General features: G+C 40.5%; 1 protein-coding gene across 1 annotated transcript; it reads left to right on the top strand.

Annotated features, from left to right (window-relative positions):
- The first annotated feature begins 51062 nt into the window (after positions 1–51062).
- Positions 51063–140813, top strand: TRPC6 (transient receptor potential cation channel subfamily C member 6). The gene is made up of 12 exons (XM_032219224.1): positions 51063–51404; positions 101435–102209; positions 105557–105736; positions 108807–108971; positions 113291–113507; positions 123806–124039; positions 125115–125379; positions 127522–127717; positions 129370–129573; positions 132895–132978; positions 134749–134824; positions 140387–140813. Exons 1-12 carry the CDS (start codon positions 51262–51264, stop codon positions 140536–140538), a joined length of 2691 nt encoding a protein of 896 aa, XP_032075115.1. The 5' UTR covers positions 51063–51261; the 3' UTR covers positions 140539–140813.
- The last annotated feature ends 3366 nt before the right edge of the window (positions 140814–144179 follow it).

The following is a 144179-nucleotide window of genomic DNA, read 5'->3' as shown; positions in this document are numbered from 1 at the left end:
GAAATTTAATTTCCAGTTTCTGTCCTCAGCTGTTCTTTCACTGAGCTTCACTACATCTATTGGAGAAATACAGATTCCTGGGATGGATGTGATCTCATTTTTATAGCTGACAATGTTTGTCATAGACAGACTGGTTAGGAAGCCAGAGATGAATGCGTCCTCCAAGACTAACATATTAACTTCAAACTTCTAAAATTGATTGGGAGATATGTCAAGAGCCAAGATATCATTGTCAAAGCTCTCTGCTTACAATGGATTTCCATGTCACAGTTTATGAACTATAGCGAGACAGAAGGCCTAGATTCTACTTACCCATAAAACAGAGATGCTGTATAAGATGTACCATATCACTCTCTCTATGCCATCTGGATGCATTCAAAATTGCATAATGAAATAATTCAAAAGCATTAACAAATACAAGGACTTTAATATATATCTTTCTCTTCATTTTGGGGGACCAGGTCCCTCAGTGGCTAAGACGCTGAGCTTGTCGATCAGAAAGGTTGGCAGTTCAACGGTTCGAATCCCTAGCACCACGTAATGGAGTGAGCTCCCATTACTTGTCCCAGCTTCTGCCAACCTGGCAGTTCGAAAGCATGTAAAAATGCAAGTAAAAAAATAAGGACCATTTTGGTGGGAAGGTAACAGCGTTCCGTGCACCTTTGGTGTTTAGTCATGCCGGCCACATGACCACGGCAATATCTTATGACAGTGCTGGCTCTTCTGCTTTGAAGCAGAGATGAGCGGTGCCCCCCCTAGAGTCAGGGATAACTAGGACATATGTGCTAGGGGAATCTTTACCTTTACCTTACTAATAGAGTTAAAACAATATACTTGGCCAACATCTGTAATAAAATCCATTCAGTCATCATTCATTCATTCATTTGTGTAAAATATACCAAACACAAACCCAAGAAAATTACTAGAGATTAGTCTGTGCATTAAGAGTTAGAGAATATAATGGCAAAAAGTACAATTGTGGGGTTTACTGTATCTAGGATCTACTGTATAGAGAAAAGATGACACTTGGGATGTCTGCAGAAGAGACAGTAAATAATCAAGATTATAGTTTTGCTTGCAAGGTTATGGCTACTGTCTGGACTATTTTCATCCAGTCTTTATCTGCCCCTGATGTTATGTGACATCCATGCCTTGTGATATCAGGTGAAAAAACAATTTAGGAACAATTAATAGACTTCTAGGTAAACCTACCTTCACATAAACATAAAAAACACATAAGGTAAATTGGGAAACCCAGGAGAAAGAAATAAAAAGTGGCAAGTCAGACTTGCCAGTACCCTGTTTCCCAAAAAATAAGTCCTCCCTGGATAATAAGCCCAATCGGGCTTTTTAGCGCATGTGCTAAAATAAGCCCTCCCTCCAAAATAAGCCCTCTCCGAAAATATTGCAACACAGCAGCAGCCATGAGGTGACAATGCTCACTACCTCCCGCACCTCAAAAATAATAAGACCACCTTGAAAATAAGGCCAAGTGCTTATTTTTTTTGGGGGGGGGTGTTCAAAAGAAAATAAGACCCTGTCTTATTTTTGGAGAAACATAGTAGAATTTAAAATCTTCAGTCCATCACAATTTGTCCAGTCATAATACTGGACTTTCCTGAGCACAAAGAAAAAGAGAATTAAAAATCCAGTTGGTCTATTCAGTTCAAAAAGGTTTCTTCAAGCAGGTATCCAGCATGATTGGAAGATAAACATTCTCTATGGGCCTCCATAAACCAATTTTCCACACCGAGGCCTTCTGTAGAAGAAATACCTTAACTGTCTGGGCTGATTAATAAAATTCAATCTCCAGTGTATCTTCTCTTGCTTTCTTCATTGTTGGGATAAAAATGTTATCTGATTGGACTGTTGCTTTTATTGCCTGAGCTCCTGTATTTTTGGCCACAGCAGAACCCCAATCATCCAAAGTGAAGTGATGCCAAATGTGTGAATACATCCCCATTTTCCTCTTAATAATAGCCACACAGAATACATTTTTTTCAGAAAATGCATGCGCCTGTATGCATTGCCTCCTGTATAAATAGCTGCAATTCTAGAACAGGGGTATCAAACCCGTGGCGTCACATTGTCGTCATGTGATGTACCGTGACTTTTTCTTCCTTCGCTAAAATGGGCATGGGGGGGGTGGCCAGCATGTGACACATCCGGCCTGTGGGTCAAGAGTTTGACGCCCCTGTTCTAGAACACATTTGGAAGAGCAAATCATTATGAGGACAGAAGAACTATATAAGGATTTTTAAAAAAACAATTGTTGCGAATTCATGCATATGAATTTTAATGCTTTAACTTTCATTAATGTAATTAAATATAAATGTATATATGAGAGCCAGTGTGGTATATTAATGAAGGCATTAGGTTCAAAGAAGGGACACTGTGGATTTTGGACTTGCCTTAGGCACAAAGCTAGCTGGGTAATCTTGTTACTGAAGGGGAAGAAGAGACAGATATTGGGGGCAGAGTCAAGAGAGGATTCAGCCTGGAATCGTAACATGTCCACAAAATGCTCTAAGTCAGGTCCAAGTTGCAAGAACTGGGCCTGACTGGTCTAGTGAAAAGAAGGACCAGGGGAGACCTGATAGCAGTGTTCCAATATTTGAGGGGCTGCCACAGAGAGGAAGGGGTCAAGTTAAGCTATTTTCCAAAGCATCCGAAGGCCAGACAAGGAATAATGGATGGAAACGGAACAAGGAGAGATTCAACCTGGAAATGAAAATTTTCTGACCGTGAGAACAATCAACTAATGGAACAGCCTGCCTTCAGAAGTTGTGGGAGCTTCATCACTGGAAGCTTTCAAGCTTTCAAGGAGAGACTGGATTGCCATCTTTCAAAAATGGCGTAGGGTCTGTTGGGCGCGGGTGTGTGGACTAGATGACCTACAAGGTCCCTTCCAACTCTGTTAATCTATATCTGTATCTGTCCCCTCTTGGATTCTGTCGGCTCTAATCTAGTGCCAGTTTAGTACTGATCGTTAGTTGACTAGCTTCTTATGTGTAGGTTTGAGCAATACATCATCTTAACTTAATGGACGATCCTGATTTTTGGTGCCTGAAAGTCACTTTCTCTCAGTCCTAAGAAGGGGTGTAATGGAACGTAGGATAACCTTGAAGAAAGGGAGGAGGAGAGGCTGCCTAGGAAATTATCAGACAAGGGAAGCAGGGATCTGCAATCAGTGGCAGATTAAGACTCACTGGTGTCCTAAGCACTGACAAATCTTGGTGCCCCCCCTCCTTTGTACATACTGTACAAATCTTCATTGGTTTTTATTTCTCTTTCTCAACTTTGTGGTGCCCCTTTTGGGCCTGGTACCCTAAGCACATGCTTAGTCTGCTTAATGGTTAACACACCACTGTCTGCAATGATGAGAGGAAAAAAACTGGAAGGACCTGCCCGGATGGATCCTAGTAGTTAAAAGTGATGGGCAGAAGACTATACTTCCAAGACTTGCAAGAAGGGATGGAGCTTCTTAGCTGCAGGAGATGCAGAACAACAAAAAAACAGCACAACGATGGTGCATTTTTTGTTCCTTATTCTCAGCATTTCGAGTTGGCAGAACTGAAGCCTGAGGGTCGCATTTCAATCTGCACCTTAGGTTTTGGTGAATGAAAATGGATCTTGTTGATTCAACCACTGTGAATTTCGAATCAAAAAGTCATTTTACATATAAGTAGGGCTGGCGCGTAGCCCTTTCTTATACATAGTTCTAGCCCTAGAGAACTTTTAACATCCCACAAGAATGGAAGAAATGGGTTGAACCAGCATTTGAATCCCAAGGCAGGAGGGCACATTTTTTCCCCCTGAAACTCCTTGGCAACACATCCCACACAGCCTATTTTGAAATGAGCGGGGCATATGTAACAGCTATCCAGGAGTTTTATGAAGAAAAAGTGCTCCAGCTCCCATTTTTCTGAGGTAAATAAACTTCTACTTAAGCCGGCTGAGAAAATAATAGGCTTTTCCGTTCTGATGGGCAACACGGTTTTAAGGCATTAAAGCAGCCCGGGGATCCTTCCTCTCAAAGTGTTGCCTTTTGTGGTAAATTGGTAATTGCTCTATTACTTAAGGGAGTTTGTATATTGGATTTCGATGGTGATAAAAAGGAAAGTTGATAAAGCATAGCCCCCAAAATGCAGAGGGCAGAGGAATCATTTGGGGAGAACAAAGAGGAAAATGTGATTGAATCTTGCCATATAATCAACTCTGTTTTATTTATTTATAATTGTATGTACTTTATGACAAAGGAAGGAGGCTTTTGTCCCTGAGCTTACTTTTTCTGCTGGAAAATGTAAAGTAGCAATAAAGGACCCCAAATATAGCACCTGATTATAGAAGCTATTGTGATAGAAATCCTGAGTGATTATTTTTTTCCCAGGGCCAAGTAAATATGTAGCCCATGATTATCACGTAACCTTTCAGCGTGGTTTTTTTTTTAAAATAAAGGCATCACAATTTCATTTGGGGAGGATTAAAAAGAAAAGAAATCTTATTCTTTCCATCCAACAAAGGGGATTGGAAATATGAAAGATTTAAGGAAAGTGCTAAGTCCTAGACGATTTGTTTTCTTAAAACAACTAGGAACATAACTTGGATTTCTCATTGTTCTTTGTACAAATGGATTAAAGTCAATTTCGTGGGAGACACATTTGCACAAGTCTTCACAACCTTCATGCAGCAAACAGAAAACCTCCACAGCACCAAATTTCAGTGTTCCCAGATATCTTCATTTGTAGATTATGGAATATACTATATGCCATAACCTGGAATACAGTACCCAACTCTGCCATCTAAAATAAGACGTGATTGCTGAGAATTATGAGGAATAGACAAGAATACTGCGTTTACAGGAGACAATGAATATTTGTTATTCCCAAATAATCCGAATTGAGGATGAGGAGATTGTTACATTTAGTGAGAAGAAGAGAAGTCAAATGTTGAAGCCAAATAAGGTAGAGATGTTCATAGATATCATTGCTGAAAAGCATGGATGCCTCTAAAACTTTGGGTGCTTGGTAATACACCCACCCATACAACCGATTGGAGGGACATTGGAACTTCCCCCACCTGTCTATCTTTCCCCAATTCTTTTTTTTAAGGTTTTTATTGTTTTTATTAAAGAAAAAACACACACACACACAAACACACACAAAAGAATCATCTTTCATTGCATCTTGTAGAAAGCCTGTCAATTGGTTACAGGTACATTTCGTATGTTTCTTCCAAAATCATTACATATATTTCATTCAGGTTAAGTTGTACATTTTAGAATTTATGTATTTTACTATCATTGTACCACAATTTTCATTTAATTAGGGTTTTAAGGACACAACCACCTATTGGCATTTTTTTTTTCAATCTCAATGAATCTGCCATAACTTTACATCTTTATAACATATTCTAAAAGAAAGTCGGTTAAAAGGATATCTAACATTCCCTCTCCTCCCCCCCCCCCAACTCACAGATTAACGCTTCTGTCCATTTTACTTTTACTAGTACAACACACCTGTATGTATCATTAAATATTATCCATTAACATTTCTTCGTTATTATTGTAGTTAGCTAAAAATTATTTACTATTTATCTTACCTCTCCTTTCCACAGGCCCAAAAGAGATTTACCTTTATAACCATCTCTAAACAGAAATTTATTAATAAGATTTATAGGTCTTTTCCCTAAGTCCCAGATTAGTTAATTACGTGTTAATGAAATAACCATTTAAAATCTAAGACAATCTAAAAGATGTTAACATTTCTACTTAATAATCACCAAAAGTATGCATTAACATTTACTTATTATTATTATTATAGTTAAAAGAATCCCCAATTCTGACCTGCCGGGTCCCAAAGGACTCAAGATTTCTCCCACACCTTGCTCCACCTTTCTTTTCTGAAGTCTGTCTTTCCAAAAGACAATGCATTTCCAAAATGCATGTCGCATTGGCTGCTCACACATTGGCATGCTCACGCAATTTTCCATAGTGTATCCTCTGTTGCAGTTGTCTTGAAGAAAGAAACTAATTTGAAGAGACAATGCAGTACCCAACTCTGCCATCTAAAATAAGATGTGATTGCTGGGGATTATTAGGTTTAGACAAGATGCTTTCATTATTGTTTCATCTCCCTGCATCTGTCTAAGACAGTTTCTTTAGTTGACTGATGGTGGGTCTGACCTTGCATTGGTCTACCAGATCTGGGCTGCAAAACATCACTTGATGGCAGTCTTATGTATCTTATATTGTGTGTGTGTGTGTTGCTAACTAGTGGTTGTCCAGATTTTAGTAGTCTGTTAATTCATGCAACAGGAAAATCAACAATCTCTGGGCTTGGTGATGTTTCCTTGAATAGCATAATATATATATGATAAAGTAACCCTTGCACAAATATAGTCTGGAGATCCTTAATGGAAGTACTTAATATAAGAGGGAATCTTTTTTCAGAATGAAAATCAGTTGAAAGATAAAAGGTAAAAGGTTCCTCTTGCACATATGTGCTAGTCGTTCCCGACTCCAGGGGGTGGTGCTCATCTCCATTTCAAAGCAAAAGAGCCAGCACTGTCTGAAGACGTCTCCGTGGTCATGTGGCCAGCATGACTGAACAGCAAAGGCACACGGAACGCTGTTACCTTCCCACCAAAGGTGATCCCTATTTTTCTACTTGCATTTTTACATGCTTTCGAACTGCTAGGTTGGCAGAAGCTGGGACAAGTAACGGGAGCTCACTCCGTTACGCGGCGCTAGGGATTTGAACTGCTGACCTTTCTGATCGACAAGTTCAGCGACCTAGCCACTGAACCACTGCTCTGAAAATCAGTACTACTCTTCAATAAAAATAGTGAGGGCTTAGAGAAAGAGACCTCAGCTAAGCAGGACCTTGACAAATACAGTATTTTTTTTGGAGGTAGACATATGGAGAAGAATACTGCGTTTACCTGAGACAATGGATATTTGTTATTCCCAAATAATCTGAATTGAGGATGAGGCGATTGTTACATTTAGTGAGAAGAGGTGAAATGTTGAAGCCAAATATATAAATGAGTATAAATCTTCCATTCTCTAACATATAGTCAGAACTGAAGAAGCTTCTTGGATGAGAAGTCAAATGTCTTCAGAGAAAAACAAATATAGACCACCTGTGGGATAAAGACACCCTCTAGCAAGTGGCATGGGATGAATGAAATCAAGTATTCAAGATGTTAAATATTCTTAAGAATATGAAAGTCTTTACATTAGCTAAGCTGGGCTCTATTTTCTGCTACAAAGAACTTTCAAGATATGATGTTCATAAAAAAAAATATTTGTTCCTGAGCTGAGGGTCATTTTATCCCATACATGTTAGGCACTGAATTTATGCAGGGAGAGGAAATTAGAGTCAGCTTTAAGGAGATCTTAGAATGAATAACCTGGAGTTTTTATTTCAGGAAATAACAGAAATAAGACGGTGACGTTTGCAAACCACCTATTTGTTTCTGAACCAAATTGCAGTGTGGGAGGTAATTTGGGGAACAAATTTGCTAGTTGGGGTGGAATCCATTTTGCCCCTGAGTGGAAAATGCTGCTACTTAAATCATATAAGTCACCCAATAGTAATGCATTAGAAAAAGCTGGAGGCTATTTTCCCACTAAGATTTAAAGGTTGAACAGAGATTGTTGCCCTGTGCTTTTCATAAAGTCTTGAGATGAGAGCAACTCCATTTTCTTCCGTATGAATTAAAAAAAAACCTTGCAAACACCACAATTCTACAACCCGAACACCTGCAAGCTCCATTTTAGCAACTTTATTTATCATTTCCGTTTCCAAAGCATCTGCTTGGCGATGACTCTGGGTGGTTTACAGAGGATTAAAAACAATGAAAAAGACCGGAATAAGAATAATGAATATAAAGTGGCCCCAGCAGTATGGATAACAAACACAGTAAATCACTTCTATTTTAAATGGCATTCCTATGTTGTTCTGTAGGAAGTTAGCACCCATCCCTTTCCTAGAAAAATTAAATATCCTGGGAAATATTCAAAAGGCAGAATATTATATATCTCTGGATCAGAAATGGAGAAACATGTTTTAGGCAGGAAACAGGCTCACTCTTAATAGACCCCACCTTTGTCAATGAGCCATCAAAATGTCTGCGCTACTCTACTCTACATAACAAAGGTAGGATTAGCCCTCTACAGAAACTAACCACTTGGCATCTGAGAACTCAACCAAGCTTGGTACGCAAAAGGCGCACAACCTACAAAGTTAGCTAAGACCCCCTGCCCCTGGGAGTCTGACAACCAATCAGAATACATTTCTTACACAGGAACAGGAAACAGAGAGGTGGGGCCGAACAGAGAGTATAAAAAACCCAGGAACTCTCAGCAAGCCCCTTTTTTATCTCCTTTCTTCTTCACCCAACATCTGGAAGCATGTGATCCCCATTTTCTGTTCAGGAGCTCAAGCCATGTGATCCTGCCCACCATTAAACCATCTTTCCAAGCAGCCTCCATGTTTCCAGTGTCTTCCCCCCCCCCCCTTGGAGCTGAACCCAGATGGACATTTCTTCCAACAGTTGCTACCTGTGGAAATAGCCAATTCTTTAAAGCTCTGTTAAAGCAGGATCAGAGCCATGAAGACCTGCTGGGAAGATGCAACTTCCCTGAACATTTTTATTTATTCACTAGGGGTTTTTTATAAGTGCTAAAATCATGTAATAAACTCAGTGTACTTTTGTGTGGGGATTTCCCTAATGTAGCAACAGCAATAGCATATAAACTTGTATACCACTTCATACCTAGTTTATTGCAATGATATAAGATGTCATTAGAGGGAGAAGGTGCTGATTTTTATTTTCTCTATTTATATTTCTTTTGCTAATGGCAAGGTTTAAAACACTGAGGTTATTATATAATCAGATTTGTATAGCTGCCCATCTCATATAATGACTCTGGATGGCATACATAATAAAACAGTCAAAATACACTAAAAACTATTAAAAAACACAATTAAAATTATTTCTTCTTCTTCTTCTTCTTCTTCTTCTTCTTCTTCTTCTTCTTCTTCTTCTTCTTCTTCTTCTTCTTCTTCTTCTTCTTCCTCCTTCTTCCTTCTTCCTTCTTCCTTCTTTTTTCTTTCTTATCTTCTTTCTTATCTTCTTTCTTATTCTTCTTATCTTTCTTATCTATCTTATTGTTTCTTATATTATCATTATATTATATTATCATTATATTATATTATTATATGTTTTATGCTGTATGTATCTCATTCCAGCATAACTCTGGAGTGCCTCGAGCAATTTACTGGTGGGGGGGGGAGAGACACCACTGGTGTGTGTTTGTGTGTTCCAGCATAACTCTAGAACACCTGGCCCATTAAGGAGAACGAGTGTGGTGTCCTAGAGTGACAATTGTCTGTAATATCAGTTCCTTCTCAGCTTCCTCTGGAAAGCCATCCATGACATTCACCCTCCAATGGACCAATGGGGAAGCACCTGATGGATTTGGGGCAAAGTGCCAGGATCGCACACAGGGCGGGGAAGAGGAGTGCATGGAAGGGAGAAAGCAGAGGGCAGGGATGATGGGGTCCCAATGGCTCCCTGTCAGACAAATGCTTCAATGTCTATAGATACCCGGGCAATGCTGAGTTATCAGCTAGTTAAAAATAAAAAAAACAAGATATAAGCAAGTAAAAACAGAATGACGGCAAAACAGTGTATACCACTAACTGTCCTACTGTCAGGCGTGAACAACCACACCCACACTTGTAGAGTTCAAACAAGCTACTTTATTGTTCTATGCCTATTTCACAAGAATCTCCCCAGACTGGTAGCTTTCACCTGGAAAAACTAGATAAGACTCAAAGGCATTTAGGAAGGGAACCTGTCAGATTTAACCCTCTTGTGTTTACATAATGATTCCAGACTAAGTTCCCATTTGTATCCTCCTCCTCCTGCTGGGATGGTTGCTTTCCAACATATCTAACAGGCTCCACCCTGTAATTACCTTACTGGCAGAACCATGTTTTATGTGCCTTCTGGAAGACCAACAGGGCTGTGATGTCAGGCTCAAGGAATTAAGAATGACATGAAGAGTTACTCAGAGTATTTTCTTTATAAGCAAGGAATCTTGCCAGACGAATGCATAAATCTGGATAACTGTAGATCTATCCTGTGAAGGGTTGGGGAGGGGTTCACCCTGGCTCTCTTTCTGCATGCCAAGGATTCCAAATCTCATTTGGGAAAGAAACTTTCCTTCTGTGTCTCTGTACCACATTCCACCACATGAGGCCATCTTCATCTCGTGATAATTGATATTCCACAGGATGGGGGCCATGGCAGAAGAGGCATTCTTTGAATGTTCTCCTTGGCTAATGGAACCTATAACAGTGATGGCTAACCTTTTCATCGCCAAGTGCCAAAAGCACATGCATGCATGTCCATAATGCAATGTGTGCACCACCCATGCACCTCGCGCACCCTCCACATTCTGCCTCATGCACCTCCACCCCATTTATGTGCACCCTCCAAATGCCCCCCACACACATGTGATGCCCTGCATGTGCGCACATGACCCCTCCCATGTGCACTGCACCCCCTGCGCATGCACAGTAGAGACCTCAAAACCAGCTGGCTGGCCGAAGGCACGTGTGCTTGTGCGATGGAGCTGAGCTGGGATGACAGCTCGTATGTCAGCAGAGAGGGACCGTGACCCGACAAAAGGGCGAACGACAAAACCGCGCCCGACTAAACCGTGTCGCTAAAACCGCAACGTCATCAACGCACCGACAACAGCGCAGCAACAACAGCGCGGAGACAGAAGGGCGCTTTACAACAGCTTGGAGACAGAAAGCCGATTTAACTTAAGGTAAGGGTTAGGTTTAGGGTTAGGTTTAGGGTTAGGTTTAGGGTTAGGGTTAGGGTTAGGTTTAGGGTTAGGTTTAGGGTTAGGTTTAGGGTTAGGGTTAGCGTTACGTTTAGGGTTAGGTTTAGGTTTAGGTTTAGGTTTAGGTTTAGGTTTAGGTTTAGGTTTAGGATTAGGGTTAGGGTTAGGGTTAGGTTTAGTTTTACCGCACGCTTCTGTCGCCACGCTGTTGTCGGCGCAATTCAGCGCTCATTCATCAGAGCACTTTAGAACAAGTGGTTTTGTCACCGCGGTTTAGTCAGGCGCGGTTTTGTCGTTCGCCCTTTTGTCAGTGAACCAGAGGGACCTATCTTCTGGCATACAACATATAGCATGAATCTTCTGCTGCAGCTGATGGAACAAATAGATATAACAAGAGCGGCAATCCCTAAAATATCCCAATCTCATGACATGTGGGGCATTTAATTCTTTTTAAAATGTGTAAAATAATCACACAACTATAACTTGGTAGTTTGAACTATAGCTTCAAGGAGATTCAGGGCACTTCCAAAAAAAAACCCCGCAAACCACCCCCACACGTAGGAGTTGCCTTCCTACAAATGTTTCTCCCAGGTTTCTCAGCCATCAAGTCTTTTACTCAGCTATGATTGCAAAGAAATGAACCAGAGTAGTTCACATGATTGGCAGCCCAATTAAGGTGAATGAGATTTGCATGCCTATGATTCACGTTTTAATTTTGTAAACTGAGTCATAAATTCTTGAAACAAATGCCCTTTTTAAAAAAGAAAGAATTAATCAGATTCTCATTACTAAAACCCAAACCAACCTTCCAAAAATCTAATCAAGCAAACTCAACCTGTTGAATTGTATAAAGTATTATTTGGTTTCTTCTAGATAACCTATACAGAATGAACATTTCCTTGTTCTTCACATGAAGACATACTGTATCTATTTATTAATTAAATTTTTATCCTGTTCATCTCACTATCCAAAGTGACATACAAAGATGATATGACTTAATTTTCAGAAATGCTTTTCTTAAGGAATTATGTCCTGGTTTCCGATAAGCCTTAACCTAGTGGTCTTAAATCAGATTTAGGATGATATCCAAACCATCACACAGAGGTTCAACAAATCAGTTTTGGTTTGTAAACCTAATTTCTGTTTAATTTTCCTGGTTTTCAAGTTTGTGCTTTCCAAAAATTCAACTTATCTGTAGTTCTAAAGTATACTTTATTACTAAACTCAAGAAAAATTATTTGCCCTATGGTCCAATGAGCTTGTAATGATAATATGGATAATTTAGAAATAATAATAATAAAAATTATTATTATTTATAAAATTTATATGCTGCCCAATCCCGAAGGACTCTGGGCGGCTTACAAAAAAGAGGGGAAAAAAGACACATAACGAACACATAACGAGAAAAAAAAACGGTTTAAAATCGCAACTCCACATACATTCATTCTAATTGGGGCTGGACCTCAACAGTGAGGTCAACAGCCCCAGGCCTGCCGGAACAGCCAGGTTTTTACAGCTTAAATATAGTATTAGAATTATTTCCTCTTTCTTTCCCAGGCTTTTACAATTGATTCTCTAAAAGGTGGCCTACTAAGTCTGTGGACATATTGCCAAATATTCCAATCTGGCCCTAATTTGTTGTTAAACCTAAATCTAGTCAGCCTCCTACATTGACTACTAAAAGAAATGACGGAACACACATACATAGAACAAATACGCAAAGCATGGTATTTAAAAAGGCACTACATAAAATTCTTGCTGGAGGAAAGGAAATAATTGATTTTCTTCTTAAACTGTAATAAATGAATTTTTTTTATTTCCTCAAACCAGCACCATATGCTGTGCTAAATTTTTATCTACCGCATGGGATAACTCACTACTGTAGCATCTGCGCTGCTTTATTATTAGTTATACAAAGTCAATTGAAGGGATTATTTTCCAGATTAGATACAAAAATTCCATCTTCTTGTAAGAATCAATTTTCTTTGCAGCAACCAACTTTGGGCTAATAAATAGAACACGTTGATTGGAAATGTTCATTGGTCAGAGTACATGAATCTTCGCGTGTTCACTCAAGCTCATTTTCAAACAGGAAATCATATAGATTAAGTTGATGGATAGATAGAATTAATTAGAATTAGAGAAGGAGAGAAGAAAGGAGGGAAGGAAGGAGGGAAGGAAGGAGAGAAGGAGAGAAGAAAGGAGGGAAGGAAGGAGGGAATGTAGGAGAGAAGGAAGGGGGGAGGGAAGGAGGAAAGGAAGGGGGAAAGGAAGGAGAGAAGGAGAGAAGAAAGGAGGGAAGGAAGGAGGGAAGGAAGGAGGGAAGGAAGGAGGGAAGGAGGGAAGGAGAGAAGAAAGGAGGGAGGGAAGGGGGAAGGGAAGGAAAGAGAGAAAAAAGGAGGGAAGGAAGGAGGGAAGGAAGGAAGAAGAAATAGGATTGTTGTAAGATAAGATGGATTTATGGGATGGTAAGAAAGCAATTTCAAGTATATTGTCAACTGTAGGGGAGAAAAATTGTTACAAATACATATTATTAATAACAGTTATGAGGTCATATAATTGTGAATGTATATATGAAAAATTTATAATAATAATAAAAAAGATAGAATTAATCCTCAATTTATAAACACAAATGGGGCTGGAATTTCTGTTTTACGTTAGTGTGGTCATAACATGAATAATCAGGTAACTGAAACTGAATTTACAACAATTTTCACTACGGGCGTTAATTGAATCGTCCTTTTCTTAAGCAAATCCACCTTCATCTGGGAAAGTCACAAATTATGATTCTGTAAGACACTACAACTGTCATAAATGCAAGCTGTTTTGCCAAGCACCTGAATTGCAATCACATGACTGCAGGGGTGGCGTGACAGTTATAACTTCAAAGACAGGTCGCAAGTGATTTTTTCCTGAGGCCATTGTGACTTCAAACCAGTGGTGGGTTTCAAATTTTTTTAGAACCTCTTCTGTAGGTGTGGCCTGCTTTGTGGGAGTGGCTTGCCAGCCATGTGACTGGGTGCGCGTGGCTAACTTGTAAAATGTGGTGAAACTCACTTAACAATGCTCTTGCCTAGCAACCAAAATGTTGGCTCAGAAACTCTGGCATTTGAAGCACGCAAGTCTTAAAGCTGTCAAGTTACAAGGCCCGTGCACCCCTAACCCCTTTAGAAAAAAAAACCCAGGGGAGTTCAAACTTGACAGCTTTAAGACTTGTGGACTTCAGCTCCCAGAATTCCTTCTCCAGTCATGTTGACTCAGGAACTCTCGCATTGAAGTGTGCAAGTCTTAAAGCTGTCAAGTTACAAGGCCCGTGCACCCCTAACCCTTTAGAAAAAAACCCCAAGGGACGTTCAAATTTGACAGCTTTAAGACTTGTGGACTTCAACTCCCAGAATTCCTCCTCTCGCTCTTCATCTTGATGATGTGCGGACGGGTGGGGGGAGGGAGCTGGAACCGGTTCTAAACGGCACTGTAGATTTGTGGAGCCTTTTCTATAGAAGAGGTTAGAACTGGCAGGAACCCACCCCCGCTTCAAACCATCATTCGATGGATGTTCCTAAGTTGAGGAGTATTAGTAGTTCAATAGTTAGAGTTGAGCTGGTTAAGTAAGTAAACCTCCATTGCTAAGCAAGAGAATTGTGAAGTGAGTTTTGCTCCATATTTCGACCTTTCTTGCCACGGTTATTAAGTGAATTGTTGCATTAGCAGTATAGTTGTTAAGTGGATCTCACCTCCCCATTGACTTTGCTTGTTAGGTCTCAAAAGGTGAATGTATGACCTTGAGATAATGTAACCCTCATTCATTTAGTCACTGTCCGAAGTTACCACACCACTGAAAAATGTGAAATGCTAGTTACCAAGTGTCCAAATTTTGATCATATAACCATGGAGATGTTGAAACAATTGTAAGGTCATTGAAAAAGTCTTTTTTTTTTCAATGACCTTATAATCATTACAACATCTCCATGGTCATGTGATCAAAATTTGGATGCATGGTAACTGGCATATCACATTTTTCAGTGGTGTTGTAACTTTGAACAGTGACTAAATGAATGATTATAAGTCGAGGACTACCTGTAGTCTATCCAGGTGATAATAAAGGCATACTGTATTTTTTGAAGTATAAGACGCACCTTTGCCCCCCCCATAAGAGGGTGAAAAATTGGGTGCATCTTATACACCAAATGTAGCCCTCCTCCCCCACTGGCCCCCACCTTTTGGCTTCTGCCTCCCAGCAATTTACTTCCTTGTACCAAACGGAGAAAATGGGGCTTGCGGAGGCAGCAATAGGCTATGGCAATCCCTGTAGCCTGAAACAACTGATCATCAGGAGCTGTGCTTAAACTGAAATTGAAAGTGAAACTTGCTGTTTGCTGCGACGAGGCAAGTTGCTGGGAGGCAGAGACAGATTTTTCTTCTAATCAGGCTAAACTGAAACAGGCTGTTTGCTGCAAGGAGATAAGTCAATAACTATAAATGCCTACAGAATGTTCAAATTATTAGACTTATTTTTTAAAGACTGCTTTATTATTGTTCTAGACAACTTAGCAAAATGAAGAAGCCTTTTTGAAATAAACGCTTGATCTGAAGAAGCCCAGTGCTATTGTATCTTCTTTTAAATAGCAGAGAATAATGTATACTTCCAGAAAGCCACATCAATTTTAACAGCATCTGTACAAGTATAGCCTGAAATGTAACACCGTAAACAGTGTATATCTTCTGGGTTCCACCACAAAACCGCGGTAGACTAAAGCGCGCTCGACGAAAGCGCGTACGTGACGTCATGGCAGCGCGACGAAAACAGCACGCTGTGAGCGGTAAAGTTAAAATTAACGCGTAAATCTAAACCTAACCTCCCCAAACCTAACCCTAAACCTAACCCTAACCCTAACCCTAACCCTAATCCTAACCCTTAACCTAACGCTAAACCTAATGCTAACCCTTAACCTAACCCTAAACCTAACCCTAACGCTTAACGTAACCCTAAACCTAACCCTAACCCTTAACCTAACCCTAACCCTAACCCTAACCCTAACCCTTACCTTTACGTGAATTGGCTTGCTTTAAAAGCGCTTTTTAAAGCACCCTTTTTTCTCCGCGGTCGTATTTGTTGCGCTGCTGCTGATGTCACGTACGCGCTTTAATCGGGCGCGCTTTAGTGGACCGCGGTTTTGTTGTGCCACGTATCTTCTGTACCGTTTGCTGTTTGCTTCAAGGAGGCAAACTGCTGGGAGGCAGAGGCATTTTTTTTCCTCGTTTTCCTCCCCAAAAGCTAGGTGCGTCTTATACTTTGGAGCGTCTCATACTCCGAAAAATACGGTGAGTAATTCTAGCCAGGACCTCTTGCAGAAGATAAGACCATATTTGATGTGCTTACCAAAGATGGCAAGGCATAGTTTTCACTTGTTGTTTGAACAGGGGCCATGAATCCAGACGGACTCCCAAATCATGAACCTGCTTTTTCACAGGTGATGTTTGCCCATTCTGTCTTTCCTTGGAGGATTAAGTGAAATATGCCGTGTTTTTTTGGGTGTCGCATCATACGTACAAAACATCCTTGCACTTTTGGTTTTGGTTTTGATGATTTCCCTTGGTTTTGCCAGGCAGCTTATCAGTTCCTCATTTCTGATTTTGTCAGCCCAGGTAGGGATGCACAGGTAGGGATGATTAAATAGAAAATACTGCTGTTAAATAATTCCACCAGGCGCTAAGGAATTACTTAATTCACTGAAATTCATATTAATTCATTGCTCCATTATGTATGCTGAAAATATGGTCTCTGATATTTGCAGTCCTTGTCTTCTTTTTGTTTCTTGATGAATTACGTACATCTGTAAAATGACAGCATAGTCATTAAAAAAAGATAAGTTCCAAATAGCTCACAGGCTGATCTTAAGATTTAATGTTCCACCGTTAATTGAATCCTCATAAAAATTCCCTTTTCTGTGCTTTAACACCAAAAACACCCTTTCATTGAACAGATTTTCAAATGAGTTGCTTTGTTGCTCCTGTTACTCCTTTTGCTTTGAGAATCAAAATGAGCCTTTCCAACACTTCAATCAACAAATAGAAGGGGGAAATATTATCTTATTTAACACCATTAATCCAGTACAAACACTGATTTATAAAATGGTGTGGCACAGAAAAGAGAAAAGTAAATTGAATTTTAGGTAGTACCTAAAGTTTGTTCCTAAAGGATGTGGTAGCTCAGTGACTAAGATGCTAAGGTTGTTGATCAGAAAGGTCGGCAGTTCGGCCCTTCGAATCTCTAATGCCGCGTAATGGAGTGAGGTCCTGTTACTTGTCCCAGCTTCTGCTAACCTAGCAGTTCGAAAGCATGTAAAAATGCAAGTAGAAAAATAGGGACCATTTTGGTAGGAAGATGACAGCGTTCCATGCGCCTTTGGCATGTAGCCATGCCATCCACATGACCACCGAGACGTCTTTGGACAGAGCTGGCTCTTCCGCTTTTAAACGGAGATGAGCACCGCCCCCTAGAGTCAGGAACGACTAGCACATATATGTGAGGGGAACCTTTACCTTTAAAGTTTGTTCAAGGGAAAAGTATCCCAATTCAGGTAAACTCATTTTTTGAGAGAAGGATGGGGTGAAGATATTTTGCTAACTCAAGATAGGAGAAGAAGATGTGCCAAAAACAAAATACAGTTATCAGTAAAATCTTCGCATTGCCCAAACCGAGAAACAAACTGTCTCACACATCACAGCACAGGAACATTTTGGCTCTCTTAGAATTCCAGGCTGTCCGTCTGCCAATGCATCTATGGGAGCTCAGAAAGACTGGAAAACAGTTTAGTGAATATGGCTTAATAAAATGTGGGGATTTAGCAAAGTTGTGTAAAAATAAAAACAAAGAAAAATCAACAGGGTAAATTGGAGCCAATTTCTCATTCTCCCAGCTCTGGGTAGGAAACAAGGACATCAGAGGTGGTATTCTAAAGTTTCGGCCCAGTTCACCTGAAATGGTAGTGGAAATAACTGGTGGCCCCACCCACCCACACCCGGCTCTATGGCATCCCACGTAGTCCCTTTTTTCACCAAAAGCACATGCGCGGAAGGCTTTGGGCATGCACTCACATTTGCGAACTGGTAGGGAAGATAAGTGCATACCACGCTGAAGGACATGCCACTTATATAAACAGCCCCCCCCCAAATCTACAGGGACTTTTCCAAGGAGTCGCCAAGAGTCAAGATGGACTCAAAGGCACAAATATGCTACATACTAAATAAACAATAAATCAGGATGAGGTCATTCAACAGCAAAACCTGACTTGGGTCCAGGGTGGGTTGCTGCCAGCATTACTGCCAGTTTGGTGCCTCAAACATTTTGTGCGCGCTTCACTCGCATGCCAGATGTGCGCTCTGTGCACGGGCACATTTGCAAATAAAAAGGTCTGCCCATGCGCAAAACCTTAAAGAATGAAAAAAATAAATAAATATTTGCACTGAAATTTGTTCTGCACATGTGCAAAACCGAAAAACAAGATGGCGGCCCTGTGGGAGAACTGGTTCGGGGCATAGCAGGCCTGGGTCACTGCTGGTTCCAATGACCCAGGCTGCAAAATTACTACCGTTTCGGCCGAACCTGTACGAACCAGTAGGAACCCACCTCTGCTTGGGTCTTTAACAGAGACCTGACTGGAAGAGGCTAGGGATTGAATTGAGACTTCTGTAAGTTTGCTCCTTGCCCACTGTCTGGTGGACTTCCTGACTGAGATCTGGTCTCAGATTGGTGTGCGATAGAGATCCACTGGGAGATTTCACTATCCATTTTGGATGTGGTTTATCTAGAAGGACTCATGAGTTTGTAACAGACATAACAGAACCTCTTCTGTAGGTATGCCCTGCTTTGTGGGAGTGGCTTGGTAGTCATGTGATTGGGTGGGCATGGCCAACTTGTAAAATGTGGTGGAACTCACTTAACAACCCTCTTGCTTAGCAACCAAAATGTTGGCTCACAAACTCTGGCATTTGAAGCACGCAAGTCTTAAAGCTGTCAAGTTACAAAACCCTTGCACCCATAACCCTTTAGAAAAAAAAAACCCAGGGGTGTCCAAACTTGACAGCTTTAAGACTTGTGGACTTCAACTCCCAGAATTCCTCCTCCAGTCATGTTGGCTCAGGAACTCTGACATTGACGTGTGAAAGTCTTAAAGCTGTCAAGTTACAAGACCTTGCACCCCTAACCCTTTAGAAAAAAAACACCCATGGGTGTTCAAACTTAACAGCTTTAAGACTTGTGGACTTCAACTCCCAGAATTCCTCCTTTCGCTCTTCATCTTGATGATGTGCGGAAGAGCAGAGGGAAGGAGCTGGAACCGGTTCTAAACGGCAGTGTAGATTTGTGGAACCTCTTCTATAGAAGAGGTTAGAACTGGCAGGAACCCACCCCTGCCGTGTAAGAACATGTATCCTATTGGCTGCTGTAGGGGTCATATAGCTGGCTCTGTATTTTGATCACAGAGTCAATGCACAATGCAGGTCGCATCTTGATTTGGCATTTATTCAGAGCAAGGATATGTTCCATGATTGAGGTCACCTTAGGTTTATCTCCTGGCATTAGCAGTGTGGAAGTTAGGTTTGGATTACAGGTGTCTGAAGGGATAGTGCATTTAGGACGGTGTCCATTCTAAAAGGTTGAACAATTAATTAAAGTTGTTATTGTTGTCAGTTAAAGTTGTTGTTGAGGTGAGGTCCACGATAGGCAGTCTAAAGTTAAAATTATGGGGGTTTGGGGATGCAACAACAGAGTCAGGTAGAGCATACCAGGCATTGACCACTTTGTTGCTGAAGTCGTATTTACTGCAATTGAGTTTGGAGCAGTTTACCTGGAGTTAGTATCTATTGTTGGCTCGTGTATTATTGTGGTTGAAGCTGAAGTAGTCATTGACAGGTAGGACATTGTAGCAGGTAATTTTGCGATTTGCGTTTAGGTAGCTCTAGGTTTTCCAAGCCCAAAATTTCAAGCCTGGTGGCATAAGGTATTCTGTTGCGAGCAGAGGAGTGGAGGACTCTTCTCATGAAATACCTCTGGACTGTCTCAACGGTATTAATATCCGTTATACAGTACGGATTCCAGGCAGACGAGCTGTATTCTAACAAAGAATACAGTCTAGCAAAGGTTCCGAATACCCCAGTTTGCAGTACAATATTACTCGAGAAGAAGCTTCGCAAGATTAGGTTGACAATAAACTTCAACAAAGAAAGAATTTGCGGTTGTTGTTCGTTTAGGAGGGGTTTTTTGTGGGTTTTTCTTTTCTGCAGATATGGCATTTGTGAATTCATAGTTGGCTGAGTTGTGAAGGGGCAGCTTTCTCCTCTCTCTTTTTTTTTTGCTCTGGAGCCCTCAGAGGTTTGTTATCACACCTTGAATTAGTTTTTTTTTTTGCAAGTGAAATCTTTCGTATACAAATTGATCAGGGTGTCAACTTTGAAGAAGAGTCAACTAGGGGTTGTATTTAGTCACTCCCCTTATATAACTAGACTGGAAGAATTGAATAAAGCCGAGGTGGCGCAGTGGTTAAACGCAGCACTGCAGGCTACTTCAGCTGACTGCAGTTCTGCAGTTCGGTGGTTCAAATCTCACCGGCTCAGGGTTGATTCAGCCTTCCATCCTTCCGAGGTGGGTAAAACGAGGACCCGGATTGTTGTTGGGGGCAATATGCTGACTCTGTAAACTGCTTAGAGGGGGCTGAAAGCCCTATGAAGCGGTATATAAATCTAATTGCTATTGCTATTGCTAATTTGTGATACCCAAGAATGTGAACAAAGTGTTCGGAGCAGTGTATTCTATCAATTGTCTCCTAGGTCAGCTTCAGTGGTGGGATTCAAATAACTTAACAACCGGTTCTCTGTCCTAATGACCAGGTGGGTAGGCGGGGCTTAGTGGTCATGTGACCATGTGGGCGTGGCTAACTCAACATTACTCAGGTTGATGGGCACTTCGCCTTAGCTGATACAATGTAATAAGGGTTAACTGGAGAGGCAGTTTCTGTAAGGAAGGCAATAAAGGTAAGGCTAGAAACAACACCAGAATGTTTCCTTCCTGCCTTCCTTACAGGATTAGCCCTGTAAAGCAGAAAAAACCAAAAGGAAATTTCTTCCAACAACCAGTTCTCTGAACCTCTTAGAAAGTTAAGAATCAGTTCTCCCAAATAGGTGCAAACTGGCTGAATCCCACCACTGGTCAGCTTGGTCTATAACTTCTTGATGGGAAGTTATTAAAGATGTCTTAGTTAACATCTGTCGTTATATTTTTCCAAATCTGTGAATAATTTTTAATAGACCTTACTGCTTTTTGTCAAGTAAATTCCCAATGGTGAAAAAAATATGAATAATATGTGGAGGGAAAAGTTACAATGTTTTTCCCTTTGACATGAAATGATCCCATCTTACAGCCCTAATTCTGCCCTGCCTGGAATGTTTTAATGACTGAAAATCCATTATAGGTCTGTTTAAATGCAGACCTATACATGGTTTACATGGTCTCATATTCTCATATTCATGTTTACATGGTCTCATATTCTGAATCTGCTATCATAGTGGCCAGTGTTGCATCTGCTAAATAACTCTGGTCTCTGTACTCGTGTCATTGACTTCTCAGTGGTAGAAAAGCAATGTTGGGATTCAAAATTGTTTACTACTGGTTCTGTAGGTGAGGCTTTGTGAGCATGGCAGGGGAAGGATACTAAAAAAATCCCCATTCCTTCCCCACTCTCAAAATTTCCGCTACCGGTTCTCCAGAGCCAGTCAGAACTGGCTGAATACCACCTCTGTAGACATCAATGCAAAGAAGTAGTTACAGTTTTGGTGTAAAATATTTAGATTGAAGTCTACTGCAGACTAGAAGCTTACTGATTGATTAAGCACAACCTCACACACCCCCATAGGTTTTTTGTAATGGGTGAAAAATTGAAGTAACCACTGTGTACAGCATTCCTGTTGAGTTTCTAGAGAAGGGACAGAACCAGGGGTGGGATTCAGCCGGTCCGGTCCGGTTCAGGTGAACTGGATGCTAATTTTACATCTGGTTTGCTGAACTGGTAGTTGGAAAGACTGGCTGGCCCTGCCCACCCCACCCCTCCCCTCCCAGGAATCTCCACGCGGCCTGTTAATCATACCAGGTAAGTCCAGGGCCCATGCGAAGGCTTTGGGAGAGCAAAAAACAGGCCTCCCAGAAGTTCCAAAAGTCCGGAAATGGGCCTGTTTCCGGCCTCTGGAGGGCCTCCAAAGCCTGGGGGAGGCCATTTTCGCCCTCCCAGAGGCTTAATTAAAGCCTCTGGAACCTGGGCAGGGCAACAAATAAGTCTCCCGGAAGTTCCAGAAGTCCAGAAATCGTCCCATTTCTGGTCTCTGGAGAGATTTGTACCGTAAAATCTGTCTATGTCTGTGGTCAGCACATCTAACCTATGTTTCACCCTCTTCCCTCACACACGCGTACAATTTTTTTTAATGCAAATCTTTTCAGCGATAAGCTCAGTGACCAATGTATCACCCATAGGCAATAAGTTATATGTTACAGTATTTGTTACAGATGAGAACCCGCTATTCCTCCCTTCCTGCATTATCCACTTCTTTTCCTGACATAATAAAGGAAGGTCAAGAAATTAAATTGCGCATTTGAGCAGTCAGGACAAAAAAACAAAGCAAGAAGATAAGACACCAGATTGCCAGAGATAGACAAATGCAATAAATACATGTTATACAAGCCCGAAGTGCAGTTGAGGTTCATGAGAAATTATATTATGATTACATAACTTGATTGCTTGCATAATAATGTCATCGTGCAACTATGATGTTAATGCCATTGTACTTTTTAAAGGATAACATGGATAATAATATGGAATGGGTTTATGGCACATGCTTCAAAACTTTATTAAAAAGAATTAATCTTACCCCGCCTTCATAAAATTTATTATTTTTTTACAGACCAATTTTCAATTTATTAATTTCTAAACAAGTTTATTGCCAATCAATAGGCTTTATCCCTTAATCAGGGGGCTTAGAGCTACAAAAGGAACAATTTATCAGAAAAAGGCACTATTGGGAAAAAAGGATTTTTTTGGGGGAAAAAAATGTTTGATTTTCTGCCTACTGTCAATTAAATAACACACAATACAAAGGATTGAAAGGAAGAGTAACTTGTATCCTATTTCCAGCTTTGATTACATTAGATTTTCACTTAAAAGAAGCTCAACTACATTATGAGGAAGTCTATTTTTGTGTCTATTATGAAGTTTTAATGGTGTAATCATAAGTAGAGCAAGCAGTGGCAAAATCAGAGTTTTTCTTTCCTCTTGAATGGAATGGAACAATCTCATTACATTGTTTATAAGAACAGTGTCTGATGTTTCGATATTAAAGAGTGAATAATTCAGACTACTTTAGGAATATATGTATATATAAAAAAGAGGTGAAGGTTTGCCAATAATAGTCAATAGGGACTATTTTTCTGTGTTGATAACCTTCTGCATAATGACTAATATTTCCTAGCAGATAGAGGTGGAGGACAAAGGAAGATTAGGTGGCTTAACTGGTTCTAATAGCAACTTGTTGTAGTTGCGAAGTCGTGTCCGACCCATCATGACCCCGTGGACAACATTCCTCCAGGCCTTCCTGCCCTCTACCATCCTCTGGAGTCCATTTAAGCTCACACCTATTGCTTCGGTGACTCCATCCAGCCACCACATTCTCTATCATCCAATTCTTTTGCCCTCAATCTTTCCCAGCATTAGGCTCTTCTCCAGTGAGTCCTTCTTTCTCATTAGGTGGCCAAAGTATTTGAGTTTCATCTTCAGGATCTGGTCTTCTAAGGAGCAGTCAGGGTTGATCTCCTTTAGGATTGACCGGTTTGATCACCTTGCAGTCCAAGGGACTCGCAGGAGTCTTCTCCAGCACCATAGTTCAAAGGCCTCAATTCTTTGGTGCTCAGCTTTTCTTATGGTTCAGCCTTCACAGCCATACATTGCAACTGGGAAAAACATAGCCTTGACTATACACACTTTTGTTGGCAGGGTGATGTCTGCTTTTTCGTATTCTGTCTAGATTTGCTACAGCTTTCCTCCCCAGGAGCAAGCACTTTTTAATTTCTTGGCTGCAGTCCCAATCTGCTGTGATATTGGAGCCCAGGAAAATAAAATCTCTCACTACCTCCATTTCTTCCCCATCTATTTGCCATGATCTTAGTTTTCTTAATGTTGAGTTTCAAGCCAACTTTTGCACTCTTCTTCTTCACCCGCATCAAGAGGCTCTTTAGTTCTTCTTCACTTTCTGCCATTAGCGTGGTATCATCTACCTACCTGAGGTTGTTGATATTTCTCCCGGCACTCTTAATTCCAACTTTTGATTCATCTAGCCTCACCTTCCTCATGATATGCTCTGCATATAAGTTAAATATGCAGGGTAAGAGTATACAGCCTTGCCGGACTCCTTTCCCAATTTTGAACCAATCAGTAGTTCCGTGTCCAGTTCTCACAGCTGCTTCTTGACCCACATATAGGTTTCTCAAGAGACAAATAAGATCTGGTCTGTACTCCCATATCTTTAAGAAATTGCCACAATTTGTTGTGATCCACACAATCAAAGTCTTTAGCATAGGCAATGAAGCAGAAGTAGATGTTTTTCTGGATAGCAACTAATTAGGTTTAATTAGGAACAGGACCTAATTAACCAAAGAAAGAAGTAAATTTTAGGCCTCTCTCCAGCTTTCTGTATCCATTGTTCATCAATTACAGAAATCATGAACTTTCACAACAGGATTTCATTACAGAAATATGAATTTTCATTTCTTCTTCCCTACAAATCTCCATGTAAAGTTTTAGAAAGTGACTTGGACAAGGTTGGCTTCTACTGTCATATGCCCAGGTTTTTCCCTAATGTCTTATCCTATAATCCAATATATATACACAAACATTTTCTTCTCTTTCCCTTCTTATGAGCAATGGAAAGAATGTGACCATTATATTAATACTATTTGAATTAATACATCTTATTCTTCCCACATGACAATCTACACAAGGACTTTCATTCATGCAACCCCAATCCTCTAGAATAGAATAGATTAGAATAGAACAGAACAGAATAACTTTAACGTCACTATGAATGTACACTAATCAGCAAATATTAAAATGAAATTTTGTTGCATACAGCTCTCAAAGGGTCTCCACCTCCAATATATACTATATAAACATGACTAAATACATACATAAAAAGGTAAAGGTTCCCCTCGCACATATGTGCTTGTCGTTCCCGACTTTAGGAGGGCAGTGCTCATCTCCATTTCAAAGCCGAAGAGCCAATGCTGCCCGAAGACATCTCCATGGTCATGTAGCCTGCAGGGCTAAACGTTGAAGGAGCATAGAGCACTGTTACCTCCCTACCAAAAGTAGTTACTATTTTTCTATTTGCATTTTTACATGCTTTCGAACTGCTAGATTGGCAGAAGCTGGGACAAGTAATGGGAGCTCACTCCATTACCCGGCAATAGGGATTTGAACCACTGACTTTTCTGATCGACAAGCTCAGTGTCTTAGCCACTGAACTACCGTGTCCCTACACATACATGCATACATACAAAATTATGCATGTACCCACATATATTATATGACACAGAGAAACAACACAGACTAGTTCAGATATATACATGTATATGGTAAGAGAAATAAATCTTGTGAGTTTACCAGATGGATGGCAAAAGGAACAAAGCTGTTATAGAAACTGGTAGTCCTGATAGAAATACTTCAAAACCTCCTCCCTGAGGGGAGCAACAGATACACAGGTACCACTTGGGACCACGGAAATGGACATGAGCACCAACCCCTAGAGTTGGGCACAACTGGACAGGTGAAACCTTTACCTTTACCTTTAAACTAGAGTGGGCTCAGACATCACAACAGTGTCCAAATTATTAATTGAGCTTCATGGCAGTTTTTTTTTTTTACTTGAGTCTTCTTCTGCTCCAGCCCAACATATTAACCATTACACCAAATTGAATTGTGTCGCTGAGTAGAAGTAGATTTAATTCACCCTAACAGGATGCTTTGGGCAATTTGGATCAAAATGTGGATTTATCATCTGAGGAATAGCCAAGGGACAGTGTGCCCTTTTTGAAACCAACATGGGGATAGCAATAGCAATAGCAGTTAGACTTATATACCGCTTCATAGGGCTTTCAGCCCTCTCTAAGCGGTTTACAGAGTCAGCATATCGCCCCCACAGTCTGGGTCCTCATTTCACCCACCTCAGAAGGATGGAAGGCTGAGTCATCCTTGAGCTGGTGAGATTAGAACCGCTGAACTGCAGATAACAGTCAGCTGAAGTGGCCTGCAGTACTGCACCCTAACCACTGCGCCACCTCGGCTCTTTATGATTCCAAGAGATGTTGGCCAAACATACCTGGAAGATACTAGATTGGGGAAAGCTGCTATATATTGTGACATTCATTATGCACCAGAATCACTGTAAGTTTGCAATTGCATACTTTGAATATTCCAGTATCTTGGTATTTCTTTCTCGTAAGCCAATTCTGATCTGTTTTTCATCCTGTGCTGTAGATAGGTCCACCCCACTCTACGTCTAACCTGAAAAAAATATGACAAGTACTTAACTCACTAGGTTTAGTGTGCTTATTCAGAAATTCTGCTAATAAATGACAATGTAAAATCCCAGGCAGAATATGAATTATTTTATGGGTGACTGTAGAAGGTGATTATTCAAACGAAGTTGGAGAAAACCACCACACATTAACTGGCTGGTGTGTCATTCCTCCATCCACTTCCCATGTCATACAAACATTTTGCGCAGGTAAGTAGAGAATGCTGGCATGATTATGATCATTATGAGCAAAGAGCGTCACCAGAGGTAGGGCTTTTCCTTCCAAATACAGTCATGTATTGGGAGCTGTGTAATTAGAAGCAAATATTACTCAGTGTTCATGTTGGCTAGAAGTTTTTTTTAAGGGGGGGTTTAGTATCTACGTCAATTGTTTGAGTAGTTTATCATGCAATATATTGTTTGTTAATACAATACATTAAGCATAATGAATTAATCCAGCCTAGAAAAGAATATTTGCTGAGTGCTAATACCTTATATAAAATATAATTCTGAGACTTTTGTCGGTCCCAGAACATATAAGTATAGCTTCATTGTCCTACAACCTTACTCAGAGGCACTATGGTTTTATAAGACTCTGGCATACTCATCTGAAATGTCACAACATTTGATATGAGAACATCAACCCATGACAAATTTCAGCAACCTTGTGACTGTCTATGGAGATTCTCAGTCATCCAGGTCATGGTTGTCCTAAAGATGGTTTTTTCAAGAGGCAACTGGACTTTCTGGTTTTTTTTTTGAAGCTGTTTTGCTTCTCTGAAGAAGCTTCTTGGATGAGAAGTGAAACCAGAAAGTCCTTTTTCCTCTTTTGGGACAGCAGCCTCATGAGATTTCAGTCATTTTAACCAGCAAAACTGATTTTGGGGTTCCACAGATGTCATTTGACAAAGTAGAAGTACCCTATTGCCAACACGTACATAAATGAATGAATAGGTGGACTTTCCAAATTTCAAATATGAATATATACTGTATAAGGAGCAGTCACAGTATTTTAGCTGGATTAGATAGTCATGTGTACTGCTCTGAATAAGAGCACTGATATTAAGAAGTGTGAAAACAGTAAAACTATAAATTAAGTTCAACTGTCTGATTGTTGCAAAAGCACTGGCAACAGTCTGACCATATGGCTTATTTGCTTATTTTACAGAAGACAGTCCTCTACCTGAAGGTATCTTTTATTTAAGCACTGTATAATTTCATGATATGGAAAATATTCTATGAATGTAGGAAAGTTTGAACAGGGTATGCAAACTATCGTACAATATTCTTCACATGCTAGCAAAATGATCATCCAACGTAGATGAGAGCCATACATGGAAAAAGAAATGCCAGATATTTAAGCTAGCTTTAGAAAAGGCTGGAAAACTTAAGACATTATCGCTGATTCATGCTGGAAAAATCCAAAGAATACAAAAAAAGAAGAAGTCAGTATTGAAAGATTTTCAATTGTGCCAAATTGTAGAACATGATTAGAGAAAGGGGAGTCCCACAATACCTCATTGTCTTATGCAAAACCTGTTGACAAATTAGAAAGCCACAAAATGAACAGAACATGGAGAAATTGACTGTTTGCAACAATACTGGTCTCTCTCTCTCTCTCTCTCTCTCTCTCTCTCTCTCTCTCTCTCTCTCTCTCTCTCTCTCTCTCTCTCTCTCTCTCTCTCTCTCTCTCTCTTTCCCAATAAGAAAGCTACTTGATTTTGCATTTCTTCTTTATTTTTATATATGTCTTTTCAATAAAGGCTTAGGGTTAGGTTAAAGCAGGGGTGTCAAACTCCCGTTCTCACAGCATCATCATGTTATATATTGTGACTTTTCCCCCTTTGCTAAACCGGGCGTGGCGTGGCCAGTATGTGATGTATCTGGTCTGCGGGCTGGGAGTTTGACATCCCTAGGTTAAAGGATTAGAATTAGCCCTAATAATTTGCATACTTTGCCTAAATAGTTCTTGTTCATTCTGCATAATGTCTAGGCATTAAATACAATGCCTAGGGAAAGTATAGCACAAATTAAAATAACACAGACATTTAATACTTTGTCTAAAAACATGATGATGATGATGATGATGATGATGATGATGATGATGATGATGATGATGAAAATCTGCCTATGCTGTTGTTAAAAATCAACAGCAACTTGGGCACAAAGTCAGCTCTTTATCCTTTGGTGGCATAACAGAAAACATATATGAATGACTTTTCTATCCTAAAGTTTTGTCATGGTACATACTATAGTTCTAAATGTATAAATGAAAAAAAAAACCCAGACTATTTTTATTATGTAATTTTTCCTAGGACATTTATTAGCTTATGGTACTTGTGTGTCTCTCTGACCATTTAATCAAAAGATAAGTTCTACTCTTTTTTCAAAATACAGCAAAAGGATTTTAGCAGCATTATCACATTTTGCAAAAAGCTTGCTGGAATTGATTTTTCTTCCTTTTTTTTTTTTAGGGCAAGTTGTGTAAAGGTGGCTCAAGGCAAACCAAAACAAATCTCAAGTTTTTGGGTCAATGTGGAAAGCAATATATTAAGATACACATTATATAGCACAGGTAACAAAACAGCTGAATTCTAAGTGAAATCTGTGAAGATTCTCCTGCTCAGAGCCTATAGCAACTGCATAAAAGTTGGTCTTTGTTTAACAGTTTATGTGATAAGATGTGCACTTCAGAGGGAAAGTAAGAAAAAAAATGCAAGTGGTACAATGAAAAAGTGGTAATAAAAAGGTGGGTGGAGGAGATAAACATTTAGGAAGTGAGATGCCAAGAACTCCTATGATTCCAGATTATGGTATATATTGATGACTCAATAGAAATCAGATGCTAGGTATTTTGTTTGTTATATAATGCCTTAGAGCAGTGGTGTCAAACTCAATTTCAATGAGGTCATATCAGGATTGTGTTTGACTTTGGAGGGTCTGGGGTATGTGGCCAGCTGAACATCACTCATATCGGGGGTGCCTGTGGTGGCCCGAGTGCTCCTGAGCTCCATTTTCAGCTGCCACAGCCTCTTGCAACCCTCTGCCATGGAAAATTGGCTGCCAAGCTCCATTTTTGCTGGCAGAAGCACCACAGGCCGGTCACTGTTTCCAGGGTGGCCCCACCGACCAGATCTAAGTACCCTGTGGGCCGGATCTGGCCTGCGGGCCTTGAGTTTAACACCCCTGCCTTAGAGAAATATCTTAAGGACAAAATTTTCCAATTTACAGAAATTGGCGTATCATCTGCACTAAGTAAAGCACACTTATATGTAATTCCAACTTTTGCCCATTTCAATAATATCCTAGAGTGGTTTTCGAAAGGGAAATGCAAGCATATCTTTTTAGAGCAATTGAGAGTAACATTTTGGAAGCACTCATGCAAAATGGCTGGGAAGAAGGTGACGTGTGTGAATGGGGTGAGAAGAATATTTCTTTACAGAGCGACTTGAAAAAAATTCTTTCAAAATAATTCTCAGGCTGTTGCTTGTTTAAGAGTGGCATCAAAATCAACGGCACCATTATCACAATTACCTGAGATTGGCACCATGATATTACTTAATGTCTTGTCATGCAGAGAACTTCTGTAAAACTCCTCTAAGTCTAGACTGGCAAATCTTTCATGGAAAGCTGAGTGAGTTTTAGTGTTTTTTGTCAGGACAATCTGGTCTACCCAATTATGGGACGGAGCATACTGCTTCTGTTTTTGCCTTTCAGCCCCAATCCAGGAGCCTTCACAGGCAGTCGCTTTCATGGCAAACTATTTTTATGTTGAATTTATCTTCTACCGACAAAGAAATAAAGGGAGACTAATAAAAACACTTAATCTTTCCCCTGGTATAGTCAACAAAGGGAGGCTTTGAGGGTAATAAAGTAAAGGTAAAGGTTCCCCTCGCACATATGTGCTAGTCGTTCCTGGTTCTAGGGGGTGGTGCTCATCTCTGTTTCTAAGCCAAAGAGCCAGCGGTGTCCGAAAACGTCTCCGTGGTCATCTGGCCAGCATGACTAAATGCCGAAGGTGCACAGAACGCTGTTATCTTCCCACCAAAGGTGATCCCTATTTTTCTACTTGCAATTTTTACATGCTTTCGAGTGCTAGGTTGGCAGAAGCTGGAACAAGTAACGGGAGCTCACTCCATTACATGGTGCTGGGGATTCGAACCACTGAACTGCCAACCTTTCTGATCGACAAGCTCAGTGTCTTAATCACTGAGCCGCCATGTAATACATCTACCTAATATGCAAGTAGCCCAGGTTCGAATCCCACAAAAGTATTGTTAGCTGATGAGAACTAAATAGCTTGAAATAAATCTATATTAGTCTTCCTTTATTCCTTTATCGGTAAAAACATAAATTCAACACTGAATGACTTTTCTTCTTCTTATGGTTCCATTTTCTAGGGCAGTGTTTTTCAATGTTAGCAACTTAAAGATGGATGGATTTCAACTCCAGAATTCCCTAGCCAACATGGCTGGCTGAGGAATTCTGGGAGTTGAAGTCCACCCATCCTAGAGTGGCTAAAATTAAGAAACTCTGCTCTGTTAAACTTTCCCAATCTGGTGCCTTCCAAATGGCTTATGCTCCTGGAATTATTAGCAATGGCCCTGCTGAAGGGGAACTTCTGAGAATTAAACTCAAAGTGTGATGATCTGTGAGAATAACTTTGGGAAAGCAGAGGAAGGAATACAGCCCAGACAATTGCTGAATCAATTGTCACACCTCATGTAACTGGTGAGCTCAAAGAAGGCCTTTTTAAAGCTAGTCAACATAAAAACATCATCTTAAAATGCGGAAGAGTAAATTTCCAGGCAGTTTTAGAGCAAGTCAATGAAGGCTTAGCAGTGTCCCCTTCCTACAGTCCACTCAACTCTCAGACCCACTGATTCCCCCTCTGCCTAGTTTCCACAGTCCCTCACATCAATAATGACCAATCGAGGTAAAAAAAGCATACAAAAGGAGGCAAGAAAAGTAAGCTGATCCAAGCTTCCTGCTTGTCTATCACAAGGATGGACAACAGAACATTTGGGGAGGGGAGAAATGAATGACTTCATTCTCAGCCCTTCCCTAAATTCTGAGTAGAGACCTGAGTTTTCTCTCTCTGCATCCAAAACAGTGTTTTTCACCTTTTACTGGTGTAAGTAGGGCAGTCTGGATTGCCAGCTACACTTTGTGTTCTACTAACATTTTCATTGCAATGTACTGTTATGAGATCTGACAGATCTACCACCCAATCAATCCCTCTCCCTGCAATTGATGGCTACTTCAAATTGACCTGCCTGCCATGAGATATTGAATATATTCTTTTTTTTAAAGGTACAGTACAGAGGTGGTATTCAGCAGGCTCTGATCATTTATGGAGAACCGGTAGCAGAAATTTTGAGTAGTTCGGAGAACCAGTAAATACTACCTCTGATTGGCCCCACCCCCATCTATTCTCTGCCTCCCGAGTCCCAGCTGATCGGGTGGGAATGGGGATTTTGCAGTAACCTTCCCCTGGAATGGGAAGGGAATGGAGATTTTATAGTATCCTTCCCCTGCCACGCCCACCAAGCCATGCCACACCCACCAAGTCACGCCCACAGAACCAGTAGTAAAAAGAAATGAATCCCACCATTGGTACAGTAGCGATATAGTAGTGGAGTTCTAAAATGCTATCCATGCATTTTTATTATTAGTTCATTATTTTTAAAAAACTGGATAAAAATCTACTAGAGTTCTGCCCAATATCCCCTTTTAGTCCAAGTGGTAGGAAGAATTGGAAAATTTAGTTGCCACAATGCGTTTATCGACAAAGATCAGAATTGTGCAAGGATTTGGTATTCCCTATGGCAGGGACGTCAAACTTACATCGTCACGGGGTTATCACAGGATCCATGGTGACATTTTCCTGCTTCGCTAAACCGGGCGTGGGTATGGCCAGCGTGTGACGCACCTGCCCATGGGCCGCAAGTTTGACAGCCCTGCCCTATGGCATTCTGTGGAAGTAAAAATTGGACTTTAAATAAGCAGGATAGTAGGAATATTGATGCAATCTCCAAAGCCCTGTCACCACACTTGTCCCCCCCCCAAAAAAAAATCAATATTACAATTCCCAGCCAATTTGAGCCAAGTTCCAAGCAGGTAATAAAGAAAATTGTTAGCACATAACATGCTAACAAAACATTCTTAATATAGTTAAAAGGCCTAAAAGGAAAAATAGTCCAAATTAATTAATTCATTCATTCTTGAAAATCTTGATCATTGTGTGACCCAACCCCACACATTTCTATCTTTGCTGATACTTCATTTAAACTAAATTTGTACACAAAGTACTGGGACTTGCAAATTGAAATTGAGTGACTGTGGAAAAAGAAATCGTGTGTTGTCCCGATTGTAATTGGAGCTCTTGGAGCAATACCTAAAGGGCTACCTTGGTATTTGGAAATTTTAAATTTATCAGACTTGAACATTTTGATTCTACAAAAAAACCACCCTGCTTGGAACAGCTTATATCCTCCGACGTTACCTTAACAGTTCCTAGGTCCTTGGTTAGGACTCAAGCTGTTGAGCTATCAACCAGCCCCAAAGACTGTGAATCTCACCAAAGATTAACCAAATTAACATAATAATAATAACAACAACAACAACAACAACAACAACTCCGTCGTTGCCGGTCCCAAGCCTGGATGAGAAAGGAGGAGGGTTGGGGTCAGGTTGGCAACTGGCCCCATAAAAAACCCTGCCAACCCATACAATATGGTGAAAGAAACGAATAAAAATTTTATACCGCATTGGTTGTCGCACGGGTTAACAAGGGCCGCGGCGGATGTTGGGGTCCCTGGACATCCGTCGACAAGTAGGCTACAAGTGGACCAGCCAACAAAACGACAAAAATATAGTGCAGGTGAAAACCGTGCCATAATGGCCTGTTACTACAACTCAGAGCCAGAAAAAAGAGGTTATTTAAAGCGAATGTATGAATTATGGAAAGAACAATATCCAGATTTAAATGTTAGTGAACAACGACTAGCAGATCAAAGGCGATTTATTATACGGAATAAAGTGTTTAGTGAAGTTGAACTTGAGGAAATTCAGGCAAATTGCAAAACCAAAAAAACAATATCACAAGCAGAAATAACTGATATTCAAGACACAACTAAAGACATTATAATAGAACTCCCAGAAGAAGCTGTCGGGGAGGAAATAACACCACCACCACTAGAACCAGTTATCACTGAACCAACTGATGAACTAACTCAAAAACAAAAAGAATTGAAGGATAAGATCATGGAGCATTTTCTGCTTAATGAAGAAAGGCAACGTTTACCATCACTAAAAACTGTGCCTAAGAAAATTTTGGCCCCTATCATGAAAATGGTTAATGCAGTGTTTTCAACAATTGAATCGGGATCCATCTTGGAAACGAACCAGTTAATGTACAGTACAGCTGTAATAGTCACTAATGAACTAGGCATTAAAATCAAAGTACCTAGTCACACAACAGAAAAAGCATCAAAGCCAAAGTGGAAAATCCGATTAGAACAAAAAGTCAAAAAATTAAGGGCAGATGCTAGTAACTTAAAGAACATGCATGAGCAACAGCTTAAAAACAACAAAACCATAGATCGGCTAATCAGAAGATATAGATTGGATACAAGAAACATCAATGAAGCTGTAGAGATTGTAAAACAGTGGATAACAGCAACAGCTAGAAAAATTGAAAGATATGAGGCACGAATCATCCAATATAAACAAAATCAGCAATTTCGATCAGACCAACGGCGTTTTTATCAAAGTCTTAATGTGAATGGTGACACCAAAAGTGAAAAACCAGAAAAGCAGGCCACAATTGAATTCTGGAAAGAATTATGGGAAAATGCAAAGGACTACAATAAGGAAGCAAAGTGGATACATGATTTTGAGAAAAGCATTGGCAACAAACAAATGCAAGTATTGGAAATAACAACTAAGATGGTCAAAAATTGAGTAAAAAAGGTAAAGAATTGGACATCACCTGGAAAGGACCAATTACATGGTTTCTGGCTCAAATATCTGACCAGTTTACATGCAATATTGGCCAGGCAACTGAATGAAATTTTTACAAAAGGGCCAAATTGATGAATGGTTGACAACTGGAAAAACATACTTGATTCAGAAAGATGCAACTAAAGGAACAACACCTGAAAACTACAGACCAATAACATGCTTGCCAACAACCTTCAAATTACTCACAAGCATTATTGCAGATAACGTGATGGATTATTTGGAAACAAACAACATCTTGCCAGTAGAGCAAAAAGGCAACAAAAGAAGGAGCAGGGGCTCAAAAGATCAGCTCCTAATTGATAAAATGATATTAGAAAATTGTAAGAACAGAAAAACAAACTTGAATATGGTCTGGATTGATTACAAAAAGGCATTTGACTCACTGCCACATATTTGGATCATAAAATGCTTAGAAACAATTGGCATTAGCAAAAATATTACATCCTTTACTGAAAAGGCGATGAAACAATGGAGAACTGAGTTGGCAGTAGGGAATGAGATCTATGGAATGGTTAATATCAAGCGAGGAATTTCCCAGGGTGATTCACTTTCACCTCTTCTCTTCATCATCACAATGATCCCACTATCAGTAATCTTAAAAAAAATGAAATTAGGCTACCAAACAGCCAAAGAAGCTGAAAAAAATTCGCATTTACTATATATGGATGATTTGAAACTGTATGAAAAGTCAGAAATAGAAATCCAATCATTGACAAACACAGTCCGAGTATTCAGCAACGATATTTCAAGGCAGTTTGGCATGGAAAAATGTGCCACTGTATCCATAAAAAGAGGCAAAATCACTGCATGTAAGGGAATTGAAATGCCCAATGGCCAACTAATTGAATACAATGAAAATGAAGCCTATAAATACTTAGGCATTCTGCAGTTGGATAATATCAAGCATGGAGAAGTAAAAACTATTGTCAGGCGAAAGAACACCAACAGAGTTAGGAAAATTTTGAAATCTAAATTGAATGGTGGAAATACAATCAAGGCCATAAATACCTGGGCAATACCAGTTATAAGATACACAGCTGGTATAGTTAACTGGACACAAGCTGATTTGGACCTTTTGGACCGAAAAACCAGGAAACTAATGACAATGCACTACAGTTTACATCCACGTGGTGATACTGATAGACTGTATCTGCCCCGAAAATCAGGTGGCAGAGGATTATTACAAGTGAAGCAAACAGTTGAAGAAGAAAAACATGCACTGGCTGATTATTTAAAAGAAAGTCAAAAACATCTATTAATCGAAGTAAAGAACAAAAATCTACTGAAGGCCCAACAGACGAAACAAGAATACAGAAAAGATGTGATAAAATCAAGAATGGAGAGTTGGCAGAACAAAGCACTGCATGGCCAATTTCTGGAAAAAATAAAAGATAAAGTGGACAGTGAACAAACTTGGTTATGGTTAACAACAGGTACATTAAAGAAAGAAACAGAGTCACTAATCCTGGCTGCGCAAGAACAAACTATCCGCACAAATGCCATTAAGGCCAAAATTGAAAAATCCTCTGAAGATGCCAAATGCAGACTTTGCAAAGAAGCTGATGAAACTGTTGATCACATACTCAGCTGCTGTAAAAAAATCGCGCAGACTGATTATAAATTGCGGCACAATTCAGTAGCACAAATGATCCATTGGAATTTGTGCAAAGATTATAATATTAAAACAGCAACAAACTGGTGGGAACATCAGCCTGAAAAAGTCACTGAAAATCAGATGGTCAAGATCTTGTGGGATTTCCGTATACAAACCGACAAAATACTGGCGCATAATACACCAGACATCACACTGGTTGAGAAAAATAAGGTCACAATCATAGACATCGCAATACCAGGTGATAGCAGGGTCGCCGAGAAGGAAGATGAAAAAATCGCAAGATACCAGGACTTAAAAATCGAAATTCAACGACTATGGCACAAACCAGCAGTGATAATTCCAGTGGTAATTGGCACACTGGGTGCTATTCCAAAAGCACTGGAATTACATTTAAAACAGTTAAAAATTGACAAAATCACCATCAGTCAAATGCAAAAAGCCGCACTGCTTGGATCTGCACGCATATTACGAAAATACGTTACAACGTCCTAGGCCCCTGGGTGGGACCCGACTAGTAACCAATGCCAAATCCAGTGAAACAACTGGCCGCTGTGATACAATTGTATAATAATATGCCATTTCCATCTTTACTCAATTGACTTTGGCTGTCCGCTTTCTGCAGAATGTTAAATGTTCCTCACAGCTAACAAAAGTTTAATTACCTCTGTATAAGAACATCTTTAGATGACCTTGTGATAAAAGTATAGGACTTTTCCTTTTTCTCCTTGACTGCCTCCAAAGGAGACCAAAGAATGCATAAATAAATATAATGTGCTGAAAAAGAATTGAAGGTAATATTTAAACTTTTTTAAAAAAAAAATAATACTCTTGGCTTTCATAGAAATGGCAGCATTTTCCCCATTATGAAATTCTATTTTATTCATATCTTTCATTGATAATTCCTCATGCGTGAAATGAAAATTCATCTTCTTTCAGTCCATAACTCACAAAAGTTTGATCTGATTTTCTCCCCCACCATTTTTAAACATCTGCTCTAAATATTGAGTCATGGGAGAATGAAGCAAGATTAAACTTCTAACAGAACATAGCTTACTGATATTTATAAAGTACCAGTTGGCTATCATTTTGCCCTATAACATAATTTAGGAACCTAGAAAAGGGGATACCCTATGTGGGGTAGTTTCTTCCAGATAAAATCCTTATCTTTATATATACTGTGCGCATTTAAAGGTCTTTCTTGATTCCCTCTTGGGCAGTGTTCAATGTTATTAGGGAAGGTTTCTCACATAATATAATTTGAATGTATTGTGATGTCTGAATCCAGCTGTAATTAAAGTTTGAAGTTTTGTGGGATGTCTAATCACAGCCATAGATAAAATGCATCATAGTTTAGTCATAATAACATTCCTTTCCCCGAGAGTCAAGGCCATTCTGCCCTGCACCTGGAGGGATGTGGCTAGGAGGTATCTCCAGTTGGGACGGTGCTTTGATTGGACCATGTGATGGACATGTGGGTGCTGGGGCAGGAGCTTGAACTTTCTTTTGGGTGGGGAAAATCTGGAAGCTTTCAGATTCAGGTTTTCACAGATGTGCCAATGTGACATATCTCATAAAATGGAACTTTGAGTCTTCTTTCCTTGCGGGTGTTACTTGGAATTCTGACAGGAAGGCTGAGTCAACCTTGAGCCTGGTGAGATTTGAACTGCCAAAGTGCAGGCAGCCGGCAGGCAGCAGAAGTAGCCTGCTAGTAACCCACTCTAAACACTGCCACCGTGGCATTTACTAGCAAACAATTTCCTTACTTGAAGTATAAAGTTGGAGCTGCATTATTTTTGAGAGTTCCTAGGCTGTAAGTCTTGAGGTATTTCAACAGTCATGCTAAGGCCTGATTCTCAGTAATGGCTCTAGAATTCATGGGTTTCATAATTTCCACAGACCAGCAGGATACACCTTAGACTAACACGGAGAAGGGTCTTCCATAGATGGGTGAATCAGAGATTACTCTTTTGTTATGGACAGATTGCTATCAGGCTAGTGTTACCTCTCTTCCAGAGGAATCTGGGGTGTTTGGGGGTCCCTGAAATTGCCTCTGGATTATTGGGACTGTAGGAAGTTAGCTCCCACCCCTCTCCTAGAAGAATGAAATATCCTAGAAAATATTGAAAAGGCAGAACATTATATTTCCCTGGATAAGAAATGGAGTAACATGTTTTTAGGCAAGAAAAAGACTCTTAATAGCCCCATTTTTCTTAATGGGCCATTAGGGGCCCTGGGCTAGATAGGATTAGCTTTCTATAGAAACTCACCACATGGCATCTGGGAACTCAACTAAACTTGGGACTCAAAACACAGCCCAGAGCATCGCCCCTGCCTGGGAGTCTGACAACCAATCAGAATACATTTCTTACACAGGAACAGGAAACAGAGAAGCAGGGGCGAACAGAGAGTATAAAGCCAGGAACTCTCAGCATTTCGCTCTTTTCTTCTTCACCCAACATCTGGAAGCATGTGATCACCTTTTTCCCCAGGACCTCAAGCCATGTGGTCCTGTTCACCATTAAACCATCTTTCCAAGCAGCCTCCATGTTTCCAGTATCTTTCCCCCCACTTGGAGCTGAACCCAGAAGAACTTTAGTTTGCCACAATATTCTAACTTTAATCCTTCAGTCAAGAACTTGGTGAAGGCTTGGGATGACCAACTGGTTAGCATTTAAGCATTCTCCGACTGTCTTCTAAGATTGTAGAAGTCTCTAGATTTTGGGGGAGATGCAGACAATTCAATGCACAGGCAGACAGAGTGCAGGCCATGGTAACTCACAAATGAATATGAATGATCCACCTAACTGTCAGTGACATAAGTGGCAAAACAAACACACAAAATAAGCTTAGAATAAACAGGAAGTCTATAAGGGAAGGAAAAGTCTTTCCTCTCCATAGTACAGAATATCACTTAATAGAATTTTCCGGGTAGTGTTAAATGCTGACAAATCTTGTAAACGTTGGTTTCCTTGTCACTTGGCAGTATCCTGTGAGGTGTATTAATTAATTTTAGTATATATTTCTTGATTAAATTACTGTGGGAAGACTGAAGTAAAGGTAAGAGGGAGGAAGAGGCCAATGCTTCTGTTTGTCCAATTTTATTGGATCAATTTATGCTTAATTAAACTTGAACACATAGATGAGATGCTTAGATGAGCCCAAGGTTGACTCAGCCTTCCATCCTTCTGAGGTGGGTAAAATGGGGAGCTAGATTGTTGGGGGGCAATAGGCTGACTTTAAAACCACTTAGAGGGCTGTAAAAGCACTGTGAAGCGGTATATACGTTTAAGTGCTATTGCTATTTGTTAGTACTGTGCAGAGAGAGATTTGCTGAAGCAGGTATTACGTTTTATTAGTAATATCTCTCCTGCACGGAGAATGATGCAGCCTGCTTGAAGTGTCATAGTACATCCCCCATTGAAAAAAATATCTTTAGATTCCGTCCTCTCTGTTGAGAAATATAGACCAAGTCTCTACTTCAAAGGATTGTGAGAACAAAGTCTAATAATATCCTGCAGGTCCTCAGTTTCAGAGGAAATTGGGCTGTTCTGAGTTGTTCTATACAAGAGAACATTTTAAGATGTTTTTGTTCGCCTGGTTTCTTTTAATCCCAAATTTTCATACCAAGCAATTATATATATATACACACACAGGGTATATCATCTTTGCTGACCCTCTAAAAGACATGCTGCAGAAGAACTCAAAAATATATTGAGGAATATGAATGATAATTTTAATGACCAAACGAGCAATAGTAATCATTAATTTATAAAAAGGAAGAAATTGTTTTCTCAATCAGAAAGAAAAAAAAATCTACACAGAGGAAATAAAGAATGGGGAAAGGTTAGGAGCTTTTTTCAACAATTTAGAGGGGGGAAAAAACTGCTGAATGAAGAGTACCTTCAAGAACTTAGTGTAATATAGAATGAGATTTGATTATGTCAGTGTAGAAATGAGAGAGAGAAATAAGATAGATGATATAGAGATAAACAGAAGATGTGTGTGTGAGAGAGCAAGAGAGTGAGAGAGAGAGGATAGATAATAGAGATAGATATAGTGACAGACAAATAGAGAGATTGAGATATAATAGACATATGATAGAAATGATGTGTGTGTGTGTCTGTCTGTCTGTCTGTCTGTCTGTCTATCTATCTATCTATCTATCTATCTATCTATCTATCTATCTATCTATCATCTATCTATCATAATATTGTCAGGCAGAGGTGCCAGCAGTCAAGAGGGGACATAGAAATCTGTTGCTCTCTGATCATTTTGAACAGCATTTTCCCACTCCCCCCGAAAAGATTCTGCTTGATCTATTCCATCATTACTCTTTATAAATATATTTTTAAAAAACAGTACTGATTGCATTCACACAGTAAGGATCATTTCCTGTTTAGTAATACCATTTTAGCAATCTTCACCAATGTTGTGACCTCTACATGTGTAGAGATTAAAAAACAAACAAATAGATTCCCCCATTGTTATGGTCAACAGCTAAGCTAATTTATAATCCTCCAACATCTAGACAACACCAAATTAGGGAATCTGTGTAACAATTCCACACCAAACTCTGGGTTTGACAGATCTTGGACCGTGAATTGTAGCTTAATTCAGAATTGGGAGTTACAATAGTAACAATAGGCGGCAATTTAAAAAAGCATATAACCATGAAAATCTATATATATAAAAATGGCTCTGTGTGTGTGTGTGTGTGTGTGTGTTCCAGCATAACTCTGGAACTCCTCAAGCAATTTCAACCAAACTTGGTACACAGATGACTTATTCTCTGGACACAAATACTGTGGGGTGAGAGACCCCTAGCACCTCTCAGGGTGTGTGTTCTGTTATGATACAATCTGTTGTGCCTGAAAATGCCTTCTACTGTACTGCTATAAAATGACTTCTACTGTACAGTGCACCAGAGTTGCCATGGAAACATCTTCACAGTAGTCCACAAGGGGGCTCCCTCTGGTAAGGGGGAAAATCCAACATTAGAAATTACATTTGGTCCAGACATTTCCCCCTATAAATAAATACCCGGGCAATGCCAGGTTATCACCTAGTACATTACCAAATAAAGAAAATACCCTTATATTAAAAATCCAAAAGTGATTCATGCAGCGACGATGTCATTTCATATTTATGTAAGATGTTGGAGGGGTTTTGAAACATATGTAGAAGTTTAATATAAATAGAGTAACAGTACGTCATCAATAGCTATTAGTTATCACAACATGCACCAATATTTCGGACAGAGGTGATCTTACAGAAAGACTATTGGGAGGAAGTACAGGCCGAGCCAAAAAAAAGAGTACAAGCTTCTTCAAGATTTATTTATAAAAAGGATTATAAAATGTTAATCTTCGGTAGAAGGTCATGTTGACAAAAGGAACTTCTCTGAAGAAGATTCTGGAGGACTTGGAGAAACTTCTTCTCACATTATTCTGTTGCTAATCTACTTAGTCATCTTCTCGATCTCTCTCTTCAACAACATCCATCACATATTCTGTTGTCACCAGCCTTGACTTTCATGTTCTTTTTCACAGCAACCGACTCTAAGCTAATTGTGCCAGTCGGGCAAAAAAAGCTTTTATAGTACAACTAAAGCATTTTTCTATGACTACATTTTACCTCTAGTTTACCGCTTTTAATTCAGCCTTCACATTTAGCTTCCACATGTTTGTATGCAGGTGCATAGAAAAAAAACCTTATAGAACGCCTGCTACATTTATGAATCTTACCTTGAATTTTCTTTCTTTTCCCATAAGAAGAAAAGTTCATCTGCAATAACATGAATCAAATTGAATAGATTTTTCTCCTGGGGAGAATCTCAATATAATATGCTTCTGTAAGTCTTTTTCTAAGGGACGCCATGGCTCAGACACTGAGCTTGTCGATCAGAAAGGCCAGCTGTTTGGCGGTTTGAATCCCTAGCGCTGCGTAACGGAGTGAGCTCCCATTACTTGTCCCAGCTTCTGCCAACCTAGCAGTTCAGAAGCATGTAAAAATGCAAGTAGAAAAATAGGAACCACCTTTGGTGGGAATGTAACAGCGTTCCGTGCGTCTTTGGCGTTTAGTCATGCCAGCCACATTACCATGGAGAACGCCTTCAGACAGCACTGGCTCTTTGGCATTGAAATGGAGATGAGCATGGCCCCCTAGAGTCAGGAACGACAAGCACATATGTGCGAGGGGAACCTTTATCTTTAAGTCTTTTTCTGTATGTATATACTGATAAGCTGTTGATTGAAGTTGTTTTTACTTTCTTTACTCAATGTGAGGTTATAATGACATGGAATCTGACATTTTATATATAATCTCTAGGCTGAAGTAATTAAATAAAAATCTATTGAATTATTTTTAATAAATCAATTTGGTATGCACATTTTAAACAGTGAATGAAATAAGGAATTTGGGATCCCCATTTTTTTTAAAAACTATAGAAAACTGTCTTAACTTTTCTTATAAAAACCTTAAATAGTTCTTAGACTACAGCTTGTGCAATGAAAAATAACACTTTGGACGTTGGAACTCATTGCATTTATATAGAAAGGGAATGAATAAATTATTTCGTTAATGGAGATGAAGTGGGAAGAAATCTTCATTGAAACTTCCGTGATAGCTTATGTTTGCACATATTAATTTGAATTTGAAACCAGTTTTAGTAGCTTCAGACATCTATATTATTTTAAACTACTGTACACATCTATCACATGGAAACTGATGGCTGGGCAGTGAAAATGGATTCTCTGTGTGCTTCATTGCCAAACATTGAACATTGCAAAAATAAATGTATAGCTCAAAATATTCAATTAATTGAAGATCTTATGTTAGCAGCGATTTAAGAACTCTTGTAGAAATAGACTATACTGTATGACTATTGCAATAAAATATTTATTCATTTGTCATATTTAAGAACATGAAAGTATTCATGACTAGGGGATCATCCTCTATTAAAATGTTATGTAAAACTATATCTATATCTTTAGCAATCTTTCTCTATGTTTACCTCTATATCCATATCTATCTTTAGCATATAGCGGGTGTGTGTTTTGTGACTTTGTGTCTTCTTTTTTCTTCCATTTCTTTTTTTCTGTTCTGCTCAATTAATAAGAGAAAAAATACTAATTAAAAAAGCAGTTAACTGAGCATCTTATTTCTCAGCCACTGTCATGTAATGTTAGAACAAGAGTAATAACAACAATAACAACAACAGCAACACTCAAGTACATAAAGACTTTTTCTCCAAAGTCAAATAAAATCATCACTTCATGTGCTTGGATTTAACTTCAGTTAGATATTGGCCGGTGCAAAGGGCATCTTGCATCTGGCAGTGCTATAAGCTTAATACTGAACATTTGATTTAGAACATTTGAACTTTTCAATTTAGAGAGGCTTTATTATACATTTGCCCATTATACAATTTATGCATAATTTGTACAAAGGGTAATTAATGAAAATTCATGTTTATGGTCAAATTTCAGTAAAGCCTGTATCTAAATACCTCACTTTGCTTACACTATGTAGAAGATTTGATAATGCCTTGAAAAGTCAACAAATATCACATTGATGATATTTCTACATTTTCACTGTAAAAAATGTCACAATGTTTTATTTAGGGGCTTGGAACAAGATTCCATCTTCATCAGCACAATTTAGGCTGAATGAGTTTGCCATTTTCACTACAGCCCTTCTAATACTATTGTAATTCTCTTCTAAATGTTTGTATATTAATTGAAGTATGTAACCTTCCAAGTCATAATTTCTTGTCATTGCAAATAAAAGTACTTACAAGTTATAGAAAAAAAAAATCAATATTTAAATTGCAATTAAGTATAAGATGCTTGCATATTTCTGAATGCAGAGTTCACATGTACACACATTCCAACATATACCATGAGGAAATATTTAATATTATTCAGCGAAAACTAGTAAGTGGCATTTCTCGATGGATATGATCCTCTGAACTTTCTATACTAATATAGCCTCAGCTTTTAATTGGTAACTGTATCTATTTTTAGTTCTCATGCCAACAAAATGTTGTAATCTTCCCGTTTTCTTCAGAATACAGAATAATTTCTCATAATGGCCAAATATTTATAAGTTATGATGATGAACATTGACTACATTCCAAAAATATGCAAAAAACCTTTTAAGCAATAATGTTCAAGTGTGTTTATACAAATCTAACTCTAACATATAACTGTAGCTACTGGAGCCTATGATTTTAATAAACCAAGATCCTTCCAAAACAAAGTTATAAATAGTATTTACCTTATTAGATCTTACAGTCAAGGTTCCAAGTAATGAGCCCAACCAATCCGGCAAATCTTGAGACTTTTAGCTTTCGCAAACAACTGCTTTATTGAGTACATCATTTCAGCACAGTTGAAAAACAAAATCAGCTCTAATTAATTCTCGCGCTTTCAGTATAATTTAAGAATAGACAGCTCCCTCCCTCCAATGTCACAGGTCACATTGTCCAATTAGGTGTTCTGGCATCCCCTTGGTAACCTCTTCCAGTCTCTGACCAGCACCTGTTGGGTTGACCTTGGTTCCCATGAGATAATAAATTGTTGATGTCTGGTCTAACAATCCAAGCTCCCTCCTCCCCCTAAAGTGTGTCAAGCTAAGAAACTGGCTGTGATAGGCCTGGACCATTTAGAACAAGGGTGTCAAAATCAAGGCCCAGGGGCCAGATCTGGCCCGCAAGGTGCTTAGATCTGTGGGGCCACCCTGGAAACGGTGAAGGACTGGCCTGCAGTGCCTCTGCCAGTGAAAATGAAGCTCAGGAGGGCTGCGTGTGGCCACCTCGAGATCCTTTTTCGCTGACAGAGGGTTACAGGAGGCCATCACAGCTGAAAACAGAGTTTGCAAGGGTCGCGGGTGACACTCCCAAGCTTCTTTTTCGCTGGCAGAGGGTTGCAGGAGGCCATCGCAGGCGAAAACAGAGTTTGCAAGGGCTGCAGGTGGCACTCCCAAGCTCTGTTTTCACTGGCAGAGGGTTGCAGGAGGCCGTTGCAGCTGAAACTAAGCTTAGGAGCCTCTTTCTGCTGGCAGAGCACTTGGGCTGCTATGGGCACAATGCCTTCCCTGGCCACATTCACCCTGAACCCCCCCCCTCCAAATGGTCAGTCACAACCCTGATGCGGCCTTCAATGAAATAGAGTTTGACAGCCGTGGTTTAAGAGTTGACACTTACATTGTCAATCTCAATGGAAAATTCAGCATTCCATTCAAGAAATCAGATTTCACTAAACATCCTAGTTTCTACCTTTCCCGCTTTAAAGCTGCACTTAATTTCCATTTTCTCCTGGTGCAGCCATATCATGCCAATTATTTTTGTCAATTATTTATGAACAGCAACATTTGAATACAAGCAAGTGAAACCAGGAACTAACTCTTTGCCAATGGCTCAAACTGCAGACTAAAATCTTGGCCAGGATCCCAGTACTGGACTTCATAATAGTCCTACTGATGTATCAAATCCTTCTTGCTCTCCACAACTTTCTTTCATTTCCATAAGGAGAGAAAAAAAACCATATGAAAATGAAAGAGTTAATTGAAGAGATAAGGAGAATAAAAGTTTGATATTGTTTACGACAAAACATAGTAATAATGGATACATATAATGCATATTGTTTGTTACAATAATAGATTGGTAGTTGACTGTGAAGGGACGCGGTGGTTCAGTGGCTAAGACGCTGAGCTTGTTGATCAGAAAGGTCAGCAGTTTGCCGGTTTGAATCCCTAGCTCTGCATAACGGAGTAAGCTTCTGTCCCAGCTTCTGCCAACCTAGCAGTTCGAAAGCACATAAAAATGCAATGAGAAAAATAGGAATCACTTTTGGTGGGAAGGTTCCATCAGCCTTTGGGGTTTCGTCATGTCTGTCCAAAGACATTTAGAGATGTCTTCGGACAGTGCTGGCTCTTCTGCTTTGAAATGGAGATGAGCACCACCCCCTAGAGTCGGGAACAACTAGCACATATGTACGAGGGGAACCTTTACCTTTACCTTAGTTGACTGTAAACTGAGTATGAGTTAGTAGTGTGATGATGCCACAAGAAAGTCATATGCAATTTTAGGTTGCATCATAGTATAGTTATGAGCACTACACTTTAAGAAGAATTAAGAGAAACCAGAATAGGTTTAGCAAAGTGTGACTTGGGAAGAAAGAAATCAAGTCCTATGAATGGCGATAGAAAAAACTAAACAGGTAGACTTGAGAAGACTGAGCAGTATTATGGTAGCTTTTTCTGAATACCAAAAAGATGTTACACCAAAGGTCAAAGCCCCTTAACCATCATTCCAGAGGGTAGGATGTGAAATAATGGCTACAGCAAGGTAGATTCCAATTAAACATTAGAATACTTTCTAACAATAACAGCAGAGGGAACCCAATATTGAATGAAAATAATTGGGCCTCCCATCACTGGATATGGTCAAATGGAGGTTAGAAAACCATCTTAGATACTATAACTTGGATTCTTGCACTGAGCAAAGGACTTGGTGGCCTAGATGGTTTATTTTATGAGTCTGGTTATTGTTATTTTTCTTGTAATTATGATAATCATCCTTCCAATCGCATGGCTATCATTTTCTGAACAATTGGTCTCACAATGTTTCACGTGAACAGGTGTGGAAAGTTTGAGAAGTTAGAGCACACACAGCTCAGTTTTGCTGTGTTGACAAATACGGTGGTAGTAGAAGTCAGCTGTGGCAATGGAACTATATCTGCATGGAGACAAGCATGCATTGGGCCACCTCGAGGTTCTGTTTTGGGCCAGACCTCTTCAATATCTACATAAATGATCTAGAACTTGAACATTGGGCACTATCCAATAAAATGATATTCAATGGTGAAAAGAGTAAGGTTCTACATTTAGGCAACAAAAACGAAATGTACAGTTACAGTATAGGTGGTACCTTCCTCAATAGTAGCAACTGTGAGAGGGATCTTGGAGTCCTAGTGGACAACCATTTAAATATGAGCCAGCAGTGTGCAGCAGCTGCCAAAAAAGCCAACACAATTCTAGGCTGCATAAACAGTGGAATAGAATCAAGATCACGTTGGGTGTTAATACCACTTACCACTCATAAAGATGATTAGGGGACTGAAGACTAAAACATATGAAGAAGGGTTGCAGGAACTGGGCATGTCTAGTTTAATGAAAAGAATGGACATGGGGAGACATGATAGCAGTGTTCCAATATCTCAGGGGTTGCCACAAAGAAGAGGGAGTCAAACTATTCTCCAAGGCACCTGAGGGTAGAACAAAAAGCAATGGGTGGAAACTGATCAAGGAGAGAAGCAACTTAGAACTGAGGATAAATTTCCTGACAGTTAGAACAATTAATCAGTGAAACAGCTTGCCTCCAGAAGTTGTGAATGCCCCAACACTGGAAGTCTTTAAGAAGATGTTGGATAGCTGTTTGTCTGAAATGGTATAGGGTTTCCTGCCTAGGCAGGGGGTTGGATTAAAAGACCTCCAAGGTCCCTTCCAACTCTGCTATTGTAGATGAGAGGATAGCTCATCAAATATGGGGAAATTTTCTAATACTTTGGAGAATAAGATTTAGACCAGTGGTAGTCAACCTAGTCCCTACCGCCCACTTGTGGGCATTCCAGCTTTTATGGTGGGCGGTAAGGGTTTTGTCCGATACTGAAGCACTTTCCTTTTTTTAAATTTAATTGACTTCCCTACTTTATAAATCACCATTACTGTGGAACCGGTGGGCGGTTAGAAAATTTTACTACTAACAGAGATACAAAAGTGGGTGGTAGATATAAAAAGGTTGACTACCCCTGATTTAGACTATAGCAGGATGTCCAACAACTAGGGAGAAATTTACAACTTTATTCTGAATTGTGGGGAAATTACAAGCAACATCACACAAATACACAATACAGAGAGTTGTCGACTTACAACCACAATTGAACCCAAATTTTTGTTGCTAAGTGAGACATTTGTTAAGTGAGTTTCCCCCCATTTTACAATATTTCTTGCCACAGATTTTAAGTGAACCACGGCAGTTGTTAAGTTAGTAATGCAGTTGCTAAGTGAATCTGGCTTCCCCATTGACTTTGCTTGTCAGAATTTCACAAAAAGTAATCACATGACCCTGGGAGACTGCAACCGTTATAAATATGAGTCAGTTGCCAAGCACCTGAATTTTGATCACATGACCATGGGGCTGCTGCAACAGTTGTAAGTGTGAGAAACAAGTCAAAAGTTACTTTTTTCCCACTGCTGTTGTAACTTTGGTCACTAAACAAACTTTGTAAGTCAAACTTTGTAACTTTGTACAGGAACTACCTGTACATTACAGTACTTATAACCGCTAGAAATTCTGCAAATACAATCAGTAACAATAATTCAAGGGAAAAAAAACTTGTTTGATTTGAAAGTTTAAATTATTTCTTTTTCTTGCATCAATATCACAGTATATAGTGCCTTGAAATGTAGCTACACTTTATACCAGTATAGAAGTTATAGTTCGTTATTACAATACCTCAGTCAAAAGAATTGAAAATCCTTTTTTAAAAAAATGTTGCAGAAAATGACAGGCGTTAGACTTCTCAGGATACAGGAAAAGTTTATTTGGCACCCAGGTTCAGAAAGCTAGCCCATGGCTAGCATTGCAAGTTCTGAGCAACCTTAATTATCGAAGCACACATTCTTATACATTCTCAAAAGCATTGCAACATGGAAATACTTAACACATTTCTTAGTGGTTACCTTGAGGAGAAAGCCTTATAAGGAGATGAGGGTCTTACTTCTCCTTTTGTTTCAGGTATGGCTTACGTGTTATTAACAAACTTTAATTGAACTTTGTGGTTTGGACTTTTAACACAAGTTTTGACATAGGGACGTTGGCGAGAACATCCTGTGGTTAGTGAATGGGGACACTTCCTTTAAGTAACTTCTAACTGTCCCTGTTATTCTATTGCAAGTTCCAACTCTTGTCTATGTGACTTTTAATATAGAAAGGGGTTCTAAGAGGCTGTCCAGCCTGACCCAGTAGATTTCACACTTAATGTCCAAATCTCACTTTACGGCTGCTTTAAAAGAGCATAAGAAATAATGGAATATGAAAATAAGGAAGACTGCAAATGTGCAAAAATCTTTCCAAAATCATTGCTTTTGGAAGAGATCTGGATGAAGTCATTTTAATTCTTTGTGAATTGCAGACATCTGTACTGAACAAGGAGCAGAAATCATTATTTTTCTAGCTTCACCTAATGGGGTTGAATTTAATCTGAACAGTTGGCAGCTGGTCTCTTACAATAATAATTTTCTTCGATCTTATGGATATTTAGGATGTTCTGACCTTCTGCAAACTTTCCAGCAATGCTGTTGCAAGGCTTTAAAATAATCGTCAAGCCAAGTAAGTTTGCAGGTAAAAGTATTATCTGTGGGTGAAAAGCATTGCCAGAATAGACAATTGCCAGATGCATGGCACGACAAAACCGCGAAGCCCTTATCCGCGGAGACATAAGCGCGTCGCTAAAGCCGTGATGTCATCATCGCGCATCATCACCGCCGCGACAACAGCGCGGCAACAGAAGGGCGCTTTAAAATGGCGCCGCGGCAGAAAGCCGATTTCCATTAAGGTAAGGGTTAGGATTAGGTTTAGGGGTTTGTTTTAGGGTTAGGTTTAGGGTTAGGTTTAGGGTACTGAGTGCTTGGGAATGCGCGGATTTGCCCTCCGCAATTATGTCATCGCGGTAGGGTCGAGTTTTTCCTTAGCGCTTTGAACGGCGCGAATTAGTCTTCGCGCTTATGTCTCCGCGGATAAGGGCTTCGCGGATTTGTGGTGGAACCGCCAGATGCTAGTTGCACAACACAACAAACAACCCCAATTCTAAAGAGTGATGCATCCAGTCAAATGTCATTTCCAATTTGCCCATCTTCAGGAGATGGTAATAAATTTTCATTACAGAAGTTGTCCATTCTGTTCACAGTCACCAATCCCCGATTCTCCCTTTTCTTTTCAACCAAGCAACGTTCAGATTTGCTTAACTGTTGAATGCCAATGGAGCTGATTTATCAGATGCATTGCATAACCAGGTACCCAGCCCTGAGAGAACCTGCCTCCAGAGCAAATGAACGGAGAGAGGCAGACAACAAGATACTTCGTCTGAATTCTCCAGCCTCCGTTATTCAAAGCTTTAAGATCGCTAAGCGCTGACTTAGAAAACTGGCGGTGGCAAGAGCTTTTCATTCAATGAGAAAACCGAGCCCCAAAAAACAAGCAGCGAGGGGACTTCGCCGGCGAAGTTACACAGGTTGAGGATCTTCGCCAGACAAGTAGTGGGAAGACTTCGGAATCCCTTCCTTCGCGTGATCGCCCAAGATGATGTAAAGCGATCCGAAGGGGCAGATGGAAAAAAAAACAACACGTGGGAAGAAGGGCCGGTGGTTATTTCGCCGGGGCTGGTTTATCCGGCGTTTCGCCATTGGACCTGTGGCTCTCCGCCGCCCACGCATGGCTTTCTGGCCGGCGGCGGTCGCGTAAACTTTTTAAGCCCCTCTTCCCCCGCCTTGCCTTTCCTCCCGCTCCCCACCCCCACCCGTGGAGGCTTTACAAAAGCTGGTTGAGCCACTCCGGGCACGGATGGCTTTCAGAGAGAGGGGATAGGGCTGGTTGACATAGTAACTCCGTCCTTTTTATCCCCCCCCCCCTTCTCTCTCTCTCCCTCGGTGGCTATCCGCAGGCTCGGCGAGGCGGAGAAAGCCGCCTGCTTTGGACCGGAGGGGCTGAGGTGGGGGGAGCTGGAAGCGAGACGTCCGCGAAGGTCCGCCTGGGGGGCTCGCCCTTTGCTCTCCCCCGCCACGCAGAAACGACCTTCTCCAGCCCTCTTTTAAAATGGGGACGCTGCGCCACAGGTAGCCGGAGGAAAAGGCGGCGAGCGCTTCGAGCCATTTTTTTAAAACAACAACAACAATATTGGTTTTAAACAACGCCGGGCGCGCGTGTATCTCTTTTTCTCTCCGGGCGGCGCGCGCGCTCCTGTATTTTATTTTACTGAGGGAGAAAGGGGGGGGGGTTTCCCCCTTTGGGGCCCTCCTGAAGAAGAGGGGGGCTTTTTTTCCCCCCCGGGACCCCCCGCATCTCTTCTCCAGAGGAAGCGCCATGAGTCACAACCAGGTCTACGCGCCGCGGGGGAACGGCTCGCCGGTCGTCGGAGCCCCCAGGAACGACAGCCAGGACTATTTGCTGATGGATTCCGAAGCGTCTGAGGAGAACTGCCTGGCGCCTTACGCTTACTACCCCAAGTGAGTGGGTTTCCCGCTTTTAAAAAATGAAGGAATAAATAAAAAGAGAGGCTCGCGGAGCAGATAGGAGGGGGGGGGGCTTCGGATGTGCTGGGCCAGGTTGAGGGGACGGTTCAGGTTCAGGCTGCTGTTGGCGCCACGTGCTTAGCCTAGTTACTGGATTGCCCCGTTTGCTACCTTTGCCGAATACTTTCCCCACGACTCCTGAAACGGCGCGGATTCCCACTGCACACTCAACCCTGTCGACCAAGAACGAAACAAGCCTGTTGCACGGGTGCAGCAGTTCATGACCAAGCTGTCCTCACAATCACACATGCAGTGGTGGGATTCAGCCAGTTCCCACCAGGTGGTTAACTTTCTGAGCAGTTTGGCAAACTGGTTGTTGGAGGAAATCATCAGGGCAGAGAACCGATTGTTAAATTACTTGAATCCCACCCCTGTGATATGCGCGTGTGGCACCCCACACTGATAAAGCGCCGTGGGAAAGAAACTGGTGGAGTTTAAGCCGGGGGGGGGGGAGAGCGTTGAGTGGGATACAATATAGCAGTGGTCTCCAACCTTGGCAACTTTAAGACCTGTGGACTTCAACTCCCAGAGTTCCTCAGCCAGCAAAGCTGGCTGAGGAACTCTGGGAGTTGAAGTCCACAGGTCTTAAAGTTGCCAAGGTTGGAGACCACTGCAATATAGCACCTGACGACTTCCTTTTTCTTCGCTCCTCAAAGTGGGTCTGACAATTGCATAGTGGGCAGAAGCGGGCCGTGAAGCTCATTTCTGAGAAGCACCTGTTGCATTTCCACCTCTTTTATTTTATAAAAAAAATCGGCTTTGTCAGCAGTTGGAGAGAAATTATAGAAAACTTTGAGGCCAGGAGGAGTGTTTGCTGCAAAGAAACATGGGGGATGCGAAAGGATGGGTTTATGATTGCTACCTGAACACTCGGCCAAAAAATAATAATGCGTGGGTGATAGAAAGGTGTTTGTGTATGTGTTTGTGAATGTATATGTGTGTGCTGTTTAAGCTTTTAAAAGGGACTTGAAGGGCCCTGGTGGGATGCAGAATGCTCATTGGACAACCCTCCAATTTTCTTCTCCCTCCATCCCATCTCTGCATTTTCCTCTCCGTTATTGTTGTCCATTAAAGTCAATGGTGCAGGAAATAGGAGCATATGGGAAAACCCGAGACATACTGAAATAACTCTTGCGATTATGTTTGGACTGATTAGTTTTACTGCCTGTCGAAGCATAAAAGGCTAAGGCGTGTTATGGATGGTCCTTCGGTGACAATCCCTCAGCAATAGGCCATGCGTAATGAGGCAGAGAAGTGGTCCTACTCGCCATAAAAATGTTTGTTTGTGATAAGGATTGGTGGTGAAGGTGGCCTTTTGTTGGGTTGTGGGGCAGAAGGGGCCCTTTGCACAGGGATGTGCAAATCTCTAGGGTTGTGGAGAGAATGGGGTCATTGTAGAATAAGAGTTTGCCAATCTCTTGTATTCATGGCACTAATATCACATAATGTCTACCTCTCCACAGCAGGGATGAAATTAGAGCTGGACTTGGCAAATAGAAAACCAGCATGAAGTCTTACAATTGCTGGTGCCATCTGATATAACATTTTTCTCCTTGTGGCCCACTGTATTTATTCTCAGATATGACAAATCATCAACTAAATGCCAATGTAAATAAGAACATTGAATCCAGGCTCCAAAAGTATGGTAGCAAAATACCAAATGATTTTGAAAGTAAATTAAAGTATTGATCAGCCCACTTCTATTGCTGTATTGATGGCAAAGCCATCCCACAGTGCTGGAAGTTTGTTTCATGATTACGCTAACGTTAGGGCAGAGTAGTTGATGCACACCCGTTTCTGCCCTGGTTGGCATACCTGCGCTTTGGGTGAATCTGTTGTAAGATGCTTTATCTGTGATAAGCAGTATTTGTGTGTTAGTGGAACAACAAGATGTGAAGTAGAAAAGTAGATAATTCCTGTGCCTTTACTGTAGATCAAGGACATATTAGAGGTGAATGACCTGCTGGACAACACCTGTGTTTATGTGCTTGTTGACAAAACTGCAGCAGGTAGTTGAAAGTGAATGAGTGCAACATAGGGGAGAAATACAAGACAAGAGACAGTATTTGACAGGGAATGACAGCCAGGAAAGCTGCAGGTTTTGATCTACATAACATAGTACCAAATCTCTGAACTTTTCCATCTTAAAAACAGCCATGGGTGTTATATGTGCAGTAGTTTACTTCTTAATGCACATAGTTAAAGTAGAAAGGAGAAGGATTGTGTGTGTGTGTGTGTGTATGTGTATATATATATACACACATACATAAACATACATATATACATACATACATACATACATACACTGTGTATGTGCATTCTCACATAGTAATTGGTTATGAGGAGTGAGAATCTTAATGATCATTAATTGGTTGGAAGTATATCTCTATCTATCTATCTATCTATCTATCTATCTATCTATCTATCTATCTATCTATCTATCTATCTATCTATCTATCTACCTACCTACCTACCTACCTACCTACCTACCTACCTACCTACCTACCTATATACCTACCTACCTACCTACCTACCTACCTACTGATACACAAGGACAGTTTTACCCCCATGCCATCATTCTGCTAAACAACTAATTTCCACAACACTATCAAACTATTTAGCAAGGCTGTATTACTGTTTTTCTTCTCATCTTTTCTATTACCTATCTCCTTTTCTATTTATGGCTATAATTTTGTAGCTTGTATCTTTACAATTTATATTGTTTTATTTAGTTTCCTAATATGTTTTATGTTGATTGCTTGCTTAGTATCCTATGATTATCACTAAGTGTTGTATCTTATGATTTATGATGAATGTATTTTTATGTTAACTATGATCATGATTTATCACTTATGTACACTAAGACCATATGCACCAAAGGCAAATTCTTTGTATGCCCAATAAAGAAACACTTGGCCAATAAAGAATTCTATTCCATTCCATTCCATTATACTCTGCCCCTGCCCCTATTTCATTCCATCCTTCTCCTTATTCTATTCCTATTCTTATTCTATCCCATCTATCTTATCCTATCCTATCCCATTTCCTACCCCACCCCACCCCTATTCCTATTCTATCCCATCTTTCCAATCCTATCTTATCTATCCTACCCTATCCCATTTCCCACCCCACCCACCCCTATTCCTATTCCCATTCCATTCTATTCATTTAGATGCCACTCATCACCCTGTCCAACTTGGAATATTTTGGGCAGGACCTGGAGGTGTGCTGTAGAATATGACACAGGAGTTTCTTTTTGCTAACCTTTGCTGAAAAACCATTTTGCTATGCTACTAGAAGCATGCCTCCTTTCTGACTGAGGACATCATGTGATAGAGAATTTGGATCAGCACTGTTCTGATTCAAACTGATTCAAATGTCCTTTCCCCACCTTACAATGTCTTTCATCCAATACATCATCGCAACATTTGCTGACCAGGATACCGAGATTTCTTTCTTGAAGGTGAATACTAACGGCACTATTCACTTCGTCTTCCCTTACTCTATTTAGAGGTCCTCGTTTAGCATCCACAATTAGGACCAGCAATTTAGTCATTAAGCAAAGCAGTTGCTAAGTGAAACCACAACTGTGCTTATGATCTTATTTCAGCTTCCCTTTCCTTTACAGACCTGCAAAGGTTGTAAATGCAAGGATTGGTTTTAAAGTTATTTTTTCATCACCTATGTAACTACAAAGGGTGGCTAAACGAGGCATGACGCACACGAATTCTCACTGAGCTCAGTTCTGAAAAAAAGAAATCTAATGGGGCAAAATGAACTTGAGTGAACAATGGCTAAAGTATATATTAAATGGATGCAAAGTGTGTTTAATTCTAAGGTGTCATCTGGCCAACCTTGCCTAAGCTCAGAAGGTAAACAGATTTGGTGCTGGTTGACACTGTAGAGTAGAGTAGAGTAGAGTAGAGTAGGGAATAGAACAGGGAATAGGATATGATATAGAATATGAAATAGAGTACAAAATAGACTAGAAGGGCTAGACTAGACTAGACCTTGGAGGTCTTCTAATCCAGCCCACACTCCAGCAGGAGAACCTACCATTTCAGATAAGTGTCTGTCCAGGCTCTTCTTAAAAACTTCCAGTGATGGAGTGCCCATGATTTCTGAAGGCAAGCTATTCCACTGGTTAATTGTCCTCACTGTTAGGAAGTTTCTCCTTAATTCCAGGTTGCTTGTCTCTTTGATTAGTTTTCAACCATTGTTTCTTGTCCTGCCATCTGGTACTTTGGGGAATACCGTATATTCCACCGTATATATATTATATATATATTCCGATTGGGCGTATAAGATGACCTCCTACTTTCAGGCCCCCGCGAGCCGGACTTTCATAGTTTGAGCTCAGCGCCTTCCTCCTCCAGACTGCCAGCCAGACCTTACTAAGCCATCCCAGTGCTCATCCATCCACGTGCCCAGGCAAGGAGTGCTGAGGTTGCCGATTGAAAGGCCGGCGTCTGCGCTGGTGGCGGTGTGGCTTTTTGCTTGCCAGCGTTGCTTTTTCTTTTCTTTTGTTTTTTTGGTATGGCCTTATACCCAGCGTATAAGATGACCCCCGATTTTGTAAATTATTTTTTGGGGTTAAAAAGTCATCTTATACGCAGGAAAATACGGTAATTTGACTCCCTCTTCTTTGTAGAGAATAGAAGGACTGCAAGCTACTGCAGGTTTTGACATATTCCTTTCCATTCCTTGTGCAAGTTTAACATATTCCTAACTATCTTGCCTACTATTATAAAGATGGCAGATATTTTAATGAAATGATCTATCAGGGTTCCAAATAGCATCCTCTATAAAATAATAATAATAATAATAATAATAGCTTGAGGCAAGAAGTTCCTCAAAACACCAATTTATTAGAAGAGCCATGTTGGCACATCTGGGAAAACCCATATCTGAAAGCTTCCAGGTTTTCCCCACCCAGTTGAAAGTTCAAGACCCTGCCCCAGTACAGGTCCATCAAATGGTCCAATCAGTTACTGCCGTGTATGAAGATTCCTCCCATCCATATCCGTCCAGGTGCAGGGATAAGGCGACCGTGACTTTCTGAGAAGGAATGTTGTTATGGCTACACAACTCCCAAGCTCCATATCATCCCCCCTCCCAGTTTCCCATAGTAACTACGTTTGAATATGTGGCAGGCTTGAGGCCCTATCCCCTGGATGGCTTTATATACTACTGTACTTAAACTCTTGTTGACGTGTTCCTTAACTGAGTGAAATAGTGCAGTACAGGGCAATAAGTTTTGACCAAGGTATCTCAATATGGGCTTCCTTACAGAATGTGTCTAAAATCTGAGACATGACTCCTGACAGAATTAAATTTGGGAAACCTGTAGCTGCTTCAGTGCTACTGGCTGCAGGTGCACTGTGGGGCTGCTCCTGTGGTTCTTATTTTCAAGGTTCTTGGTGTGTACCAAGGACCTGTGGGTAGCCAGAAGAACTGAGGCAGAGACAGGAATAAAAGGCTAACAAGTTTATTCCCTTAAAGTACAAGCTAACACTTCAGAACCGGCTTAGATAGGAACGCGCGCTGCTCGTTTGGACAGCTCCCTATTTATACAGGAGCTGTCAAACGATCAGCCAATCAGCTGTCGAGCGCTTTCCCGCTCAAACCTCTAGTCAGCGCAAGCTCAGAACACAACACTCCTCCCCCCTTAAGTTCGCGCAGGCGTAGTCCTGTAAGTAAGCTGGACGCCGCCTGATGCGGCCTGATGCCCTAGGCCCTTCTGCTTCGCTTGAAGGCTCCGGCTGTTCGACCGAGGACTCTGCATCGGATGACGGCGATCGCCTGGGCCGCCGGAGAACGCAGGATGGTGCTGGCCCACCAGGTAAGTCGCCGCTTCGGTTTGGGACTGAGGCTGCTGGATCTCGGCTGACCTCCTCGTTTCCTTGCTCTGCGTTGGTCGGCGTGCCCGTCGGGGTTGGCAGAACGGTTGACTGCTGCTGGCTTGTTGGTGGTTGGTGCCTGCTCCGCAACTGGTCGCAATGGCGTTTCCAGACTCTGCCGTCGAGGAGCCTGACCCTGTAGGAGCAGGGCCCAGTCTGGTCGGTTATTATTCCCGGTAGCCACAAGGGATGCCCTACATAATTCCGGGCATACACTGCCTCCCCCTGGATGAAGGAACGAGACCCTCCCCGGGAATCTAATGGGGTGGCAACGGAATAAGTGGGGTGCAAACGGTCTAAAGTTGTCCGCAACCGTCGTCCCATGAGGAGCTCGGCTGGGCTCGAGTTTGTCTCTGGCGAGGGAGTAGTATGTTGGGCTAACAAGAAGGCGTCAATCCTTTCCTGCCAGGGAAGGTGGTCTAGTTTGGATAGAGCCTCTTTGACGGAGCGGACAGCGCGCTCCGCCGAGCCATTGCTAGAGGGATGGAACGGGGAGGTGAGGGCATGTCGGATGCCTTGGGAAGCAAGGAAGGCTTCAAACTTGGCAGCTGTCAGTTGCGGTCCATTGTCGGACACCAACACATCGGGCAGGCCGTGGGTGGCAAACAAGCGACGCAGGGTCGCTATTAGCGCATCTGCAGTGGTAGTGGACATGTGGACGACCTCGAGCCATTTCGAGAAGGCGTCCACAACGACAAGGAGCATGTGGCCGTGAATAGGGCCAGCAAAATCAATGTGAATGTGGGACCATGGAGCCGAAGGTGGCTCCCACGTACGCGGCTCAGCTTTTGGTGGCAGTGCCTGGGCACCTTGGCATTTCGGGCAGTCGGCGACATGGTCGGCGATGCCTTGGTCTAGCTTAGGCCACCATACATAACTTCTACCTAAGGCTTTCATCCGGACAATTCCCGGGTGAGCGTGATGTAGCTGCCGCAAGACAGTAGTCCTCAGTGAGGCAGGTACGACAACCCTATGGCCCCATAGCAAACAGCCGCGCTGAACGGAGAGCTCCGCTAGGCGAGATTTAAAGGGAAGGTAAACGGTGTCTATGGGGTCTTTTGGCCACCCTCGCTTAACCCAGTCTAGCACCCGGGAAATTACCTGATCCCTTGCGGACTCCCGGGCGATGTCGGCGGCAGAGAGAGGAAGGTTGAGGTCGTCAATTAGGAAGACAGGCGCGGCAGCAGCAGGGTCGTCCACGGCCTCTGGCAGGGGGCAACGGCTGAGAGCATCGGCGTGGGCGATCTGCTTCCCTGGTCTGTGTTGCAGCTGATAATCGTAGGAGGCCAGGAACACAAACCAGCGGGTCATGCGTGGGGAAAGAACCTGTGGGGCAGGGCGATCTCCAGCCAGCAGCCCGAGCAGGGGCTTGTGATCGGTGACAATTTGGAATGGGCGGCCGTACAAGTAATGGTGGAACCGGCGCACCCCAGCCACAATGGCAAGAGCCTCTTTATCAATTTGGGCATAGTTACGTTCAGCGGCAGAGAGCGTGCGGGAAAAATAGGCAACTGGCACCTCTGCTCCGCTGGGTAACTGATGGGACAGGACGGCGCCCACCCCATAGGGTGAAGCGTCACAAGCGAGCACAAGGGGCAAGTGCTCGCTGTACTGCACTAGCACATCGTTGGAAACAAGCAGGTGCTTGACTGCTAAGAACGCGGAGGCTTCCCGGCGGCCCCACACCCAAGGGGCACCCGAGTCAAGGAGGCGATGCAGTGGCTCAGCGACTGTCGCCTTGTGGGGAAGGAAGACAGCGTAAAAATTAAGTAGGCCTAAAAAGGCCTGTAATTCAGCTCTGTTTTTTGGAGCAGGGGCCTCAACGATGGCTTTGGTTTTGGCAGCCGTGGGGTGGATGCCCTTGCCATCGATGAGGAACCCTAAGAATTCTATCTGGGATACCGCAACCTGGCATTTGTCTCTCTTAACCTTCAGACCCACTTTCTGGAATCTCTGGAGAACCATGCGCAAACGTGCCATGAGTTCCTCCATGGAGGTGGCTGACACAAGGACGTCGTCGAAATAGGGGACGACGCCTTGCAGTCCTTGGAGCAGCCTTTCCATTAAGCTCTGGAACAGTCCCGGGGCAATGCTGACCCCAAACTGCAGTCTCCGGCAACGGAATGCACCCCGGTGCGTGACAATTGTCTGTGCTTCAGCTGCTTCATCGTCCACGACCAGCTGTTGATAGGCTTGGGCGAGGTCGAGCTTCGCGAACACAGTCCCCTCGCCCAAAGTGTGCAGCAGATGTTGAACCACTGGTACTGGGTATGCGTGGGCAGGCAAAGCGCGGTTGATTGAGCAGCGGTAGTCAGCACAAATCCTCACACTGCCATCTGGTTTGATGGGTAGCACAATGGGTGTTTCCCATCTAGCATGGTCCACTGGCTCCAAAATGCCTTGAGCCACTAATTTGTCCAACTCAGCGTCTACTTTTGGTTTGAGGGCGATGGGCACCCGGCGAGGCTTCATCCGCACTGGCTGTACGGACGGGTCGAGGTTAAAGGAGACCGGCGTGCCAGTGTATTTGCCCAATTTGCCATCAAAAACGTCAGGGAACTCGTTGACAAGGCAGTCGAGTGCGTTGGAGCTGAGGTGGTGAATTCCGCTGATCTGCAGACCCAGGGACTGGAACCAGTCGAGGCCGAGAAGGCTGGGTAACCGTCCGTCGACTACGATGAGGGGTAGACGGCCATCAAACCCCTTGAATTGCACTCTGACCTTGCGGGTGCCAATTATTGGGATCAGGTTGCCCTGATAGTCTCTCAGCGTGAGATGGCAATCGTTTAGCTGGCGTTTAGAAAGCTTTGGCACGATGCGTTTGATGGTGCTCCACGACACGATAGATGTGGCAGAGCCGGTGTCGAGCTCCATCTCGCAGGGCTTCCCTTCCACCATGACCTTCAATTGAATTTTCCTCTGAAGTTGGTTGCACGAGAGGCCATGGTGCGCGTTGCGGAGAATGGAATGGCAGTCCACTCTCGCTTTCTTGGGGCCCTCTGTTCTGGGACGATGTGGCCGCGACCGCTCGGTCTGTGACTCGGAAAAGGACATGGGCTGTGCTGCTCGGCATACTCGGGCGATGTGACCCTTTCTGCCACAGCGCTGGCAGAGAGCTTGCCTGAATCTGCACTCAGCTCTTTCGTGGTTACCTCCGCAACCACTACATGCAGATTTAGGTCTGCTCTTCTGCCGCTGCCAGCTCTTTCTGCTCGCCTCGTCAAGGCGGTTGATGTCCTCATTATACGTTTCAGCATCGGAATCTTCGCCTTCCGAGTCTGACTGACTGGTCACTGTGTTAAAGGCATTGGCAGGCTGCGCGACGTTGGCAGCCCGGGTCTTCGCAATGGTGGCTAGCGAGGCAGCAGCTATTTCGGAGGCCCGCACTTCGTCGAAGGCTTTCTGGAACGACAAGTCTGACTTCGTTAGAAGCCTCTTCTGTAGTTTGAGGTCGCGGAGACCACACACTAAACGGTCGAGAAGAGCTTCATCCAAGTCCCGGAACTCGCAGTGCAGGGCGGCGGATCGTAAGGCAGCAACGTAGGCACTCACGGACTCCCCCTCAGCTTGGCTTCGCTGATAGAAGGCGTGCCGGCTGGCTATCTTAGACGGGGACGGAGCATAATGGCTCTTCAGTTTGGCCATTAGCTCAGGCCACGGAACGGCCTTTATAGGGTCAGGAGCTGTCAGAGCTCTGGCTGTGTGGAAAACGTCTGAGCCACACACGGACAAGAAAAACGCGCATTTCCTCTCATCTGTCAGCTCGGTAAGGTCGTGTGCGACCAGGAAGCATTCAAATCGAGCCGTGTACGACTCCCATGTCTCAGCTCCATAGTTGAATGGCGCGAAGTTTAACGTGGCCATTCCTGTCAGAACCAACGACGTCTCGTCGCGGTATGATTAAGCGCGGTTCTAGTGACTCAGCGAGTGACTTCAGCTATCAGTGACTTCAGCTTCTCGTACCTCAGTTTGGCAATCCCATCCTCGTCGCCAGTGGTGTGTACCAAGGACCTGTGGGTAGCCAGAAGAACTGAGGCAGAGACAGGAATAAAAGGCTAACAAGTTTATTCCCTTAAAGTACAAGCTAACACTTCAGAACCGGCTTAGATAGGAACGCGCGCTGCTCGTTTGGACAGCTCCCTATTTATACAGGAGCTGTCAAACGATCAGCCAATCAGCTGTCGAGCGCTTTCCCGCTCAAACCTCTAGTCAGCGCAAGCTCAGAACACAACAGTTCTGTGGCAATTTCCCAGCCAGTCTCGCAGTCCCTCATTCCCCATTCAGCAGCACCATTTACCTACCTGCTGGAAAGGAAAGAGAAGGGAGATTTATGATGCCCCCTGCCAGATTCCCACAAGGAAATGTAATGCTCTTGCTCCCACTGTTTTTTTTGCCTGCCCTTGGTCATTCTGTTTTTTTTTTATTTAAGGAAATATATCTGAAACTATGATCCAATGCGACATGGGTTGTCTAGAACAGAGATGTCAAACTCAAGGTCCGCGGGCTGGATCTGGCCTGTGGGGTACTTAGATCAGACCCTCGGGACACCCCTGAAAACAGTGAAGGACCGCCTCGCAGTGCCTCTACCAATGAAAATGGAGCATGGCCCTCCCAGGCTCTGTTTTTGGCCGTGATTGTCTTCTGCAGCTTTCTGCCAGTGAAAATGGAGTTCGGGGAGGTCATGCACGGCCTGCAGAGGGCTGCAGGTGCCCAATGCAGCCCAAAATGGAACCTCAATGAGTGATGTTGAGCTGGCCATGCCCCCCATTCCCCCCCTCCCCGAGGTCAAACACAACCCTAATGCAGCCCTTAATGAAATTGAGTTTGACACCCCTGGTCTGGAACATCTTTAAAATTGTTGAAAAACTCAGGTTCAGTCATAAATATTATAACCTATAAATCTATTTATAATAATAGTTCACAACGAAGAACACCCAATCAAAAGAAAAAAAAAGATTAACATAAACATTCAACAAAAATGTGGACTGGGAAAATAGGAGGGAAATCTGGAAAATATATTTCTGGGAAAGGATAATAAATGTGCATGGGAGGTAGCACCCTGTTGCTTGTCTCCTTCTAATTATGGTCTGTGGGATGAGAAAGATGTCATTTGTAGCGTTAGTGAATCCATATTTTGTTATATTAATCACATATCTAGTTTACCGCATCTATTCAGTGTAAAAATAGTTACATGCATATTTGAAAATTAAAAAACAACAACTAATAAAGCTAAATTGTTGTGAATTAACCCTGCTTTCTTCCATGCTTCAATCAGAAATATAGGAAAGGAAAACATCCATACAGAAACAGGTTAAATTCTGTTTGCTATTGCAAGGTAAGGAAACACTGTTTTTAAAAATAGAATCTGGGAATTTTAGGATTAAAAGGTCAGTAAAGCTCAGGGGTGGGTGAGCCCGCTTGATTGTCAGAGTGAACCAGTTCGCTCCCAGCGGATCAGTTCATCCGATCTTGTCCAAACCGGTAGAATCCCACCTTTGGATGTTACCTACCACAGTTTTTGGAGTATGAGATGCATGGAAATGTTGGTACGTCTTATACACCGAATAGAGCCATTTTTGGGCTTCAGAAGCCCCACCCCCTCCCATTTTTGCCAAAAAAAGGGTGTTTTTTGCAATAACAGAGGCATTTTTGCCTTCCCCCAGCCCCCAGAAACACACTGCATGCTTCAGCATGGCTGGAAGAAGGCAAAAACGCCTCACTTTTTGTGAAAAATGGCCCTTTCCCCCCATTTTTTGCAAAACGGGGGCATTTTTGCCTTCCCCCAGCCCTGCTGAAGCCTGCAGAATACTCCTTGGGATGGCGAGGACAAACACTTTTTTTTTTTCCACTTACCTCTTTGAAATCTTGGTGTGTCTTATACACCGGTGCATCTTATAGTCCGAAAAATACAGTATGTTTTACTTTACCATGGTAAGACAATTAAAACCATCTGTATTTTATTTTTGTTAAATCTTTACACTTGAGTTGGAGATTGTGCGAAGAACAGCCAAGATGAGAGCATTACAATTGCATTGTGTACATTTATCCTTACTCTTTTGAAGAGGCAAATAAAAAAAAAGTTTTTGCACTCTGCAGACCTCCCCAAAATGGCTCATTTTTTTTGTGAAAATTGGCCCATTTTCTTTTTAAAAAGGGCATGCATAGCCTGTAGGGGGCTTGTAGAGTTCTCCTGGGGCCTGGGGGAGGCAAAAACAAGCAAAAAATGACCCATCTTTAGCTCATTTCTGCCCTCCCCAGCCCCCAGGAGCGCTCTGGAAGCCTCCTAAAGGCTATGCTCGGCCATTTTGATGAAGGGGCGGGGTTTCAAGAGGCCAAAAATGCTGTATTTAGTGTATAAGACGCACCCAGATTTTCACCCTCTTTTTTGAGGGAAAAAGGTCTGTCTTATACTCAGAAAAATACGGTAGTTTTGGCATTTTCACTTAATAAACTTTTACTCTGTGTCTAGCTTCCACTGTCTGCAGTAAAAGGTGTGAAATGTTGACACTTAGTTTGGGATGTAGGTCACCATCATCTCAGTACTTTTCATGTAAAAACAAAATCTTGACACAATATCTCACTTTCGTCTCTGTTTCACTGCTGAACCAGGTCTCTTCTGGGTTCTGAAGCATACCTCAATAAATATATTTTCTTCTAGTGGAACAGTACACTTAGATTTAATCTTTTACTAGTTCTGTTTGGGACTATTTTAAATTGGAGTCCTAGCTTGAATAATTTTTAAAGTAGGTAACCCAGAAAAATAATTATTCAAAAAAATAATAACAATAGAATTTTAGGAATAAAAATTGATTTAGATTTTAGGATTTAGAGAAATTTCATGAAAGGGTATACAACTTTTTTAAAAAGCTCTTATTGTGCTTAAGAAGTAGTTTACAAAGTTGGTAGAAGTATTCAGGAAATGTGACATCAATTCAAAAACTAATATTTAAATGTATTAAATTGATCAAATACATTAATACAATAGTCTATCATATAGTTATTAATTCTTCCCTCCAATCACATAAAAAACTAAATTTGGTAGCAATTTGGAAGTTTACACGTGGATTTAAGATCTGATGGTACACACTTTTGAATTCTTTGGACTTTCAATAAAACCAGAATAAACATTGTGGCTTCCAATTCATTTTAATTTAATCACAACATCTTGCATACAATACTCTTCCCTTGAGATCAATAAATAATTATATTAGAAAGCATGATGAGAATCTAGAATATTCAGAGATGGCTGTAGGAGATATGTTTTCTATCTCACTAATAGTCTAACTTTGTATTTGAACTTTTTAACGTGGATCATTTTGTTATGCATCTCCTCTGATTTATACAAGTTGAACTTGCCAGAATATATTAATATAACCTAGCACAGTTTTAGAGTGCTGGTATGAGAAGGCAGCAGATTAAGATGAAGTTTAAGGTTATAAGAATAGATACTCAGAATAACAGCATTGGAAAAGGTCATTGAATCCAATCCCATTTAGTAGAGGATTTCATATTAAATCATCAAAGCCTCCATCTGTACACCTCTCAGACATAGAGACATAGCCTCCATCTGTACACATCTCAGGATAACACAGCCCTTCCAAAGAAATAATGAACAGTTGTTTAATTCTGTTAAATATTATGCAAATGTTAAAATATTATATGCAAGACTCTCGCTTTGAGATCATGTGAAGAATAATTACCAATACCTATGGGCTTAAGAACATTGAAGAAATGATAATTCTATTGGTTGGGTTCAATTGAAAGTTCATTAGGTGGACCTTGGAAAAGATGGAAATAAATTAGAGAAGTTGGAATCAGATAGGAGACAGAATGAATGTGACTATGGTTGACTACCAATTTTCTCAAATTGAGCTCATTCTTGATGCATTGGATTGCAACCCAACCACCTGTCAGATGTTAGCTGGAAGTGATGAGAATTGTAACAGCTATCACAGACTGGGAAAGGGAATGGAAAAGGGTTTTTTTGAAATTGCTTTCTGCTTTTAGAATATTCTATGCAGAAAGCTTACTTGGTGATTGAAAAGCTTTACAAACCCTAGGAAACCTTTTCTATTTTTGCAAATATTTATACTAGATGACCTACTAGATGACTAATTGCAATACGTCATGTGACATGATCGAGCTTGACATGCGTGACCTACAAGGTCCCTTCCAAGTCTGTTATTCTGTTATTTTTGTTATACTGTTCATATCTCTTATTTCAAGTGTTCTTAAAAAAAATCTTTGTGGATTTAGTTTATATTTTGTTTGTGTGTGGATAAATAGATAATAGATGAATATATGGACAAATAGATAGATAAATAGTCAGATAGATAGTCAGAGAGATAGATAGAAATTAATAAAGTGTCATCTGACATAAACTTGAGTGTTACAGATTTGTTTGTTTCGCAATAATATGGATGTTGTTAGCCATTGGCCACTGTTTCCCCCCCTCAATTTCTCAGCATGATTTGTAATCTTAGTTTAGTTTAGTTTAGTTTATTGTTTATTTGTATGCCGCCCTTTTCCCTGGGGGGACTCAGGGCGGCTCACAATCAAAAGGAAGGGGGGGACAGACTTTTACATATAAGACAGTACATGATTAAAACGCAACATTCATACCATTCGGGCGGGTTACAATCTTTAGCCCCAGGCCTGACGGGATAGCCAGATTCTAAGGGCTGTGCGGAAGGTCTGGAGGATGGTGAGGGTACGAAGCTCCACGGGGAGATCATTCCATTGGGTCGGGGCTACCACCGAGAAGGCTCTCCTCCGCGTGGTGGCCAGTCGGCATTGGCCAGCGGATGGAACTCAGAGGAGGCCTAAACGATGAGATCTAATGGGTCGTGTGGAGGTGATCGGCAGTAGGCGGTCTCTCAAGTACCCAGATCCAGTACCATGAAGGGCTTTATAGGTGGCAAGTAGCACCTTGAACCGTATCCGGAGATCGACAGGTAGCCAGCGCAGCTCGCGGAGGATCTTGGGATCTTTCATACCAGAACTAACCAGGTCCAACTCTTCCCTGCATGTTGAGGTCAGCCACATGTAGCAGGGTGGTTATACTTCATGTCAAACTTAGTTCATATTTGCTCAAAAACTTATTTGATATCCTTGCTTGGAAAAACTAGTCGAAGGATTATAGTACACTTACATAGCAGGCACTTCGGCTACTTAGTATTTAGTGCATCATATTAAGTTACTTAAGCATGGTTTGATGCATAATCTGCTATTGGTGGGGTTCACACGACGTAATAATAAATCCAAACAAAAACATGGATATATATGTTGTGCAAAATTAACCTTTTTCTTGGCTTTTCTATCTTTTCTCTGTACTTTCACACTTGTTTTATTACTAGATGACTAGATGACCTACAGCAGGCCTGTCAAACTGGCAGCCCACGGGCCAGATGCATAAATATACATCCCATTCCAGCTCTGCAAAGGCAAAAATGTTGCAATACGTCACATGACATGTAATAAAACAAGTGTGAAAGTGTGAAAAAGGCAGTAATATGAACATTTAAAAATCACTGTTGCTCCACTGCTCATCATCATCATCATCATCATCATCATCAATAATAACACATATTTTCTTTGACAAATAAGAATTCAGGTTCCTTGGTCCAAAGCCAACATTCTAATCCTAAATCACCCAGATAAAGCATCCTAGACCAGTGATGGGCAACCTTTTTGGCGTGGTGTGTCAAAAATCGGCAAAAAATCGAGCATAACTCGCGTTGTGTGTCACTTCGACAAAAACATAATTTTGCGCAATTTATAGTTTAAACTACAAAAATGTATAATTGCAATATATAATTGTATTTAATAAACCAAAAACAAATTATTTAACATACCTGCTTAGTAACTTCTTTGTTCATCAGTCGATTTCGTATGTTGCCCTTGATATTATTGAACTTGTTTGGGGTGCCGTGAACCAGGGCTGTGGAGTCGGCTGCTTCCAGCTCCACGTCCTCATCAACATGCCGCTCCAGCCCGCCCCAAGAGAACTCAGATATTCTCTTAATAATTGCATCTTTATTCTGCATATCGTGAAATAGAACTGGCGCACATCTTAGGAGAGTTTCTTTAATAAATTCTCCCTCATTAAGCGCTTTTGCATGCTGAGCTATGGAGTGAGCAATGCTCAAACTTGCAGAGTTTAAATTTGTAGAGCCTTTCATAAATAAACAGCGCACTGTTCCCGTGCTCCTCTCCTGCGGGTCCTCCCTCGCCGCGCTGATGACGTGTGTGCGCACGGCGCGCACGCCTTACCAGCAGCCCCTGCGCTCAGAAAGGGGCGGTGGCGATACAGTAAGTGAGTGTGGGCGGGGGAGATCACACGTCCTGCCCCCCCCGTTCCTCCAGCACAGATTCTTTCATCCTCGGCGGCCGTGCAGGAGCCGAGGATGAATCGCATGAAATCCTGTGCGTGTCACCCCAAATGGCTACGCGTGTCAGCACTGACACGCGTGTCATAGGTTCGCCATCACTGTCCTAGACTATACAAATAAGCAAATATGCTAGCATGTCTTTTTGGGTTAGGTGCTTCAGATCCACTGATTTCTGTCTGACCATCATTAAAGAATGCAGAGAAAACATTTTGCTTGATTAATGTAACACACCCTGCATTACACCCTACATGTTTTTGAAGATCTTCCAGAAGCTTCAAATGGTCTAAGAATACAATGACATGGACAGTTATGGGCATACCAGTGGTGGGTTCCGGATCCTGTTGCAACTGGTACGGTGCATTGGGGCTGGGCGTCCACCACATTAACATGTGCACATGCGTGCAGTGTGCGCATGTGTACTTAATGCCCGTGACGCTCCGCAACATCTCCACAATGCTCCAGCTGCTTAGCGGAGTGTTGCGTAGGCGTCGTACACTCTGTGCACATGTGTTGAAGCCCCGAAAACCTCAAATACTGGTAAGGAGCATGGGTGGGTGGATGGGCCCTCCGGAGCACCATACCAGAATGGTACCTGGTGCTCCCAGCAGGCACCGGTACGCCCGTACTGGGTTGTAACAGGGCTGGTGTGCTCTTAGTTTATTCTCTGTTGCAGCACCTGCCTTCTAGAATGAGTTTTCCTCTTGAGATTGGGGAGGCCCCATCCTTTTGGTGTTGGAATGGGATAACTTGCTGCAGCCAACTCACCATGGCCAGCTTGCCATGGCCAACTCACCACAGGACAACTCACCATAGGACAATTCAACAATTCAACTTAATTATTTAAATTATAATTTAAAATGTAGCATATTTTAATTTTTGTCATTCACATTTCTCTTCGCCCCTCCCTTTGCAACCTTTCTTTAATGATTCTAGTGAATTATTTCTTCAATATTAGTGTAACTCTTGTCCTGTGGCTCATTGTCCCACAGTGAGTTGACCATGGCAAATTGGCCATCCTAGTAGTTTGACCCTTGGCTCTTTGTCCACATATTTGGTTAGGATATATATATAATCTCCTCCAGGGAATATGTATATTTTGTTGCTGCCTTTTTTCTTTTTCTTTTGCCATTTTTTTATTCCTTGTTTTGTTTTATTGTATTTACATTGGGCAGTGTACATAAACAAACAAATAAATGAAATAAGCATATAGATGCTGTCATTAAATCCATAGTAAAAGCAGAATATAAATTTATTGAATACAAAATAAATAATAGATGAAAGTGCAAATCATGTATTAAAACACACTGGAGCTCCATTGAGTCATTGCCTATTTGTTTGGTTGATTTCAATGGTATGTTGTGAGTATTTCTAGTTCAGGAATCTAATTCAGGAAGTCCAAATTAAAATCTGGGATATTGTTTTAACAAAGAAGTAAGCAAGGCATTAGGACCCTACAAAGTTCTGTACTGGAAATTTAGAAGAAAATGATAATGTTAAGGACAGAAACAGGATAGCAAAAGTGTAGTGAAAAGTGTGGGAAAGGTTGACATGGAGGAGGAGATACAATTAGTGCAGGTGTAATTCTGAAATGGAGAAAATCTAAAAAAGTGAGACAAAGTGGGATGGAAAGAAAATAGATATGATAGAGGTGGAAAACAAATCTTACATAGAATCAGAGCAATGTACTAAATAAATAAGAAGGAGGAGGAGGAATGATTGTAGCATTAAGCCAGCTGGTTTGAACACAGTATTCCAGTACTCTGTAAACTTGGCAAGTAGGAATGTGAGAAAACAGAACAAAATATTTTTTCCCCTTAATAGATTGCCTGGTAGATAGATTAGATAGATTAGATAGGTAGGTAGGTAGATAGATGGATAGATGGATAGGTAGATAGGTAGATAGATGATAGATAGATAAGGTAGGTAGGTAGGTAGGTAGGTAGGTAGGTAGGTAGGTAGGTAGGTAGAAGACAGACAGACATCAATCTTATTGAGAAACTGGTTACTGGTTGTTTACCATGTTTATCATGAGATGCTTCTTTAATAGCTTAAATCATGGTTTAGCTTTAGTAAGTGGCTTAAATATTTTTTTTAAAAAAATATCCATACCCACTGGGGAAATTGGTAGTCAAGTTATTATAGTAAATGATTGATTTTTAATACATTGAATAAATTGTTCTAGTTAATGTTACTCACTGAGATGATTACTTTAAATTTAATAGCAGACCTATATACTCCTTTTCTGTACGTTTAATGGAATTAATGCCTTGAAATGAAATAATGACCATGATTTTTCAGGTAACCATTATCTATTACAGGGGTGTCAAACTTGTGGCTTGCAAGCCAGATGCGTTAATGTGCTGGCCATGCCCACTCCCATTTTAGCAGAGGGGGAAAGTCATGATATATCATGTGATGACAATGTGGCACAATGAGTTTGACACCCCTAATTTATTATGTTAGTTTGCTTATGGTATTATTTACAAAGAAAAATATACATGGTTATTTTTTGCATCTTTACTGATGATCTTTATAGTAATGGCAATAAATATTTCACATACTTAACACATTACATTTCAACTGTATAAATCACCCATACATTCTCCCCAGCATTTATAAAGTTGTTATGAAGGTTTCTCATTCTTGTAATCCCATTGGTTTGAGTTATATTATTATTCTCATTGTGCAGCTGGGGACTGAGGCTTAAAGCCAATACCCTCTTCAAACTACTCAGAAATTCATGCAGCTGGAATCTCACTCATCCCATACACCATGTGATGTATAGCATACACCTAGCTATTAAACCTTTTTTCTCTTCCCCAATATCATTTTATGTGGTATGAGAAGTATGTAAACTGTAGTCTGGGAAATCATGTTTTCCATACAGAAGATCAGAGATCCACTTTGCAATATATCTAGATGAAGTCAGCTTTCTTAATTCTTGGTGACCTGTTCTGGAAGACATCTTTGGGTAGCTTCCTGAATTGATTCCCACTCCCCCCCCCACTCCCAAATCTCACAACATTTCTTTTAGCAAGCTTTATTAGGATGAAATTTTGCTATAATCCCTGCAGCAAGAGTACTTAGTTTTCAATTGGATCTCACATTTCTATCTTTGCAAACTTTCTGACCCTTTTCTCAAAGACTTATGGGGTTCAACACCAAGAAATTCTCTGTTCACCAATAATGAGGATGTTTGCAGTAGATTTTTGCATAATATTGCCTAAGAAGCCCCTCCTACAGTGGGCAATGTGGATCTAGGTAGTAGCTTCATATGGAGTTGTTTCATTAGAGTAGCTTCAATATGGTATCTCCCTAATTGATTTTTATTTAGTTATTTTTATCCTGCCTTTATTATTTTTATATACATAATTCAAGGCAGCGAACAGATCTAATATTCCTTTCTCCTCCTATTTTCCCCACAACAACAGTCCTGTGAGATAAGTTGTCCTGAGAGAGAGTGACTGATGCCTTATATTATATTTTATATATTTTTGCCTGATGCCTTAACCATTAGATCAAATTGGTTCTGCAACTTCAATTTGTGGCACTATTAGAGCAGAATTTTGGAACAGAAATCCAGGGTGGCACCGGGCCATGGCATGCCAGAAACAAACAAAGCATCATCCATGGAATGCAGACAGCATGTGAAACCACACGGTCTCCAGTCTGCATAAAAACTGTTCTCCATGGATCCAATCCCTAGTGCCCAGAAGGTTGGAGGCCACTGTCTAAAGTGCTACACAGTTTCATTGCCATAAAAAGTTCTCTTATATTATTACCATATTTTTCGGAATATAAGATGCACCTTTTTCCCTCAAAAAAGAGGCTGAAAATCTGGGTATGTCTTATACACTGAATACGGCATTTTTTTGCCTCCTGAAACTCCACCCCATTCACCAAAATGGCTGCGCATAGCTTGTAGGAAGCTTTCAGAGAGCTCCTGGGGCTGGAGAGGGCAGAAATGAGCAAAAAATGGGGCATTTTTGGCTCAATTTTGTCCCCCCCCAACCACCAGGAGGACTCTATAAGCTTCCTAATTCCCTTTTTTGACAAAAATGGGCCCGTTTTCACAAAACACGGGTCGTTTTTTGCTCATTTTTGCCCCCCAACCCCTGCCTATGAACACTCTACAAGCCTCTTAAGGGATATTCATGCCCCCTTTTTTTAAAAAAAAACAAAAACGAGCCCGTTTTTGCAAAAACGAGCCATTTTTGGGAAGTTTGCAGAGTGCAAAAACTTTTTTTTAAATTTGTTTCTTCAAAACCTTGATGTGTCTTATACTCCGGTGCATCTTATATTCCAAAAAATATGGTATATTAACAATTTAAAATAACCTTCTTGTACTTTTGAATCTACTAGATGTCAGGCTTCCAAATAACATCCAAAATTAAATCAGAGTCCAAGGCAAAGTATCCAATTTATTAAGAGAATCATGTTGACACATCTGGGAAAACCCGAATCTGAAAGCTTCCCGGTTTTCCCCACCCAGTTGAAAGTTCATGATCTTGCCCCCACACCCACAAGTTGATCACATGGTCCAATCTTCCACTGCCATGCTGGCAGTTCCACCCATTCAGTTCTGGTCAGGTGCACAGGTGTAGAAACGAAGGACGGCCTTGGATTCTAGAAAGGATTTTTTTTTATTTTGACAACAACACATTCAACTCCTTACTATTCCCCCTCCCAATTCCCCAGTAATGAAACAGCGTGGTAGAATAGAATATTAGTGTGGCAGGCGACTGCAGGCCAGACACTAGATATATCCAGGGAAAAACACTGTAGCAGTCTTTACAGTTCTCCAAAATTCTAAACTACCATGAATTATTGTGTTCTGTCACTAGTGATACTATTATGGTTACACAAGATGGATATCATTTAGTATAGAGGTCATTAATAAGAAATGAAGGCATTTGGATATATTAAGTTATTCATTTTTACTCTTTTGTAAAGAAACATTTCATTCCTCAACATGGGGATTAAACTGAAATCTCCATATATAATCCCAAGAGAAGCGACCTGACCATACATTAAAACAAAACTTAATTATAAATTCTAGGATAAGAAAATGAAGTAAGTGAAACACCCTGCTATACTTGACTTTTGCAATTAGCATGGCTAATTTGTACTTAACTCTAAATAATACTTAACACTTAACTCCGAAGCCTTAATGGATAAATTTGAGAATTTGAGAAATACAATATATCTATAGCAAACTGTAACCATATTTTTGCACTGCTGATTTTTATTTCTTCATAAATGTTTAAATAATGAATCAACTTTGAACAGAAAAAGGAATTTGTTTATTTAGAAAACAGGTTCAAAAATCTTTTCTGATGTTACAGAGTGAATGGCTCATATCTTCCACCCACTGGTTTTAAAAAATTATTATTATTATTTGCTAATTCAACCCCAAGCTATAATAATGCACAATTCCTATTCATTTCAAAGTGGCTTGGACAACAGATGTAAAATCAGCAAAGTTATATATGTTTTATAATCATGAAGCAATCAAACAAAATCAAAATCAGTCATTTCCTCCCTCTAAAGATGTAATTTAGCAAAGAATTTTGGAAGCATAAGTAATATTTTAGAATAAGACATTTAGTAGTACCAAGTTTTTACAATTTTACTAAGCTCATTTTTCTGCCTTACTTTCCAGAATAACAAATTTCCATGTTTCTTTACCAATCCAAAGAAATTTAATATATTGATCAATTCCATTATAATTTTGTATTATTTAACTAGAAAATAATGTCTTCCTTATTTTCCATCACCCAATAATCTAGATTTTTCAGGCAATATACATTTGAATATTGTCTAAATGGCTTCCAATAAGAATTTTCTAAAGCATAGTTATTCCATATTATTTTTTTAAAAAAAATCTTATGTCAGACATCTCCATCCCAGTTTGGCATCCTCCACATGTATCTGGACTGAGGTTTGTAGAATTCTTACACTTTTATTATTTTACCAGGAAATACAGAACAATACAATATTTATATAGCCACAAGTTGGGAGAAGATTGCTTGCTTGCTTGCTTGCTTGCTTGCTTCCGTCCGTCCTTCCATTCGTCCATCCTTCCGTCCGTCCTTCCTTCCGTCTGTCCTTCCTTCCTTCCTTCCTTCCTTCCTTCCTTCCTTCCTTCCTTCCTTCCATCCGTCCGTCCGTCCATCCATCCATTAATTATTTATACATCATAAATCATGGTGCACAAATCACAAGATCAAGATCTAAGCCAATACTAAGCAAGTCTCAGAGTAACTTAGTATGATGTCTAGATCTGGCCATTGCAGAGGTGGTATTCAGCAGGTTCTGACCAGTTCTGGAGAACTGGTAGCAGAAATTTTGAGTAGCTCGAAGAACCGGTAAATACCACCTCTGACTGACCCCACCCCCATCTGTTCTCTGCCTCCTGAGTCCCAGCTGATTGGGAGGAAATGGGGCTTTTTCAATAACCTTCCCCTGCCACGCCCATCAAGCCACGCCTATCAAGCCACACCCACCATGGCCATGCCACACCCACAGAACCGGTAGTAAAAAAAATTGAATCCCACCACTGGGCTATTGTCATTATTTCTTGTGATATATCTTCTATTGTGATGTTCTTTATACTTGTTTTGTAATTGTCTAAGTTGGCCAAGGCCAAAAATCTGCTCATAAAAGACAAGATAGGAGCCTTCCTCCTCTATTTAGTTCAGCATGAGGAATTTAGAATTATACCATGGTTACTATGGTTTTAATCATGCAGATCAGAAAATTTTTGGCAGGTGAAGTTTCTCATGCTTAGAAGCTGTGCTGGGTGAAATTTGACACAGCTATTAAAGACATGAATATGAGTTTTATTGTTATGTAACAACTCTTTTTTCCCTCTTATCATACAAATGGTATTTATAAACTACCCAATAATCAATTTACATTTTCTCTTTCTGAAATGGGTACACTGTGTTTTCACTATAAACCTCCACTAAAAGGACAGGCAACTATTAGTGCTAAGCACTGATCCCTTACTATTTTTTTAAAAGTATTGGGTCTATTATCATTGTGTTATTCTGGAGTGGACTGTTAAATAAAGTCTTAGATATGTTTCCTAGTATGTGGTACTTTGGTTTTGTGTAGCAGTTTCAATAAAGCATTTTTAATTGTTTTTTTTTCTTTTGGAAAGCATGGTGAATGACTTTGGGTAAAATGTGTTTGTAGCATAATCCATTTTTGGAGCCTTTGATTGAATCGTTTCCTAGAGACCATTTCAGGAAACATTTAAAGCATTGTGGAAGCAAATAGAGTTAGTTTTGTGAAAAAAACATAAAACAAATGGACAATGTCTAGAGAAAAATTACAACAGTACAATAGTGACAACAAAAAGAGAATCAAGTATTTTTTTACTAATTGCAAGGCATGCTAATTAACAATGATCTGAGGAAATGTAAGACCTGAATGGAAAAACTCCTGGAATTGCTTTGGATGCAAATATGGTAGAAAATATGTACAGTTATTTTATAGTATATCAACATTATAGACTAACTGAGAAGATAACTGCTATCCTCTAATTCTTAGAAAAGATGCTATTAAGCATGTCTTGGTATGTATTTCTCAATCCTATCACTGTATTGCAAATCTAATATACAACAAGAGCACATTTACAGAGTGGAAATGTAAAAACAAACTTATTGTAATCTTTTATTGTGAAACTAATATTTATCCCATTAAATTAGTTTCTATGTTACTTGCAGAAACTTCCGCTTGGGCAGATTGGAAAATTAGGCCTGTATTTTATTATAATATGTGCATTAGAACCATATTACTTAACCTAATAGTGTTCATTTTTGTAAACTTCTGTTTTTTTTAAAAAAAATGTATTAACTACATTTGTCTGGCGACAGGAAAACAAGATATAGCAGTTAATGAACTTTGCTTGTTTCCCATCATGGACAAAAGTAAATCTAATAGAATTGTAGAAAAAGCTATTCGGTACACTGCATTCAGTGCATGGATTCAAAATAAAGTTTGCGCAATATTTGCCTATACAAACATTACTTTGGGCTGTTTTCGCTGGCAGAAGGCTGCAGGAGGCTGTCGCTGCCGAAAACGGAGCCTCCATGAGTGACTTGGAGATGGCCAAGCCACCTGGCCATGTCCCCCCCACCCAGCCCTGTGAGGTCAAACCCAATCCTGATGCGGTCCTCAATGAAATTGAGTTTGACAACCCTGCTCTATGTCAACATTAGGAAAGAAGTTCCAGCAAAAACATTTCTGAAAATACTGCCAAGAAAGCTGCAGGGACCAGTCATAGAGTTTCCAGGAGTCAACGCTGATGCCTAAAGCAGTGATGGCTAACCTTTTTGTCGTCCATGCTGGCGCGTTCCCTCCTCGCGTCCTTCCTCCCTGAGCATGCACGTGTGACCCACCCATGCTCCCCCCGCACATGCACACGTGACCTCCTCGGGCCCTATTTTGGGCCTCGAAGGCCTCCTCCTCCCCCCGCACATGCATGCCCATTTTCCCCTCCCCCCACATGCATGGCAGAGACCCCAAAACCAGTGGCCGGGGGGGGGAGGCATGCGCACATGCGTGGTGGAGCTGAGCTGAGGGGATGGCTCGTGTACCCGCAGAGAGAGCTCTGTGTGCCATCTGTGGCACATGTGCCATAGGCTCACCATCAGGGGCGTAAAGTATTCTGATACCAATAAAATAAAGGAGAAATAAAGAAGAAAATAAATTTGTTGTGTAAATAAATACAGACATTTAATGTTAAATGAAAGCTGTTACAGTGTGGGTATATTTGTGTGCGTGTGTGTGTGTGTGTGTGTGTATGGAAGTTTTGTATATATTTTCCCTGTTCGACTCATGCAAAATGCAAAGCTATTCACCTGTTTTAACTCTACATTTGTGTCTGTCCTGATAAATCTTTCACTCCTTGCATAAGTTTTACAATTGTTTGAGTAGTTATAAAATAGTCCAGAGTTGCAGTGTGGTCCATTTAATCCCACATCCTTTCATGTCTGATACAATCCAACTTTCTTTCTGGAGAGAAAATTTCCTTCTATGGCTATTACTTACTTCACTGGGTGTTAGCCAGTTTTCTCTGGTAACTCTGCTAGGTTTTTCTTATTTGCCACACACAGACACACACACACAACATATTTTCTGCTGCTCTCAATGCATGCATCATTCTAATACATGTCTGTGATTCCATAAAATCAAAACAGATATAAATTTATATCAGGAAGAAGAAGAAAAAAATCAGAATTCTTGTGGTTTTGGTGCTTATGCTTTGCTAAGAAGCGTGGGGTGGAATGCATGAAATGGAATTGAATGGCTCATAGCCAAGCATTTGACCAGTTACTTCAAAAGCTTTAAAATTTGTTTGCTCTCCAGCTCTTTAAGTTACTGCCCGTTTCATCTTGTTCTTGTTTTCATCTTTCCTGCAGCAAACTATACATAACATTCAAAAAGATGAATGACAGTAATTTTAAACAAAGGGAAGCAAAATTGATAAAGGGGTAAAACAGGTTTGAAATACAGTGCATGGAAGATCTGGCACTAGGAAATAGTGAGGAGTTCTGTCACCCCATAGTGTGTTATTAGCTCTCAACAGGATCAGGAGCCTGCTAAGAGCAAACCTTTAAGTCATCTTCTGCTAGTTAGATTTTATGGAATGTATTATAGAGGAACTGGAGGCACTTAGAAACAATTAGACGCTTGCTGCTTCTCCAAAACTCGTTATAATGTTAGATAAAACTTCCTTCCTTCCTTAGCCTTTGCCTAAGTATCTCTGACAAGTCCTAAATGCAGAGTTTGCAATCCTGCCCTTTTCCTATGTGTTTGCTGGCAGGATACTGACATGAATGTCCTGCTTATAACCAGAAGATGGTTTCTCCTTCCCTTTGCCTTGTAACTACAAACCATTGTTTGACATTACAGGCAAAATGGAAGTACTATGGTTTGTTAATAAGAGAACAAATGCAAAAAGGTCTGAACTTGAACATTCTCTCTTTCACCTGACCTCTATAACCTGATAATTTCTAAACTTGGTTTGATATTGCATCAGTGGTGGGACTCAATTTTTTTTTTTTACTACCAGTTCTGGGGCGTGGCTTGGTGGGCGTGGCAGGGGAAGGTACCTGCAAAATCCCCATTTCCTCCCAATCAGCAGGGATTGGGGAGGCAGAGAATAGATGGGGGCGGGGTGGTATTTACCGGTTCTCCAAACTACTCAAAATTTCCACTACTAGTTCTCCAGAACTAGTCAGAACCTGCTGAATATCACCTCTGTATTGCATCGATCTCGGAGGAAATCAGTAATATTAACTTTTCAGCAGAAGTCAGTGAATTATTGTACTGTTCAACTAGTATCTGAGGCACACCGGAAACATGTTTTCTCTCTTCCTCCCTCCCTTTAAGAACTTCTGTTATCATGGTAAAGTATGATACAGACTGGTGAACCTATGGCACACGTGTTCAAAGTGGCATGCAGAGCCATGTCGCCTGGCATGCGCGGCATCGCCCATTCCTCTTCTGGGTTTTTGGGGCGCATGCACGTGACAATCAGCTGCCCTTTGTGCATGCTTTAGTGCCAGGAACCGGAAGATCTGGTCTTCCGGTTTCCTGTGTGCGTATTTGCACTGGACAGCAGATGGTTGCACACGCATGCACACCAGTAACAGGAAGACTAGTGCATGTGTGCACCAGAAACTGGCAGCTCCTCTTCCGGGTTGCAGCCCTGATGAAAAGGTTCGCCATCACTGGACTAAAAGAAAAGAAAACAGAAAAAAAATAAAAAGTGCAAAAGAAAGAACAAACAAATGAAAGAACAAGAATATAATACAGATACTGTATGTGTGTGTGTGGGGGGGGGGGTTGACTTCCAAACTTCATCACAAGTTTAAACAAATTTAGTGACTCTTCACCCTCTCTAGGATTACAAACAATTATCTCTTCATCCCATCTCTTAGCTAAACAAATAAAAAAAATATCAATATTTCAGTTCTGGTGTCAGCAAAACCCCATAAAAGGTTGCCACTCAGAAGTAACAACGCATCTTGTAATATATCTTGCATATAATGTATCTCCCTGGGCTTTTCCACATCAAAGAAATGAAAGCATTACAGTAATTTGCAGTGATATAATGTAAGTAATTACCCAACCTTCCTCTGTGTTTTGATCAGCTCAAACTTTTACTAAAAGTACTAGATAATTGCTGAAACGTTACTGATGATGGGATATGTAAATAAGGATATTAAGGAAGCTCCCTCTGCCTTTCTCATTGTCTTTGGTGCCATATCTATCAACATTTCTTCTTGGGCTTATTAATGTTTGAAAGAAAAGTCAGTAAAACCAAGGCTTTTAGCGGAGATTTTCTCCACATTCAGTTCTGCCATAGCTACACTATGTAAATAATTTCATGCCTTTAATAATGTTTTCTCAGCTTTAAGTGAAAAAACATAAATGCCCATTTGTTTCAATGGATGACAACCTCTAGGGAGCTTGTTAAGAGATACTTTTAACACATACAGTTATATGGCTGCTAATGGTCCAAATACAGAACCATTTCTGTTGGTTTGGCTGCTTTTGACTTCCTTTTCCATCAAGGAAACTTTATAATCACATACTTTTGGGATACAAGTTGAAATAAACGACAGTTTTTGGCCTACAGTGTCCAATAGAATTTCATTTAGCATAAAGTGAAATGCACTCACCACTCTACACGGGAATAATCTGCATTCTGACATTATTTAGGGGAAGAGAAAGGGAACAAAAACCTCAACATTCCAGTTTACTGTAATTGAAGTACTGCACATTTTTAAACTTAGCATTCATTTTGTGCCAGTTTTAAAAGAAATGGTTCAAATGTTTAGGCTCTGATTTTAGATTTATTTATTGATTTAAAAGATTTAATGAGCCACGGTGGCACGGTGGTTAGAATTCAGTACTGCAGGCTACTTCTATTGCCTGCAATTTGGCAGTTCGAATCTCACCAGGCTCAAGGTTGACTCAGCCTTCCATCCTTCCGAGGTGGGTAAAATGAGGATCCAGATTGTTGGGGGCAATAGGCTGACTCTGTAAACCACTTAGAGAGGGCTGTAAAGCAATGTAAAGCAGTATATAAGTGTAAGTGCTATTGCTTTTGCTATATGGTTGCCCATCTTAAAACACAACTCTGGGCACTTGCCATAACAGTAAAACCTCAAATTAAAAACATAAAACAAGAACAAAACCCAGCACCTTGTTTATCCCTTTGGGATGCTCCAATAATGGAATAGAATTCTTTATTGGCCAAGTGTGATTGGATACACAAGGAATTTGTCTTTGGTGCATATGCTTTCAGTGTACATAAAAAGACATGAAAATATATATTCATGAAGAATCATAAGGTACAACAGTTACTGATAGTCATAGGGTACAAATAAGCAATCAGGAAACAATATCAATATAAATCTAAGAATACAAGCAACAAAGTTACAGTCCTGCAGTCATAAGTGGGAGGAGGTAAGAACAAATGTAAAACACCCTCACTTTGCACCAGTACCTGGGTCAAAAAAAAAAATGGTCTTGATTACTTTCTTGAAGGCTGAAAGGAAGGGGACCTAATAAATCTACAGCTTTATGTTTATCTCATTCATGAAATCATTGGGAACAAAGGAATCAAAACTTTGAGAATTACAGGTGAAACTAGAAAAATTGGAATATCGTGCAAAAGTTCATTTATTTCAGTAATGCAACTTAAAAGGTGAAACTAATATATGAGATAGACTCATTACATGCAAAGCAAGATAATTCAAGCCATGATTTGTCATAATTGTCAGGATTATGGGTTACAGCTCATGAAAACCCCAAATCCACAATCTCAGAAAATTAGAATATTACATGCAATCAATAAAACAAGGATTGTACATAGAACAATATCAGACCTCTGAAAAGTATAAGCATGCACCACCCTCCAGTCCTTCCGCGCTGCTTTAAAGATCTGGCTATCCCGGCTGGCCTGGGGTTAAGATTCTAACCCCACCCGAATTGTGTGACTGTTGTGTTTTCTTTTAATATATTGTACTGTCTTCATGTCGGAAAATTGTTTGTCCTTCCTCCCCCCCCCCCTTTTTGAACTGTGAGCCACCCTGAGTCCCCCCAGGGAAAAGGGCGGCATACAAATAAAGGGAAATGAAATGAATGAAATGAATATGTACTCAGTACTTGATTTGGGCCCTTTTTGCAGCAATTACTGCCTCAATGCGGCGTGGCATGGAAGCTATCAGCCTGTGGCACTGCTGAGGTGTTATGGAAGACCAGGGTGCTTCAATAGTGGCCTTCAGCTCTTCTGCATTGTTCGGTCCCATGTCGCTCATCTTTCTCTTGGCAATGCCCCATAAATTCTCTATGGGGTTCAGGTCAGGCGAGTTTGCTGGCCAATCAAGCACAGTAATGCCACGGTCATTGAACCAGATTTTGGTGCTTTTGGCAGTGTGGGCAGGTGCCAAGTCCTGCTGGAAAATGAAGTCAGCATCCCCATAAAGCTCGTCTGCAGAAAGAAGCATGAAGTGCTCCAAAATCTCCTGGTAGATGGCTGCTTTGTCCCTGGATTTAATGAAGCACAGTGGACCAACAGCAGCAGATGACATGGCTCCCCAAATCAACACAGATTGTGGAAACTTCACACTGGACTTCAAGCATCTTGCAGTGTATGCCTCTCCATTCTTCCTCCATACTCTGGGTCCTTGGTTTCCAAATGAGATGGAAAAGTTGCTCTCATCAGAAAAGAGGACTTTGGACCACTGAGCAACAGACCAGATCTGTTTTTCTTTAGCCCAGGTAAGACGCTTCTGACATTGTTTGTTGTTCAGGAGCAGCTTGAGAAGAGGAATACGATATTTGAAGCCCATGTCCAGGATCCATCTGTGTGAGGTGGCTGTTGATGCACTGATTCCAGCCTCAGTCCACTCCTTGTGAAAGTCCCCAACACTTTTGAATGGGCTTTTCCTGACAATCCTCTCCAGGCTGCCATCATCCCTGCTGCTTGTGCACCTTTTTCTTTCACACTTTTCCCTTCCACATAACTTTCTATTAATGTGCTTTGATACAGCACTTTGGGAACATCCAACTTCTTTTGCAATTACCTTTTGAGGCTTTCCCTCCTTATGGAGGGTGTCAATGATGGTTTTCTGCAGAACAGTCAGGTCAGCAGTCTTTTCCATGATTGTGATTCCTACTGAACCAGACCGAGAGACCATTTAAAGGCTGAGGAACCCTTTGCAGGTGTTATGGCTTAATTAGCTGATTAGTGTAGGACACTTTGAGCCTAGAATATTGCACCTTTTCACAATATTCTCTGAGATTGTGGATTTGGGGTTTTCATGAGCTGTAAGCCATAATTATCACAATTATGACAAATCATGGCTTGAACTATCTTGCTTTGCATGTAATGAGTCTATCTCATATATTAGTTTCACCTTTTAAGTTGCATTACTGAAATAAATGAACTTTTGCACGATATTCTAATTTTTTGAGTTTCAACTGTAATCTCTTGGTCAGTGTTTCTCAACCTTGACAACTTTAAAGATCTATGGACATCAACTCCCAGCAGGAACAGAGATCCATGCATGTTATTACTGTTGGACACTTCATCCCATCCATCAAATTGATTCCTTCATGATGCAGAATACAGTAGGGATCATGTGGTGTCCTATGTTCCATCTCTATTCCTCTGTAGATACATAAATGGATTAAATCCAGGACTCAGATTATTGGGAACAATATGCTAATGCAATATGCAAATATGCTTACAGAGTAAGCCACATAGAGAATGCTATGGGGGCAGTATATATGTCTAAATGCTATTGCTATCGCTAAAGTGGAATAACAAACCCCTCTCCTTTTGGGTCTCTCCATTCTAATTACTCATAGAGTGTTTCCAATTGGTTCTGAAAGTTCTATGCCTTTTGATATAGATGGATATTCATAATGTAGATTGTAAATATTAAGGCCCTTATTCTTTTTATCTGGTAATTATTTACCATATTTTTTGGAGTATAAGATGCTCCGGAGCATAAGACGCACCTTAGTTTTTTGGGAGGAAAATAGGAAAAATTTTTTTGCCTCTGCCTACCAGGTATTCATTTGGCTAGTGTCCTAACTTGGTCAACTTTAGCACATTAGTTTGCTGGTTGTGGATGAGCGCGTGCACAAAAACATGATGTGCAGAGGCCAAAAACTGGGCGTGAGGAGGCCAAAAACATGATGCACGAAGGCAGCGATCGGTAGCAATGTGCTCTGCCAATCCAAGCAGCCTTGAACAGGTCTCAAACAGAGTGTTTGGAGGCTGAAAACGCAAGGTGCAGAGCCCAAAAACTCAAGCCATTGTCTCTGGCAATCTTTGCAGCCAGGAAGAGGACGCACGGAGGCCGAGGAATGGGGGCTAGTGGGTGGGTGGGGTTACATTCAGAGTATAAGCTGCACTCAAATTTTCAGCCTCTTTTGGGGGGGGGGAAGTACGTCTCATACTCTGAAAAATATGTTATGTCTCTTTTGCATTAACAACTGTTGCAGTGTCTGCATGGTCACATGACCTAAATTCTTGAACCTGACAATTTACATGTATTTGCGATGGTTGCAGGATTCTAGGGTCATGTGATCACCATTTGTCACCTTCCCAGCTGGTTTCTGACAAGCAAAATCAGTGGTGGAAGCCAGATTCTCTTACCCATCATGTGACTCATTTAACCACAGTATTCACAGCCCTCAAGATCTGGCTCTCCCAACAGGCCTGGGGATAGGCTTCCAATTACCCGCCCGAGTGTTTGATTGCTGAATGAAAGTTGTGTTTTATTATTTTTCTTTTGTTCACAAAGTGTTTTGTTTTGACCTTGCACTTCCCCTCCCCTGTGGTTGTAAGCCGCCCTGAGTCCCCTCAGGGAAAAGGGCGGCATATAAATCCCAATAAAACCAAAACCAAACCAAACCACTTAACAGTTGTGCAAAAAGGATCAATTGGGTGTGACTCACTTAGCAACTGCCTTGTTTAGCAATGGAAATCCTGGCCCCAATTTTGGTTGTATGTTGGGGACTATGCACATAGATTAAGAGAAAATAGATACCAATCAAAGAAGGAAGTTATTCTGAGTAATTTTCTAATAATCAACCAATGAATAAATGTTAGGAAAATACTGTAACTATAGCAATAGCAATAGCAGTTAGATTTATATACCGCTTCATAGGGCATTCAGCCCTCTCTAAGCGGTTTACAGAGTCAGCATATCGCCCCCACAGTCTGGGTCCTCATTTCACCCACCTCAGAAGGATGGAAGGCTGAGTCAACCTTGAGCCGGTGAGATTACAACTGCTGAACTGCAGATAACAGTCAGCTGAAGCGGCCTGCAGTACTGCACCCTAACCACTGCGCCACCTCGGCTCTGATTTACCTATATTAGAAATGTCAGGAAGAGCTGCGAGAAATGACTTGTTTCCTTAAAATAACGTGTTGAAAGTTTTCAGAAATGTTAAACACAGAACAATTAAAGAAGTTTAATTGTTTTCAGGCTAATATTAATAAATAAAAATAGAAAATGTGTTGAATCATAAATGTGAACTGGTGCTTCATGAATTCTAAGTCAACGGTGTAAGATGAAAAAGTTACGTAAGGCATAAAAAAACTGTACAGCTGCATCCCACAGATGGTAACAAACCATTGTGTTAGTATCAAAACCACAAGTCAAAGCAAGTGAACTAAAATATGGCATACATGATTAACTTGGTGGAATCATTTGGACAACATACCAGTATATTAATGCTTATTGTGTATGAACTTTGCCATTGTCTCATCTTACAATGAATAAGATTTTGAATTCTTGTATTAAATATTGAATAGGTGCAGTTAAATATCGTATTAGTGTACCCCACATGCCTTTGGATATTCGCTAGAGAATGTTTTAAAATAAAAATGAAAATGGGATTCTCAAGGATTCCTATACCAAAATTCTGTTAGAACAGAATCAGTAATAGTGTCCATACAGAATTGCAGCCATATGCATTGCTTAAAAAAAAAAGCATTGTGTGTTATCAGCAGGCAGCCAATTAGCCTTGTGGTACTGAACATAATGAAATGCAGTTAGATGGGTATTTCTTCTGACATTATCCAAGTATTGGTTACTGTTCTCCAAGGATTGCCTTAGCTCTTAGCATCTTGCAGTTATTGCACTGCTATTCCCACTGGCAGTAGCATATGTTGATACACTTACCACCATCAGAGTGCATAGTTCACCACTCCCTTAATTGTACTGCCGTCTTCCACCGAGGGAGGATAAATATTCCATCTCTCTTGCGATGGTCCTTCTTAAAGAGCTACTGACTGATGCTGAAGCATCGTTTAAGAACATCTCTGCTATTGGGGCTCTGCCTTCAGTTTCTAAACCTTGGATTAGCTCTTCCTGTCTTCATACAGCAAATAACTAAACTCCATCCATTCCGAGATGAAAGGTATGCTCTACTGTCCTAGCGTTTCTGCTGAGATGTTATCTCCCATGTACAACAGAGATGACTTTTTAGGCTTTAAGATTTATCTGGATGGGCGGGTCTATAGGATGAAGGTGTGAGGTGCATGTCTTTTGTTCAGACATCGTTCAGCACCTCTGGTTTAAAGATAGTCAAGAAAAGCTAAGCAAAGCCATAGAGAGGAGGTGCCAGACCAAGCAGACAATATTAGGTTAGTTGAAGAAATGGTTCAATAGATTAATAGTTTTGTGTTTGATTTTAATAAACCAACCTACTTGGCTCAATCCTGAAAGCAAGAGAATAGAATAGAATAAAGTAGAGAATAGAATAAAGTAGAAAATAGAATAGAATAAAGAAGTAGAGAATAGAATAGAATAGAATAAAGAAGTAGAAAAGAGAATAGAATAGAATAAAGAAGTAGAGAATGAACAGAATAGAACAGAACAGAATAGAATTCTGTGATTGGACACACAAAGAATTTGTCTTTGGTGCATATGCCCTCAGTGTACATAAGGAGAATAAAATACAATGGAGAGCTTTAAAATTAGGGATTAATTGGAAAAAATGGGGTGGTATGACTAAATAGGGTGTTAATTACATGTAATTAATTAGTGTGTGTTTTTAAAAAATAGATTGTAAGAAAGTTATCCTGGAAGACTTGAGTCTTCCAAAGGACCAAATTATATTCCCACAGCCCTTTCCTGATGTTTTGTTATATCACTGGATGTTATGAATCTCTGTGAGGTCTTGTTTGTGTGCTTTGGATTGTCAATGTTCACCTAAGCAAGTTGACATGCTTGAAAACATGCACCTTTGTTTTTGTACAATACAGTCAACAGAGATCATTTTAGTCTTTCAGGGAAGGTATCTTTTAGAAACCTCTGGCATAAAGCAAAATAACCACCTCTAGAAACCAAATAAGGAATTCTGATCCTGCATTTCTTTGTTTTGTTAAAATAACGCCAAATTCTACCATAGAAGTCTCAGCAATGAAAAACCTTGTAGCGCAATGGACTTTATACATCTGTGCCTTCTCTGAGTTCCATGTTATGATCTGATTTACAGTAGATGGTACAATATTTATTGTAAACATCAGTTTGGTGCTAAAGAAAATTTAATAGTTTTTTCTGTTCTAGGAGTGAAATCCTGGTGCAGCTGAAATCAGTGGCAAGTTTCTTGAGACACCATTATTATTTCTTGGGATACATTGTTTGGGAAATAACAAAATTAACACTACAATCCTATGCATGTCTACCCAGAAGTAAGTCCTTCTTGTGGGTCCAATTTATTGGTTGTATACATAAATATGTAGAATGATGAATCCAGATGAAGTTGGTAAGCTGGTAAGAAACAAATACTACATGAAATAATTTCCATTTAATTTCTGGAGAGTTTTAAACAAATTGCTTATAATACTGCTTATAAAATAGGAAAAATAACATTTCTCTATCCCATGAAGTGAAGGTTGGCTTTTTAAATATAATTTCTCATGTTTGCTTATCAGAGTTTACTAAACTTGCAACACTGGAATTCAGTTAAAGAAAGAAAGAGAAAATCTTGAACTATGGTAATGGACAGAATATGTTTCAAAAAATATACAGTCCACAGGCAAAGATTCAGATTTCTTTTTTGCCCATCTTTGCACTTGATGATCCAACCAAAGATAAGGGTTTGAATAATGTATTTTCTAAGCATTGTTTTCTTTTTGCTTTAATAACAGTCGTCCAAATCAGATTATGTTCTACATTGTTCCCCTTCTGATGCTCCTCTCAATTAGAGAAGTGTCTTTCTGAACTCCTTCCTAATATTATCTGTATATTCTGGACTTAAAAATGTTTTAACCCTTTTGCTTAGGCAATATCTTTTATCAAGGTCACCTTCTTTATTCTACAAAGAACTATTTATAAAGATGGCAAATATAGATATTTTTTTTAAAAGATAAAATTCTGGGAGGTCTTGCAACTGTTGTACAATTTCATTCAACTCCCATGGGTTTTTAGGATAGTTATCTAAATGCTTGCTAAATTTTAAACAGGAATGCCAAAGTATCATGAGATTTAGTGATTTCCTAAGATTTTGGCTGTTTTATTCATTTATTCATTTTGTTAAAATTACATTCGTTTTCACATAATATTTATGTCCATTTGGAAGGGAGCTCATGTACAGCACTGCCTATGGTTTATGTATGGTTTTCAAACTTTCAGTGTTAATGCTTATGTATTAGATTTTTATCCTTTTTATCCTTTTTTATCCTTTCTCTTATTATTTTTATAAATAACTCAAGGCAACAAACATGCATAATACTCTTTCTTCCTCTTCCTATTTTTCCCCACAACAACAATCCTGTGAAGTGAGAAAATGTGATTGGCACAGTCACCCAGCCAACTTTCATTTGTAAGGTGGGACTAGAACTCACAGTCTCCTGGTTTGTAGCCTGATACTTAACCTGGCTTTTCACATAAAATTATTGTGATCCATATAAAGGAAAAAGTTGGGAATTACTGTCTTAGGAGCTCCCCTTTTGCCCCCCCCCCTACATCTGCTACTATAGTGAGAAAGTAGCTGATCTTTAATCTGTTAAACACTTATTAATTTACAAAGTCCATTCCCTAAAGTTATAATGTTAACTTTTGGATCTGAGTATTGTTCAAAAACATTGCAATTTTTGTATCTGAAATCTACAGGATTTTTGTTTACCACTCTCCTACACGTTTTGATATAAATTTAATTGGCAACTCCATTTGAAAGAGTTTTCAAATAAGCATTTCTGTCCATTTAGAACTGATCTCTAATGCACTTATAATTGTGGAATAAATGGGACTTTTCAGCAAAATGCCTTATTTAAAAAATAAATGTGTTTGAATAAGTCTATTAAATTGCAACCGAAAGTCCATTAGTATGACTTACGTTGTTTATTCCAAGAAAACCGTGGCATTGTGTCATAATGGTCAGAAGCCATGATTGGATTAATGCAGTTGCTGAGAGCAACTCTTAAACATGGATTTGCTACATTTTTTTAGTGTTGGTCCTGCTTGCAGGATCCACTTGTTATTCACTGTAGTTGCCTACAGTTTGATACAGCAAAGTCATCAAGGCATCATCATAAGGGTTTATTTTATAGCAAACTAGATGCAGAAACTGACACTGATTGGGGCTGAATGGCTTAAGGTCACCTAAATCAGGAGTCTCCAATCTTGGCAACTTTAAACCTGGCTGGGAAATTATGGGAGTCTGCCAGGCTTAAAGTTGCCAAGGTTGGAGACCCCTGACCTAGATGGCTTCTATGTCTAAGGAATGACTGCAGGTAGTTCTCTACTTATGACAAGTTGCTTAACAATCATTGGAAATTACAACAGGCTTGAAAAGTTACTTAGAATCCCTCTCAAAGTAATGATTGTCACACAACCTCCGCAGTTATGTACCATATTTTTCGGAGTATAAGACGCACCAAGGTTTTGAAGAGGCCATTTTTTTTAAAAAAAGTGGGTAGGTAGATAGAGGGATAGAGAGGGAGAGAAAGAGAGAGAAATATAGTAGGTAGGTAGGAAGAGAGAGAGTAGTTAGGTAGGTAGGTAGATAAAGGGATAGCTAGAGGAAGAAGGCGGGGCTTAGCAGTGAGAAGACGGAGTTTCAGGCCATTCCTGAAATTCCCCTATTCCGGAAGAAATGGACGGGTCGTTTACGATCCTAGCTGTCCCGGAGAGACAGTGAAGGTTTGGGGAGATCCAGTGATCTCAGAGACGTTCGCAGGTCTCAGGGGGGCTCGGATTTCAACCCCTTTTGCCATCCCTTTCTGGATTAGCTGTATGCTAACCGAAACTGCAGGCAGCCCCTAAGAATGGTAGAAGTGTTTTCAACTGGTAAGCTGATTTTATTACTCAAAGAGAGATGGTCCGCATTAAAATCTAAGCTAATTGAAACCAAAGAACAGAAGAATCTAGCGGCGAATTGGTTTTTTTTTTAATGGATTTATGGCTGGTGGTTACCCTATTTCTTAAATGTTTTGAATGCTGATTACGTGGATAAAGGAAAGTTTACTCTACTTCAACACTCCCTCAGGCTCTCTTTAAGTGGGCTGTAAACCAATTTACTATAATTTGGCTTCTTATAACTTGACACTTTTACTGCTTGGCTGTGTTGGTCTAAGATCAGATAAGATTGCATAGCTCTCAGTGTGTCTTTACTTGCGAATTCCTTCTGCGTCACATCATGGCGTCTGTACTTGCTTCAAGTGATTCATTTCAAATGATTTTTTCCGCTTTTCAAAAGTTGTTTGATACGTATGAAAAATCTTCAGAAAAATCTGGAAAAAAACTGGACTATCTCTTGTTTTTAACATCAAAATATGAAAGAAAGAGTGAGAGCGTTGAATGTTTGAGTGCTCCTGAAACTCAAATGAAGAATGTCAGAAAGGAAGTCTCTCAACTTGCTGACACGTCGGGCGTCTGGTCTACTTCGGAGGCAGAAAGAAAGAGATACAACGCTTGAAAGAAGGGAAGCCATACAGAAAATTTATCTCAAAAGACAGATTGCAGGAGGAATGAGAAGCATTAAAGAATCTATACTTTATGAAACATTATTTGCAGAATTTTCAATACCACCCTTGAAAATCAAAAACAAATTGAGTGGAACAAGCCAAGGACAACGTTATTACATCAGAGGCACCCTAAGCAAAAAGGTGCGAAGATATTTCTGCTTGGACTTGCTTATAAAAACGTTTGGGGAACTTGTTTTAAGAATGGTAACAGGACCAAGGAAGTTTTGCTATTGGAGAGACATAGGCTGATAGATTGAAGAATACAATTGAAAATTAGCTAAATCTAATTACTCTTATTTGTAATAGATATAGCTGAATAATAATTGATATTGATAGTAATGTATATAATGTGGAGTTGATATGATAAATAATAATTGGATATGAGAAAGGAAGGTTGGAAATATTTTTGGATTATATACAAAGGTTATTAATCACAATAATTATCACTATTAAAAAATAAAATAAAATATATACAGTTAAATGTTAATTAATATGGGGAAATATGATATATGATATAACTACATAAAGAAGGGAGAATGATAATAAACTATACTGCATGGAAGATGGACTTTTTGGTATTAAATATTATGGATGTTCAGCTAAAATAGGATATGAGGATTTGATGTTAATAGAGGATTTTACAAACAAGTAAATGAAATGTCAGCAGGTGTTATGGATTAATTCTTTGGCATAGTTAAGGATGAAGGATGTTTAAATAACTGTAGTCAACTAAAAGTGGAGGTATAATGATGTTAATATAGTAAACATTTGAGTTAAGATATTTGAATTAATATGAATTAATGGAAGAGATGCACCAAAACATGTTGTAACCAGCTGATATACTTTTTTTAATATATATAATATATACCTGTGTTCTTTTTTGTTTTTTGTTTTTTTTGTTTTTTGTTCGGTTTTTTTCTTCCCTGCCTTGTCTTTTGTTCTTTTTGTCTTTTTTTTTTTTGACCTTTTCTTTTCCCACTAGTGTGGGCATGTATTGTTTAAGATTATTATTTTTATTAATATCTTTAAATAATAATTACAGTCAAATGAAAATGGATATATGATGATGGTGATATGTATGAATATTTGAGTTAAAATGCTTGAGTTAACATGAGTTATGTTTGTTGACTGTGGAGGAGATGCACAAAAGTTTATTTGTGACCGATAGCATGTAAAGAAAGATGTTGTACTTGTTTTGAATTAAAAATTTTAAAAATTAATTTTTTTAATAAAAAGGGATAGCTAGATAGCTAGATAGCTAGATAGAGAAAGAGAGAGAGAGAGAAATACAGTAGGTAAGTAGGGGAAGAGAGAGAGTGTAGGTATATAGGTAGGTAGAGGGATAGAGAGAGAGAAATAGAAAGAGATAGAGAAATACAGTAGATAGGGAGAGAGAGAGAAATAGAGAGAGAAATACAGTAGACAGGGAGAGAGAGAGAGAAAGTAGGTAGGTACGTAGGTAGAGGGGGAGAGAGAAGGAGAAATACAGTAGATAGGTAGGTAGGGAGAGAGAGTATGTAGGGAGAGAGAGAGAGAGAGCAATACAGGAGGTAGGTAGGGAAAGAGAGTAAGTAGGTAGGTGGATGTTTCCAGGTGTATTTATCCATGTGCTGGAGAAGGAAATCGCTGACAATCTGCAACACCTAAGACTTTGTTTCTGCTGGCACAGCACTTGATCAATGTAATTCTCATCAATCAGTTAAAGAGCTTTCCAAAAGGGGGGGGAAAGTTTTTGCACTCTGCAAATCTCTCCAAAATGGCCCGTTTTTTGCGAAAATGGGCTTGTTTTCCCCCCAAAACAAATATGCATGAATAGCCTGGGGAGGGCTTGCAGAATGCTCCTGGGAGTGGGGGGGGGGGGGGGCAAAAACAAGCAAAAAATGGTCCATTTTTTGCAAAAACGGGCCTGTTTGTTGTCAAAAAAATTGCATGCATATCCTTATGGAGGCTGATAAAGTGCTGCTAGGGGCTGGGCTGGGGGGCAAAAAAGGCACATTTTTTTGCTCATTTGTGCCCTCCCCAAACCCCAGGAGCACTCTATAAGCTTCCATAAGGCTATGCATGCAATTTTTTTTGACAACAAATGGGCTCGTTTTCGCAAAAAATCTGAAAGCCTCCATAAGGGTATGCACGGCCATTTTGGTGAAGGAGGCGGGGCTTCTGGAGGCAAAAAATGCTGTATTCAATGTCTAAGACACACCCACATTTTCAGCCTCTTTTTTGAGGAAAAAAGGTGCTGTAATCAGTGGTATTCCAAATCTTTTCCCACCAGTTTTATGAAAGCACGCTTTGTGTGCACATAGCACTCCAAGAGTGCCCTTGGTGTCAGTGCTGGTGAGCTGAGCTGTTGTTTAGCTCAGCTGAGGTGCGGCAATCTGCTCTGCTCCGCAAATCAGCTAAAAACAAGGGAATATAGGACAGGGAATGGCTGGGGCAGGAGGGCAGGGCCAGCCAGAGGTGATATTTGCCGGTTCTCCGAACTACTCAAAATTTCTGCTACCAGTATGCCCGAACTGGTTCGAACCCGCTGAATACCACATCATACGTAATCATATTTCAAGCGCTTGTCAGCCGGCTTGATTTACAACTGGTTGCAGCATTGATCAGTCAAATGATCAGGTTTTGTGACTTTTTTGCCATTTCCTAGTGAAAAAAATCAGCAAAAACTGGATAAGACGGATTTGGATTTACAACCACATGATTCGCTTAACAAACTGGGATGACTTGATTAGCAATCATTGTAAAAATGGTCATAAAATTGAGTCTGGTCACATGATGACTGGATTTATGTCCTCAATGACTTGCAAACAAAATCCCAGGCTCAGTTGTAGTAATAAGTCAAAGACTATTGGTACAACAGGGGTCTCCCCAGTTGAAGTCCAGCATGTCAACACTACACCAGAATGGCTCTCTTGCCCTATTTCTGTAGCTTCAGTTCAAAACATGTCATCCTTCTCAAGGGTTGCTTTTTTATTTGCGGGACAAAATATGTGAAACTCCTGACATCATACTTAATTTTACATTCTGTATCTAAACTTCCATTCCTCAAGATGCTGATCTTAAATTTTGTTGCCCAAGTCATTTTCCTATCTTTGATTTCTCAGATCCACTGCCACTTGGATTCCTCCTATTCTTCTTCTGTCCACTGTTGAAAGATACTTACATTTATTCTGTCCCCTAATAATACCAGTATGTTCAAAGTCAACATCACCTGGAATTGATAATCGTGAATTATTATGGTTGGTCACACTGTCAGCCAGATGTTTAGACTGGATTTGGTATTTTTATCCAGTTGTTGAGTCCTTCCTAAGGACCTGGGATAGGCAAATATTGATGTTTGATGCACTTAGAAGTATTGTTACAGGATGTAAGCTGTTCCCAGCAAAGCTGCCTTTTGCAATTGACCAATGGTCATTTTGTCAGTGCCAATGGTGTTCAAGTGATGTTCCAGCTGTTTTGGGATTGCAGTTAAAATATTACCATTAGTACTGCCTTTGCTTTTGGTTGCCACAGTCATTTTTTATTTCTTCCGCCAGACTTTGTGGTGGTGCTGGTGATGATGATGACGGTGATTTATCACTTTAAAGTGGCTGCTAGTCATTATCATCACTTTATTACCAAACTCCTAAATGCATTTGCATTGATTTCTTTTTGGCATGGTGTTTCTTAAAAGACAAATGGAATAGGAAGGGCTGTTTGCATTTGTGTACGTGGTAAGATTCTTTGATAAGCTGTAGCACTGTGTTTTCCCTCCTGCTAAATTTAGAACTCACAATCAATACCAGGACTTGAATAATTGTAAGCTAAATATCTCTTCAGGTAACTTATTCATTGAAAAGAATTGGTTGGTTTTCCTTTCCACCATTGCAAATATTTTTTAAAAACATTTTTTTAAAAAGAAAATGAGCAACAAAGTTTTTGGTAGGTTGTAAATAAAGAAACCATTCATGAAGAACGGTTGCAGGAACTGGGTATGTCTAGTTTGATGAAAAGAAGGACTAGGGGGTGACATGATAGCAGTGTTCCAATATCTCAGGGGATGCCACAAAGAAGAGGGAGTCAAGCTATTCTCCAAAGCACCTGAGGGCAGGACAAGAAGCAATGGGTCAAAACTAATCAAGGAGAGAAAGCAACCTAGAACTAAGGAGGAATTTCCTGACAGTTAGAACCAGTGGTGGGTTTCAAATTTTTTTAGAACCTCTTCTGTAGGTGTGGCCTGCTTTGTGGGAGTGGCTTGCTGGCCATGTGACTGGGTGGAAGTGGCTTGCCAGCCATGTGACTCGGTGGGTGCGGCCAACTTGTAAAATGTGGTGAAACTCACTTAACAAGGCTCTTGCTTAGCAACCAAAATGTTGGCTCAGAAACTCTGGCATTTGAAGCACGCAAGTCTTAAGTTACAAGACCCTTGCAGCCCTAACCCTTTAGAAATCCCAGGGGTGTTCCATCTTGATAGCTTTAAGACTTGTGGACTTTAACTCCCAGAATTCCTCCTCTCACTCTTCATCTTGATGATGTGCGGACGGGCGGGGGGGGGGGGGGAGGGAGGGAGGGAGCTGGAACGGTTTCTAAAAGGCATTGTAGATTTGTGGAACCTCTTCTATAGAAGAGGTTAGAACTGGCAGGAACCCAACCCTGGTTAGAACAATTAATCAATGGAACAAGTTGCCTCCAGAAGTTGTGAATGCTCCAACACAGGAAGTTTTAAAGAAGATATTGGATAACCATTTGTCTGAAGTGGTGTAGGGTTTCCTGCCTAAGCAGGGGGTTGGACTAGAAGATCTTCAAGGTCCCTTCAAACTCTGTTATTCTATTCTAAAGAGCACATTTTGCCTCTATTTTCCCCAAATAGAATGATAAACATTCATATATCTGGGGGGAAAGAAATGGCATTTACTCAGAAACAAAAATTATGATAAGGGTTATTTCTACAGAGAAAAATCTCATCTGAAATGAGCAACATGATTGTTTTTAACCATTAGTATTCTGGATTACAAAGTTAGGACACTGTAATATGATTTAGATGGGATAAAATAAATAAAAAAACCACCACACATTATTGTATGACCCAGACTTCAATTACTTCTATAAGGCTACTAGCTTAAATGGATTTTGAAAACAACCAGGAGACCAAGTGAACAATTCTGCTTTGTGAATGTTCTGGTTCCTTTATAAAAAAAGAAGATGGAATTTTGGCTTGATCTGGCTGAGCTCTTCCTATCTTATAAGGATAACCTTCTCCAATCTGGTGCCTTTCAAATGTATTCTGCCAGAATTGCCAGCCAAAGAAATAAAAATAATATGGCAGTCACATTTTGGTAAAGTGAAATTCGGCATAATTGGAATACACTGTAATAGAATTGACCAGAGTAATTGTAAACCTATAATTCAATTTGGATACACCTTGCCTGCTTTTTTTATGCTGTTGATGCTTCTGCCGCCACACCTTTAGAGCACTGGACATAGCTGAATAGACTATTGGCATTAGGTGTGCATGCTTGTGTACAGGTAGTTCTTACTTAGAGACTACAATTGGCACTGGTGACTTCATTTATAAGCACTGGGGTTTCTAAGCAACATGATATCATTTCCCATTTGGCGATTAGATGGCTCGCTATGGATGTTAAATTAGGCTACAATTTGCAAATGTTTACTCTCATGTTCTCCATGAACTCTGCTTATAACTTTGAATGTTCGCTAAACAAGGCAGTCAGTAAGCAAACACTACCTGTATTGAAATGCATGCTCCATTTCTAGGAAGCAAATTACATAGCAATTATAAACGTTTGCACAGTTTCATGCACTCCCAGATAATGCTGAATTGGGAAGCTTTTAGAAAAAAATGCGGAATATTTAAAACAGATTAAAATGGAACTGTATAGGAAAATGTCCACTTGAGTCTGCGCTGGGATCACAATTCATTGAAGCCTCTTTAAATAAGAAGCATTAGTATACATAACCCTTCGTGACCACTGTATAACAATCCCTTTATAATTTAAGAACGTAGAGTTATGGGACACGGTGGCTCAATGGCTAAGAGGCTGAGCTTGTCAGTCAGAAAGGTTGGCAGTTTGGCGGGTTGAATCCCTAGCACCGCATAACGGAGTGAGCTTCCGTTACTTGTCCCAGCTTCTGCCAACATAGCAGTTCGAAAGCATGTAAAAATGCAAGTAGAAAAAATAGGAACCACCTTTGGTGGGAAGGTAACAGCGTTCCATGCACCTTTGGTGTTTAGTCATGCAGGCCACATGACCACGGAGACATCTTCGGACAATCCTGGCTCTTTGGTTTTGAAATAGAGATGAGCACCGCCCCCTAGAATTGGGAACGACTAGCACATATGTGCGAGGGGAACCTTTACCTTGATAGTTATGTAATTGCAAATGGGAATCACATTTTGAAAATTTATTGCCCAGCATTTATTTACATACATCTCTTAATATGTTTTAGAAACACGTTCATTGTGAGAGAATCTAAGCTGTTAATGTGCTTTTTGCTACTAAAAGAACATGCAACTGTATAGAAGAATGTGGGAAGCTTAAAAAAAAGGGCCTGTAGATAGTACATTTTATCACTGACATTTCAAACAGAGATAAATGGTTTCATTTGATACTACCTTGTATATTTTGCTATGTGGTGTCAGAACTGCACTGGTTCACCGAGAGTGAAAAATAAAGAAAAATAAGCTCAGTGAAAATCTTTAAACATATTCAGTGCAGAGCCAACTCTGCTTGGATGGGGAGAAAATGAGTATTCTGTTGAAGCCCACATATCTTCATGTTGCCAAGTTTGAGGAATACTGGAATATATTCTCCTGAATCAAACATGCCTCAAATAGTTGCTAGAGGGTGATGGTATCAGAAGACAGTCCATATTCATGAGCTTCCTGAAGACCTCTAACCAGTCCAGTAGGATTGGATGAGTTGGACTGTAGGGTCTAGTGGTGGGTTGCAGATGGTACGCCCTGGTGCGGGCATACTGGAGCCTGCCTGGAGCACCAGATACCATTCTGGTCCGGTGCTCTGGAGGACCCACCCACCCGCCCAAGCTCCTTACCTGTGCTTTAAGCCTTTGGTGCTTCTGTGCATGCGCATGGCACGTATGGTGCCTGCGCGATGCTCCAACAAGCAGCTGTAGCGTCGCTGAGGCTTGCCGAAGCATCGCAGGCAAATACGACTCATGCACACTGCGCACGCATCCATGTGGGTGACATTGGGGCCGTTCCAACCATACCGGTTGGAACGGAATCCAGAACCCACGACTGGTGGGGTCCCATTGCCTGGGAGCTCAAGGACCTGGCTGGGTGCTTGCCTTCCACTGCCTAGGGCTCTGGACAACCTGCACCGCCATCCGGGAATCCTCCACATGGCCTGAGAGGCACGGCGAGGCTCCTCTGGAACACAAGGGTTTGGCGTTCTCCCTGGTCTCACCTTCTTCCGCTGGAGACAATGGTTCCCCCAGCCCCACCCGGACCACCACAGGCACCCCCGACACTAGTGATGTAGAGCTGGCCACGCCCACCCCGGCCATGCACCCTGCTCCCCCCCCGAGGTCAAACACAACCCTGATGCAGCCCTCAATGAAATCGAGTTTGACACCCCTGCTCTAAACTGTTCTCTCTCTCTCTAACTTAGAATACTGGATTAGATGTCACAAAGGTGCCTTTTCAAGAGGCAACTGGATTTTCTGGTTTTTCTTTGAAGACGTTTTGTTTCTCATCCAAGAAGCTTCTTCAGCTCTGATTGGATGGTGGGGAATGGAAGGATTTATATTCCTTGCAGACAGCTGGTCATCTGCATCCTTTTAGAGGGTCATTGAAGCACTTGGAGGTTTATCTGTGTCCTCAGGGTCACCTGAGTAGTGCAAATGGGTGTGGAGCCTTCTTGGAACTGCTGAAAGGACTATGAAGTTGAAGAAGTCTCCACATCCATTGGCACTACTCAGGTCACCCTGAGAACACAAATGAACCTCCAAGTGGCCTCAACAACTCTATCAAAAGAATGCAAATGAGCAGCTGTCTGCAAGGAGTATAAATCCTGCCATTCCCCACCATCCAGTCAGATCTGAAGAAGCTTCTTGGATAAGAAGCAAAATGTCTTCAAAGAAAAACCAAGTTGCCTCTTGAAAAAGCACCTTGGGGACAACTATGACCACGGATAACTGAGAATCTCCATAGACAGCTGTATTAGATGGGATTGTCTTTCTTTGTATTCTTAATTGGCCAAATGTATCTATCCTACTATTATTAGTGTTAGTATTATTAGTATTATCCTAGTATTCATGTCAGTTTTATTTCAGCCAGTTGCTGATTACTCTGCTATTTTTGAAAAAGTTGTAATAAAGACCCATCAAATTAAAGTTATTTTCTCTAGCAAGACATACATGGTAACAAAACTGAATAAGCATCCCAGTTGCTCTATTTCCACATGGTTGAATGTTTCTATGATAACCATTCCACGACTCACCTCCAGATTTTTGCATTCCATGTGAGTCATGTGCTTCAGTTGTTAAAATTTCACAAATGTGTCTACTTCAGACAAATTCTGTTCATTTTCTTTGTAAGTCTGGATAGGAAGTGAATTTTCTTATATGTGGGGACGCAGGTGACTTAGACTGTCTTTTTGGCAGGAAAATGTCTGCAATTCTAACTTTCCAATTTTTATTTCAAAGCAAGGCAATTCAGTTTAAGAATTTGACTCTAGGAAAGTTCTTCAGATTTTTGTTTTATTTGAAAAGATTGTCTTGCAAGTATACTTCACAGTGCATCTATTACAATATTTAAAAGTTCTGGGGAAGGATAGTGAGCAAAGTAAATCGAAGCTACTTCAGATAACAAGCAAATTTTCATCAGCTGTAATTAGTAATGATTACTAGACAGTTTTTAAAATATAAAGCTTAAGCCAACATTTCATGAACTTTAATTTATGAGCAAAATGGATCTGACAGCCCTTTAAAAACTAAAGAATTCAGAAAGATTTTCCAATTTTCATCTAAGTCTCTGGTGCTAATCTCAGATAATATTGGAGCTTCTAATATATTATTACAGTTATATTTTTACAGTTCCAAGAAAATGCAGAGTTTTGAAAGTCACCGATTAGATATGGATCAGGTTTTGAAATAATTATCCTGTTGACCCTAAATACATTGTTTGTATGTCTGAAAAAAATAATTTTCAAAGAAAAATCGTGTAATTGCAATCAGGTGAAGAGATAATTACAATGACATTGATTTAAGTGGAAATTAAATGCAAATGAGTACATAGGATGAATCAGTAGCCAAGATTACTATCGGCAGTTTTCATTCTCTCTTCCTTAAGGTATTATTTTAGTTCTACCGAATGTAAGGCAAATTGCAAGCAAATTCCTACAGGCCAGGAGTGTCAAACTGGATTTCTTCGAGAGCCAGACCAGCATTGTAGTTCTCCTCTGCGGGATGGCGGACATGGGATGGATGGCTCCTGTAGCACCTTGCTGGCCAAAACAGGTCATGCGGAGGCCCTGCGATACCCCCGCATGGCCCATTTTCGGCCTCCCCGACCTCCAGCAGCACTCTTCTGGCCAAAAATGGGCTGCGCAGAGACCTTTGCGCGGTCTGTTTTTGGCTAGCAAAGTGCTACAGGAGGCTAAAAATGGGCAGCGTGTGTGCGCACGTGGATCATTTTGGCCAGCAGAGGCACTGTGGGCTGGTCCTTTGATATTTGCAGGTCAGCCCTGCGGGCCGGATTTAAGCACCCTGGAGTCCGGATCCAGCCCGTTGGCCTTGAGTTTTACACTCCTGCTAGAGGTGCTGATCTACTACTTAGATATTACTTATATGGATGCAGTTATTAGAGTTTAAATGGACAGAATTCATTTTGGTCCCATCATTGCAAAGCTGCCAACTCAGCAATTAAAACATGATCAAGCTAGGCATTTAAATATGCATTTTGAGAAAACTTTGAGTAAAAAAAGGTAGGTAAAAATGTAAACACATAAATTACATAAATATGCAGCTTGAAAATATACTAGTGTAAAAAGTATATGATATCAAGCTTGAAAGCAACGTGAAGAGAATATGGATTAGAAATAAATTCAATATTTTTAGTGGTTATTAGAGGAAACAATTTCAATACATAAAATTTTAAACCTTTTAATACTATTTCCACCCATTTCCAGGCTTTGTGGAGTCCTTGGTGCTCTCTGAACTTGATTGGTTTCTACGTAGACATTTCATTATCCAACTAGTTAATATCATTCTACCAGCAAAGGCCAAACCATGGTCATCAGGAACAGATCACAATATGTACAAAAAGTCAAAGAATTACTGGAAGACAAAGCCTAACACTAATGATGACACCTGGTTGGGTCTCTGCAAGAAATCAACCAAGCTCAAAAACTACCAAGGACCCCATAGTTCAACCCTGAGCTACAAATACTCTTTTCTGAGCTTGTTCATCTGTACTATTTGGAGGCCGACATATAATATAATGGGGAATATATGCCAAACATTTGTTAAAAGATAAAACTGGATAGTTTTACTGGATAAGATAAAAAAACTGGTCATTGGATTTAATTTTAATATAACATTAAATAGGGTTAAACATAATTAATTCAATATTAATTTGACTAATACCACCCCATGTATATAAACAATTAAGTTTCCTAGCACATTAAACATTACAATATAGTAAAATACTTCGAGCATTCTGCACCCAGACAGTGCAAGGATTACAGGATATGCATTTTTTTCAAATATTAATTTTATTTTGTTTGTCTGTACCCTGTTTCCCTGAAAATAAGACCTCCCTGAAAATATTGCAATATAGGAGCGGCCATGGGGTGACCCAGCTTGCCACCTCCTGAACCTCAAAATTAATAAAACCTCCCTGATAATAATGCCAAGTGCGTATTTCAAGGGTCAAAAGAAATTGAGACCCTGTCTTATTTTCAGGGAAACATGGTAGAGAAGTTGAAGAGCTGGCTGAAGATCTAGCTTAATGGTTTGCATAGAGCCTGAAGTAAGATTCCACAAGAGTCTTCAAAATGTTGTGGAATTTGGAGGTGAGTTGAGGGGAAGATTGAAGAAGCTGGCTAACCTTGAGTCACTGATGGGAAGGAAGCAGCTGAAAGGAGACCAATGTATACCTAGTAATTTTGTATGTATGTGAGATTTAATGTGACCAGATTCCTGTCTACAGGCAAATAGCAATGAGCATACCAATGTGTTCAGCTCCTTGTGTCTCTCTCCTTCTTCCTTGCACTTGACAAATCAGTCAGTAGTGGGATTCAATATTTTTACTACCAGTTCTGTGGGTGTAGCATGGCTTAGTGGGCGTGGCTTAGTGGGCGTGGCTTGGTGGGCATTGCAGGGGAAGGATACTGTAAAATCTCCATTCCCTCCCAACTCCAAGGGAAGGATCCCCATTTCCTCCCAATCGGCTGGGACTCGGGAGGTGGAGAATAGATGCGGTGGGGCCAGTCAGAGGTGGTATTTACCGGTTCTTGAACTACTCAAAATTTCCGCTACCGGTTCTCCAGAACTGGTCAGGACCTGTTGAAAACCACCTCTAATACCACTGTGTTCAGCTTCTTGTGTCTCTCTCCTTCTTCCTTGCACTTGACAAACGTATCCTTAAAAAAGGGAAGATGGGCAAAGCATTAATCCTCTCTTTCTTTTTAGTAGAGGTGCTGAGAATCGTCATGGCTTCCGCCAACAGACTGTAGCTAGAGAGAAAGGCAGGAGATCTGCTATTCGGGGCCCGGCATATATGTTTAATGACCACTCAACCAGCCTTTCTATCGAGGAAGAGCGTTTTCTGGAAGCAGCAGAATATGGCAATATCCCTGTAGTCCGTAAAATGTTGGAGGAATGCACATCGCTCAACGTGAACTGTGTGGATTACATGGGCCAGAATGCATTACAACTGGCTGTGTCAAATGAGCACCTGGAAATCACGGAGCTTTTACTTAAGAAGGAAAACTTGTCACGGGTTGGAGATGCGCTACTCTTAGCCATTAGCAAAGGCTACATACGAATCGTGGAAGCCATTTTGAACCATCCCGCGTTTGCAGAAGGGAAGAGGTTGGCTACAAGTCCCAGTCAATCGGAGTTGCAACATGATGATTTTTACGCCTACGATGAGGACGGAACTCGCTTCTCCCATGACGTGACCCCCATTATCCTCGCTTCCCACTGCCATGAATATGAAATTGTGCACATCCTGCTGAGGAAAGGAGCTCGGATTGAGAGGCCGCACGATTATTTCTGCAAATGCAGCGAATGCAACAAGAAGCAAAAGAATGACTCTTTCAGTCATTCTAGATCCAGGATCAATGCCTATAAAGGTCTGGCGAGTCCAGCTTATCTGTCATTGTCAAGTGAGGACCCGGTTATGACTGCCTTGGAACTAAGCAATGAGTTGGCTGTGCTTGCTAACATCGAAAAAGAATTCAAGGTAAGATGTTAATCAATGGATAGGCATGACTTATGATTACATAACCTCTTTTGGATGGGATGGTGGCTGAGCTTGTCGATCAGAAAGGTTGAGAGTTTAGCGGTTCGAATCCCTAGTGCCGCATAATGGAGTGACCTCCCATTACTTCTCCCAGCTTCTACCAACCTAGCAGTTCAAAAACATGTAAAAATGCAAGTACAAAAATAGGGACCACCTTTGGTGGGACGGTAACAGTGTTCCGTGCGCCTGCGGCATTTAGTCATGCTGGCCATGCATGATCACGGACACGTCTTCGGACAGTGCTGGCTCTTCGGCTTTGAAATCAAGATGAGCACCGCCCCCTAGAGTAGGGAATGACTAGCACATATGTGCAAGGGAAACCTTTACCTTTAATCTCTTTTGGATCAGAGTAAATATCTTAAACTCTTTTCCATTACCATAAAAAAACATAAACCATGAAAAAGATTTTAGCACTAGCAACAGTAACACTTAAACTTATATACCGCTTTACAGTGTTTTACAGCCCTCTCTAAGCGGTTTTACAGAGTCAGCCATATTGCCCCCAACAATCCTCATTTTACTGACCTCAGAAGGATGGAAGGCTGAGTCAGCCTTGAGCCTGGTGGGATTTGAACTGACAAATTGCAGGCAGTCGGTAGTCAGCAGAAGTGGCCTGCAGTACTGCACTGTAACCACTGCGCCACTGGGGCTCATCAATGGTGATGACTCATAACTTATTTTCTTAATAGGTTTGTAAATTGGCCATAAATTCCAGGGCTTCTGTTCCTTGATTGTTCATTGCCTGATCATTCAGTTATGTGTTAGCTGTATTTTTTTTATTAAATTCCATCTTCTTTACACAAGTAGTAGCACCAACAATTTTTTGTATGATCTGTAAAAGCCTTCCATTCCTTCCTCCTGATTCTCAGTAAATCAGTAGAGTTGGTTATTTCATCAGGGTTGCTGTGGCCATCCTGTGGATGATGAATTTGCCTTATTATAATTAGGCAATCGATTCCTGGGTTTTATAGAAAATGATTTTATTTTTAACATTTGATTACTCATCTCTCTGATTTGATTCATAGACACGAGGAGCTATGCAGCACTCAGTAGATCAGATCAACCTATAAGTCCAGGAAATATTTATCGACTTACTAAACACACCCACCTAATCCTATTTTGATATAGTCAGAATTGCTCAAAATGGAACCTATGTTTTATTATCTTGAGCCCTGCCCCACATTATTTCAAGTTGTTCAGTATAGCAAATATATTTTGAAGGCCAAAAGAAAATCAGATTTTCTATCTATTTTTCATCTATCTATCTATCTATCTATCTATCTATCTATCTATCTATCTATCTATCTATCCTATCATCTATCTATATCTATCTATCTATCTATCTATCTATCTATCTATCTATCTATCTATCTATCTATCTATCTATCTATCTATCTATCTACCTACCTACCTACCTACCTACCTACCTACCTACCTACCTACCTACCTACCTACCTACCTACCTACCAGTGGTGGGTTCCTACCAGTTCGGACTGGTTTATCTGAACCGGTAGTGATTTGGCAGCCTGGGTCGCAGGAAACGGCAGTGACCCAGGCCTGCCAAGCCCCCGAACTGGTTCTCCAGGTGGTGCCATAGGTGGCGCCATCTTGTTTTTCAGTTCTGTGTATGTGCAGAACAATTTTAGCGGCACTGTGCATATGCGCGCGGCACGCAAACCAGCAAACTGACAGTAGTGCCTGCCAGAACCCACCCCTGCTACCTATCTACCTATCATGCTGCCCATTTTGCCAGAGGTGAGTTGAGGTGACTTACAGACATTCAGTTAAAATGTACTGTAAAGCATTAAAACAATAAATGGTCATAAAATTAAAATTAATTGAAAAATCTGGCCCCCGTGCCTTGTGTTTGACACCCCTGGCCTATAGCTTTAAAACATTGGTTAAATATTTTTATTATTCTTGGCACATTTATTTATTTATAGCCACCCATTTACCAGAGTTCTTCTGAGTGGCAATAGAAAACAGAAATTAGAATTTAGAAAATCATTAAGAAATTTAAAACTCTACATTGAGGTTCCCCAAAATCTCATTACTAACGTGTCAACAAAGCCACACCGATGCCCAAATTCCATTCACATCGTGACCACAGTATCTCGGGGGAAAGCCAAGTCTTTGCCACCTTCCAGAAGGATACTAGGCCCAAGCCTGTATCTTGGGAGAGAGTATTCCACAGGCAGGAAACCTGACAGAGAAGCCATGCTTCCTAGAACCCACCAAGTTAACATTACTTCACTATTGGGACCTGGAACAGGCCATTCTGCCCAATGTAATGCAATGGATGGAGACAATTGAGAAGAGACAGTCTCACAAGTAACCCAGCCCCATGTCATGAAAGGTCTATATAAAAGGACTGTCCAAGTGCTGGGAAATAAGAAGATCCAGGCAGTTTAAGTGGGTATAAAGATTTATTGCAAGGTTGAGTTCTCTACAGGAATCTAAATTACTAATCATCATCATCTTCTTCTTCTTCTTCTTCTTCTTCTTCTTCTTCTTCTTCTTCTTCTTCTTCTTCTTCTTCTTCCTCTTCCTCTTCCTCTTCCTCTTCCTCTTCCTCTTCCTCTTCTTCTTCTTCTTCTTCTTTCAATGACCCCATAATCCCTTGTGGGGTGGAATCTGGGCAACTGAATGGAGCTGAGTGATTACTGGCCAGATGCCATCCCTGTTGCAAATGTGGAGTTATATTCAGGAGATACACTGTATTCTCATTGTGCCCAGAGAGAAAAATATTTGCCTCTACCTGGGATCGAACCCACAGCCTCCTGATTGGGAGGTGAGAGCTCCACCTCTAGGCTATCGCACCACTCAGGAATCTAAATTACTAATGGTCAAAGTAAATTGGCAGTAGATAAGAGTCAAAGAAATTCAAGGTGGGCTGGACTTATATCTCTTGTGGGCATGAAAGGACTCCTTTTCCCATTGGTCAAACATGTCATCACTCCTTCACTCAGCCCAGTTATCTTCTGCAAAGGCTGACCTATGGTGCCTAAGAATTGCATTGCTATATTTAACATTGCATGCCAAACACTCAACCCCATTATCTCGTAGTCATATCTAATTACTTGGAAGTTAATGTTCACTGGTATAACATTCACTAATCTACACCCATTGGAGAACAGAAAATTCCACAGCTAGACCCAAAGTAGAACACGTTCTGTAGTAGAGTCTTCCTACTTGCAACAGCCTACTAAGAGAGTTCCTCTGTACACTTGTATTGCTGGGAATGGGAGAGACTGTTTATTTACTCATCAACTTCTTTTCCTTCAAAGAACGATTACAAAAAATTGTCAATGCAGTGCAAGGACTTTGTGGTTGGACTTCTTGATTTGTGCAGAAACACAGAAGAAGTGGAAGCTATCCTCAACGGAGATGTTGAATTGAACCATGGGGAGCATGGACGTCCAAGTCTGAGCCGCTTAAAACGGGCTATAAAATATGAAGTCAAAAAAGTGAGTTCTGAGATTAACTGAGGGGTTTTCAGTTAAGCCCCTCACAATTATTCAATACTCTTAGCATGGAATGCCAAAAAATAGTCTTCATAGTCAAAGCAGCATCCTGGAGCATTTAAATTTTTGATATTCATATATCCTGGAGAACGATTGGTGCTGATCAGTCTATTTAACTTGATGGCATTTTATAGGCTTTCCTTGTTTTCAAGGAATTACCCACAACATGTCATCAACAAGTCCCACTTTTTGACATCCATTAAAAATCATGCTGCCAAATCTTAGTGGATAATACAAAATAGCAATAGCAATAGCACTTAGACATATACTGCTTCACAATGCTTTACCGCCCCCTCTAAGCGGTTTACAGAGTCAACCTATTGCCCCCAATAATCTGGGTCCTCATTTTACCCACCTCGGAAGGATGGAAGGCTGAGTCAACCTTGAGCCAATGAGATTTGAACTGCAGCTAGTAGTCAGTTGGAATAGCCTGCAGTGCTGCACTCTAACCACTGCACCACCTCGGCTCCCTAGATATACAATTTTCTAGTATGTTTAACTCCAGAAAATTAAAATAATTAGTTGAGTCTATCGTTACTTTAAATATAAACTTACTAAAATATATTCTCAGTTCCAAAAATGTAATAGACCTATACCATAAACAACAAATCATAATTAATGGATTTCCTTCTTTTGCAAATCCATAACTGATTGTACATGATCTACAGCTGTGAAATTTTTATTGTGGTCTCTCATTTGTATTTTTTCTCCTTTAAACCAATATTGATAACTGCGTTCGGTTTTCATCCTTGATTACCATCTAGAGATCCATTAATAAGAGCCAAGGTGGCGCAGTGGTTAAATGCAGCACTGCAGGCTACTGCTAGATCAGCAGTTCAGCGGTTCAAATCTCACCGGCTCAGGGTTGACTCAGCCTTCCATCCTTCCGAGGTGGGTAAAATGAGGACCCAGATTGTTGGGGGCAATATGCTGACTCTCTGTAAACCGCTTAGAGAGGGCTGAAAGCCCTATGAAGCGGTATATAAGTCTACTGCTATAATACATGGCTGTATCTATACGTATGTTAAATAAACAATTAAGCCAATGCAAATTCAACCAAATATGAGCAACCACAGGCTGGAAACTGTGGATTCTTTGATGCTCTATGAGCTTTGTTTGCTTGCAAACATTTCATTACTCAACTAGGTAACATCATCAGTACTTGTGAGTGTGAGGTTTGTTCCTTGTTTAGATTCAGCAGCTTGCTCTACCAATGTTGATGGACTGTGGTAATTCCTTGATTAGGATATTGTTTTCTGCTTGATTGTTGTGTGATGTTAATCCCGATTTATCTGGGAAAGGCGCTATTCTGGTCTTTTTGTTTCCTTCTTAGCTTTTTCTTTATTCTCTCCTTTGAATTGTGTGTAAATGTGCTTTATCTCTATGTCTGTTGATGACCGATTTATTAAATGTTAAGCTTCCAGGAATTCCCTAGCATTTTGGGGGGATTTAGTTTTTCTAGGTGGCTCTCCGTTTATCAGTTTCAAATAATTGAGCAGAAAACAATACCTAGATCAAGGGACCACCAAAGAGAAAACTCCCAACAACTCAAAGAGAACTAAGGACTCCGTAGTTCAACGTTGAGCTACAGATATTTTCCGGAGCGAGGGACAGGAGGCTCCTTCGCGCTCTTCCCAGCGCTCCATGCTCTCCGCGGCTCAAATCCAGCCGCTGAAGCCATTTCCAGTAGATTGGTGCGATGGGGGGGGGGGGTGTCTCTGGATTGGGAATCCCTAGGCTCTAGCCTCCCGATCGCATAAAAAACCCCAGGGATTGGCACCACGTGCTTGGCAAAGTCTAAAATGGCTGCCACAACCTCAGTGCTCTCTCCGATCCCAAGGATACAAAGTAACACTCCCTGGTGATTAGAACGGAAAACCACATAGAGCTACTTGCAGTCTAGAGCAGAGAGCTAGCTACGGTGGCTGCAGAGGCAAGGAGATTCTAGTAGAGATAGAAATTTCAGGAGAAGTTAAAAATATGACTCGTTCTTTAGCCGGAATGAGATGAAGTGGAGAAGGAAGGGTGGAGCACAGAGACGTGTCTTCAGCTTCATCCCAGTCTTTTGGCCAAATGGGTGTGTCAGGACCATTCACTGGAGCCTCCTATCCGATCCCCAAAAATAGCAGTTCAGGTAAGACCAACTGCCATTCTCTTCTGTTGGGACTTGCCAATTATATGCAGCGTCACAGTTACCAAGATCAGCTGCTCAAATTCAGGATAAATGTACTAAATGGCACATATGTTGTTGTAATGTATATATTAGTATTTCAAATCCCCAGTATATTTAACAATATATATTAACACCTCTAAAATTCAAAAACAAGCAAATTAAATCTCTCTTTAAATTTTTTTTTAAAGCCCTCCACCTCTCCCTGCAGCCTCATAAAGATTGAACAATTGAAGTCCAACTTCATGTAAGCAGAGAAGTGAAAAGAGAATTAAAACTCTTTAATCCTCTTGGATACTAGCGATAGAGATGGTGTTCAAATATGGCTATTAAAAATCCGAAACATATTTTTCATTTTCAATGCCAAATTGCTCCTATATTTCTTTTACGAGATGCTGTAATATCATAAAAGGAATGGCTCCTGCCATCAGATTCGTGTTGCAGAAATCCCAAAGATATTATTAAAGTAATATCTTAACAGGATACAGTAAAATATACCATTGACTTGACTCAGTCTAGCACATTTTATGCTCTTATTTGTAGTAGTCTTCACCTGGGGACATTTTTTGGAAGGAAAATATTTTTAAAAGCAATATTGCTGAAAACTAAATTCAGGATTTCTTTTGTTAAGTAATCAAAATTCTCTACTTTAGGAAAAAACATAAGGCACATAAAGAGGTTCTCCACACTTTAAGTTCCATGCTTCCTTTGTGACTGTCATGTGAAGATTACTTAGATAATTTTTTTTTCTTTTAATATTATTTTAGCATTCTACTTTTGAGGTGAGTGGCAGATTACGACTAACGCTTCTTTGTGTCCCCTCCTCCCTCCCTCTCTTTGCAGTTTGTTGCACATCCAAACTGCCAGCAGCAGCTTCTCTCAATCTGGTACGAGAATTTGTCGGGTTTACGGCAACAGACCATGGCAGTGAAGTTTTTAGTGGTTCTTGCTGTAGCTGTTGGATTGCCATTCCTTTCTATGGCCTATTGGATTGCTCCATGTAGTAAGGTACGAGTTGGTGCTCAGACGGGCCTGACTTTTTAATAACTTTGGGGCTTGGTTTGCATGTAGATGATGTAATGGAATGTGTGAATGACCTTGGGGATGAAGGCAAGAGATGCTGCCTAGGGAACCATCCAAGGGTGGGTTTCTCGCCCCGTTCCAACCGGTTCGGTTGGAACAGGGCCGGCGGCGTCCTCGTGCACGCGTGCGGTGCATGCATGCGTACTAGTGTCTGTGCGACGCTCCAGCTGCTCCTGGACGATCGCGCAGGTGCTGTATGTGTCCTGCGCATGCGTGAAAGCGCAGAACTCGTCAAAACCGGGTAAGGACCGCGGGCGGGCGGGTGCGCCCTTCGCCGTTCCCGGAAGTTACTTACTTCCGGGTTCGGCGACCAACCGGTTCACAGGGACCGCCGCAAACTGGTTGAAACCCACCCCTGGAACCATCAGAGAAGAGAAGCAGGAGCCCCAGTGTCTCAACAGCCAGAGAAAGAACCTTAGCAAGGATTTGTCTTAATGGATTAGACAATTAAAAGTAGCAATGAGAAGTTTGTATCTTAAGACTTGTAAGGTTCTGTTAATGTAGTCTTATAATAAAGTAGAATTAGCTCGTCTAGTTGATTTTCCTGTCTGATTTACTTGAGATTGTTGACTGATATAAACACAGGGGTAGTTTTTTGGACCAGTATCAGTTGCAATAAAATGAATCACATGCATACCAAAACTGAGAGACTGTAAGTTCTAGCAAAATGTTTTCAAGGGAAAAAAAAGAAAAGAAAATCCAGTTGATTTTTGGAAAAACACCTTTGGGTCCTGCTTTGAGTTTGCATTCTTCCATTGTGATCAGAAGATTGCAGCAACCCACTTCCAAAATTAAAATATTTCAAATCTGAAACATTTTACTCATGCCTACTTTAAACCATGAGCTTGTCATACTTGAGCACATTAAGTGTATGTCAACAAAAGGACTTAACTTATAGGCACTCATTTTGATTGGAAGGGAGGAAGGGAGGGAGAAAGGAAGGAAGTGTTAAAAGACAATCTCTCTTAGATTGCTTAACATCTAACAGATATGTCATTTATATAAAGACTGCAGGCAAATTTGTTCATGCAGTGTATTATAATGGTGCTTAAACTAAAGATACAAAAGAGCATATGATTACAGTTTGATTGATCTTTATTATAAAATACAGATTATTAGGCACAAGGTTTCAGCCCAAGATTTTCCATGTGCAGTCCCTGTGCTTTGCTAATAGACCACTTGTGGTTATATAAACTTCCATGCGTAAGTTCCAAATGAATAAAAATGAATGACATTTCCCATGCTGATAAAGTTTGTCAGGATAGGGGGAGAAGAGAGAGTTATTTGTCATACTAATGATGATTATCAAATGAGTGAACAGATGTAGACTATAAAAAAAGCAAGCTTTGTCATAAAAACTGGTTCCTGCAGTTTTCTTGGCAAGATCTCAGAAGTGGTCTGGAGGAATGTGCCTGACTCCTGGTTACCATCCTAGTGCCTTAACAATTACCACACTTTCTGTCTGTCTGTCCCTCTTCCTGTGTCTCTGTGTTTCCTATTTTAAAATATATAAGACAGAGCCGTGGTGGTGTAGTAGTTAGAATGTAGTACTACAGGTTACTTCTGCTGATCACCAGCTGCCAGCAGTTTGGCAGATTGAATCTCACCAGGCTCAAGGTTGACTCAGCCTGCCATCCTTCCGAGGTGGGTAAAATGAGGACCCAGATTGTTGGGGGCAATATATACACACACACACACACACACACACACACACACACACACACACACACACATACATACATACATACATATATATATACACACACACACACACATACATATACACATACATACATACATACATACATACATACATACATATATATGCTGGTCTTGTTGTATTCGGGTCTTTTCCCGTGTAAAATCTTACACGGGAAAAGACCCGAATACAACAAGAACCGAAAACAACAAGACCAGCATACCTACAACCGTGAAAATCTATGAAAAGACACACACACACACACACACACACACACACAGACACAGACACACACACACACACACACACACACACAGACACACACACAGACACACACACAGACACACACACACACACACACACAAAGTGTTCTTGGTTGTGTCCATCTTTGACCATGAGATTTCAGTTCAGTCATGGATGGGATTATCCCAACTGCATTTCCCATTGTAAGATTTTCTTTATTAGCACTGCTTGGGAATGGAGATTTATTACAGTGGGTTAAAAATATGGGACTGTGGGTCAATTTCCTGTCTAAATTTGCCTTTAAAAAAACCCTGCATATTCATATATTTTTTTCCTTTATGAGGCACTAAGGGATGTAAATAAATGTAAATAAGGTACCACAACCATCTCTTGGTTGTTTTAAACCGTGATGCATCTGGGTGTGTTAGATTATAATTCCCATAATCCCAGTTAAACAACTTCTCCCCACTAAACCCCACAGCTATGGTGGTTGGTAGAAGATGGACATTATAATCTAGCATATCCCCAAAATGTCGTGTATGATATTTACTACAGGTGATGCAAATTATTATTTTTTTATTATTTATTTTTATTGCACAATGTTTCTTTACATGTCTCTATCACATATTTAACAGATCTCTGGCATTATTAATGCAAGTATAATCAAATTAATCCTTCTCTAGCTATTCCGCCATTACCCTGTTTTACTTTGATAATTTTTCCATAGTGATGCTTCATTCCCTCTGCTTTAGTTTTTCCTTCCAATTTATACAGATTTAAATACAGATACACAGTCAATTTAAAAGAATATAGCCAGGCTTTTTATAAAGTGCATTTTAATCATCAAAGTCTTTAACTGTCCTTTTGGCAGCTGTAACAAAAACTTTCTCAGATCATTAGTAAGAGTGATTAGGAACGGTGGCCATCTGGCCATGGAAGACAGCTGCATATTTTTCTGAAGAAAGGCAAAACCTATTTTAGGAAGCCCTCTGAGCAAACATAAAACTTACAAAATGCAGTGAGTCTCCCTTTGGAATAAATGCACAGTGTTGCGCTTAGCGTGACTTGTTGATTTGGGAAAGTTATACATTAGTCCCACACACTGCTTGCATCCATCCATGAAGAATATACATGAGCAACATATTCACTGTGTACTTAGGAAATGTGATGATGACCTACATCTCTGATAGAATGAGCTTTAGTAAATGTAATTAAGGTGCTATAATCCTCTCTTGGTTGTTTTAGATCAAGGGTGTCAAACTCGATTTCATTAAGGGCCGCATCAGGATTGTGTTTGACTTTGGGGTGGGGTGAGGTGCAGTGGGTGTAGCCAGGGTGGTTGTAGCCAGGGTGGGCATGGCCAGCTTGGCGTCACTCCTGTCGGGGGCGCCGGTAGTGGCCCGAGCACTCAGCCAGAGAAAACAGGCTCACGAGCTCCGTTTTAGGCTGCCAGAGCCTCCTGCAACCTTCTGCCAGTGAAAACGGAGCTCGGGAGTGCTCCGTTTTCACTGGCAGAAGAACAGCATGGCAGAAGCATGGCAGGTTAGGGTTCGCTGTTTCCAGGAAGGCACCATGGGCCAGATCTAAGCACCTCCCAGGCTTGAGTTTGACAGCTCTGTTTTAGATCATGATCCATCTAGGTGTGTTTGAGTACAATTCCCATAATCCCAGTTAAACAACTTCTCTCCACCCAACCCCATGGCTATGGTGATGGAAATTGTAATCTAGCATATACAAAAAATACCAAGTAGCAGTTGACGATGTCCTCCAACCCTCCAAATACAGGTAGTCTCTAACTTACAGTGGTTTGTTTAGTTTAAAATTACAACAGCATTAGAAAAAGTGACTTGTGATTGTTTTTCATACTTACGACTATTGCAACATTCCCCATGGTCCCGTGATCAAAATTCAAATGGTTGCAATTGATTCATACTTAGGACAGTTGCAGTGTCCCGGGGTCATGTGATCCCCAGGGTCATGTGACCTTCTGACAAACAGAAATTAATGGGGGAACTAGATTCACTTAAAAACTATATTACTAACTTGACAAACTGCAATGGTTCACTTAACAACTATGGTAAGAAAGCTCATAACATGGAGCAAAACTCACTTAACAAATGTCTCACTTAGCAACGTAAATGTTGGGTTCAACTTTGGTCGTAAGTCGAGGACTGCCTCTATGCTAAATTACATGTGGCTTAGCTCATAATTTTGCTTGTTGCGTTCACTCATTTCTGATACTTTTCCCAGTTTCCTCTAAATCTAATCTGAAAGACGTTTTCTTTTTTGACTTGTCTTGCAGTTGGGTAGAATCATGCGTGGGCCCTTTATGAAATTTGTGGCCCATGCGGCCTCTTTCACCATTTTCCTTGGGCTCCTGGTCATGAATGCAGCAGACAGATTTGATGGCATCAAACTAAAGCCCAACGAAACCATGATAGATAATGCAAAACAGCTGTTTCGAATGAAGACATCGTGCTTCTCCTGGATGGAAATGCTGATCATCTCATGGGTAATAGGTAAAGATATTTCTTTTTTTCACAATTTTTATTTTCATTTTCATTTTCTTTTTTTCTTTTTTCTTTTCTTTTTTTTCGTTTTGTTTCTAGCCTCTTTATTGCCCTGCTTACAGAAACTGCTTCTCCATTTAACCATATTACATTGTAACAGCTAAGGTGAAGCACCTGTTTATAATCAAAGATTCTTTTATTACATTTTCATTTTCCTTTATACAATCACTTAAATACTGTGCAGTTAAAAAAAGAAGAAGCAATAAACAACTCATAACACTTCTATCCTACATACACCCTTCCTTCTACCCCTCCAACTTTCATTTCTCCCTTCCAACAATCCCCTCTTCTACTTCCCCTCCCCCTCAGCCATTCCTTTCTCCCCTTCCCACCATCTCACCCTCCTTACATTCCCTTCTCACTCCCTCTTAATTCCCCCCTCTTCTTTCCCTCTACACCTCGCTTCGGTGTATTTCTAGTATTCATTGGTCTATTTGTTTTGTACTAAACAAAAGAAAAATAAAAGGAAAAGAAAGAAGAAAAGAAAAAAAGAAAAAAAAAGCAACAGTATCCAAGTGCATTCATTGTTCTGAAAATTGAGTCTATACTTCCACCCTCCCCCCACCCACCCCCTGAACCCCCCTCCCTGACCCCCTTCCGACTTCCCAGGTCCCATTCCCGGCATCGTTCTTTATCAAGCAAAGTCTGGAGTATATTGAAACCAAATAGATTAAAAGTTACAAAATAATAAAAAATAATAAAAAATAAAGAACAAAAAAGAAAAGAATAATAAAAAGAAAAAAAAAGGGGGGGAACCCCCCCCAAGAAAGAGAAGTCAATATACTCTCTAACATTAAACTCAGCTTCTCATTATTTTTAAAATCTTAAACAATGTCTTTACCTGATTCCGCATATAAATTCTATACCTCCCATCCTGCCTTTACCCGTGTCCGCATATATATTTTATCCTCATCCATTGCTCCTCTCATATTTACTCCACCCTCGTGTAGACTCTCCAGATAATCTTTCTTAACCTTGTATTCAAATAACAATTTATACAAAAATCAGCTTACATTCTGGATCAAGATAATCTAATTGAACTTTCACTACCCTTCCATCTACCCCACGCACCCGACTCCATTCATCCCAAACCACAATCCAAGAAAACTATGATCTCCGCTCTCCTCGCCCCAAAGAATAGATCATGCGCAGTTTAAATTAAGATTCAAACAAGTCTTATATAAGTCCCATACAATATATGTCCAAATTCAGCACCACTTCTTTCAGTCTCAATATCTCTTCATCGGTATACAACTTTGTCATTTTATACCAGACAGGAGTCCTGAAATTTTATTCAAATTAAAAATTTAAGAAGTATTTTAAAGGCATAGCTGGATCTTTATTCTTTACTCTTCTGCCCTTCCGGAAAGGGAAAGCAACACCCTCCGCCTTGTAGCCACGTGTCCCGCTGCTTATCTTCTCCTTCTCCTTGTCTTTCTCCAAGTCCGGGTGAATCAGGAAGTCCCGCCTTCAGAGTTTTGTAGTAAAAATCTCGGGCTTCGCAAACAGAATTGAGACGATATTTTTGGTTCTCAAATGTGACTGTGATACCAGATGGCACTTCCCATTTATATTGTATCTGAGAATCTCTGAGTTTTTCAGTTAAGAAAGTGTAGTCTCTCCTTACTCTTAATATTTGAGATGGTATTTCTTTAAAAACAATCAAGTCCTGTCCATCGATTCGCAGCCTGTTATTGTAGAACTTCTGTATTATCGCATTTCTGGATTCTCTTGTGGTGAAATATATAATTATGTCCCTCGGAAGCTGTCGTTGTTTTGCTACACACGAGTTCTGGCGATAAATTTTTTGAATCTGCCAATCAAAGTTAAATCCCGGACTTCCCACCGAACGTTTGAAAGCTTCAAAAAAGGTCTGTTTCAAATTCTCCTGTTCCTTTTCACGCAATCCTCTGACTCTTATTGCAAACGCAGTCTTATTGTAATTTATCATAACGAGTTGTTTTTGAGCATTTTCAACTTCCTGTTGTAACGTTTGAATTTTAGATGTCAAATTAGAATTAGTTTTTTCCAAAAGTTCCAATTTGTCCTCCATTTCAGAAACATAGCCTGTCATAACAGTCATAACTCTGATCGTATCTTCCCTTGTTTGAGCAATCTTGGCGTCCAGTTTATCATATAAGTCCGATAAAAGTTGTTTAATTTCCTGACTGAACTCTTTAAGGGTTTCAAAAAGAAATTCTTGCGTTAAGAGATCTCCAGTAGAGGGCGTGGGAGGCAAGGGCAGCGATTTTGTAACAATGTCTTGAGATGTATTATTAAGGAAACGCTTAGACTGCTTCGATTTGGGAGCCATTATAAAAAAACGCACAAACAAACAAAGTCTCTGCTCCCCTCGGTTTTAAATGGGATACTATTTATAGACTTTTAACAGTTAATAAGGAGAAGTCTTCAGGAGAATAGAACTGATTGAGTGTGTCATATATCAAACGCAGAAGCTATAAAATCGCCATCTTGTAACGCAGCTGGATAAGAAAGCCTTTTACAAAATTGAAGCTGGTATTTTGAATAGTGATAAGAAAAAAATTTACAACTTCAAGTTAATATTTGGTTTTGAAGCCATTTCAAAATGTATCTGCCTGCAGTTAATAAAACTCTATTGCCTGAATATGCAGCTTTAAGTAAAGAGGCTGAGTTCCCCTTTTATTTTGAAGTTAAGGCTTGGCAAAACTTTCAGTGAGTAAACATTGTAACAAGACCGTTCAGCAGATTCATCACCATTTAACTTCCAGATAAGCAAAGTTAATGAAGGAGTAACATTCTTTAAATATATTTTATTCATTTTCACATTCCATTTTACAATCACTTATATACAGGGTATTTGCTATAAGAAAAAAAAAATAAAAGAAAAAAAACAAAAAAAAAATAAAAAAGAAAACACAACTCATCATTCACAACCCCACCTGACACTTCCATCCTCCATACACCCCATCTACCCCCTCCAACTTTCCTTTCCTCCCTCTAGAAGGAGTAACATTCTTGTAGAAATAAAGCTAATTAAAAAGCTTCTGCTGGCCTATTGTGAAACCAAAACATATAATAAGCAATCTCTTTTGTTTTGAATTCTTGTGAATTCTTGTGAGGATTAACAAAAAGTGTTCATTATTACCGGAGAAACCAGCCTGCTCGGCGCCATTTTAAAAGCCTCTAAGTAAATAATTTTTCGGAGGAGAAAAAGAAAAGAAGCTAAAATGTTGATAAACAATTATTGTGCACGGAAATGGATTCAGCTCGTGATAAGATTAAATCAAACAAAACTTTGAACTGAGTGGGGGAGACCTACTTTGTCCTGCACAAGGCAGTTTGAAGTTCATTTTCATTTTCATTTTCATACACTCACATGTATACTGTACATAACCAACACCATACAGCATTAAACAAAAATTGCATCAATTCCTCTTGTCAACAATGCCTCAGAAAATAAAAACCCAATATAACTCTTCCGCTCTCCATACACCTATTTCTTCCACCACCCTCCAACTTTCTATCTTCCTTCCATCATCCCCCTCTACCCTACTTCCTCTCCCCCTCTACCACTCCTCTCTCCACATCCACTCCCCGCTTCCTTCTCACCTTCCCTCCCACCCTCTCTCCCATCCCTCTCTGCCCATCTTTCTTCTTTCCCACTCTTCCTCTCCTTGGTGTATTTCCGCTACATGTCAATGTACTTGGCCTATCCTATTTTTAAAGAAGAATTAAAAAGAACAGTATACATGTGAAGTCACATTACATTGAGATAACACATCTTATCTAACCTAATATATATCCCTCCCTCCCCCCTCCCTCCCCCCGACCCCCCACATCCTTCCCCCCCCCGACTTACCAGAACCCGTACACGGTATAGATTTTTAACAAACACAGTCTAAAATATATTGAGAAGAAAAGAATAAGAAATTAATAACATCTCTACATTGAGCTTAGCTCCTTCTTGCTAAGGGTAAAGATATTTCTTGAAGTTCTGTTTTGCAACAGTAGCAGAGGCTACATATGTTTAAAGATTGTTGTGGCCCGCCAGTGGCCAGCAGAGCTGGCAGCAGATTCAGACAGTGAGGAAGTTGGGGAGGAACATGGGCCAGTCCTGGAGTCTGGGGAAGGCTCTGATGAGGGCTCTGTGTTGGAGGCAGAGAGGGGTCCAGAGCCGTATGCCAGTTATCAGCTGTTATCAGAGTCAGACATCAATGAGGCAGACAAACAACTGGAGCCTGTTCCTAGTGTGCGCATGTGCAGAGTTGCCAGAGGAAGGGAACAACTAAAGAGCAGGGGTTGACTTGGGAATAAGGCTAGATGATGAATGGCCCCTCCCAGAGGAAATAAAAGAGTAGTGAAAGGGGAGTGGAGTTTGCAGAAGACTCCTTGTCAAGTTCTGCAGATATCGGCCTGTCAACTCCTTTGAAAGACTTTGCTCGCTGTGAATGAGCAGCATTCACAGTAAATTAATAAAAGTGTTTTTTGCTGGGACAAGGAATTTGTTTCATGCTCTTGGGAAGCCTAGGTCAGAACATAGATGTTTTGCAGGTAGTTCTCAGTTAAGCACGATCATTGGGACCAGAATTTCCATTCATCATCATCTTCTTCTTCTTTTAACGATCCCATAATCCCTTGCGGGGTGAAGTCTGGGCAACTGATTGGAGCTAGCAGAGGGTTTACTGGCTGGATGCCCTTTCTGTTGCCAATGCAAAGTTTTGTTCGCCAGATATATGCTCATGGTATGCAGAGAGAGAAATATCTGCTTCTACCTAGGATTGAACTCACAGCCTCCTGATTGTGAGACAAAAGCTCCGCCTCTAGGCCACCACTTCACTCTTGGGACCAGAATTTCCCCTGCTAAGTGACATTTACAGGTGCAGTGCAAATGGCAGTTCTGGCAGTTCCCAGTTACCATAGTTAAGCAAGCATGGGATGTTAAATGAGGACCTCATGTGATCAAAACTTCCCTCCAGCTTCCCCATTGATTTTGCTTGTGCGAAGCCAGCAGGGAAGGTCACAAATCATAATTAGCGTGGATGGAAGGTTGACTCAGCCTTCCATCCTTCCGAGGTTGGTAAAATGAGGTACCCAGATGGGGGGGGGGGCGGCATAGGCCGATTCTCTAAACTGCTTAAGAGATGGCTATAAAGGGGTGTACTCACTTTTGTTGCTAACAGTTTAGACATTAATGGCTGTGTGTTGCGTTATTTTGAGGGGACAGCACATTTACACTGTTATACAAGCTATATACTCACTACTTTACATTGTAGCCAAGTGTCATTTCTTCAATGTTGTCACATGAAAATATATATTTAAATATTTACAGGGGGTGTACTCACTTCTGTGATATATTGTAAGTCTAAGCACTATTGCTATTGACAATTAGAAACCCAGGCCAATGCCAAGTACCCTGGTCATCTTGTGACCATTTGAGATGCTGTGCCAGCCAGGACTTTCAGGACTGGTCATAGCTACCATTCATTCAGCACAATCACAAGTTTGAATGGTTGCTGCAATATCACAACATTGAAATACAAACTAAAGGAATTTACAGTTATGTATTAAAGCCCCAAACCAGGAAAAAGACCAAGCATAGAATGCATTGCTTATTCATACAAGTCAGATTCATTAGAGCTGGACCAATTAAACTGATCTCAATGTCCATATGTTATACATTCATCCCTGATAATACATTTCATAGTTGCATTAAAAATAGCTTGCAGCTGACATGTTATTAATTCCATTGCAATTTACATTTCACAATCCTAGGAAGAAGAATTCAAGTTTTAATATACTTCCTGACCATCTGCTTATTGGATTTTAGCCATATGCTGTGAAAAACAAGGTCAAACATTATCGTGAAAGCACTACAGAACAATTAGTCTGTAGAATTAACAATATACATCAATTGAAAAAGACATTTCATTTCTGGCTGTAGTATCTATGTAAATATAGATATTTTGTAGCAATGTTTTTTAAAAAAGAATTTGTAGGTTGACATGACATTAGTAAGCGTATGAAATACTGTTGGTGAATTCTAGAAAAAAGTTGTATGTAACACAAGAGAGAGTCAGCTTGATCTTCCAGATAACTACCGTAAGTACGATTCTTGAGTGTTTAGAGTGTTTAGAGTGTTTATTATAATTTATAGGCCGCCCTTTTCCCTGAGGGGACTCAGGGCGGCTTACAAAACACGGGGAGGGGGGTACAAAGACAAAAGACATAAGACAATACATAATATTAAAAATAAAGCACAACATTCATTCATCATTCGGGAGGGGACAAACTAAGATTTTTATCCCCAGGCCTGACGGGATAGCCAGATCTTAAGGGCCGTGCGGAAGGCCTGGGCGGTGGTGAGGGTGCGGATCTCCACGGGGAGATTGTTCCATAGCGAAATGAGAAATGAATATAATCATATTAAATATTAACAAATATTAAATGCTCCAACACTGGAAGTTTTTAAGAAGAGATTGGATATCCATTTATCTGAAGTGATGTAGAGTTTCCTCCCTAAGGTGAGGGATGGACTAGAAGAACTCCAAAGTCCTTCCAACTCTTGTTATTCTATTCTATGCTACCCTACCCTTCTCTATTCAATGTAATGAAAGTAAATAAGAACTGAAGGGTAAATAAATTAGTGGGATTCCATGAAATTGTTTCTTTTACTTCATAATTATTATTTTTTCATATATAAAAAAGAGGAGCATGCACACTTTTATCGTAAAGTGCTCAAATGTGGCCTAAGCAAAGTTATTCATCAATGACCTCTGTTTTATCAGTCCTCTGTATGATTACGAAAAACGATGTAGCTGCTTTAAGGAGCTTGACTTGAATAACTCACACAACACCTGAAAAAAGTAGACTTGCTTGAAGGAACAGCAGAAAAGTTTTCTGCTTTGCTTGAAGTTTAAGGGCTTCTTCTGAATCATATTTAAAACATACATTGAGCCATGAAATGACAAGTCTGTTGTACAGTAATATATGCTCATTGAAAATGCCAGCTTGAACTCAAGGTACCAAAAAACAGCTGTACTTTAATGCTTCCTAGTGCAGAAAAATCTGAGACATAGCTTGTCTCATCTGTTTTTTTTTTCCTTTTTGGCAATGCCTTTGTTTGCAGCAAATCATAATGGTTCCACAAGGAACGTAGTTCAAAACAATTCTATGTTAGATTAAATATTCAGGTCAAATAAATCTCAACTGTGCTGAAAAGAGAAAGTTTGTGACTTTTGTAATAAAATAGAGCTGACATCCAGGTCTTGATCTATTCCGTCTGTTCTTTGTCTCACCCACTTCCCTCCCTTCTCCCCCCTTCCTTACATTACAACTTAACTAATTTGACTGTTCTCAACTGACTCTAAGAAAAAAATGTTTTATGGGGTCTGCATAGACAGCTGCACCTCCTTGTTTTCTGCACAAACATTTGTACCTCCTTGCTTGCTAAAGCAGGTTTGTTTAGCTTTTTCTGGAGGGAGATGCATCCCACCATTAGAAAGTATTAGGAAGCCACACCATAAGGGCATAGAACAAAATAGGTTATAATAGGTAAATAATTGGTGAAGGAACACTTAGCTGTTTTGAATGAATCCCAGAGGGTTAAGAAACTGGTGGATGTGATCTTAGAACCTTTGACTGTTCTGTCAAATACAGTAGAACTATTGGAAGACTGGTGAAGAATGAATATTTTTTTCTTATTTTCAAAATAGGAAAAGTGGACTCAGTAAGCTACAGGCCGGTTATGGTGAACCTATGGCACAAGTACCACAGATGGCACGCGGAGCCCTCTCTGCGGGCACACTAGTCATCGCCCCAGCCCACCTCCATTGCACTTGCACGCGTGCCTCCTGCCAGCCAGCTGGTCTTCGGGTCTCTGCTGTGCATGCGTGGGGAGTAGGGTGCATGCAGGGGATGGGGCGCATATGCAGGGGGGCACTCGCATTGCATTTTGGGGCCTTACACGGCACCCCCGCACCCCATTTTGCCTTCCAGGTTGGTGCAGGAGGCCTTCCAAAACAGGGTGCGGGGTGCCACGTGAAGCCTCAAAATGTAATGCAAGTGCCCCCCTGCGCATGCACCCGACAACAAAAAGGTTAGCCATCCTTCCTATAGGCTGATCAATCTTATACCACTACCAGAGAAATCCTTGAAAAATATAATCAAGCAGTAGAGATACTTAGATTGAAATAAGCATATTGCTGGAAGCCCGTATAGGTTTGTGGTGGCGCAGTGGTTAGGGTGCAGTACTGCAGGCCACTTCAGCTGACTGTTATCTGCAGTTCAGCGGTTCTAATCTCACCGGCTCAAGGTTGACTCAGCCTTCCATCCTTCCGAGGTGGGTAAAATGAGGACCCGGATTGTTGGGGGTGATATGCTGACTCTGTAAACCGCTTAAAGAGGGCTGAAAGCCCTATGAAGCGGTATATAAGTCTAACTGCTATAACTGCTATTAAAAATATAAACCTAAATTTACTGCTTTTGGGGGCGGGGTGGGTTGTTGTACTTTTGCTGGAGGAGACCACTAATACTTCAGAAGACAGACATGAGACTTAAAAGAATCTTGATAGAATTAGCCATTGGGCCCTTTACATCTTAATTCAAACCAGTCGTGAAAAAAAATGTAGCGTTCATATAGGAAAAATGGGATGCACAGCTGACAACATAGATGACATTTGTTTCAAGAATGGTACTTGTGAGAAGGTTATAGGTCATCTGGTAGAACATAAGTTATCATGACCCAGAATTGTGCTGCAGTTGTCAAAACAATTAATGCAGTCTTGGGTTGATCCTTGATGCTTTTCCAAAAGGCAACTGGACTTTCTTGATTTTTCCCCCCTTAAAAATGTTTAGCTCGTTATCCAAGAAGCTCCTTCAGTTCATTGAAGTTCGTTTCATTGAACTGAAGAAGCTTCTTGAATGAGAAACAAAATGTTTTCATAGAAGAAAAAAAACCAAGAAAGTCCAGTTGCTTTTTGGAAAAATACCTTTGTGACCTGGATGAATCTCATTAGCAGCCTTGAGTTGCATCAACAGAGGTAGAATGGTGACATAAGGGGAAATGATAGTTCTGCTCTATGCTGATCAGATTATCCCTGTGTCCAGTTCTGATCACTACAATTTAAACAAGAACTGGAACTTAAGGAACGGAAAAGAATGCAGAGAAAATCCAATTAACATGGTGATGATTCCATGAAAAGTGATGAAGAACTTAGATATGCTTGACCTAAAGAAGAGAAGATTAAGGAGAGAGATAATAACAGCGGTCAAATCCTTGAAGGTCTGCCACAGACTGCAGGTATTTATGCTCCGTAGCTCCCAGAGATTAACTGGGCATGGAGACTTTACAGAGGGAGAACCAAACCTGAAATAAGAAGAAATTTTCTGACTGTGAGAACAATAGATACTCCTCACTTAATGACCATTCAATAACCATTCAAAGTCACTGAACATATGGTACTTAGTCCTCAAGGTTATGGCCACTGCAGTGTCCCCACAGTTGTGATCAAAATTTGGGTGCTTGTCAGCTAGTCTGCATTTACAAGTGCAGCTCATGCTTCAGCTACCCCTCCCACCTGCCTATCCGCCCCCATCTCTGTTCTTTTAACCATTGTGCATTGTGTTGTGGTCTGCCGGTGGCCAGCGGAGCTGGCAGCAGAGTCGGACAGTGAGGAGGTTGGGGAGGAACATGGGCCAGTCCTGACGGCTGAGGGAAGCTCAGACGAGGGCTCTGCATTGGAGGCAGAGAGAGAGCGAAACAACAGTGAGGAAGAGGAGCAGCTGGAACCTGTTCCCATTGTGCACATGCACAGAGCTGCCAGAGAACAAGAACAACTAAGAAAGCAGGGTTGACTTAGGAGTAAAGTGACACCTTGGATATGATTGGCCCCTCCCATAGGAAACAAAAGAGGAACGAAGAAGGAGTGGGCTTTTGCAGGAAATAATTCATTCGTTTCAAGAGTGGAAAGTTCTGTTTGTGACTATAAGAGACTCTGTGCCAAGTATTGCCTTGCCCTGCATTGGGTAAGTAGTTATCTGGCAACTCGCCAAGTGAGATAAGGTTCATATTGATAAATATTCCTCTGAAAGACTGTTTGCTAAGCCTTGCGGACTGTGAAAGAAAGGAATTCACCATCTTGCTGGGACCAAGACTCTGCTTCATGCTTGTTTAGAAAGCTTAGGTCAGAACACGTGTTCAGAATCTTTTGAAGGGAAGGAGAGGCATGAAGTCTAAAGCTAATGTTCTGTTTTCTTCTTTCTTTTAGGTATGATATGGGCTGAATGTAAAGAAATTTGGTCCCAAGGACCCAAGGAATATCTGTTTGAGTTGTGGAATATGCTAGATTTTGGTATGTTGGCTATTTTTGCAGCCTCATTCATTGCAAGGTTCATGGCCTTCTGGCATGCCTCTAGAGCCCAGAATATTGTTGACGCTGATACAGAGTTGAAGGACTTGTCAGATGCAACATTGAAGCCCAGCATAAAGTACTACACTTTGGGTGAGCAGCTCAGATTTATATTGTTATTCTGAAGTGTACTTTATATACTTATATATAAGCCCATCCAGAAATAAGCCAAGCCTCATTTTTTTAAACCAAACTTGGCTTTTCTTTGAAATGAAACAGAATAACACCACATAAACGTGTCCTTTTCCTTCTAAAGTAAAAGAGGTTTTACTGAATAGTCATGAAAGTAAATTAAATGCTATAAAATAAATATCAGCCAGACATAAACAAGCCATTTCCAGAAAATATACAGCAATTTTTAAAACATTTTTTTTCAAAATATGACACCACCTGAATCTGATGAGACAGCAACTCTCAAAATTCTAGCTTTCTTGCCCTTCACTGGCTGGGAGTTGCAAAAAAAGTTGCTATCCCAATTTATAGTAAAAAGCAGCAGGATATAAAAGGTTGGTTTAACTCTTCTTATGAGATGCAATAATTTATTCAAGTTTATCAGCCATCATCTGCAGGAAAAGTGATGTGTTCATTGCAATCCTGAATGTAAACAGTATTGAAGCCAAAGAGAAACACTTCTGCAGATTGTTGCATGAACTCAGTTCCAGAACAAAGGAAGATCCTCTCATTTTGTTTTATTTCATACAAGGTTAAATGATACCTAGGCTACAGGTAGTAATGCAATGGTCATAAGTGTGAAAAATGGCCGTACGTTTCATTGCTGTTGTAACTTCAAACAGCCACTAAATCAGGGGTCAGCAACTGGTGGCTCTGGAGCCGCATGTGGCTCTTTCATCCTTCTGCTGTGGCTCCCTGTCACCACAATTGATAGAGCTTTCGATTAGGACAGTTAGAGGAAAAAGGATTCCACGCTAGGAGGAGACACTGTGGTGGGGGAACCGGACTTCCGGTGAGCTCCAGAACTGAATGGGGGTCTTCTGCTTAGGACCTGTGCAGCTCTTTGAGCGTTTAAGGTTGCCAACCTCTGCACTAAATGAACTGTTGTAAGTCGAGGACAACCTGTACTGTGGTTGACCTAATGTTTTGAGCAGGCAAGTAGAAGGACCAAAGCTCAACATATTAAACTAAAACTCTTCTATTTCTTTCCTTTTAGCAAGAATAGACTGGGATCCATCTGACCCTCAAATCATATCCGAAGGCTTATATGCAATTGCTGTGGTTTTAAGTTTCTCACGCATCGCCTATATTTTGCCAGCCAACGAAAGCTTTGGACCCTTGCAGATATCACTTGGTAGAACTGTGAAAGACATATTCAAGTTCATGGTCATATTCATCATGGTTTTTGTGGCCTTCATGATAGGAATGTTTAATCTCTACTCCTATTACTTGGGAGCAAAGCAGAATGAAGCGTTTACTACGTAAGTTAATCCTTATGGAATCTGTGAATGATTGTATTGGAAGGCACTCAGCTGCATTAAGTCTTTTGGACTTTGTAACATTCTTGGAGTGAGCAGAATGTATTTGATTCCCTTGTCATAGTTAGCTGTGTTTGTCGACCCTGAAACATTTGTTTGCTGTACCGGTTTTTTATGCTGTTAATATCGATGCCTTCAGATCTGTGAAATTAGATTAGGTGAATGTTTTCATGAATGGATTGGAGGAAGAATTATTCCTTTTAATCGGTGTGATTTTTTTTTTCCTCATACTGTTGGGTTGCCAGAAAATGGATTGATAAGATTATTAGAGAAAGCGGAACTAGGGTGCCTGTACATTTTCCTAAGAAGAGATATTATGCAGAAGGAAGTTTATGAAATACTTTTCATATTCTTTACTCTGTGTACATTCAAAATTCAATATTCCGAAGCAGATGTGTGAGCATGCATTTAGTTAGTTTATTTGGTTATTTATTTGTATCCTGCCTTATTATTTTCACAAGCAGCCCAAGGCAGTGAACATATCCCGCACATCTTCCCCCAAGGACTTTCTGTATACAGAGAATCTTATGATCCTAAATCCAGCATTGTGCATGATGAAATAAACTGGAAAAGGGCTGTATCAAAATACTGTAAATTGTTGCAGTTTGGGATTTCAGCCAATTCTCCACCTGTGCCTTCAGCTATATTTTGGATTTTTTTACACACTTTCCCAGATGTATTGTTTTCCTTTCACTATCCAGCACTTTATGCTGACTAACAAGCTCCAGTTCTAATTGCTCTATTTTGTTTCTCTTTATATTCTTTCTGTCCCATTTTGCTGTTATTGAAGCATTAGGGTTTTCCCAATCCAGTACTGATTTGTGTGTGTGTGTCTCTGTGTGTGTGCGCATAGCATTGTTGTAGTTTCATCAGGACCAACACTCAAAATAGTTGAGATTGCTGTTAATATGTAAAAGGATATTAAGAAAATGTCCAAATCAGATTATGCCAGAGCATGCCCATTTCTTTCAAACATGCTAAGAAAATGCAAACATGTAGAAAAAAGGAAGGCGATAATATTTAAAAGAAGTGTGGGGTGGGGGAGACGATTAGAAATATTTCTACTTTTGACTTGCCAAAGTAATTGCATTTTTCCTATTTTTTTCTAGCAACATCTGATCATGTCTCACTTAAAAATTTGATCTTTATGTTATTGTAATTTTTTTTATTGCTGTGATCCACCCAGACTCTCTGAGGCCTAGAAGTTTAATATATTATCAAATGAAAGAAACAAAATATTAAAAAGTTATGATATTTATGTAGTTACTTATCAAGCACATCTAAATTCTATTAAAGTAACCAAAATACTTTTACAATCCCCAAGGCATGTCACAACTTTTGGGCACCCCTAATGTTTGGAAATTGAAAGTTGGAAAATTTGACACGTCCAATTCGTTGTGATATTTGTGTGTATTCACAAAGATGAGTCATAAATGCAAGATGATAGGTATGATGTCACACCATCTTTGAATGTGAGCATGGCATTGTTATAGTAGAAGCAGGTAGGTTTTTGATTGAGACAATGCACCTTCATCCTGCAATTTTCGATATACAGGTAGTCCCTGACTTACAAGAGTTCATTTAGTGATCATTTGAAGTTACAATGGCACTGAAAAAAAGTGACTTATGACCGTTTTTCACTCTTATGACCAGTGCAGCGTCCCCATGGTCATGTAATCAAAATTTAGATGGTTTGAACTTGGCTCATATTCATGATGGTTGCAGTGTCACCTTTTGCAACCTTCTGACAAGGGAAGCTAATGGGGAAGCCAGTTTCATTCAACCGTGTTACGACTGCAGTGATTCACTTAACAACTGTAGCAAGAAAAGTTGTAAAATGGAGCAAAACTCACGTAACAAATGCCCCACTTAGCAACAGAAATGTTGGCCTTATTTGTGCTCATAAGTGGAGGACTACCTGTACAAATATACAATGCATATCTTGCAAACACCACCCATGGCATGCTATCTTTTCAAGTATTACTAATTAAAGATTGGCAGGTTGCTGCTACTGCAGTTCATGATTTTCAAGATCTTTTTGCAAGATTTGTTCATGCTTCTATTTATTCTTTTTTTTTTTTCCAGAGTGGAAGAAAGCTTCAAGACTTTGTTCTGGGCAATATTTGGACTTTCTGAAGTAAAATCTGTGGTCATAAATTATAACCACAAATTTATTGAAAATATTGGCTATGTCCTTTATGGTGTTTATAATGTCACCATGGTTATTGTTTTGTTGAACATGCTTATCGCAATGATTAATAGTTCCTTCCAGGAAATTGAGGTAATATTCTGATTAAACCGATACGGGTTTTCCTCAGAGACATTAAAATGTTGTCTATATTCTTAATTAGGAACTACAACCAAGCTAGTAAAACAAACACAGGAAACATTGTGGCATTGAAGCAGTCTTTGAGCTAATAGAGCTTTTCTTTAAAATTATTACTGTTCATTGCAATTATATTTACGGCTCTGCCGATAGTTAAATATGAGTATTCAGCAATAAAACTTTATATTTGCATCAGTCTTCTGTTTTGGCCAAGGCCTGTTCTGGAAGATTGTCATGGGGGCTATTGCCTTCCTGAGTACTTCTGGGTGTTGCTTTCTTTGGACAGAATTATGTTCTGGCCAAATCCAGCAAGACTATTCTGTTACTTTTATATCTAATTTTCAACACTGTGATTTAAGTAAGATGTTGACAGGCTAGAACATGTCCAGGAGAAGAGAAAAGAGAAGATGCATAGCCTGCACACTGTACACTGTAAAGAAAAGTTGAAGGATGTTATCTTGTGGGGAAAGCTATTAAAATGATGTAAAACTCACCTTCTGAAACTATAGCTAGATAATTCTCTGCAGAGGTGGGTTTCTATCAGTTCGCACCGGTTCAGGCAAACCTGTAGTGGTAATTTGGCCTGGGTCGCAGAACCAGCAGTGCCCTAGGCTGGCCACACCCTGAACCAGTTTCCCGGTCTCTTCTACCATTGCCGGCATGATTCTGTGCATGCGCAGGACAATTTACAGTCAACTGTGCATGCGTTAGGAATGCATGGTTGGCGCGTATAGGAACCCAGCCCTGGTTCTCTGCCATTCTAGAAGATAAGACATAAAAAAGCAGGATAGAATAAAAAAAAGGATTTTGATTAAATTCCAGGAAGAATCACCTGACAAAATAAGGTAATAAACTATGGGAAAAAAGGAGAAATATTTTCAGCACTGAGGGAACCAGTTTTTTATTTCCTAGCACCAAGCAAAGAAGTTTTTTTTGAATCGCTCAATCAGTGTGCTGATTTTTTAACATCTTGCTGTTCAGAAATTTGCATTCAGGTTGCTTCTTTTATTTTATTATTTTAGTGGTGTGCTTTTTAATAATTGTTAATTAATTACATATTTCATGTATTTGCACTTCATGTGTTTCCTTAACAATATTTATAGTCAGCTCCAAAAACCTAACATAGATCACCCTGAGAAAATGTTGATTTTGAAGAATGGCATCTATTTATTTCTTTTTGCAACTTTGTAATCCCTGGCATTGGGGTGGAGTCAGGGCGACTGAATGGAGCTAAGCGCTTACTGGCCAGATGCCCTTCCCTGACACCTACATGCAGTTCACAGCAGATATTTTCTCTTAGAGCCCAGAAAGAGAAATATCTGCTGCTGCCTAGAATTGAACTCTCAACCTCCTGAATGTGAGGCAAGCACCTTAACGTCTAGGCCACTGCACTGCTCATACGTATATTAAAAAAAATGTGTGTGCATGTGTTTGTATGAGAGTGTGTGAAAGAGAGATGACACACAGAGAGAGAGAGAGAGACAGACAGACAGACAGAGATAGCATTTGTAGGTGTTTAGACAAATCTGCAGCTCTTTAAACAAGTGTATATTCTCTTCTGTGTCCCACTGTTTCACATAGCCGCGACTGTTTTCTTTGCCTTCCAGGATGATGCTGATGTAGAATGGAAGTTTGCCAGAGCGAAACTCTGGTTTTCTTATTTTGAGGAAGGCAGAACACTTCCTGTCCCTTTCAATCTGGTTCCCAGCCCCAAATCTCTGCTGTACCTCTCCCTCAGAATAAAGACGTGGATTTTTAAAATACTGTTTTGCCACGCGACAGGTTTCCAGGAGGATGCTGAGATGAATCAGGTAAACCAGCTGCCACATACTAGAATGACATATATTTTTCCCGTAGTTTTGAGTTGGAGGAGGAAGTAGGTGCTATTCCTATACCATTCAACACAATGGCTGCCTCGGGATGTGATCTTCCAGCAAGTAAAATCACGAGCTATTACACAGCTGCCCTACTGTTTCAGGAAATGAGGCAGCATACTTACCATTGTCTAAAGCCAGTTTTTAGACTATTAGACAGTTGAAAAATGTGCAGACTTTGTGCACCCTGCCACCACGTGTCCACGGACTGTAATGCAACGTAATTTCACTTGGGCCTTTTAAAATTTAACTGCCAGTCTTGAAATATTATTACACTGAAACAATTTAATGCAACTACCTCATGAAATCTGCCTTCTGCATTTTATGTCTTACTTTCAGAGGGACCGAGAATTATTTCTGACTTTCTTTTAGTGGCAGTTTATTGTAGGAGGTCCCTGCTATTGCTAGTGGCCCTGATCTTTCCATCACTTTGAATTAGAAAGCTCTGCAAGGATAAAGTTTCTTTATTACGTCTTCTTAACGGAAGTATGAAAAATCAGAAGAACTGTAGATTGCCGAAGAGATGATTTTATGTGAAAAAAGAGAAATTGATGCATATATTGTGGACTTTAGAACTAAACAGCTGCAGATGCTCCAGACTTCTTTTCTGAAAAATTTTTAGAAAGGAACTTCTCTTTCATGAGAGAGTTAGAAATGAAAATTAGAGATATATTTTTTTCTGCATAGCACTAAAAATAATTGTTCCTTTAGATCAGTGATGGCGAACCTTTTTGGCACCGAGTGCCGGAAAGGTTGCAGGAAAACATGTGCATGCGCTCATCGGGGCCACACTCCGGAAAACCTCTGAGTTCTAGCGCACATGTGCACCTGACAATCAGCTGGCCAGCATGCATGTGCAGGCCAGTTTTTGGCATTGATCCGCACGCAAGATCGTGCTCCAGAAAAGAATATATACACATACATACATACATACACACACACACACACACATACGCATACGCATACGCATATACATATACATGCATACACATCCATATATATATATGGATGGATGGATGCAAATAGAATTAAGCCAATTATGGAGATTCAAAAGGACAAATTAAGTGTATTACAGAATACTCCAATAACTAACTTGCATGTTAAGCTTTCTATCCTTAAAATGAAGAAAATAAGGATAAACCAAGCTATTTTTTTTTTCCTTAAGAATACCAATCTTTGGCTTAGGGGAAGGCAAAGGAAAAACAGGAGTGAAGAAGGAGATGTTTATTTTATTTTTCTCTTCTAAAGCTCCTATGAATTAATAAATAAAATGATAAGTCTTTTGGAGCTCATCTCTGATAGTTACTATGTTCAGTATGACGGCTTGCTCTTCCCTTATCATGTTTGTAGCTAAAGCTTCAGTCATTTGGCGAAATAAGAAAGTACTCCAGCAAATATGAAATGTGATTTTTGAAAATACTTTGATCCATGCGAACATGATCCTCAAGATGAGTATGTAACCATTTAATTTAGTAAAGCAGAGAGTCTGTATCCTCAAAAACTATCAAGTTCTTAATATAATCAATACAAAACCCCAAAAGAGGAGTGTGGAAAATATGCAAAAAAAAAAAAAAAATCAACAAAAAATGAAATACTAAAACGGGCAAGAAGTAATGGATAGAAATAGAATGCCTACTAATATAAGATCTGTGTTATTAAGATATAGAATAGAGGTGGAAATCAGAAAGGAGAAAATATTATTATCCATATTCTTATATAATATGTTAATATCAGTATGAAGATGAAAGGATTAGAAGTTGGAAGTTGATTGTATTATGTACAATGTACATTATACAATATACATTATAATAATGTATGATCAATGTAATTAAGGTTACCAAATTTTCAATATCCTCATAATTATTTGGTATCAAAATTAACAATGCCCAGATGCCACACTTTTCATGTATTTAATACTGATATATATATATGTGTGTGTGTGTGTGTGTGTGTGTGTGTGTGTGTGTATGTTATATTTATGCTGATAAATAAATAAAGGGAGACTAGTATAGATCTATTTCAAGCTATTTAGCTCTCATCAGCTAGCCACACCCTTACTGGGAATCGAACCTGTGCTCTATTGCCTATAAGGCAGATATGTTAACCATTGAGCTACAGGGCTCGACTCCTTATCAGTGAGGCCAGGGTGAAAGGTATATATTTAAAGTCACAACCCCTGGTATGCCCAAATATGGGAGGAAGGTCACACTTCCACTCTCTGTCTTCGGCTCGTCACAAGAGACCAATAGAGGCAATAGAGCACAGGTTCGATTCCCAGTAAGGGTGTGGCTAGCTGATGAGAGCTAAATAGCTTGAAATAGATCTATACTAGTCTCCCTTTATTTATTTATCAGCATAAATATAATAAATATAACAAAAAGGCAACAGTAAAAAATATTGGGTTTCTGTCTGGATGGTCTCTTGTGACGAGCCTAATGACAGAGAGTGGAAGTGTGACCTTCCTCCCATATTTGGGCATACCAGGGGTTGTTACTTTAAATATATATATATATATATATATATATATATATATATATATATATATATATATATATATATATATATATATATATATATATATATATGTTATATTTATGCTGATAAATAAATAAAGGGAGACTAGTATAGATCTATTTCAAGCTATTTAGCTCTCATCAGCTAGCCATACCCAAGTTTTTGGGAATCGAACCTGTGCTCTATTGCCTCCCAGGCTGGGAGTTAACCATTTGAGCAACAGTAAAAAATATTGGGTTTCTGTCTGGATGGACTCTTGTGACGAGCCTAATGACAGAGAGTGGAAGTGTGACCTTCCTCCCATACTTGGGCATACCAGGGGTTGTGACTTTAAGTATATATATATATATATATATATATATATATATATATATATATATATATATATATATATATATATATATATATATATATAAACTATCATCAAGTTCCTAGATAAAAAAAATAATACAGAAGACTGGATACAAAAGACTATGAAAAGAAAGAAAATAAATTGAAATTATTTATATATATATATATATATATATATATATATATATATATATATATATATATATATCCCAATTGTTAGTTGGTGACAATTAATAAAATTGTGCCACTAAATAAAAAGATTCACCCATTTTTCCTTGGCTTATATTTGGGGGTTCCTTGCTTATCTTCTTTGAAATATTCAGTAGGTAGAAAAACGGAAGAAAAATAAGCTGGAATTATCTAGGAAAACTTCTCATTATTTCTTATTTTCAGATGGAGCATAATAATCTACCAAATATAATAAGCACAGATGACATCAACTTAAACAGCTCAAATAATTCACCGGGAAAGTACCAGGTAAGTATCAAGTTTGCATCTTATGCTTAACTAGATCAGTTAAAGACATAGTTGTGGCATTTGCATAAGAACTTAGCCAAGTTTAACCTGGGCTATATTTTTTTTTTTGTAAATTAATTTGTCAACTGGGGCTACCAGATCTGGACTGTAGAATTTAGGATTTATATAAAAGCAAAGTGCTAGTGTTTTGTTTTTGTTTTTTTAAACTATACATCCGTATTTTTACAGTCCAAGTCTCATAACCTGTTGGGTTGGTTGTGGTTTGTTGTATTCTGCAAACTGGAAAGAATTGGGTTAATTCTGGAAGTTACAAATCTAGTGGGAATCCAGCCATTTGGAACCCTGTAGGAAATTCAATAGACAAAATTCTGCAGAATTTTAGTGCAACGTGTAAGACATATTCAGTCTTACATGAAGAAGTCACAAAGAAAGAGAGAAAGAGAGAGAGAGAGATGAAAATTAGAGGATATTTTTTCTGCATAACACTAAAAGTAACTGTTCCTATAGATCAGTGATGGTGAACCTTCTTGGCACCAAGTGCCCAAAAGGTTGCAGGGAAACGTGTGCATGACCTCACCAGCTTTTTGAACAACTGGTTCTATTGGCTGTTCTCATTGTACAGAAGTTTTTTTCCCCTAACTTTCAAGGTGGAATCTCTCTCTCTATCATGATTTCTTTTCCTATGGGGTAATAGCCAACTTATCTTGGCCTTCCGAGTAAATGGGTTGTGCTGAATATGGATCTTCTGCATCACATTCAGTTTGGGTCAAATATAGGGAATTTTAAAATTAAGCAATAAATCCTACTATGTTCAGTGGGGTTTCTGAGTTAACATACTTAACTAGCTGATAAACCGGTGTTGCCCATGTATTTGTTTATAGGGGGGAAATGTCAGAACAAACATAATTTGTAATGTTGGATTTTCCCCCTTATCAGAGGGAGCCCCCTTGTGGAGTACTGTGAAGCTGCTACCATGACAACTCCACTGCACTGTACAGTAGAAGCCAGTGTGGCAGTACGGCACAACAGGCTGTAACACACACACACACCAAGGAGTGTTAGGGTGTCTTATCCCCAGAGTGTTTTTCTCCAGAGTAAATCATCTGTGTACCAAGTTTGGTTGAAATTGCTTGAGGCGCTCCAGAGTTATGCTGGAACACACAGACAGACACACACATCATGACGGGCTGTGGATCAGCATTGGGCCACTGCATGTCAGGAACAGGACCATGCAAACAAGTGAAGCCGGATACAGGCAGCATGCGAAACAACACCCCCTCCAGTCCATTGAAAAACCTCTCTCTATGGAACAAGTCCCTGTGGAATGAGCTGCCCCCAGAGATCCGGGCCCTGCCCACTCTCATGGCCTTTCACAAAGCCATTAAAACCTGGCTTTTCCGGCAGGCTTGGGGCTGTTGACCCCCTTGATGGAGGTCCAGCCCCCTCCTGATTGGGTGTCTGTTGTGTTTCTTTTTAACTTTGTTGTGTCCCATTGTTTTTAATAATTCTTTTAATTTTTTTTTTCATTTCTGTAAGCCACCCGGAGTCCTCCGGGATTGGGCGGCATAGAAATTCAATAAATGAAATGAATGGTGCCCTAAAGGTTGTGAGCTGCTAATATACATGACACAGCAATATTTGTATAAGCATCAGTTTGGTTATAGCAAGATTCTGAATAGTTCCTGGAGGGCAAGCCAAGCGTTAGTCAGCTTGTAGAATTGGGATCCTTTCATCAAAGCTAAAAACATTTTTAATGCTTCTCTTTTCTAGAAGATCATGAAACGTCTTATTAAACGATATGTACTGAAAGCTCAAGTAGACAGAGAGAGTGATGAAGTCAATGAAGGTGAGATTGGTGAATGCCTATAATTCTAATATTAGATAAAAAAAGATTTCTGGTTTCTTTGTATCACCAAGATTTTAGTTGCATTTTTGCTGCCAAACATGTATTTTTAATCTATGGCCTAGAAGTGTCAACTCAAGATTACGTGCAGTTGTAGAAGTTTCAACTCAAGATCGTGCTGTCCAATGTTTGTTAGCAAATTGATGAATAAGAGAGAGTTTTCAGGTCATGGCTGTAGAAAGCAGAAAATGTAAGGGGTGATCCCAACCTAATTGCCCAATGCAGGAATCTATTATTACAGTAAAGTGTAGTAATTGAATCTTGGATGGGCTTAATATACCTATAAATATACAGTATTTTTCGGACTATAAGATGCACTGGAGTATAAGACACATCATGATTTTTTGCACTCTGCAGGCCTCCCAAACCCTCTGCATGTCTCTTTTTTGGGGGGGCGGGGCGATGCAGAGTTTTGGGAGACTCTTACTGTGCTCCTGGGGGGGGGAATGAGTAAAAAACGGCCTATTTTTTTAAAAAAGAAAGAGCATGCAGAGGTTTTGGGAGGCTTGTAGAGTGCTGCTGAGGGCGGGGGCAAAAACGGCCAGTTGTTTTGCTCATTTTTGCCCTCCCCAGCCCCCAGGAGCACTTTGCAAGCCTCCCAAACCCTCTCTGCATCCATTTTTGCAAAGAGGGTGGGTTTTCAGTAGGCCAAAAATGCTGAATTCAGTGTATAAGATGCACCCTCTTTTTTGAGGGAAAAAGGGTGCGTCTTATACTCCTAAAAATACGGTAGGTAGTCCTCGGCTTATGACCACAAGAGAGCCCAAAATTTCTGTTGCAAAGTGAACATTTGTTAAGTGACTTTGGTCCCATTTTACGAGCTTTCTTATCCCAGGTGTTAAGTGAATCTCTGCAGTTGATACGTTTATAATACAACTATTAAGTGAATCTGGCTTCCCCATTGACTTTGCTTGTCAAAAGGTCACAAAAGGTGACCCCAGGACACTGCAACGGTCATAAATATGAATCAATGCTAAGCAACTAGATTTTGATCACATGACCCTGAGATGGTGCATAAGTATGAAAAACAGCCATATGTCACTTCTTTCATTGCTGTTACAATTTGAAGTGGTCACTAAATGAACTGTTATAAGTTGAGGACAACCTGTATAACTTTTCTTCAACACACAAATATACATAAAACCCCCCAAATCAAAATCTTTCCCGTTTATCACAAACACTATTTTTCTTTCTTGGGGGCAGTAAAAAAAAACTATATTTATTTTTCAAAAGTTTGATCTGTTAGTATACCAAGAGGACAGTATTCCCTTGGCTAGGAAAACTACTGCATAATTTTAAAATATCCAAAATTAAAGGGATGCCTTTCAGAACATTGAGTGACCAGACCTGCACAAAACTGAGGCTCGTTGAAGCAGAGTTTCAAAACTTTGGAGCCGAAACAAATAGACACCCTGAGCAACAACAGAAAAAGAAAATGATACGACCGACTGGCTGAAGCATAAGAGAGACATGAGATGGAGTTGGGAACAAGGGTTAAAATATTCCAACTCCACTAATGAATTATCTACAGATAGTCCTGACTTCACAACCACACCTGTGCTCGGAGCTTTACTCATAAGTTCTTAAATGGGTTACCACATGACTTGATTCTACTTTATGAGCATTTTTACAGTGATCATGAAGCGAATCACCACAGTTGTTAAGTGAACCGCACACTCATTAAGCAATTCCAGAATGTCTAATGGACACATGCTTGTGCTGCGTGTGTGTACGTGCATGCTGCGTGCCTCCATGTGGGGGGATACTGGGCTCCGTTGTACCGTACCGGTACCATTACTGGTGCAATGGTTACAGTGCAAGTATTGCAGGCAAATTCTGCCCACAGCCTAGAACTCTATCCTGACTGGGCTAAAAGTTCACTCAGACATCCAAGATTGGTAAAATGAAGACCCGAATTGTTGGGGGCAATATGCTCTATAAGCCACCCAAAGAGTGCTGTAAAGCACTGTGGGATAGTATATAACAGCAATAGTATTTAGACTTGTATTCTGCTTCATAGTGCTTTACGAGCCCTTTCTAAGCAGTTTACAGAATCAACCTCTTGCCCCCAACAATCTGGGTCCTCATTTTACCCACCTCGGAAGGATGGAAGGCTGAGTCAACCATGAGCCTGGTGAGATCCCAACTGCAAAATTGCAGGCATCCGGCAGTCAGCAGACATAGCCTGCAGTGCTGCATTCTAACCACTGTGCCACTGTGGCTATTATTATTGCTGTACGTTGTGCTACCAGTGATCTCATTACAGAGGAGCAGTAAACGTTGACTGAGGAGGGCAGCACTTTTATATATCTGTTTATTTTTCCTCCTGGCTGTGGGCTTGAGTCTCTGGTGGATCCAGAAACCTGACCTCTGCAATTTGTAACAGGATATAGAGTCTCAATCTGCAAGTCATAATACGAGCACTGGTGGATGTGGATAGAACAGCACTTCCACATTTGACTGCGAAACTAAAGAAAGGAGCAGATATCTGATGTGAAAAAAATGTTGGAAGTTTTCAGCAGACTTGATTTTTCAAAGGGAATTTCACGTTGAGCAGTCAGTCTGTCCTAAGGCCTTAAATTGTGCTTTGATGTCAGAGGCAAGACAAGATAAGATAAGGCCAGTTGGCATCTTCTCTGAAATGGGTTTCCCAATGTAATCCTTTCCTGGAATTTGAGGTCAAGACGTGAGAATGAGGCATAACACTTTGCGCTCTGTGCAGGACACGACACAAACCAACAAATAAAGGCTCACCTTTATTTGCAGAATATCCATTGCTAAGCAAAATGGTTGTTGAGTGAGTCATGCCCAATTTTACAAAAACATTTTGCCACAATTGTTGTTCTGACCTAGGCTTCCCCAAAAAGCATGGAGCAGATTCCTAGTCCCGACAAAACCCTTTTTATTAAACAAATGTGAATTCCTCTCATTCACATTCAGCAAAGGCGTGGTAAACAGTCATTCAAAGATGAAGTTATGACCACAGACCTTATCTACCTTGGAAAGCTGCCATGTAAATATTTTCCAAACGCAGTGCTGTGCAAGGAAAGACTTGGCACAGAGTCTCTGAGATTCACGGACAGATCTTCACACTCCTGAAACAAACAAATGAATTGTTTCCTGCAAAACAGGAAACTCTTCTTTTATTTCCCATGGGAGGGGCCAATCATCATCCACCTGTGGCCTTACTCCCAAGTCGACCCTAATTTCTGAGCTGTTCTTTTCTTCTGGCAGCTCTGTGCATGCACACACTGGGAAGAGGCTCCAGCTGTTCCTCTGCCTCACTGTTGTCTAGCTCCAAAGGCAGCTGAGAACTGCCAGATGGCCTTGGCCCAGTGGTGGGTTCCGGATCCTGTTGCATCCGGTATGGTGCAACGGGGCCCGGCGTCCACGCACACACGCGCAGCACATGCATTCATCCTTACCTCCTGCAATGCCTCTGGGATGCTCCAGCTGCTCGGGGGAGCATTGTGCAGGCGCCATATGCTCCATGCATGTGCACGGAAACGCTGAAGAGCTCAAATACAAGTAAGGAGGGTGGGCAGGTGGGCCCTCCAGAGCACCATACTGGAATGGTACCCGGTACTCCTGGCAGGCACCGGTATGCCCATACCGGGGCGTACCACCTGCAACCTACCACTGCCTTGGCCCCACCTCTGACTCCAAAGCAGAGCCCTCGTCTTCCCCAGCCTTCAGGACTGGCCCATGTTCCTCCCCAACCTCCTCACTGTTCGGCTCTACTGCCAGCTCCGCTAGCTACTGGCGGGCCACAATTGTTAAGCAAATCACTGCAGTTATTAAGTCAGTCATCTGATTGTTAAGCAAATCCATCTTTGAATTTGACTTTGATGATTAGAGAAACCAGCTGGGAAGGTCACAAATGGCAATCATATGAGCCTGGTATTCTGCAACCATTGTAAATACACCCTGGCTCCCAAGTATCCAACTTTTGATCATGGGACCAGGAGAATGTTGCAATGGTCATAAGTGTGAAGATCAGGCGTAAGTCACTTTTTCCAGTGCCATTGTAACTTTGAATGGTTGTTAAATGAATGGTTGTAAGTCAAGGACAAACAATCATTTGTAAGTATGACAAACCAAAGCAGGGCTAAAACTTCCCACTGTAAAAAAAAAAAAAAGAATGTGTGTCGTATCTCATAGCATTCTTGGAAACAAAGATGGTATTGAACCTGATGCCAAAAAAATCCCACCATGAAGTTAAAAATAGCTCCTGTCAGGGATCCTTACACTGTAGATATGAAGGACAAGGATGCCTATGGAAACTCTCCCTCATCCAGGTCATGGTTGTCCCAAAGGTCCTTTTCCAAGAGGCAACTGAACTTTCTGGCTTGTCTTTGAAGATGTTTCGCTTCTTGGATCAGAAGCTTCATGGCTAAGAAACAAATGTCTTCAAAGAAAACAGAGAAACTCCAGTTGCCTCTTGAAAAAGCAACTTTGGGAAGGACGAGGATCCTCATATCAATATAGCTGACGTTTATAAAATACTGCAGAAGGTATTTGAAATAGTGGCAGAATTAGTTTGAGTTTGAGTTTCATTTTATTTATATGCCGCCCTATTCCCTACGGGACTCAGGGCAGCACACAAACCCAAAGGAGGGGAAGGGAAAAACACAAAAACTACAAAAGTACAGGGCATTTTAAAAACAACCAACAGCCACACGATTCGAGAGGGGAAGGGAACTCATCGACCCCAGGACTGCCAACACAGCCAGGTTTTAACGGCTTTTCGGAAGGCCTGGAGAGAGGTGAGGGTCCGAATCTCTGCGGGGAGTTCGTTCTAAAGGGCTGGAGCTGCCACAGAGAAGGCCTTCCCCCGGGTAGTAGCCAGATGACATTGGCTGGTAGACGGAACCCGGAGGAGGCCTACTCTGTGTGATCTAATGGGTCTTTGGGAGGTAATTAGCAGCAGGCGGTCTTTGGGAGCCAACGTTAAACCTTATTTCTCTTCCTGAGAAAGATTCTGTATTTCTAGGGGAAAACATAACCTACTTCTTTTGAAAAACAAGATTTGTTATTAAAAATAATAATAATAACGTAAAGGTTTGATTACCTTCATGAAGGTAAAGGTTCCCCTCGCACATATGTGCTAGTTGTAACCGACTCTAGGGGGCGGTGCTCATCTCTGTTTCAGAGCCAGTGCTGTCTGAAGACATCTCTGTGGTCATGTGGCTGGCATGACTAAATGCCAAAGGCACACACAACACTGTGTGCTACCTTCCCACCAAAGGTGATTCCTATTTTTCTACTTGCATTTTTACATGCTTTTGAACTGCTAGATTGGCAGAAGCTGGGACAAATAACGGGAGCTCACTCCATTACGCAGTACTAGGGATTCGAACCGTTGAACTGCTGACCTTCTGATTGACAAGCTCAGCGTCATCATTACTGTATCTTCATTACTGCTGTTTTATTTATTAGCTTCCCTCCGGAAAATAGCTCCTTGCTTCCTATGTTCCTAAGCCTTTGATCTTTTCTCTTTTACAGGTGAGCTGAAAGAAATTAAACAGGACATCTCAAGCCTTCGATATGAGCTCCTTGAAGAAAAATCACAGAACACAGAAGACCTGGCAGAACTTATCAGAAAACTTGGGGAGAAACTGTGTATTGAACCAAAGCAGGAACAGAGCAGAAGATAACAAGAACTTCTTTCTCAAAAGGAAAAGAAGCAAAAATTCTCCAAGCTGGCAGACCCAATGAAAGCCATATCAGTGTTTACTTCCCCTTTGTTCCCCTTCAAACTTAATTGGCACTTTTACAGCAGACACAACTTGAATGGATTTTTTTATTAGTATTTGTAACGGGAGAAACAGCATTTGACTGAGTTGTTCAATCCCATGCACCAAAGGAGAAAGAGGAAAGAAAAAAAGAACTTTTCCAAAATAGTCTTAAAATTAAAAAAAAAAAAAAGACATAAAACACAGTCTGGTAAACTATATTACTTTAATTGCTGGATTCTGTTAACATCGTTCTTTTTCACATATATGACATGTTCAAACACGCCTACCTTATATCTTACATGTATCTGTAATCATAGTCCATTAAAATAAAGCGAGGTTGCAATAAATTAGCTAGGAAAAAGAGTTCAGGTCATAAAAAGAAAAGAACTGAACCTCCTTTAACTAAACAGAGAGAGATGCAATTAAATTGTGAATTAACCAAAGAGATGAATTTCATTGTCAGTAGAAAGGCTTAGGGCGGATGAAAGAAAGGTTCAAAGGAATACATCTGGAAATTGTGTAACTCTAGAACTACTGTACTACAACACCACAGGTATTACCATACTACAATTATAGTAGTAGTAGTATGGAGTTTGGAGTTTATTCAATTTGTAGGCCGCCCTATTCCCCGAAGGGACTCAGGGCAGCTGAACAAAACCAAGGGAGGGGAAATTACAAAAAGTAAGACAAAGACAATCAGACAATACGAACAGTTTAAAAGCACAACAGACACAGCAATTTTGAGTAGGGGGGGGGAACTCAACCCCAGGCTTGCTGGGACAGCCAGGTCTTCACGGCCGTCCGGAAGGCCTGGAGGTTGGAGAGGGTCCGAATCTCCACGGGGAGCTCGTTCCAAAGGGCCGGGGCAGCCACAGAGAAGGCCCTCCTCCGAGTAGTTGCCAGCCGACATTGGCTGGCAGATGGAATACGGAGGAGGCCTACTCTATGGGATCGAATGGGTCTATGGGAGGTAATCGGCAGAAAGCGGTCTCTCAAGTACCCAGGTCCAATACCATGTAGGGTATGTATTATGTAGTAACCATAATTGAGCCTGGAATTACAGTAATAAGTCGAGATAGTCATTAAGTGGGTCATCACCAATGGTGGGATTCAATTTTTTTTACTACTGGTTCTGTGGGCGTGGCTTGGTGGGCATGGCAGGGGAAGGATACTGTAAAATCTCCATCCCTTCCCCACTCCAGGGGAAGGTTACTGCAAAACCCCCATTTCCTCCCGATCAGCTGGAACTCGGGAGGCAGAGAATAGATGAGGGCGGGGCCAGTGAGAGGTCGTATTTACCGATTCTTCAAACCACTCAAAAAAATTCTGCTACCGGTTCTCCAGAACTGGTCAGAACCTGCTGGATACCACCTCTGGTCCTCCCATGATAGTCCCTGATTTTATGACCCTTTTTACAGTGGTTGTTAAGTGAATGTGATGGTCGTAAAGCAAATGCTGCGGTGGTTAGGCAAACCAACGTTGTGCGTGTGAACTGAATACTGTGGTTCTGAAGCAAATCTTATGTTCGCAGTGGCTGCTTTGTGGTGGGAACTAGAAGCAAACACCACTTTCTGGCCCAAAAATGTCATAAATCTCAGTCACATAACCTCAGGATACTGCAAACAACCATAATAGCAGTCAGGTTGCCAAGCACCCAAAATGCAAGCATGTGACTGCAAGGAAGGAGGAAGTTTGAATACAGTGATGAGTTCCGTTTAGCAGTTAGACTTAGACTTATATACCGCTTCATAGGGCTTTCAGCCCTCTCTAAGCGGTTTACAGAGTCAGCACATTGCCCCCAACAACAATCTGGGTTCTCATTTTACCCACCTCGGAAGGATGGAAGGCTGAGTCAACCCTGAGCTGGTGAGATTTGAACAGCCGAACTGCAGAACAGCTGAACTGCAGTGCTGCATTTAACCACTGCGCCACCTCAGTTTAGGGCAGTGCCCCTCCAAACCTGGGGGCACCAGGGACCAGTTCCGTGGAAAGAAGTTTCTCCATAGACTGGAGGGGGCTTGGTTTCACTTGCCTGTATTCTATGGATGGGGCTTCGCTTGTTTGCACCACCTATGCACAGACGGGGGGTTTGGGTCCACTGTTTTAGGGAGACTCTTCTAAGCAACCAGTTAGCTGGGGACTCCCTGTATTGTAATATCATTTTTGTAAGGAATTTAAACAATAGTATTTTAGCTGTCTTGGCCTAACGAAAATGTCTTAGGAGACCTAGTTCTCCTTTTAAGAAATTATCATATGCAGGATTTTTTGAAGAATTGACTAAACCACTGGTTCTTCTCAATGTTTTTTTAGCCACCCCCCTTTAAATACCTTTTGTGGTCATGTACCAGAGCCATGGACCTCCCCAACCCAAGACTCAAGATTTAAATCATAACATTTCTTCCAGGCTTTGGAGACCTTTGACGACATCACGGCTCCCTAGGAGTCCACCGATCAGAGGTTAATTATCACTGGGCTAAACCATATTATGTAGAATTTCAATAACCATCACACACAAACACAAATTATATTACCAAGTTACAAAAAAGCAGAATAAGGTGGTATCATCAACAGTATGTGTATAAATTATGGCAGGGTTATATTTATTATATTATTTTATTATAAAGTGTATGGAGCTGTTTGCATGATGTCATAAGCCAGGTTTATTCATTATCAGAAAACACACATTTCTCTTTAGGGTTTCAGCATACAATTAAATGAAAGTGAAGAAATGACTTTCTTGGTATGAAACTTAAGGCTTATTCTGTCACATAAATGCAGTATGGAAACAGCTAAGGCCCAAAAGGAGAATGATTGGGAAATACATAGTTGATTCTGAACACCACTGTTTCTCAACCTTTTGAAAATAGATGGACTTCAACTCCCAGAATTCCCCAACCAGCTATGCTGGGTCCAAAAATTTCCAAATGGCCAAGATTGAGAAACTGTTGAAAACCCTAAAGTTACTGTTTTTCATGTGAAGAAGTTTATATGTGAGTATTTATACATCTACCTCACTCTCCACTGGCTTTAAAGTAGCTAGTATTTCATCATTACTATCTTGTGCTGTGAGGTAGAAGGTATAGATTCAGTCTAAATCTTTCAGCTGGATTTATTTCTACGCAGTATTGGAAATCGTGGAAAATATAAATTCATTGTCATCCGCAGCTACACAAAAATACTTAAGTTAGTATGCAATCTCTCTGCAGTGGGGTTGGACTAGAAGACTTTCAACTTTGTTATTCTGCTACTTGCTGTTAAGAACATGCAAATACCTTTTAAAAAAAAACAAACCTGTTAAGTAAACTCCCCGTTGGGAGAGCAAGCGCGTTCAGAGAAGTGTTGTGAGAGTGGTATTGGAGAACACACAAACCAGCATACAGAGACCCTGCAGTTTAAATAGGCGTTTACTTTCGTGGAAATAGAGGTATCAGAGTCCATCAAACAGTCCAAGTTATACACGATTAAGACAGTAATCAACGTCTTACAGTTAAGGGATAATCCAAATAACATAGTCCATAATCATACAAACAGTCCGGTACACAAAGTTTGCTAGCAATTGC

Source organism: Thamnophis elegans, chromosome 6 (genome assembly GCF_009769535.1).
Source record: "Thamnophis elegans isolate rThaEle1 chromosome 6, rThaEle1.pri, whole genome shotgun sequence".
NCBI lineage: Eukaryota > Metazoa > Chordata > Lepidosauria > Squamata > Colubridae > Thamnophis > Thamnophis elegans.
This window is presented reverse-complemented; position numbering and strand designations above follow the sequence as displayed.

Excerpts from the sequence above, each read along its gene's own strand:
- TRPC6 (XM_032219224.1), top strand. The coding sequence starts at position 51,262 with ATGAGTCACAACCAGGTCTACGCGCCGCGGGGGAACGGCTCGCCGGTC. Across the intron at positions 51,405-101,434 it reads CCTTACGCTTACTACCCCAA|TAGAGGTGCTGAGAATCGTC; the intron begins GTGAGTGGGTTT and ends CTTTCTTTTTAG. Across the intron at positions 105,737-108,806 it reads TAAAATATGAAGTCAAAAAA|TTTGTTGCACATCCAAACTG; the intron begins GTGAGTTCTGAG and ends CTCTCTTTGCAG.